The sequence below is a fragment of the Xenopus laevis genome, chromosome 1L (genome assembly GCF_017654675.1).
Source record: "Xenopus laevis strain J_2021 chromosome 1L, Xenopus_laevis_v10.1, whole genome shotgun sequence".
NCBI lineage: Eukaryota > Metazoa > Chordata > Amphibia > Anura > Pipidae > Xenopus > Xenopus laevis.
The window spans coordinates 189,074,687-189,196,582 of record NC_054371.1 but is presented as its reverse complement, the minus strand read 5'-3'; the positions used below and the strand labels follow the sequence as shown (position 1 = coordinate 189,196,582).

General features: G+C 37.7%; 1 protein-coding gene across 1 annotated transcript; it reads left to right on the top strand.

Moving 5' to 3' along the window:
- The first annotated feature begins 3,170 nt into the window (after positions 1-3,170).
- On the top strand, positions 3,171-107,742 carry fer.L (fer (fps/fes related) tyrosine kinase L homeolog). The gene is made up of 19 exons (XM_041568363.1): positions 3,171-3,334; positions 21,265-21,539; positions 26,033-26,206; positions 33,194-33,293; positions 33,607-33,790; positions 34,675-34,812; positions 35,910-36,032; positions 36,139-36,261; positions 36,783-36,972; positions 47,728-47,820; positions 51,071-51,274; positions 53,641-53,763; positions 65,458-65,514; positions 66,567-66,682; positions 67,814-67,908; positions 74,979-75,102; positions 91,818-91,972; positions 99,083-99,205; positions 100,277-107,742. Exons 2-19 carry the CDS (start codon positions 21,333-21,335, stop codon positions 100,417-100,419), a joined length of 2,472 nt encoding a protein of 823 aa, XP_041424297.1. The 5' UTR covers positions 3,171-3,334; positions 21,265-21,332; the 3' UTR covers positions 100,420-107,742.
- The last annotated feature ends 14,154 nt before the right edge of the window (positions 107,743-121,896 follow it).

Below are 121,896 nucleotides of genomic sequence, written 5' to 3'. Positions count from 1 at the left end.
TTAAAATCATTTTTCTGGCCAGAAATGTCTTTTCTAGATGTTAAAGTTCGCCTTCCCATTGAAGTCTATGGGGTTCGCGAACCGTTCGCGAACCGCTCGCATTTTTGCGCAAGTTCGCGAATATGTTCGCGAACTTTTTTTCCGACGTTCGCTACATCCCTACAGAGAGCTGTTGAATGAAAAGCTAAATAACTCAAAAACCACAAAAAATGCATATCTTCCAACTGTACTGTTTTCAGAGGGACAGTCCCTCTTTTGACAGCTCAACCCACAGTCCCCTGTTTGTACTGGAAAGTCCCGATTTTCTCTGCACTGAACAGCCACAGCTACAGATAAGATACCTTTGTAACAATTTTGAGATAATCAAATATGTAATTGTACAATATAAGATAACAGAACCCTTGGTAGAAGTTAGACTCACAGCTTAAAGGACAATTTACCTTTATTAGCAAAACTGTAATAACTAAAAAAAAACACAGAAATATGTTCAAACCTTCATAACCTGCCAAATTTTGGTAATTAGGGGGTGTGGCCACAAAAATGGGCATGGTCAAAAAAATTAGTTTGTCCCTCTTTTTCTTTCCAAAATGTTGGGAGGTATGATAATAAAATATGAAAACAAATTGCAAATTGTCTTAGAAAATGTGAACAACCCCTTTAAAAACAGCTCTTATAATTAATACAGTAGTTGCTAAAGTTCCACAGATGCTGCTGAGAAATGTACCAGCAGCAAATTGTAACAGTTCAGAATCTGCACCTGGATTTCTGAGCTTTGAGACTCCAGAGACAGGAAGATTAAACTTTAAACTTAATTTCAAGAAAAACAGTAAAAAAACAAAAATGTAAAGCAATTGAGAAAAGTTGTTATTTCTTAGTGAACAATGTGAAAACAAATGAATTGGAAAAAAAGTGTCTGAAAGGTGAAAAACCCCTTTAATGACCACATAAACAAATGCACATTCTAGGTTCCAGTAAGTAATTTGACTGCTGGCAACAGGTATGAGCCCTTAATTCTCTGGCCACACACAGTTAACCACTGGGAAGCTCTGATGCCTAAAGATAATGTCACCTTGCCCTTGGTTACCCTAAAACACTTTCCACTTTGGTGCTGGTGGCAGTGGGTTTTGTTGCAAAGATGGAAAAAAAATGTTTTTTTTGTTGTTGTTCCTGACCCAAACTAAATTATTTATATTTGCTCAAATACTGGCAGTATAGGCTTAACGGGACATTACTTGCAAGCATCAGAAAAAAGGTTAGTTTTTTTGGGCAGCAGGGGTGTCTGGCACAAGTTGGATTTCTAGTGACCAGATGCAGAAACTTCTTTTGCTGAAATAAATGGAGCAGAGGCTCTGATGAAAGGTGTTACTGCTGCCATTAAAGTGGTGGTTCATCTTTAAGTTAACTTTATTTATTAAAGGTTTAATTTTAGAGTTTTTTATACCTCAAATGAACTCTTCATGCAGCAGTTGGGTGTCAGATAGTCATTGACAGTTAGATCCAATATATCTTATAGGGGGCTCCTTTCCTAGCAGATGAATTAGAGCTCATTCAAATAACTGATTCCAGTACAAACAAAATCTAACAAAATAACTGCCTTTTGTTAGATGTTTGTACTGCATATAGAGAGACACAATGTCTGTTTCGTTTAATAGAGAATACATCTTCTAGGCAAAAGGAGCCCCCCTATAAGATATATTGGGTCTAAAGGGCACATTTACTAAGCTCGAGTGAAGGATTTGAATGAAAAAAACCTTGATTTCGAATTATTTTTTTGGGTACTTCGACCATTGAATAGGCTACTACGACCTTCGATTAGAACGATTCGGACTAAAAATCGTTTGACTATTCGATCATTCGATAGTCAAAGTACTGTCTCTTTAAAAAAAAGAAAAATCCTTCGATTGATCGCTTAAAATCGTTTGATTCAAAGGATTTTATCGTTCGATCGAACGATTTGTATTCGATCGTAGGATTTGCACTAAAATCCTTCGAATTCAAAGGATTTTACTTCGAGGGTCGAATTCGAGGGTTTATTAACCCTCGATATTCGACCCTTAGTAAATGTGCCCCTAACTGTCAATGAATATCTGACACCCAACTGCTGAATAAAGACAGAATGAGGAGAAACAGATGCTGGGTGAGGAATAGTGAAGATAAACTTGATTATTTCAGAATAGGTATAGAATATTTAATTAACTATATTTAGAAAAAAAATATTAAGTATGCTGAAGCTTATATTAAATTTTCATTTCCGCAATAGTTCCTCCTTTAAGAAGAGAATTGAATGGAAAAAACTTGAATCAGCGAGTTCAGAGTTAACAACCCAAAGACTCAAATTGATTACGTTTTCGGCGGGAAAAAACTCGAACTCGAATTGATAGAGTTTTTGGGCAAAACCCTGAGAAAAAAACTGAACATCATGAAGGCTACTAACATCTTCAGATGGTTCAAGGGACCTCTGCTATTGACCTAGACAGGTTTTAGATGGTATTTTTTTTCGAATTCCAGGGTCAGGGTATAATAAATATTGAAAAATTTGCGTTTTTTTCTTTAACCAGAATTTGTGTGGAAAACACGACTCGAACTTTTATAAATTTTCCCCTTAAAATATTATAGAATGGCCATTTCTAAGCAACTTTTCAATCGGTCTTTATTATTTTATAGTTTTTTTTACTGATTTGCCCTTTTCTTCTGTCTTTTTCCAGCTTTCAATTGTGGGTCGCTGACCTCACCTAAAAACAACGGCTCTGTAAGGCTACCATTTTATTGTTATTGCTACTTTTTATTACTCCTCTTCTTATTCATGTCTTCTTTTCATATTCCAGTCTCTTATTCAAATCAGTGCATGGTTGCTAGGGTCATTTGCACCTTAGCAACCAGATGGCTGAAATTACAAACGGGGAGCTGCTGAATAAAAAGCTAAATAACTCAAAAACCACAAATAATAAAAATCAATTGCAAATTGTCTTAGAATATCCCTCTCTACATCATACTAGAGAAGAACAACCCCTTTGACCAGCACAAGACAACGTTTTCATTTTCTCTCTCTAGTAGCAGAGGAAAAATGAATTGCGAGCGGCCGCCGGCTGGACATGGCTGTATCCTGCACAGACTCCGCACAGCTTCGCTCAACATTCCCTAAGCGGCTACGTACGCGTCACTGCCTTCCTACAGTCGTGACGTCACCGTCTCATCTCGCGAGAGAGTGACGAAAAGCCAGGGAGAGCTGGCCGGCAGCAGCAGCACAGAAGATGGACATTTAAACAGTTACCCAGGACTGTGGGTTGTGTTATGAAAATCGGGAGTGTCCCGCGGAAAGCGGGATTGTTGGGCGGTATGTTTTAGTCTGCTGAGCCCGCCGGGGCTGATCTCTAGGCCACACTTACACCTCGCTTGAATCTATCGCTATTATAGGGCAATGCTATGGGTTTGCACGCCTCTTTTTTTAACATTGTGGCGCTTGTGGGCTCCTTGCAACGGGACAGCCCTTACTGATGCCGAATAATGTATCCCACAGTTACTAGTATTGGGCTAATATATCATGATTTATGTCGCTTTTGCGTCCCCGCTGTTAGTAGCGCTGGAGGTGCTGATTGATCACCAGCGCAGAACTAACACTAGAATCACTTGACCTTTTGTGTTTGTTTGGACGTAGTGTTGTGAGATACGCCTTGTCTATTAGATTCTTATAATCATCTTATTCTCAAAATGGGGAGACGATTCTGCAACCAGAATAGGAAATATTGCCCTTTAAAAGATGCTTTGTCTCTCTTTGCTTTCATGATACAGTCACATGTTTGTTTAAGAGTCAATTTAGAAATGATGCAGATGTTGAGAATTCTGCTGCAAATTCCTATTGCTACTTTCTCTCTTTTTTTTATCATCATTCTGCGCCTCTGTCTCGAGTCGCTGTGCGGTTGCTGAGGTCGGCTACACACTGTGCACATTCATGTTAATGCTAAAGCTTTTATTTTATAGCTTTAATCGGACACTCTATTACATAGTTACATAGTTAAATTGGGTTGAAAAAAGACAAGTCCATCAAGTTCAACCCCTCCAAATGAAAACCCAGCATCCATACACACACCCCTCTCTCCTCTCTTGTTAAGCAACTTTGATAAAGACTAAGAGTGACTCCAATAAACACCCACATTTTTGCATTAAGTCCTGTGAGTGCGATCCGCTGCCTACATTGTACCATATTTTGTGGCTATTACATCCAGGCAATATATAAATATATATCAAGAGTTGACGGCACTCCAAGGAAGTTTTGAGGGAAAGGTTTCAGCAAACAAAATGTAGGTTTATTGTTTCCAACGTTTTAGTTCCACACTGGAACTTTCCCTGATGCGTTGGAACCAATAAGCCTACATTTTGTTTGCTTAAACCTTTGCCTGTCAACTCACCTTGGTATATATTTATATTCTGACTGGCGCCCAGGTTCTATTTTTGGCTAATGGTGTACACTCTGCCTGCATGTTTTATATATATATATATATATATATATATATATATATATATATATATATATATATATATATATATATATATATATATATATATATATATATATATATATATATAACACACAAGGGAAAGTTGTTCTCACCACTATTTTTTAAAACCATTAGGCGGGGGTGCAATGAGGGTGTGACCACAAAATACATATAGTCAACTACAAGAAGTCCTCTGCACTCAACCCATTATCAATATATTTAAGACAGAGACATTCAGTGTCGGACTGGCCCGGCGGGACACCGGGAAAATACCCGGTGGGCCACGACCTTCAAGGGGCCCCGCCGGGCCAGACCCCCAATCGTAGTAGTTAAAAAAAAAAACGTAGCCGGCGCGATGCGCTGTCTGCGCATTCTCGTCGGCACGGGTGCTGTCTGCGCATGCGCGCCGGCATGGGACAACGCCAAAGGGGAGCGCGGCGCTGGTGCCGCAGCAAGGGGAGGCGGGGGCTGGGGGGCCCTGGACAGCAGTCCCGGTGGGCCCCAGGCCCCCCAGTCCGACCCTGGAGACATTTTGTGCATACTGCTACTAAAAAATGCCTTACCCTTTATATATATATATATATATATATATATATATTTATATATATATATATATATTTATATATATATATATATATATTTATATATATATATATATATATTTATATATATATATATAGTTCAAAATGGACCAGCACTCCAAATCTTCAATCAGAAAAAGGTTTATTTCAACATCACTCACGTGTCCAACGTTTCGGCCCACATTAGGGCCATTATCAAGCACCCACCTTTGGCTAACAAGGAAGGAGTGCAGGTACTTTGTGAACATATATATATATATATATATATATATATATATATATATATATATATATATATATATATATATATATATATATATATATATATATATATATTCTTTATTTATCTATAGTGAATAAAGTACCCCCTCTTGTAAAATATAAGGATATTATAAGTTACCGAGGAGTTTAATGACCATATAAAAACACGAGGCCGAGTGTTTTTATACAGGTCATGGAACTCCGAGATAACTTCTAATATCCTCATATTTTGCAACTGGGGGTACTTTATTATAATACACAAATTTCAGTGAGTCATGTGACAGAAATGACATCAGAACTCACCGTTTATAACTGATGACATCAGAACTCACCGTTTATAAGGATATAATTTACAAGATATTCATGGCTTTTGTGTATTGTATATATATAACCAGTAGATGCCTTATGAACTCATTTAAATGGGAAATTGCCCTGGTAAAATGAAAGAAAGCTGTTGCACAAAACAGGGTCTTTGCAAAAAAAATTATAGCACTTTATTTAGCTAATTGACCCTCACAGGGGTCTTTATCAAGATCTTTCTTTCTTTATCAACAGGTTTCTTTCATTTCAATATATGTATATGCATGTGTGTATATATATGTATATATATGTATATATATATATAAATTTCACATAGAGCCGCACACCAATTTCTTCTTCATAAATCAAGTGATATTTATTTGCATAGATTTGTTTTCCAACGTTTCGGCCCTCTTTAGGGCCTTTATCAAGGATCCTTGATAAAGGCCCTAAAGAGGGCCGAAACGTTGGAAAACAAATCTATGCAAATAAATATCACTTGATTTATGAAGAAGAAATTGGTCTGCGGCTCCCCTAAAGAGGGCCGAAACGTTGGAAAACAAATCTATGCAAATAAATATCACTTGATTTATGAAGAAGAAATTGGTGTGCGGCTCTATGTGAAATTTGTACATAATATTTGAACCAGCACCCACAATTGCAAAATCCGGATCCGAGTGCGGCTGCCTGCAGAAAATTATATATATATATATATATATATTTTTTTTTTTTTTGCAGGCAGAGCACATACCATTAAGGGATGCACCGAATCCACTATTTTGGATTTGGCCGAACCCCAGAATACTTTGCGAAAGATTCGGGCGAATACCGAACCGAATCCTAATTTGCATATGCAAATTAGGGGTGAGAAGTGGAAAACCGTTTTTACTTCCTTGTTTTGTCACAAAGAGTCACACGTTTTCCTTCCCGGCCCTAATTTGCATATGCAAATTAGGATTTGGTTCGGCCAGGGAAGAAGACCTGGGTGCCGACAACAAAATAGCAAAGTAATGTCTGTAAGTAGAAGTCGCACTCACAGGTCTTAGCAGAAACAACAGAATTTTGTTAACAATGCCCTCAAAGGCACAACTAATGTTTCGGCTGTTCCACAGCCTTTCTCAAAGTGCAAAAGTAAACACATCCACCATCTTAAATACCCCAAGTGGCGGAAACAAAACATGACGTGCAGGGGGGTGTGACGTTATCATTATATATACACAGGAACTGCCAAACAGTTACTGGAACGTTAGTTGTGCCTTTGAGGGCATTGTTAATAAAATTCTTTTGTTTCTGCTAAGACCTTTACCTATATATATATATATATATCTATATATCTATATATCTATATAGTTATATATCTATATATATATATATATATATATATATATATATCTCTATCACTGTGTATCTTGACAGCGCTATATAAATAAATGATGATGATATCTATCTATCATCTATCTATCCATCTATTTATCATCTATATATATATATATATATATATATATATATATAGTTTGCTCTATGTATGATTGATTATAACCTGCACCCGGGCAATTGCCTAATGGATTAAGAGTGCTCCAGCCGCTAGAATATATATATATTTATATCAAATACAAGAGTCCTCTGCACTCAACCCATTATCAATATATTTAAGACAGCGACATTTTGTGCATACTGCTACTAAAAAATGCCTTACCCTTTAAACAAAACAGGGATTGTTTGTCCATATATTGCAATATATTTAAGCTGGCCAACTATGTCAAAGTCATCCCATATCTGGCCAGTCCTATGCTCAATTTCATCTGATTCATTAAGAATTCTATTGCTTCATACTTGGCTGCCCTTTTATTAGACACCAGTGGGATCACCTGACTATAGCTGGGAAGGGTGGGAGCTACAGTCAGGTGATCCCACTGGTGTCTAATAAAAGGGCAGCCAACATTGGTTGCCTTCGCCCTAACGGCGGCAAGATCAGTTATCCCCAGATATTGGAAACAAAGTGTTACCCCGCCCGTAGGGGACTGGATAAAGGAACTGAATTCTATCATGCGCAATGAAGAATTGCTCTCCTATTCCAACAAAACACAGGACAATTTTGTCCGCACATGGTCGACGTGGGTAGTCTTTAGGGAATCACCTGATTATACTAATATGCTGGTCAGTTAATTGCATATTCTGTTTCTATGTCCCTCTACATATATGTCCAAGACAGCTCAGGGTGACCTTGAGACAACTCATTGGATGTTACATACTCGGGTTTAGTATTCCCCCTCGTTTGCTGAGAGGGGAATTAAAGGTTTAACATGGGAACTGTGTCCCCCCCCCCCTCCCCTTGTTATTGATGTATACCGTGCATACATGACTCTACCTTGAGGTATATGGTTAAAACTCTCTGTACTCTTTGCTATGGACACTGTATATGTGACTAAGTCTGCAATTCGATTACTACCTTGCGACGTGCAATAGTCCATGAATGCTACTTTCAGGATATGTATGCATGTAACTCTTTTATATCAGTCCTGTTGTTTATTATGTGTATTTTGTCTTTTAAAAACGAAAAATAAAGAATATATAAAAAAAAAGGCAGCCAAGTATGGAGGTTTACTTTGAAAGCAGCAAGTTAAGTTGCAGGTAAAACCAAGTCCCTTTGTAAAATGTATAATGAAGCAATAGAATTCTTAATGAATCAGATGAAATTGAGCATAGGACTGGCCAGATATGGTAGCAGTATGCACAAAATGTCGCTGTCTTAAATATATTATAATGGGTTGAGTGCAGAGGACTTTTGTATTTGACTATATGTATTTTGTGGTCACAGCCTCATTGCACCCCCGCCTAATGGTTTTAAAAAATAGTGGTGAGCACAACTTTCCCTTGTTTGTTATATATATATATATATATATATATATATATATATATATATATATATATATATATATATATATATATATATATATATATATATATAGATATATATAGATATATATATATAGATATATATAGATATATATATATAGATATATATAGATATATATAGATATATATATAGATATATATATATATATATATATATATATATAGATCTATCTATATAGATCTATCTATAGATATAAATATAATAAGTACCTGCACTCATACACTGGTGAATGGTGGGTGCACGGTCAAAGTATAATATCCACAGTTCAAAATGGACCAGCACTCCAGCAGTTTAGTCAAACAGACACGTCACTCGTGTGGAATACACGACTAAACTGCTGGAGTGCTGGTCCATTTTGAACTGTGTGTGTATATATATATATATATGTATATAGATAGATAGATATAGATATAGGAAAACATTGATGTATCTGCCATTCGGTCAGTGTTTACAGAATATCAAGGATGGCAAAAACTCTTCATCCTGAATGTCATGCTGATTGGCGTTTAAAATAGACTGCCGGGTATATCTAGAAAAGAAAATAAGCTTTGTCTGCTGTTGTCTCAGCCTTAGGGCAATGACACATAGGGCGATTAGTCATCACTATTTTTTAAAACCCAATTGTGGCAACCAAATGCCATAGCGTTAGTAATGGCTATTTGTACTTGCAACTTACCAGATGCTATATTCCTATTGTTATAGATTTTGTGCCTAATTGCTCAAAAAATAATGTCTAGTGGTTACTTGGAGCTACCGCGTCTCTAGTAGTAGAAGTAGTACTGTCTGTTTTACCCCTGGCGACCATGTATGGGAGGGGAACTGTGGCCATTAGTCTCCACAGTTGGGGGGTCTTTAAAAATCATGGCGACTAATTGCCATGTATATCATTGTTGGGAACCACTGATTCACAGGATTAGAATCATAAACACCAATGGGTAGAAGTAGTAAATCTTTCCAGGTCTCAAAAGTGAAAAACACTCACCAGTTTAAAGGAGAAGGAAAGCTACGGAGGCATTTTATTGCCAATAGATTAGCTGCAATAGTGCAAGCTAGAATGCTATATTTATTCTGTTGCATGTTTTACCATACCTGAGTAAACAGCTCTAGACACTCTGTTTGCTTAGGATAGGAGCTGCAGTATTAATGTGGTGTGACATCACTTCCTGCCTGAGTCTCTCCCTGCTCTGGGCTCAGATTACATTAGAGAAGGGAGGGGGTGGAGAAGCAAACTGAGCATGCTCTTGCCCAGGGCAATGAGGTTTAAGCTGAAGGCAGGAAGTCTAATACAGAAGCCCATGTGTACACAATAGAAGGAAAGAAATGTAGTGTTTCTTTTGACAGAGGACTCAGAGCAGCACTACTTTGGGGGTTTACTGGTATATTTAGAGGGACCTTTCTGATAAGGCTTACTTAGTTTTAACCTTTCCTTCTCCTTTAAGGAAGAGGTCCAGGTGCACCGCCCTGAACCTTCAGCTGAGGGAGCAGATAACTGTTTGTAGAAATTGAGCAGGCACTTCTAGGAACCAATCTTCCAAGCAGACTTTTTCAGTTAAAAAGTATTTATTTATTGAGGAGCACTAGGACACAGCCTAACGTGTTTCGTATCAACAGGATACTGATTAAGTCTGCTTGGAATATTGGTTCCTAGAAGTGCCTCCTCAATTTCTACAAACCACTGATTTACATCCTACCAAAAGTTACAAATATAACAGGCTACTAAAACCAGTAATTGCACATGCCCTACAATCATTAACATTTTTTGGCTTTTAAATTCTGAAATATGCTGAAGATTTTAATATCTCATTATCTTGTGTAAAACCAGATATGTTTAAAATGCATTGAACACCTAGAAAGAAATGAATACCTGTTCTTCCAGTGTCTCATGAAACCATTATGTTATGACATATACAGCTTATGCATACTGTAAACAAGTCGGTAATTGCACTGTACAGAACTGGGTCCTCTCTCTCTCTCTCTTGCCTGTTCTAGCTGTGGCTGCTTCACTTGTCCAATCAGGCTTGGCTTATCATGCTGTTTTACAAGGTGTAAAAGTATTTAAGGTCAAAAGCCTTTAAATCTTTATTGGAAGCGTCACAAAATTCAGTGTTGAATGACAGACTATGAAGCAGAAATATGTCAGGTACATATTAAAACCATATTAGAAGGCTGGAATGCAAAATATTTTTAATGTAAATTGGGTCCATGACGGGAGACAGAGGAGCTGATTTAGTAGCATTCGGGGAAGCTAAATTGCTTTAATTTTCTAACTTGTAATCAATGATTTAAAACTAATTGTTGATTGGTTTCTATTGGTAACTACAACCCTCTGCAGTTCAGCATCAGTTTTAGGGTGGCCATAAACGGGCAGATTTAAACTGCTAATATCGGTCCTTTAGACTGATTAAGCAACTTATCTGGCCGTGTAGGGGGCATTCCAACCAGTTTACCCGATCGATATCAGGCTAAAAATCGGCCAGATATCAATCTGGCAGGTTTTTTTGCTGTTTGAGGTCCGCATCTACTATCCGATGTGGTCCTCTACCGCCAAAAAAATATAACCTGTCCTGTTGGTGCCTGTTTCCTTAGTTGTAAGCTTTTTTTTGGCCTGAGGGCTTAGTCTAATATCGCCCTGCCTTTATTGGGCATATTGGGTTAAGATTTGCTCCTTTGCTGACCTTGCCAAACGAGCGGATCTTATCTTCATTGTCTCTCTCTCTAGATGTTATTATACATTTCTCAGTAAATAATAATGTTTTTTTTTTTTATTTTCTTGCTCCTTATTAATTACCCCCTGGCATGCATTATAACAACACTAACTGACGAGATTTATTTTATGGGAGTAATGTCTGTATTTACCTTTATAATAGCTGTAACTTAGTAGCTTGTTAGGTGAAGGAAAATTTAGCTACCAAGTAACTGAACCCTAAAAATTCCAACAAATTCTAAACCGAGTTTTGGATTTGGTACATTGGATGTTCTATTGGACCTCCTTTTATTAAATATGAAGTAAGGTTTATAAAGACTTAGACTAGGATTGCTTCACATTATGTTTTGGGCATATTTACTGACCCAAGACAACCATAACCCTTTAGCAGGGAAGGCCTGTGCTTCTGAAGATGCCCCAGTAGCTCCCCATCTTTTATGCTGATTCACTGCACATGCTCTGGCCTGCTGTATATTACCTGAGCTTAAAGGAAAACTAAACTCCCCATGGTGATAAGTCTGGACACAATTCAGGGCTAAGACTGTGCAGAGGAGGCAGGGAGGGGGGCCAGTGGGGATTTATCACCATGGGAGGATTAGTTCTCCTTTAAGGACTGGCTCACAACAAACGTCGCATATCTTATGTAATGTAAGGCTCATTAGTAATTAATTCAGATTCACATTACATGGCTGATCAAAAACTAGTACATTCTGGATCATAATAGTTTGGGCTATATATACATCACCAAAAATGCAGTTTTTATAAAGATTTACAGCTTACAGATCAGCGAGTCATTTGTTAAGAGACAGGATCTCAGGATGGACTTTTGCAACTGGCATATATGCCTAGATCAGGGGTCCCCAACCTTTTTTCACCCGTGAGCAACATTCAGAGGTAAAAAGAGTTGGGGAGCAACACAAGCATGAAAAATGTTCCTAGGTGGTGCCATATAAGGGTTGTGATTGACTATTGGTAGCCCCTATGTGGACTGGCAACCTACAGAAGCCTCTGTTTGGCAGTACACCTGGTTTTTATGCAACTAAAACTTGCCTCCAAGCCTGGAATTCAAAAATAATCACCTGCTTTGAGGCCACTGGGAGCAACATCCAAGGGGTTGGGGAGCAACATGTTGCTCACGAGCTACTGGTTGGGGAACACTGGCCTAGATTGTTGGGCAGTATGGTTATAATTGGCCATCCAAATCTGGACATGTATGGTCGGCTTTAGATCAAACCATTCAATTAGGTGAACTATCAAATGGAAACATGTAATGTGGTTGGTTGAACCCTGTTTACAGGTGAATTAGTTATTTGTTGATCATAATAAACATGATCAAGAGAATTTGAAAAATCGGTCATTATCTGTGTACTCAAATATAAATGTAACTGAGCAGACTTCTGTAAGAATATCAGACATTCAGAGAAAATGCCTTCCCATGGTGTGGGAGCTCCATATGTGAGCTTATAGTTCCCTGGTTATCAGACGGAAACATTACTTTGTTAGCAAGTTATCTGTAATATGTTCAGCCCTCATTTTCTCTTTTATATAGATAGTAAAGGAACTTCCTGCTTATGCGTCCTTTGTGAATGTCCTGTTTTACTGTGGGATTCAGCCCAGGGCTTCGCATAACTATTCATAAAACAGTTTTAAGTTTTGCTGAGAAAGGATGCCAAAACAGTTAAGAATTCCTGACCAATTATTATTTTGAAGGACTAGAATGCAAATGCTCCAAAATAATGAAATGTGGTTAGTTTGCACCTTAAATAGGTTAATTTAAGGTTTTATTATAGAAGTTTATCAAAGTAGTAGGGTAGAAATGTGGTACATTATGTTTTGTGGTCACTCCCACTGACAACAAGATCCATGTTGGTTATCCTCAGTGCACAACTTTGCATTAATAGTGCTACTGAACGTCTGGGCTGGTGCATATAAAATACAGCATTCCTAGCAAGATTATTTTTAGGATCTAGTTCTCCTTTAAACATAATATACTGTGTGCCTTTCCACAGCAAGGTTGTTGGAAAAAGGCTTTCTTGAATAGGGAAATGAGATATATAAAATGGTATTCAATGTGTGCTATATTTGTTAAATCATCACACCATATTATGTTACTCGGCTTTCTTTTTGAAGTCCAACATATTCTACTCTAGCTAATAATTTTTGTGAAGGAGGCAATATGTTGGCATGTTTTTTCTTTACATTGTGTAGAGGGATATGAACCATGAGAAACAGTTCAAAAAGGTACAAAGTCTCCCGATGGACAGATCTATCTAGTTTTTAGCGTCTGGCCACATGAGCCGATTCAGGGAGATTAGTCGCCCCAGTGACAAATATCCTCTTCTTCGGGGCGACAATCTCCCCAAACTGCCTTCCCCTTCCCTCTTCCCTCTTAAAATGAAAATCACCTGGGGGGAATGTACACATGGCGCTTCGTTTTCTGAAGTCGTCCAAAGTTGCCTCATGAAGAAGGGCATGGGGGAGGCAGTTTAGGGAGATTGTCACCCTGAAGAAGAGGAGATTTCTCGCTGGGGTGACTAATCTCCCCGTATCTGCTCGTGTGGCCAGACCCTTAAAGTTATTGCATTTTTGAGCCTTCAGATACACTATTTGCATGTCAAAGGACCTCTCTGAGGGTTAAGAGATTCCACATGTGTAAACTTTACTAACCCTTTTTCTAGAGCAGGGGTCATCAATCTTTTTCTCCCGTTGAGCCACATTCAAATGTAAAAAAAAAGTTGGAGAGCAACATAAACATGCAAAATGTTCTGAGTTTGCCAAATATGGGCTCTGATTGGCTATTGATAGCCCCTATTTAGACTGGCAGCTATTTGGCAGTATACATTTTTATATGTAACTAAAACTAGCCTTGAAGCCAGGAATTCAAAAATTCAAACTCCACTGGGAGCAACATCCAAGAGGAATTGCTGTGCAAAATGTTGCTCACAAAGCACTGGTTGGAGATCACTGTTTTAGAGCTTGAATATAGTCTTCAACCTGCCTTGTTGTGCTAGTTATGGACTGTTAACATGGCTTATAATTGTAAAATTTGCTCCATATATTTGATCTTCTAAAACGTATTCTTTGCATTAAGATACAAGCACATTGATGTGTCATTCTACTATGGACACATTACTTTGCAAACTTGATTGACTATTCATGTTTTGAGTGGCTTTTCATAGTTTAACTTTCAACTGTCCAAAGGAATTGTGTTAAAATATAACCAGTTTATATCAGTAAGGTTATGCAAGCATAACAAAAGATAGAGCTGTATGAAGCTATTGTAGCTTATATATACAGTATTTAACATACCCCTGCACATAGTTGAATGGTATATTTGCATTTAAAGGACAGTAAAGCTGAATTTGCTGGGGAGTGCCAATATCTTACCCAGAGCCAATTGAATTAAATTGCCAAGTTTATCCCCTGTGGCACAGTACATGCATAAGGCTTAAAGGGGAAGGAAACCTAGTCGTCGCAAAAACCCTTCCCCACCCTCCCTCCTCCCCCCTGGCCTACCCGTCCCACTGGGCAAATGCCCCTAACTTGTTACTTACCCTTCTGCGCAGGTCCAGTCTACGGAGTTCACCGACGCCATCTTCTTCCATGCGATCTTCTTCCTGCTTTGACTGGCGCATGCGCAGTAGGAGCATTTCGCCGGTATGATCTACTGCGCATGCGCCAAAAGTCACGAATCGGAAAACTTTGTGACTTTTGGCACATGCGCAGTAGATCTGTACCGGCGAAATGCTCCTACTGCGCCAAAACGACGGTCAAAGCAGGAAGAAGATCGCGTTGAAGAAGATGGTGCCTGTGAACTCTGTGGACTGGACCTGCGCAGAAGGGTAAGTAACAAGTTAGGGGCATTTGCCCAGCGGGACAGGTAGGCCAGGGGGAGGAGAGAGGGTGGCCAACACACGGGAGGGGGGATGGTTTTTGCGCCGATTGGGTTTCCTTCTCCTTTAAGTCTAGCAAGGGACCTCTGGGAAGATGGCTGGGGGGACCCACTAGTGAATTCAGCTTTCCTTATCTTTTAAAAGCAGATTCCTGTGGCACGTGGCCAGTCAACAATTTTTCAGTATGTTTAATTCTGTGGGGGTCATTTATCAACACTGGGCAAATTTGCCCATGGGCAGTAACCCATGGCAACCAATCAAATAGCTGCAATTATTGTTCTACTTGCAGCTGGCTTTAAAAAGCTAATCACTGATATAGGTAACTTGCTTCCTGTAAATATATGAAGATATATTTATATATTCATTCATATCTAGTGCTCTGTTGCTACTGTGGCTTTTTGAAAAATAACTTTAATTTTATTTTGTGGTTTATTCAAGCCTATAAATAGTACTAATTGTTTAATTAAACATTTGGCAGTACCTACCTAAATACAGTTAGGTCACGTGGCGCATTTTGTCACCCTTGTAAAATCTCCTCCTGCGCAGGTGACAAAACATCCAAAAAGAACTTTTCATTGGAAGCAACGGTAATCACAGAAGGTGAAACACTTGAATTATGCAGAAATTCAGGAGGCAGCAAGTGATTTTTTCACTGCCTGAATTTTTTTTTTCAGCTTGTTTAAATCTGTTGTTTTAGGCCATTGTATTTTAGCTTTCCTAACATGAGTTTATGATGTGCTCAGTTGCAGTTTCAGCTTAAGTAGTTGTAGCCTGAAGCAAGACTCTGAAGGGAAGTTACATATACTTGCATTCCTCTGCAGAAAGAGCATTCCTAAGCTCAAACCGGATTTTGTGTCCAGCAGCTTCAAGCTGCTCCTGGACCCCAATGCAACGGCCTGCAAGGAAATGAACTAGCTGCTGCACTCACATTACAGAATACAAGATTCCAGGTTGTCCTCTTAATATTTTACTGAAATTATATTCTCATAAATTGTTAAATAATGATGGTCTTGTGGCTTCCTGAAGTTATTTAGTAACATTCTGACCATCGCAATTTAAGAAACTCCACAATGTTTAAAAAACAAGCCTGAAGTAGTTAGCTGTACATTGACACTAAACGCCTATGCAGCTATGGGAGCTAGTAGAGCTTTTCAAAGGAGGGAAGGATGTAATTGTTATTTTGGAGAAAAACAGAGGAAACCGAAAAAGGCTATTGTTTTTTGTGAAACAGAGAAGGAAGCAGCGTTGTGTTATAAATATACATACCACTGGTCATCACTGAAGGGAACTATGTGTATATAGAATGCCGCTAGCTCAATGCTAATTTCTAGTACAAAGCAAGGGCTGATTTCTGTCACTAAAACTCCCAGCATGCCACAAATAGCCAAAAATGTTTTGTTTGTTACACTTCACTCTTAATACACAGCTGGTAGTCATATCCTCCTTTACAACACAATACTCAGGCTCTAGTATTGTTTACATTTGTACTACCGGCACACACAGAATTGCAATGATTTTGTCAGAAATGATTGGCCATGCAATTTTGTGCATCTACATGTGCATATGACAGGCTAATGCCATGCACATGCCAGGGGATATATTGGTGTAGATTGGCCTTTTTTCTGCTACTATTTCTATCCCAATAATGGATCATTGCTTCCCATTGGCCCCCAAGCAAATGCAATAATGTTTGGGGTATTTTTTACACACTTATCTTGAGAAGAAAAACACAGCTGTTTTAGCACAACTTTTTAGAGATTAAAATTGTGTGCCACCTGAATTTCATCTGTTGCCTTCAAATGGAAATGCCATGTTTCAGGTGGTGTAAGTAATTCCGTTATATCCTGGTGTTGGATAGTTATTCCTCCCCCCTCTAATGGTACAGTTACCCTATGCCTATAGCTTTTCACACATGCACTGGTTGGAAAGGGCTGGCCCACTCTGGATCTTGCAATAACACCAGGGGCAAACAGAGTGGATCATCCGCAGGTGTAGGAAAAACGTATCCGTTGTCATAAGCTCCATTGACGTGGACAGTGCCGACCTGTGGTTAGCTACACTGAGTGGATTTCGGGTCTAAAATGGATACTTGCACTTCCACGCCAGTATCTGGTCTGTGCCGGCCACAGAAGTAGACAAAACAAAGCACATACAAAATATACATGTCTTCAGTAAAGTCTCCATTTGCCATCCACAAAGTGGATGATATGAGGCTATTAATAGTAGTTTGGCCCCCTGGACCAATGATAAGGGAATATACAGCAGTGTTGGGAGAGTGCCACAACAGGGGCAGATGATCTCCTTACCATTAATGGGCCAACATGCTGCTGAGGCTGTTGCTATATCCGCCCATATGTGGCCACAGTTATGACGTGGCTAAGTGAATCGTGGGCGTAAGCCTTTATTATAATTTTCCTTTATTTATCTCTGTACAGAGATTACATATCAGTCCCTGCACCAATGGAGCTTACAATGGCACTCTATGGTGCCGTTTGCCTTCCTTAAATGGGCAACTCATTCACTACCTTCATTCACAATATGATCTGGAGCTGTTCATTTGCCGTGTTTGTCTTTTCCAGGCTGCTTCTGGATTACAAAAGTAGGGTTTCCGATGTCATTTAAGGTTTCTATTGCTATGTGATTATTTTGGTAATCTGAAAAAAAATGGGGATGTTCACAAAAGGTGAACTTCTCCTTTTAGTAATACTAGCTCTCTCTGCGGGTTTTGGAGCATGTATTAAAAAAATGTGTATCTAATTTTACAGCGAAAAAAAAATTTGGTGTAAGATTAAGTTGTTCCATTAGAAAGCTGTAGTGTTGGTATTAATGATAGGTATCTCTTTTTTCCATAAATCCAAGTAAGTTAGACCAGAATTCGCATAAAATGTATTAATTTTGGTTGCTGCTGCGTTTCCAAATTTTAATATATATGTCCCTTAGGCCTGCCTAATGCTGACCTGACACAAGTTGATATAAGCTGCTAAATTGTCCTCTCCAGAATGTCAGCCTCTGCATGGGGTCTGGCTAAAAATTGGTCAGATTGTTATTGGACTGGTTACAAAACACCATTGGGATAGGAACTTGCTGGCCTGTTGACATGGTCCGCTTCCTGGCACATTGGCTCTATAAGGTTTTTAAGGGCTTATTTACTAAAAGGATAAAAATAGAGCAAACTCTGCCCTCACCCTTTTTTAAAGATGCCCCTAATATTCTATACAAGTGAATAGCAAACTTAAGCGTTTGCCTCTCTTTTTTTCACTCTTCTAATAATGATGCTCCTATGTTTTTAAAATAATCAAAAACAGCTTAACCTGTCTGATATTCTTTTATTGCCTTTAAACAGCTTAAAACAGGGACACAAGCACTGCAGTCAAATTTGAATCCTATGCCTTATTGTGGTTGATACTGACTGGGATAGTTCTTGGCACATTAAAATCCTGCAAGCTTTACAACTCTGCCATAGACTGAGAGGAGGTTATGTTCTTAAATGGTTAAAGGAGAAACAAGACCTTAATAAAAAAAAAACAAAAAACCCTACCCCGCTATCCTACATAGACATAAACCCTACCCCCCTCCCTTCCCCCCAGCCTAGCTGCCCTCCCGGGCAAATGCCCCTAACTCTTTACTTATCCCTTTGTGCAGATTCTGTCCAGCGGAGTTCACGGGTGCCATCTTCGTCTCTTCAGTAATCTTCGGAATGTGACCGGCGAAGCGGTGCATGCACAGTTTTCTGTATCGCAATAACTGCGCATGTGCCGAAACTCACGAAAATTGCAGAAGTGCCGGTCTCATTCCGAATGAGAATGTGAACTCCGCTGTACAGAATCTGCATGGAGGGGTCACTAAAGAGTTAGGGGCATTTGCTCGGGGGGGGGGGAGGGAGGGGGGTATATGTAGCGTAGGGGATAGGATTTTTTTTTATTAAGGGTTTGTTTCTCCTTTACGGCCTTTTGCAACAATACCATTCTGTAATGGATGGCATAGCATGCATCACCCAGTTGCAGAATCTATTAATAAAGTATGTAGGCCATCAGTTGGGTTAAAGAAAAAAGAAAGGAATAATATATAATTATAGTGTAAAGGAAAAGAAATGTAACAAGCATGTGTTGCTTTGAGGGTGATGCTGGCACAGAGCCTTTTATAAGTAAATGATAGGTGTGTCTTAACATATTACACCTTTGCCAAGCCAGCAACCTGGATGGGTGTTGGTGGAATCTTAAAGGGATTCTGTCATGATTTTTATGATGTAGTTTTTATTTCTAAATTACACTGTATACACTGCAAATAATTCACTCTAAAATATAAAATGTAATTCCTGAACCAACAAGTGTATTTTTTTAGTTGTAATATTGGTGTGTAGGCAGCCATATCAGGTCACTTTGCCTGGTCATGTGCTTTCAGAAAGAGCCAGCACTTGGAACTGCTTTCTGGCAGGCTGTTGTTTCTCCTACTCAATGTAACTAAATGTATTGCAATGGGACCTGGATTTTACTATTGAGTGCTGTTCTTAGATCTAACAGGGAGCTATTGTCTTGCGTTAGGGAGCTGTTATCTGGTTACCTTCCCATTGTTCTGCTGATGGGCTGCTGGGGGGAAAGGGAGGGGGGTGATAGCACTCCAACTTGCTGTGTGACTGAAGTGTACAATGCTTGACAAAAGGGATTTTTGTTCCCCGAAACGTTGCATTTGCAATCCGTAAATAAAGAATTTTTGGAAGAATTCCTGTAGACCTGTGTGCCATCGGATGTCACTGAAGTGTACAAGTCACATGACTGGGGGCAACTGGGAAACTTACAATGTGTCTAGCTCCATATCCGGTTTCAAAATTAAATATAAAAAAAAAAAAATCTGTTTTGAGAAATGTATTTCAGTGCAGAATTCTGCTGGAGCAGCACTAACTGATGCGTTTTGAAAAAAAATTCCCATGACAGTATCCATTTATAGTGATACTTTGTAGCAAAACAGAAGGATATAAAATGGAAGCTTTGTTTAATAGAAATACTTAAAAAAGTGTTTATAAAATACAGATATAGGATCTATCTGGATAGCTTGTACCTTAGGATTTCTTGATAAGGGATTTTCCATAATTTGGATTGGCAATGGTGCAGATAAAAACTTACACATTAAAAAAACTATATCATTGTTTTTCACCAAACTTATTTATTCTAGTTTCCATAAAGTACAATGTAGAGTGTTATTGTTACAGAGAAAAAGGAAATACGTCAGAACAATTGTTTGCTTAAAACTACTATGAGAAATTACAATTCCCATGTTTTGGACCTTTCTGAATAATGGCTTCCTGCATAATAGTGAAGAAAGTATACCAACACACAGGGCTAATGGCAGCAGGGGAACACTGGCAAAACTTCACCCTGCTGGCTTTTTTCCCTGTGTACGAGTATGCGGGAGCGTGCCGATCCCTCTGTTGTTGAGCACTGGGTTTCGCTTGTTGGAAGGCAAAGATGTGTGAGCGCATACTACATATTCCTTTCTGCATAATACGTCGCATACCTCTTCTCACAAACATTTTCTTTGATACTTAAAGAAATGGAACTTAGTTTGACATTGATATTTTATTTTTATTAAATATTTTCTGTTCTTGTGACCACTGTGACTTGAATAAAACAGAACTGTTCTGCGCAAGTGTTGCTTTGTCCAAAAGAGCAGCATTTAGCGGTAAGAATTGTTACACTTTCATCACACTGGGGGTTAAGGGCAGTGACACACGGTACATCGGTTGTTTTGTACAACATGTTTTTCTAGTAGCCCAAACATGCACTGCACATAACTTGCCCTGTGTGGTGCTCTATGCATTTTATGACTCTTTAAACTAGCACTTTTAGGTAATTTCCATGTAGAGGGCAGTGAAAAGTGATTTTTGATCTGGCTTTGTAAAATTAAAAATGTAGTGGACTAATCAGCAGAAATTGCCCTGTGGTCCAGACTTGCAAGTAGCTTTGCTGAATCTGTTTAGTAGCAAAGTAACCAATCTCAATTTCTAGTCTTAAATTAATATTTAGTTTATTGTTCAGCTCATACATTTCTAGTGGTAATGCAGAATGAATACTTAAGCAGCTTCCCCTTTTTAACTTCTACTTGGTGTTTCTTTCAGACATCCGGGGATGTGTTGATCAGAAAGCATTTCTGTAATCATCGTAGCTTCCAAGTAGTGTGGGGAAGATGGGCTTTGGCAAAGAGCTTAGATCTTCTCATGATGCTTTGCTCAAGCTACAAGACTGGGAGCTGCGACTGTTGGAAACTGTGAAGAAGTTTATGGCATTGAGAATTAAAAGTGACAAGGAGTATGCTTCGACTTTACAGAATCTTTGCAACCAAGTGGACAAGGAGAGTGCAATCCCACTAGATTACATAAGCAATGTATCCAAGGTAAGGCCTCAGGAGATATAGCGCATATATGTTTTCATTTATTGTTTTTGTTGTTTCTAAAATCTTAATTTGGGAAGAACTAGACACTTGGCCAGTTTAAACCTATAAACCAAAATGGCATGGTTTAAAGCAACTTGTCAACCTGAACATAAAGTAGAATCTGCTGAATGCTGCCTGGAGATTGACTTTGTCAACAGATGGAGAGTTTTAGCTTGGTTGCTAAAATGTTTGATCGTTCGAATCACACTAACCGCACGATAATTTGAAGGATTGGTCAGACTTCGCTAAAATCAGTCTTTCGGCAACAGAAATCTTTGCATCTATGGGGACCTTTAAGCTGCTAAATCTAAAGTAGAGGCTGCTGAATGATAACTGGAGATTTAAGGTGACCATACGCTATAAGATCCACTCGTTTGGCAAGGTCACCAAATGAGCCGGTCTTTCCCCAATATGCCCTAGGGCCAAATGATCGGATTCCAATGATTGGATTAAGCCAACGGGACGAGGACCACATCAACTAGCTGCAGTCCAGGGGAAAATCGTATGTCGTAATGTCCTATACATGGGCAGATAAGCTGCCGAATTGGTCTAAAGGACTCAAATCTGCAGCTTAAATCTGCCGGATATGGCCACCTTTACTTTCTCAACAAATGGAGGGCTTTAGCTAAGTGTTGTTTAGCAGATAACTCTTTTATTACATGGTTTGTAGTTTTTGACCTTATATTTAGCTCTGCTTACATGGTTTTATTTCACAGTGAATGTGTGTACAGTAAAACAGAGATGAAGTCAATTTCTTAATGCTGTAAGGTGTTGTCCAGACATGGCCAACTAAATCCACTGATTGAATTTCCCCTGCTCCCTATTTTAGCTTGAGGATACTTGCTCTGAACAATAAATTATTAAAGGGGAAGGAAACCTAGTCGGCGCAAACCCCCACCCCCCCCTCCCGTTTGTTGCCCACCCTCCCTCCTCCCCGCTGGGCAAATGCCCCTAACTTGTTACTTACCCTTCTGCGCAGGTCCAGTCCAGGGAGTTCACCGACGACATCTTCTTCCACGCGATCTTCTTCCTGCTTTGAACGGCGCATGCGCAGTAGGATCATTTCGCCGGTACGATCTACTGCGCATGCGCGTGACTTTTGGGCGCATGCGCAGTAGATCTGTACCGGCGAAATGATCCTACTGCGCATGCGCTAAAACGCCGTTCACAGCTGGAAGATCGCGTGGAAGATGATGTCATCGGTGAACTCCCTGGGCTGGACCTGCGCAGAAGGGTAAGTAACAAGTTAGGGGCATTTGCCCAGCGGGACGGGTAGGCCAGGGGGGAGGAGGGAGGGTGGGCAACAAACGGGAGGGGGGGTTTGCACCGACTAGGTTTCCTTCCCCTTTAAGGTTAACAGAAATGAGGAAATGTATTTCATGCTGGTATAGGAATAGTCCACGTCTGCCAATTCTACTTAGTTGAGCATCTGACTTACATCACCGAAAATGGCCTATGAAAGATAAAGTGAAGCTGAAACTATTCAGCCATCTGAAATGAAATTACCAGGCAAGAAAATACTTCCTCAATATTAAGTCTGAGAAATGTTTTGAAACCCAGAGGCTCTTCCTACCTACAATTACTATTACTTGTTGGGGCTCGTCCAGAACTTGACTTTCTGCTTGCCTTGAAATACTTTCCCTCATTCACTGTTCCCATTTTAAAAAAAAAAAAAAATCAAACCTCTGCTTCAGTAGTTGAAAGTTTCATGTTTATACTTTGTATGAGTTATGCTTATGTAGCTGGGACTACTGTATGTATAGAAATGTTTTACTTCTCCTGAATTCATGGCTGAATGCAGTGCATGCCAACATTAATAGAAGCATGGCATTTACAAACATTGGTGCTTTAATGTGACCATATTTAGCTGCCATATTGTTTAACTATTATTTGAAAAGTTATAAATTGTATAAGAGGAATGTGTGTGAACTAAGCACTGTCACTGGTGCAGGGCAGGACTTTGCTTCTGAGTGTCATAGGCAGGAGCACTGAGAATTTAGTATTGATTTCTTACGTAAATAGTAGAATTGAATCTTGGGGAGTATTTCAGATGTAGTCTTAAGCTGGCCATAGACGCAAAGATCTGATCGTACAAATCGAGGATTCGTACGATTTTCGAACCGTGTGTGGAGAGTCCCGACATTTTTCGTCCGGCGGAGATCGGTCGATTGGACAGGTTAGAAAATTTCTGTCGGCTGCCGACAATATCTCTGCGTGTATTGCCGATCGTACGATTTTCAGTGGGAGACTGTCACTAGCTTTGGTTGGACATAGATATCGTACGATTGCTGTCAGGGGCAGAACATTGCTGATCTGTTCTTTAACTAATCTTTCTGGTAAGACTGATCTGAATGGTTAGTGGCGGGTCGGGAGTTGGGAAAGTCCGATTGTACGATGATTCGTACGATCGGATCTTTGCATCTATGGCCAGCTTTAGGCACAACAAAGAAACAGTGTCATGCAGACCCTCTCATTTTACTCATCTTAACAAATCTTTCAATTAAATTTTGCTCTCTAATATTTTTATTTGAAAGTTCTGAAACTCATATTTAGGTAGTAAATATAGCATTGTTTTATGTTAGAAAATATAAATTACCCAAAAAAAATAATAATAATGTAGTCAATTCCCACATATTAATATTTTGTAGTTTCAGATTTTGCAGCAATAACAACTTAAGGGAACATTCAGTTACTGAAGCGCAGTGAGCAAAAGTGCTGTCTTGAGGTCAATCTCCATGTTTTTTTCTCCTTGTTTTTCCCCACAATGCCGGCTTCATTACAGATGCAAATGGGCACCTCTCTTGGCACGGTTGTGCCTGACATAACTCCAGGGCGCAGTAGCACCCCATAGGCGCAGTAGCACCCCATTTGAAACAGAATGCAGAAAGGACTAAGGGCACCAAGTGCAACCATACGGGAGTACATAGGGCACATTTTGACGCAACCAGACACGTTTTCACATGACAGTGGATGCTTTGTTGTTTTCAGGTTGTTCCCCAGAAATAAACTTTTTTCAATTACTCTCCATTATTTATTTTTTACTGTTTTTCCAAAATCTATGTTTAAAGTTGAATGTTCCTGTGTCTGTTGTTTCAGTTTGGCAGCTCTGTAATTCAGGTGTTACGATTTTGCAACATTTCTCAGCAGCATCAGTGGAGTATTCGCAACTATTGTATCAAGTCTAACAGCTGCCTTTAATGAAACCCAGGGATTCTACTCAGCAGGGACAAAGATAAGAAATGTATCAATTAAACTTGTCAATTTAGTTTTGTTAAATAAGGGATTGTTTTTTTTTTTTTTATCAGATTATGTTTATTGATTTGAATTTTACAAAGAGTAGAGAACAGAAGAAACAGTTAGAAGAGGAGAATAAGGAGTTAAAGATAGCGAGAGTGGGCATTCCCTTTGATTATATTATAGGTATTCCATTCAGTACACGTGTACATAATCATTATTATAATTTAAATTTCTGACAACCACTTGTCCCAAATTTCCCTGGGCAACCTCTTGCTGTATAAGTACGTTTTTGATTTGGGAGACTGTCATTCACCGGTTTCTTCCAGAAAGACTGCGTTGGGGCCTCTACAGCTTTCCAGGTCTTTAGAATGGCTTTTTTAGCATAATGCAAGAGCTGTAGCAAGCAGTCTTTTGCTTGATTTCAGTGTTAGTCCTTCCAAGTGAGCCAATAAACAGAATGAAGGGGTCCGTATGTTCAGCAGGCCTAAAATTGAACTCATGATCCTTAGTGTCTCAGTCCAAAAGCGCTGTATTTTAGGACAGTCCCAGAAGACATGGAGGTAAGTACCTGCGTCCTGGTTGCATTTCCCACAGGTATCAGGGCAGCCTAGGTAGATCTGTGCCAGCCTGTCTGAAGTCAGGTAGACTCTGCTGAGAAATCTAGTGTGGATATATTTGTCTCGTACTGCAATATTAATGTCTAGTACTTGGTCTGATATGTCCTCCCAGGTGTCTTCATCTATGTGTGGAAGATCCTGCAACCACTTCAGGGAGATGATTTTAATGCAGTCAAAGCTGTTCTGAAGTAGGATAGTATAAAACCAGCTAAGTGGCTTGGTGAGCTCTGGCCTTTGCCAATATTTCTCAAGGGTACAGGTAGTGAGGTCTGGAGAACCATTAGGGAATTGGGCCCGAAAGGCATGCCGAAATTGAAGAAATCGGAATAGCATGTAGTTTTGTAATCTGAATTCTTCTTTGAGCTGGACAAACTGCTTCAGCTCACCCACCTGTATCACATCTCCCAGGAGTTTCACCCCAGCCCAAAGCCCAGAATGATTTGAACAAAATAGCCTATTGTGAGCTTGCAGCAGTGTACTTTTTTTTAATGTATGCTTCACTTTAGATAGTGTTCCTATGTCCATCTGCTGTTTCTGTTGTATTTTTAGGGGGCATCCTTGTTTTTAACAAGCTTTTTTTTCTTGTTTTTATTAATTTAGTCATGGTTGCACTTGGTGCAGCAGACAGAACAGCTGAGCAAAATTATGAAGACACATGCTGAGGAACTCAATGCTGGACCACTTCACCGCCTTACCACTTTGATTAAAGACAAGCAGCATGTAAAAAAGAGCTACAACAATATCCATCAGCAGATTGAGGCTGAAATGTACAAGGTAGGGTGTATATATACACGTGATTATTTTCAGTGATCCTGCTATAAATTATAGTCTTATAAAAGGTTTGTTCTAAAATCAGAACATTCCATCTATAACTAAAGGGTCAACTACCAGCAGGCAGTAAGTACAGGACCACTTTGTATCTATAGGTAACTGGTGCTTCTGCTTTACGAGTCTTGAAGGAGCAACATATTGAGGTTGTTTAAATTTTTTTATTTTTTTATTATTAGAATAGGCAGAATATATTTTCAGCAAAGGTTTCTTGGCTTTGCCTTAGTTTTATACTATTGTCTTATGTGCCTATTTATTACTACTTTGGAAAATATCGGGGAAGTGGAAGCACACGTTTTCTGAGGTGGTTTACAGGTTACAGAAAGTAGTGCTTTACTATGCATTTTTTTGGACTTGTTAAGGAGGAATCTGCCATTATAACAATAGTGTCCTTGCAGTTTCTTGTTCTGTGCCCCAGTCATTTATTTTACTGCTAATTTATGACCTTTGACCAGATGGAAGTCTTTTGACTTTTGTCATGGGTGGAAAAGTTTGAACTAGCTGCTGTGCTTCAATCAGTTTTTTTCCCCTTTGGGCTGATTATGGTTTGGGCATTTTGCCAATCCTCCTCCCCCAATACTCAAAATGTCTGGAAACAGCTCCAATTGCCAAAGGATTATTTTAAAGGGAATGTCAACCCAAAAAATGTTTTGCCTGATAAAAGAAAACATAATACTAAGCATCTTTGAAATATACATTCTTTAAAAAAAAAATTCCCAAGTCAACATGGCATCAATTCACCAACATGGGTAATCCCTCCCCTTTAGGTCATTAGACAGAAAACAACACAACATCACATAAAGCCCCCTCCTCCTATATCTCCCTCAGTCTTTTTTTTCCTGTCCCATGATCGTTAGATCGAGTGTTTGTAGCTTACCCAGGCAGTGTTCCAAGGTTCAGCGGGTTTCTCTCTCTTTCCCCTCCTTGATGCCTCCTTTCTGCTCCCTATGGGGATCGCCGGGGGAGAAGGGCCTCGGGTGGGGGAGTCAGGTAAGAACGTGGTGACTCCCTCCTTCTATCTCCGTGGTGGCATGGTGAGCTGAGGCCAGTTTGATGGAGTGCGGCGGCGAAATCCGTTTTGCGTGTCATCAGGATAGCGCATTGTCTAAGATGGCGCAGATGCGCTCCAAAGACCGGAAGTTGTGCACGAGTAGCCGGAAGTGCATGGATGCTGGCGTATGGACACTGCTGTGAGACGCTGGCGTTTTGACGCCATCAAAGAGCACCTATAAACAGACGCTGGCGGATTCACGCGTGCCTGATACCATTTGAAAGTGGAAGCAAGTACACTACAAGCAAGAATTGTTTTGTAAGCGCCTGTTCTACTATGGTTAGAAAATTGGTAGGACTAAAGGTTTTCAGTGTTGTGTTTTCTTTCCACAATCCTGTCAATCATGGAGTCTTAGCTCTGGAAAATCAACACATTCTAAAGGTCCTGGGAAGCATTCTTGAATGCTTCCCAGGACCTTTAGAATGTGTTGATTTTCCAGAGCTAAGACTCCATGATTGACAGGATTGTGGAAAGAAAACACAACACTGAAAACCTTTAGTCCTACCAATTTTCTAACCATAGTAGAACAGGCGCTTACAAAACAATTCTTGCTTGTAGTGTACTTGCTTCCACTTTCAAATGGTATCAGGCACGCGTGAATCCGCCAGCGTCTGTTTATAGGTGCTCTTTGATGGCGTCAAAACGCCAGCGTCTCACAGCAGTGTCCAAGTGTCCAAGATTTAAAAAAAAAAAAAAAAGAGAGAGAGAGGGGGGATTATGCAGTTGTCTGATAGATTTGTTTGTTTGCATTCCAGCCCTCCTGCCTCCAGTGAGCCCCATAAGGATTCTGCAGGTTCCAAACCGCTGTCAGAAAGTCGTACCCTTACTGGACAACAGCAAGCTGCTGGAATGCCCCAGATGGATGCTCTTGTGTCACTTATTAAACAGGCAGTTGTTCAAGGAGTCCAGGAAGCATCTGCAGCTAATCCGGCACCTTTGTCGGTGAGAAGATCTAAGAGGATCCGGGAATCTCTCTATGAATCCCTGTCCAAGGTATCGGAGGAAGAATTTTATGATCCTGGAGAAAGTGTGTCTGAGGAAGGAGAATTAATTTTGGAGGAAGAAACTACTCTTGATATGGTGGCAGTAGACAATCTGATCAAAGCAGTCCGGAAAGCATTGACACTAACTGAGGAAATCCCAAAGGGTTCTTCAGCAGATACTGTACATTTTTTCCATCTCTAGAGAAGAAGGCATCCACATTTCCTGTACATGAGTCAATTAAGGATATGATTCATTCCGAGTGGAAGAAAACTGAGAAGAGAGTAGTAATACAGGGGAAGTTCTCTAAGAGATATCCAGTGGAGGAATCCTTTTCTAAACTTTGGGACAATCCACCTAAGGTGGATGCGGTGATTGTCTGGTTGGCAAAAAAGACAACTTCGCCAGTGGACGATGCAGCAGCATCCAAGGAACCTATGGAGAAGAGGCTTGAGTTTAATTTAAAGAAATCATATATATCGGCTGGGGCGGCCTGTAGGCCAGCAGTAGCAATAACCTCAACTTAAGAGCAATGAAGGTTTGGCTGGACAACTTAGATGAGGCCATTTCTTCGAATGTAAGGAGAGCAAATTTGAAAGAAATGCTTTCAGATTTAAGATTGGAGGTGGATTTCTTATCAGAAGCTTCTTTGGATTTATTGAAACTCTCCACTAGATCGATGGCACTTTCGGTGGCCTCAAGGAGGGCTCTATGCCTGAAACCATGGATGGCGGATGCGGCATCCAAGTCTAATCTATGTCAATTGGCTTTCAAGGGGGACATGTTATTCGGTGAGAAGCTGGACTCGATTATCAAAAAAGCAACTGGGAAGAGTGTGTTTCTTCCACAGGAAAGAAGATTTAAGCGACCAGGCCATCTTCCCCTAGAAGAAATTCCTTTAGTGATAGAAAATTTCCGATGCCTGCCAGAGGCTATGGAAGACGATCGAGTTGGAGGTCCTCTTGTGGAGAGGGACGTCGGTCCAGTAAGAAGGCCTTCCCCTCAGCTTCCAATAAATCACAATGAGATTTAGCAGGCTCAGGAAGTGAGGGTAGGAGCGAGGTTGTTCCTCTTCCAGCACACCTGGGTCTCGAAGATCAAGGATTCTTGAATCTTGAATATAATCCCGGAAGATTATCAACTGGAATTTTGCAAGATTCCGAGATACAATATTTTCCGCGTGTCAAATATTCCAAAGATTGCAGGGATGGAGTTAACTCTTCAAGAGTTCCTCCAACAGCTTAGGATGTCGGGAGCAGTGGAGTCCGTACCACCCTCGCAACATCGGTTGGGCTTCTACTCAAAGCTATTTTTAGTGAAGAAAGCAACAGGAGCTTTCAGGCCAGTTCTAGATCTGAGACCCCTCAATCAGTTCATCTTGTGCAGAAGATTCAAGATGGAGTCTCTGGCTTCGATAACTATGACAATTCATAGTCCATAGTCGTGGCTGATAAAGCTCGATCTAAAAGACGCATATTTTCACGTGCCAGTTTGCAGACCGCACAGGAAGTTCCTTCGGTTGGTGGTGGGGGATCAACATGTGCAGTTCACGGGTCTCCTCTTTGGCCTTTCAACATCACTGAGAACTTTTTCGAAGGTGTTAATGACGAATATTGCAGTTTTGAGGGAAGCTGGAATCCTGGCATATCATTACTTAGACGATATTCTGTTGGTAGCCGGTTCAGCAGAAGAAGCAGCAAGAAACAGAGACAAGGCTGTTCAGATGTTGCAGGTCTACGGTTGGGTTATAAATTGGCAGAAGAGTTGCCTTGTTATGACCCAAAGTCTAATGTTCCTGGGGGCCCAAACAGATACAGTCGGAGATCTGATAATTCTTCCTCAAAAAATTGAGCGAATACAGGAGAGAGTGTTGTCCTTTGTAGGACAAGTAAAGGTCTCAGTCAAGGACTGTATATCGGTACTGGGCTTAATGACGTCAACCATTCAGATGGTGAAATGGGCAAGGTGGCATCTGAAGCCCCTGAAGCAATTCCTGATCAAGTCAGGTGCGCTGAATCCTCTGCGGCATCACCAAGAACTCTGTTTGTCGGAAGGGCTGCGGTCCAGTTTAAGGTGGTGGATGGAACCACCGAATCTGGCCAGAGGCATATCTCTATTCGAACCCCAGTGGATGACGGTTACAACAGACGCCTCAGAGTCAGGTTGGAATGCAGTTATGCCCGGCAGAACGGTGCAGGGGAGTTGTAATCTGCTTGCTATGCCATCCAATGTCTTGGAGTTAAGGGCGATAGGTCAAGCTCTATTCACCCTTTCAAAGGAAGTGTCCCACAAGTGGGTCCAGATATGCTCAGACAATGCCACTGCAGTGGCTTACATTCACAAACAAGGAGGAACAAGAAATTCCAGTTTAATGAAGGAGTTGGATCCCATTATGAGTTGGGCATAACGAAATCTGGCAGGGTTAGTAGCCTTCCATGTGCCGGGGGTTCAGAATTTGCAGGCAGACTATCTGAGCCGCACTACATTGGTCCCAGGGGAATGGAGTCTCAGCTCCTTGGTCTTCCGGTGGATAACCCAGAAGTTCGGGGTTCCGGAAGTCGACTTAATGGCAACTTATTTGAATCGGAAATGTCAAAGCAGTGGATGCTTTGCTTCAGGATTGAAGCAAGATGTTCTCCTATGTCTTTCCTCCATTTCCCATAATCTGGAGGGTACTGAGGAAAATAGACCAAGAGGGAGCACTGGTGATAGCAGTAATTTCCCATTGGCCCAGGCGGCCTTGGTTTCCGCTGTTGCTTCAGCTGGGTGGTGGAGGACCCTTGGAAGCTTCCAGTGAGGCCAGACCTATTGTCACAGGCCCATATTCCACGAGGAGGTGGTGCACCTGTCCTTGATGGCATGGAAGTTGAGAGGCAGAGGCTGTGTAAGGAAGGAGTCCAGGAAGACCTTCTGACCCTTCTTTTAAAATCCAGGAAGACCTTTACCTCAGCTCAATATTACAGAGTTTGGGATCGTTTTGTTCAGTTTGCTCAAAGCAGGAACTTTGTTCCTGGAAGTCCTGAACCATGTCGAGTTATTCAATTTCTCTTCACCGGATATCAGAAAGGGCTGAGTAACAGTACCTTACGCGGACAGATTTCGGCTTTAAACAATAAAGCTTGGGCAGAAGATCCTCTGGTTATACAGCTATCAACTGGCTGGCAAGAAGGTGCCCAGAGATCTTAAGGCTCACTCAACCAGGGCTATAGCTAGAATTATTGCAGTGGTATTGTAGTCCCGCCCTTCTTTTCTTGCTTTGGGAGTTCTCATGTTGGTGAATTGCTGCCATGGTGACTTTGGAAAGGTAGAATTTTTTTTCTACTTACCGTAATTTCTATTTCCAAGTCACTCTAATGGCAGCATTCACCAACCTCCCACCCTTCAAGTGCTTGTTACTAAGACTGAGGGAGGTATAGCACTTGAAGGGTGGGAGGGGGCTTTATGTGATGTTGTGTTTTTTCCTGTCCAATGACCTAAAGGGGAGGGATTACCCATGTTGGTGAATGCTGCCATTAGAGTGACTTGGAAATAGAAATTACGGTAAGTAGAAAAAAATTCTTCCTACATGGTTATTTGTATATGTATTGTATTGAAAGCAGTGTCTGTACCTTTCTATTCTCTGCCCTGGTGGCTCAGACTGTTGATGTACAATGTAAGACAAGGCAGCTGAGTAACAGACCTGACTATGCTGGAGAACCCAGACTTTTGCAACATTGTCTAAAAAGTAGCAAGCAGAAGTTAAATGGGTTGTTCTCCTTTAAATAACCTTTTAGTATGCCATAAAGAGTGATATTCTGAGACAATTTACAATTTGTTTTAATTTTTTATTATTTGTGGTTTTTGAGTTATTCCTCTTTTTATTCAGCGGCTCTCGAGTTTGCAGTTTCAGCAATCTGGTTGCTAGTGTCCAAATTACCCTAGCAACCATGCATTGATTTGAATAAGAGACTGGAATATGAATAGGAGAGGGTCTGAATAGAAATTTGAGTAATAAAAAGTAGCAATAGAAATAAATGTATTGCCTTACAGAGAATGTTTTTAAGATGGGGTCAGTGACCCCCATTTGAAACTGGAAAGGGTCAGAAGTAGAAGGCAAATAATTAAAAAAAACTAAAAAAAATTTAAAAATGAAGACCAATTGATACGTTTTTTTGGAACTTCCCATTCTATAACATACTGAAAGTTAACCATAAAGGTGAACCACCCCTTTAAGCAAATACTACTTTCAGAATAAAATCACTGAAATGTTTTAATAAATGTATATTGGAAACTTGCTTAGAATTAAGTTTTTTCTTTGTTTGGCACATTTTTATATTGGTGTTGACTTGCCGTTTAAAGCAGAAGGAAAGTTGTTTCACACTTGGGGGTGCCAATTGTTAGGCAACCCAAGTGATTGTATTGACTTACCTGAAACCCCGGGCTCCTGTCGGCAAAAAACTACCGGCCCGGGGTTATACCAGTGAGCACCACGGAGCGATCCTCTTCCATCTTCCTTTTTCTTTGCACATGCGCTGTAGAACAAAGGCCTAACTTGAACTAAAAAGTGGGCTATTTTGTTCCACTGCGCATGTGTTTGCCCGGGGAAATTTTAAGAAAAGAGAAGAAGCTGGAAGAAGATCTCTCCCTGGTGCTCGCTAGAAAAACCCCCGGGCCGGTGCAGTTTTCTGCTGATAGGAGGACTGGCCCGGGGTTTTAGGTAAGTCAATACAATCACATGGGTTGCCTAACATTTGGCATCCCCAAGTGTGAAACAACTTTCCTTCTCCTTTAAAGATCCCCTTTAATATTGGTAAGAAGGGTTTGTAGGCAGGGAAGCCATTATTTTAAATAACATTGCAGCTGCAGTTAATGTTGTGTGGTTTTACACTTAAAGTAACACATTTATTCTTCTTTGCAATCAGGTCTCAAAAACAGAACTGGAAAAGCTGAAGTCAAGTTACAAACAGTTATCAAAAGAAGTAAATTCTGCTAAAGAGAAATTCAAAAATGCATCAACAAAGGGTATGTGTTTGCAATAGTTCTTTTAGTGGGCAGCACCATGCCGCTGCTTTGGTTCTAGGTTACTAAATTCCACTCGAAAATTGTGCTTCTTCTTGACTACACAAACAGCTCAGCAGTTCTTGCCATAGCAGAGGTGTTATTAGCTTCTGCAAAAGCACTGTGGCTGTGGGATAGCATGTGTAGCAGGGCAAGATGACCAGAAGTACACTTGTTAATTTACAAACTTTTTATCCTCAGGATTCTGTCTGGGTGTGCTGGCAGTTACAGCATTCTTTAATAATTTAAAAATTGACCCACATGTTTTTCTATGCAGGGAAAGAAACTGAAAAAGCCAGAGACCGTTATGATAAAGCAAACATGAAGCTTCATATACTTCATAACCAGTATGTCCTTGCTGTAAAAGGAGCTCAGCTTCATCAGCATCAATATTATGACTCCACTCTCCCACGCCTGCTGGATTCTCTGCAGAAGATGCAAGAGGAGATGATACACGCCCTGTAAGAAATAATCTAGTTATAAAACTGAATTTTGGGCACAGTAAGAAATAAAGACAGATTGCAGCATAGCAACTGGGTATATATTCTCTCTTTAGTCTGTAATGTATCTCTTAAGGATGCCATGGCTTCATTTGTTCTTTCACCTAAAACCACATGTCACTATTGCAGTAACAGGTAAGGAAATTTATTGTGTATATGGTCACAAACATAGTAAACCAAAATCCTCAGGGCTAGTAATGTGTAATAGATTGGAAGATGGTAGGTGAAAGTGCTGTACAGCACCAAGTTATAAATTATAAATAACTTCTCTGTGGGCGAGTTTGTGTCTCATCAAAGAGGCATCCCTTTCCTGCCGACCCAAGCCTTTCTTGGACATATGCATAGTGTACAGAATGAGAATTTTAGTTTAAAATTCTCTGCCATGGTTGAGAAATTTGCTTTTAAAATTGCCCCTGCTGTGGTAAGCTTATAGATAATAAAACCCTTAAATGAAATGCCCCATGAAAAAGCTCAGGATATTTGTCCGCCATGTTTTGTAACAACCCAAACAAGGGGCACCATAATGACAAAAATCATCTTCAACTTTTTTCAAGAGCCTGTCAGACTGACAATGTGGCAAAATCAACAAACATCTGCTATTTCACAATTTCACAGATGATGAATGTTTGTAGAAGCTATGAAGTGATGTGGGGATAAGAGTAGGCCTTGCCAGTCATGCTTTGTAATAAAAAATATATTTAACCCAGTATTTAGCCTCTATTTGCATTCATTTTGCAATAATGGTTAGTTTAGGTTATTTCAGCTGACAGCTGTGTCATTTATAAAAAAAAAAAACCCTCTCTGTTTCTTAATACAAATCGTTTTTTTATCTCCTGATCTTCCAGTAAAGGCATTTTTGTTGAATACTGCCAGATTACCAGCCTTGTTTCTGAAGAAATCGTTGCTGTTCATAAGGAGCTTGAGACCCGTGTTGAGGAAATTAATCCAAGCACAGAGTATGATAACTTCATTGAAAAAAACAGGTGAATATTTTCTTAGATTCTAGTACCAATTTAGTAAATTTAGATTTTTCACCTAAAACTAAATGTGGCTCAACCGTAGTTTGCATATTTGTTTAAGAGATCCAACAGTTCTAAGATACTGCATCCAATTTATTTTATACCTGTGTGCAGATCCTCCAGTTTAGTAATCTGCCTGCCTATACACAATAATGTGTGGACCATATCTGACCTGTTAGTTGTATGTTGGTGCAATAGGGCCACACATATGGATGACCAACCACATTGCACTAATATAGTGGACTGGTGTTTGGGATAATTTATTAAACCAAGGCCTGTCCATAGTAAATTGGTCAGCCTGGGTTTCCGTTTTCATCAGCAGTATTTTGTGCATTATCTCTATTGTGTTAATGGGACATAGTTCAGTTAAAAATCAATTGAATTATATGAAGTTCCAGTATGGATGCCGGCAAACGATCATGAGGGTCACTGTTATACAGTGGGTTGAGATCCAGCTGTTATTGTGAATAGATGCTTAATGCATGGAATTTTAGTTGTTTTGTTATAATATTTCTATTATTAAATTATATCTTCAGCTCACAGAAAAAGCGTATGCCCAGTGTGTGCAGGTTTTTGTAATACAGGTCCCAGATTCCAGCCATCTAAACACCATAAGTACAAGCTGCACACCTCAAGTGTAAATAAAGAGACCTGAGTGCTCAAGTAAATTTTGTAAATATAGAGTCTCAAGTACTGGCACTCACATGATTTGCACAAAAAAGGAGGAAAAAGGTTATCTGATAAATAAAGATGATGGTTTATTAAGCCGACGTTTCGGTTCCACACAGGAACCTTTCTCAAGGACAAACCTTGAGAAAGGTTCCTGTGTGGAACCGAAACATCGGCTTAATAAACCATCAGCTTTATTCATCAGATAACCTTTTTCCTCCTCTTTTGTGCAAATCCTGTGTGTTCGAAATTCAAAGTCCATCACTCGAGCTTAGTAGTAGATATAGATATAGAGATATAGATATAGAGATATATATTTCACCGAGATATGCTTAAGGCTGTGTTAAAACATCGTTTTTAAAATATAACAATTTTTTTTTTATTTCTAACAGGACTGAAGAAGAGACCAAGGAACCAGAGATAGAATTTGATACTTCTTTATTAGAGGAGATAGAAAATCTGCAGGCTAATGAAATCATGTGGAACAATCTGACTGCAGACAGTCTCAATTCAATGTAAGTCGCGTACTTGACTCAACTTGCTATTTAACAGAATGGCATGGCATTTAGCAATCATCTTTTTGTTCTCTGGCTCACTGAGGCAATGGCATTTTTTTTTTAGGTTAAAAACAGCAACCGATGAACTATCTCAGACACAGCAAGCCCTTATAACCAAAGAGGAACAACTGTCTAAATTAGAAGTGAATCTAGAAGAATCTGCTAGCACTTGTGAAAAAAAGTCAGAGTAAGTGTTTTTTTTACAAATCTGTTTCTGGAAGTCATTTGCATATTTTCAAGTCTGTATATGCATGTTTCGCAACTTTAGTGGATCAGGAATTTACAGACTAGAAGATATTGTATTGGTTCTTTGGTTACTTATGTTTACTTGTATTTGCATAACAATTTCTGTGTCCTGAAATGTATTGTACAGAACTTTTTTTTTCTACACATTGAAATATCTTTTTGCCTCCCACTTCAGTTTGTTTCTTAACATTTTCTGCAGCAGCTTTTTGCTCAGTGAAAGACGAGTGCAAAACAAATGAACTGCACACCCCAACAAGACATAACGTTGATAATGGACTGATATGTTTAAAGTGGCTATTCACATTGTAACATTGTTAATCTTTGATTAATCCTAATATGAATGATGTACTTAAAGGGAAAGTGTAAAAATGTGGTTGCCACAGTTGTAAACAAATCTGAGAGAAACAATATGCATAGAAAAGTACAAATGACTTGATTGCCTTTTCACTTTTTCTCTTTTAGCACTGTGCTTTTGCTAAGCCAGAAGCAAGCCATAGAAGAACTAAAGCAGTCAATTGAGAATCTGAAATGCACAGAGTCAAAACTGTCAGCCCAAAAGGAGCTACTGGACCAGAAGATTCAGGAAAATGAAGGCAAAGAGCCTCCTCCAGTGGTTAATTATGAAGAAGATGCCAGATCTGTTTCTTCTGTGGTGAGTAGCACATCTTCTTTGTGGATATCATTTAAGTAGCTTACTTTTATTCTATAGGCATGCTTTTCTATGAAAATAGAATCATACTGTATATTTTTTGTTAAGAAATACAGGTAAGGGATCCATTATCCGTACTTCCTTTTTTTCTGTAAAAATAACAGTACCTTGTAATTGATCCTAACGAAGATAGAATTAATCCTTATTGCAAAACAATCCTACTGGGTTTATTTAATGTTTAAATAATTACGTTTAAATAATTTTTTAGCAGAGTTAAGGTATTGAGCTCCAAATTACGGAGAAAACCCAAGCAGTCTGGATAATAGGTCGCACACCTGTAATATATACAGCACAGTGGAAGTGATTACTACAATCACATCAATCTTTAATGGCTTGTTGGTAAGTTCATAAACCTGTGCAAATATGGGCCATTTATCAAGCATGGGTGCATCAAACAGATTTTATGTGCATATATATATAGTGAATAAAGTACCCCCTCTTGTAAAATATAAGGATATTGTAAGTCACCGAGGAGTTTCATGACCATATAAAAAGACGAGGCTGAAGGCCGAGTGTTTTTATACAGGTCATGGAACTCCTAGGTAACTTCTAATATCCTCATTTTGTAACTGTGGGTACTTTATTATAATACACAAGTTTCAGTGAGTCATGTGACAGAAGTGACATCAGAACTCACAGTTTATAAGGATATCATTTACAAGATATTCATGGCTCTTGTGTATTCTATACACACACACCCCCCCCCCCCACCCCACACCTGTCCTTTGTTACCAGTCACTTCATTTGATAGGAGCTTATATAGAAATGGTTGATAAACATTATCCGGACTTCCAGACCTGAATAACACATCTGATTCCACAGATGGAAGGAAACCATGATTTCCCAAGATCCCTTATGCTGACAGTGTAATGCAACATCCTCCCTCACATTGTTCTATTTTATAGGAACGGTTCAGTGTAAAACTAAAAACTGGATAAATAGACTATGCAAAATAAAAAATGTTTCTAATATAGTTAGTTAGCTAAAAATGGAATGTATAAAGGATGGAGTGACTGGATGTCTAACATAACAGAACACTACTTCCTGCTTTTCAGCTTTATAACTCTGAGTTAGTCTGCGACTTTAAGGGAGGCCACATGGGACATAACTGTTCAGTGAGTTTGCAATTGATCCTCAGCATTCAGCTCAGATTCAAAAACAACAGTTATGACTCATATGCCCCCCCCCCTCAATTCACTGATTAGTTACTGCCTGGTAACCAATCAGAGGAAAGCAAGAGAGCTGAAAAGCAGGAAGTAGTGTTCTGGCTATTATGTTACACATCCAGTCACTCCAGTCTTTATACATTACATTTTTGGCTAACTAACTATATTAGAAACATGTTTTATTTTGCACAGCCTATCTATTTACCCAGTTTTTATTTTATACTGAACAATTCCTTTAAAGTGGTGATTCTTGGACTTGTGTAGCCTCTACTTCCCATAGAAGTTGGTGCACAGATACACCTCTAGTCATAGAATACACACAGCACTTCACAGCGGAATAAGATGAGATAAAGGAACAGTGACAGTGTGGGGTGAAAATGGAAAACACAGGCAGCAAATACACAGAGTAACATGGTTAACTTTAATCTGTGGAATCAGGTATGTTGGTGTAAAAATAAAATACATTTATATTTATTTCTGGAAGTTCAGATCATGTTTTTGTGCTGTTGGCATGCTTACTGTAAAATCTCCCCCCTAATTATTGGATCATTATACTTTAAGCCTGCTATAAATCAATAACACATAAAATAAACCCAAACTGATTTTTTTGCTACCAGTGTGAATTGAAACGGCTTAAAATAATCAAGTTCAAGCTACTCTTTTATTATTAGAGAAATATAAATGAATTTAAAAAATGAAGTTCAATGGCTTATAAGTGAGTCTACTGAAGATTGCCTTCCCGGGTAATGGGTTTCCAGATAAGGGAACCGATACCATATTATGCCTTTGTGACACCAAAACATGTGCATTCCTACCAGAAGTAAAATCTCCTTCATACTCAAACCGAACAGGAACAGAACTTGACACTCGCAACGAAACGTTCCAATAACCTCTTCCTTAAAGGACAAGGAAAGGAAAAAAATAAAATCCCATTTTTACTTTCTTTAATGAAAAAGAAACCTATCTCCAATATACTTAAATTAAAAAATGTGTACCGTTTTTAAAAGAAACCTGACTGTATGCAGTGAAATTCTCCCTTCATTTACTGCTATGGATAGGAATTGTCAGATGGTCCCTAACTGCTGAGTAGGGAAACAATCATACTTATGAACAGCAGGGGGAACCCCCGCCTTACTTCCCAGTCATGCAGAATTCAAGCAGCTTTGTTTATGACGATCCCTAAGCAGCCCAGACCACACTGAGCATGTGCAGGGTCAGGCAAAGATGTTTAAAGGAGAAGGAAACAAGAAAAACGATACTACCTTAAATGTGTTTTCTATCAGGCCCCCTCCTGAAACGCCATGCTAAAAACTCAGAATTTATACCTGCTTCTGTGCACCATCCTTCCTAAGTTTGCCCTTTTCCACAGTTTTACGCCGCCATTTTAATATAGGGGCGTCACTTCCGCCCTGCATATAGTACAGACCTCAGTCAGACAGTCCCGATGCTTGGCTGCAGCTCCCCTCCTCAGCTTTAAAGCTTCCCCTAGGTTCCTGGCAACGCGAAGCTGCATAGCTAATGAAGCTCAGATTAATGAGGCAGGGGCAGAGATTCAGTGATGACACACGGCTGTGTCACGTGACCACATCTTCATCGCTGCACACGGAAGATAAAACACTCTTGCGCGCAGGGCACTGACAGAAGCTATTGCGCATGCGTGTGCCCTAATCATTTCATTTCTTACAGAAACAAAGGTAAGCTTTCTCATTCATGTCTATACTTTTTCAAAAATCGATTGCAGCTAAAAGATTTAGGGGAAAACCAATGAAGGCATGCTTGCTGGTAACTCTCTATACTATACATTGTCAACGCTTACAGCTTAACTTTGAAAAGCATCAATTATTTGTTTGATTAGACTTTGTGGTGCAGTAAGTTCATGCTTATGTTTAGTATACAAAATACAGCATTTCTAGCCTCATTCTATTTTAGACTTTCCTTGTCCTTTAACAATAACAAGAACCGCAATCCCGGTTGGCTGGCTGCCAGACAAGGAATTTAGATGCCAGAAAGGTCATGTCACGAGACTAAGACCTACAACTCCATGTACATAAGCACAGTGACACCGGAAGTAGCCTCCTTGGGGGAGTGACGAGCAAGAATGTGTTATATTATGTCTGTATGAGATGCTAGTGTGATGTAGTGATCTATGATGGGCACGGTCGGCTATGGTACGGCTGCTTATGGTTTAGTCAGATTTCTTTTTAGTGGTAATTGAAATCGACTTTGTTTTTTCCTGCTGGGTGCAGACAGCTGCCGAATAATTAACAGTAGAGTCTCTGCTGTCCCCCTGCCCAGCCACCCGCGATAACCATTATTGCGGCTCCAGCGGGCCCGGGTGAAAATGCACCACTGCACCCCTGGTAGTTACCCCTTTTTTCAAACCTTTAAGTAACAGTTCAGTATGAAACTAAGGTAACTATGCTGTGCAAAATAAATAAAATGTTTCTAATATAGTTAGCCAAAAATTAATGTGTAAAGGCTGCTGTGAGTGGATATCTAATGTAGTAGTCAGAACACAACATCCACCTTTTTAGCTCTCTAATCTGTGACCAATCAGTAACCAATAATTGACTTGAAAGGGGGCCATGCAGGACATAACTGTTCCGTTAGCGTGCAAAAGCAAACCAACTGAACAGTTTTGTCCCATGTGGCCCCCCTTTAAGGCATTGACTAACTAAAAGGTTAGAGAGCTGCAAAGGAGGAAGTTGAGCTCTGGCTATTATGTTAGACATATGTTCAATCCAGCCTTTTAGATTACATTTTAGTTTATTAGAAACATTATAATTGCTCACAGCCTACTTATTTACTTATTTGCAAATTTTCTATGGTTTTTAGGTTACTTGTATATGTATTGCTATTGAAAGCAGTGTTTATCCCTTTCTATTCTCTGTCCTGATGGCTCAGACTGTTGATACAATGTAAGACAAGGCAGCTGTTTCACAGACCTGTCTCAGTCGGGGAACTCAGACTTTTGCAACATGGTTTAAACAGTAACCACAGGAGTTATGCTGCTTTCAGTAGCAATTGTATTTACAAATAACTTTAAAAGCATTTTTAGTTGGGAGCACCGAATCCAGGATTTGGTTTGCGATTCGGCTGAATCCTTCTGCCCGGTCAACCGAATTCTAATTTGCATATCCAAATTAGTGGCGGGAGTGAAATTGCGTGGCGTTTTGTCACAAAACAAGGAAGTAAAAAATGCTTTCCCCTTCCCAGCCCTCATTTGCATATGTAAATTAGGATTCGGTTCGGTATTTGGCCGAATCTTTCACAAAGGATTTGGGGGTTTGGCTGAATCCAAAATAATGGATTGGTTGCATCCCTAATTTTTAGTAAATGTATATTGAAAAGTTGCTAAGAAGATAATTAATGGAAATTATGCTGCATAAATCAAAAAAAAAAACCTTAAAATTGTTATAGCAGAATTCTATTAATTTAAGGACCAATATTAATGGACAAAAATGAAATAGTGGCAAAAAGGGGGCTCACACTTTTGCTGTCTGACCATTCTTATTTCATCAGAAATATAGACTTATTTTCAATTACTTTCCATTTTTTATTCGTGACCATTTTGCTTATATTGATGTTTAAAGTTTTATTTTTCACCTCCTGGCTTCCTGAAGTCGCCGACTCTGTAACTGTTCTAAATGCATACATTAGTTGATACATTTCTTTGTCCCTGCTGAGCAGAATCCTTGAGTTTCACTAAAGGCAGCTGTTGGAATTGATACAATAGTTGCTAATATTCCACAAGTGCTGCTGAGAAATGTAGAAAATGTAATGTACAAAATTGGAACAGTTAAAGGGGTGGTTCACCTTTACTTTAACTTTTATTATGTTATAGAATGGCAATTCTAAGCAACTTTTCAATTGGTTTTCATTATTTATTTTATAGTTATTTATCTTTTTCTTATTATTCTTTGCAGCTTTCAAACGGGCGTCGCTGTCCCCTTCTAAAAAGCAAATGCTCTATAAGGGTTGTGACACACGGGCAGATCCGGGGAGATTAAGTCGTCTGGCGACTAATCGCCTCTTCTTCTTGCATGTCTTCCCATCTGCTATAATGAAAAGTCGCCTGCGCTAAAGCACATGCGGTGCTTAAGTTTCCTCACGGGCGTCTTCGGAAAACGAAGTGCCGCATGTGCTTTAGTGCAGGGGACTTTTCTTTATATTGGACAGGAAGACACACAGAGGCAGTTCGGGGAGATTGTCGCCCAGAAGAAGAGGCGATTAGTCACCACGCGACTAAATCTTCCCGAATCTGCCCGTGTGTCACAACCCTTGGGCTACAAATGTATTGTTATTGCTACTTTTTATTACTGATCCTTCTATTCAGACCCTCTCCTATTCATATTACAATCTCTTGTTCAAATCAATGCATGGTTGCTAGGATAATTTGGACCCTAGCAACCAGATTGCTGAAATTGAATTGAAGAGCTGCTGAATAAAAAACTAAATAACTCAAAAACCTTCAATAGTAAAAAAAAAAATGAAAACCAATTGCAAATTGTCTCAGAATATCACTCTCTACATCATACTAAGGGGTAAATTTATCAAAGAGTGAAGTTCCGCCACTAGAGTGAAATTCCGCAGCTCACAATTCATTTCTATGGGATTTTGAAAGGCATATTTATCAATGGGTGAAAGTTCACCTTTTGATAAATACGACTTTAATGAAGTGGCGGAATTTCACTCTAGTGGCGGAACTTCACTATTGACTTCACTCTTTGATAAATATACCCCTATAAGTTATCTCAAAGGTGAACAAACCCTTAAAGAATTTGCACCTGTATTACTGAGCTGCCAGAAACACTAGACAGGCATTAAATAGACATTTAACTTCAATTTTGGAAAAATGGTCAAGTAATTAAAGTCTCTTTTTCTGGTGAAAAATCTGAAAATAACTGAACTGAAAATAGTGTTTAGAAAGTGAACAACCCCATTATCGTTTGATAAAGACATTATCTTTGTCTCTGAATGATATTTGTATTCACTCTGGTTACTCTTTCTGGGACAGTTCTTTACATTTCTTAAAGGATACCAGGATATGGGAACATAAAGTGTGAAGTTTTGCCTTTTACCCAAAGATGGAGCTCTCTACTAGTAAATAAAGACTTGTGAAGCAAATATTCTCATATTTGGGAAGCAAAAATCTTCTCTAAAAGATATTTTATGCTGATACTTTGCAGCTAATCTAACTAAAATTGCATTGAACATAGACGGCTGATTTTCCCAATATAATATGCTTCAGTGGTCTGATGGGTTCTTTTTCAGTTTACCTGTTTGTACTTCTATATGTCCAATAAATGTAAACTGTGATTCTAAAAAAAAAAAAAGAAAAAAAAGAAAGAGAGGAAAACATTCAATAAAAATGCAAATGTGTTTCTAAATGTTGGCCAGAAATAAAATACTTGCCATAAAGGACCATGCCGATATTTTTAAAGCTTACAAAGTAACGTGGTTACCATAATAGAGGGCATAAAATAAATGTAGTGGAAACAACATCTATTGTTGAATAAACAGTACCTATTGCAGAAAATATAGCAGAGTATGGGCATTCTAGTTTCATTAGTAGAGGTTTGTCTGTTCCAGTGACCCAAACTGCTTATTTTTATTTTCATGTGCCCTGCCCTGAGACTTAAGTTGGGATTTTCAGTCTGCTATGAAGTTTTGTCCAGACCTATCGACACAGACTTGAGACTGAGAATTCTGCCAAAGGCGCATCTTCTAAATACTGACTTGAAGGGGAGAATGATTCTGTATTCACTTGACATGGTGCTGTCTCTGATCAGAAACACACTAAGAGCTAAAAAATGCTGCTTTTTTGTAGTTTGTGGATGTGTAAAAAAATAAATAAATAAATAAAACAAAAATCATAGAGCTTTTTAATCATAGCAGCTGGCTCACAGTGACTTGTTAAGTTAAGTGGCTCTTGCAATTACCAGTATTTGATTTACGCATCAACAAACCTTATTTTTCCCACTTCTGATTGAGAGTGCAACTTTAGAAATGGCAAACACAGATGTTGGGAAAGTGTACTTCACATTTAACGCCTGTTGTACTGTAACATAATGCATGGCTACTGTTCTGTTGACTTCTATTCATGTATTGATCAGAATACTTCAACCACAATACAGCTAGATATATATATTGCTGCAAATAACTCCAGTATCATGCCCTTCCCAGAACCTAGGGCCTTAGGGTTGCAATTGATTCTGCCCTCTTCTTTACTCTTCATATCCAAACCGTAACTAAAGCATGTCATGTTTACCTTAGGAATATTTCTAAAATACAACCATGTATCACATAAGATTTCACAAAAATTGTAATTCACTCTCACATCTTCACATATTAACTGCTGCAACTCTTTATTGACTGCCCTTCCTTTCAAGAGACTTCACCACTCAAGTCCATAAAATGTGTGGCTGCCAAGCTAAGTAATCACTCTTCAATCAGCCAGACCAATCCAATCCATACACTGGTTCCACTACTATTCTGGGTAAAATACATAATACTAACCCTGATGTCCAAAGCAATTCATAGCTATGCCCCAGTCCTATATTTTTGTACTCATCTCCAAGTCCTTACCAAACCATTTGTTACGCTCATCTAACAATCTACTCCTGAGGCCTTACTCGCTGCCTCAGACTTTGCTACAGCTGCAATCATTTGTAGAGATGTATAGTAAGGTTTCAGACAACTTTATTCCGAAGACGTGTGTGCTTTCGCTGTTTTGATTAATATTCTGAGTTAGAAATACTGCCGTGCTGTCTCAATCCTGACTACATATTTAATTCGAGCGCAAACCCCATTTGCATCGGCAGCCTTACCGATTTTCTAATCAAGATAACTGATATAAACGAAGAATACTGTATGATTTGCTAGAGCTCAACCACTTTCTTGCCATGTTCCATTAGGTTAGGGCCACACGGGCTGAAATCAGTTAGCCAAAATCCACTGGCTAATTTCAGTCCTACCGCGGGCAGTAACCTCCTCTCTTTTCCGCATTGAATCAGCTCATCGTGAACAGGCTTCTGCGGATTTCAGCTTATATTGCTCATATTCACCTCATATTTCGCCAAAACCTGCAGAGTCTGTTCGCGCCAAGATGATCCCATGCAGAAGAGAGAGGAGGCTACTGTCCTCGGTAGTGCTCTAATCAGCCTGCGGATTTCGGCTAGCTGATTTCAGCCCTCGCGTGTCCCTAGCCCTAGACTTTCTCTCAATATTGTTGCCTTAAAATCATCTCTTACACATATATCTTTAAAGATGCGTTTCCTCATTAAGCCTTCGTTATACATGGTATAGCATATGTTAAGTATATTACTCAAAGCTACTCTGCTAGTGCACTTAAAAGGAAAATGAATAGAGTGAGTTCTTTAATGGTGGATTTATTTAATTTATTACAGACCTGATCTATCCCAGTCTTTGATATAAACCCCCCCCCCCCATTCTACCTTTGTCAGACTCCAGCATCTTTTCATACATGGGTGCATCAGCAGTGACTTTAGGCTTGTAGGCATCTCCTTATTAGTGATCTAGCCTAGTGAATCTTCGATCTGCCCAAGCCTGAAAACATTACTGAAGCTGGCATGGCTGTAAAAATGTTCAAGTAACATCACACGTGAGTAGGTACTAGTCCTCTTGGCTGGTATTTTCCCAGCTAGGCCAGTTAAATAATGGCCAGATGGCAAGTCTAATGAGAAGGCCACATAACACCTAGCTTATCTATATGTAATAAAAGGCAGTATGTTGGCCCAGGTGCTGTAACCATATCATCCATTGCTTTTAAACAGGTGACCAGGATGTACTATCTGCTGTACTATGGATTACAGCTCCTGGGGAAACTGTATTTTATACTCATATATACTCATATGAAGGAAAACATTTGCAGCTTCCACAGAGCTTTAAAGTCACACGGTGCACAGATCAGACCTACTGTACATGGGCATTATGACCAATACTATTCTGAGCATATCTATCTAAATGCCCCTGCCATCTCTTGTAATATAAGTCGTTAAAAAGCAACTTGTCTGCACTCAGATTGATAACAGGTGGACCTTCAGAGCTACAGTTAGTTATGAAGATCTAGGTAGGAGAAGCCAGTGAAATTCAAGATGTCTGCCTCAGCTAGAACTGCAGTAGAGATAGGGGAGATCTTGCAGAAGTTATAGTGAGCTGATGATTTACATTATACAAACAATTCTAACTCTTTTAATAATCAGATTACTTGAACTTTCACATAGTGTATTTACTTAGTAAATTATTTTAGTTGTGATTGGTGCCCTTTAAGAAAGATAGGCACCATATAGTTTTTCTATAAAGGTTCTTACACACAGGTGGTTTTCAAATGCAGGTTTGAGTGCTTCTAACCGTACTAACTGATTCCATTTTGTTTTGCCTAGTTGTACTCTTGAGTGTTCAGAGTTGCATTGTATTCATTTGTGTTTCATCTCATTTTCTGCATGCTGCATTTTCTTGCGCTTGACATTCGTTACAAACCAATAGAATAGAGGGTTGCATTTGGACAAAAAAGTACTTAGCTGTCTAAGCTATATAAACACAATATATGCATTTTTTGTTTATAAATGCAAAAAAGCCTGTGTATAATACTGTGTTGTTTTTTTTTTACTTTATATAAAGGCTTAGTCTTGCACATTACTAATAGTCATTATATTTACTGGTTTTTTTTTTTTTGATTTTCTTGCATGGGTACATGTTTTTGCACGTGAAATTAGGTATGTTAAAACTAGGAAGCATTGGTCTATCCGGTAGAAATTAGTTATTTAAATTAAATAAGCATTAAATGAGGTTGTTAACCTTCAACTGTTTTCGGTTCTTTTTTTCAGAAACCAGAAATATATTTTTTTTAATTGCTTCCTTTTTTTTTTTAATTTTATTTATTTATTTTTGCTTTTATGTACGTATAGGTGTCAATATCCTGCTTGCAATTCTTTTTATAATGAAATGCTAATCTTGGACATGGAAGCCCCCAACATCAATTGATTAGGACACAATTACTGATTAGTTCCAATTTAAACGGCTACTTTTTATTTTGGGCTTTTCTGTACAATAACCACTTTGTTTCTGGCATCACATTACCATATATTGAATGCACATGAGCACTTAATGATAGCCAAGTATGGGGTAGTTTTGAACATTTGATATTTTTGCACATGGACTGGTTGGAACATAATCATTTTGTGCATGTGCCAAAATCCAAGTATAGAGAAAAAGAGGGGACATTCTCAATGTGCTAGTTCTAAACAACTTCTGCTAACTGCTGCAGCAAAAGTATTGCATAAAGGTATTTATGTATCTCCCCAAGCCTCTTACTATACTTAATATCATATTTTTTTTTTTTTCTGTCTTGTATCTTATAGCCAGCCTTTTTTGTTTTGGTTTGGTTTATGGCATGAAAAGTATGTTATTATAAAGAGATGAAGCCATTTTGTGTTAGGGCTGTATTTCAGCTATTGCAGAATTTTATAAGTGAATTTTCCCTAAAACAATTTAATTTCTTTCTTTCCAGGATAAAAAGGAAAAGGTATCAAAATTCGATACTTTTCGACATTCAATAGCAGGAATAATCAGATCACCAAAATCAATGCTTGGCTCCTCATCAGTAAGTTCTTGCGTTTTTATCTATTGCTTACCTTTTATAATGGGAATGAGCTTTAGGGATTTGGGGAAATAGTCGGAATCTGTATACACTTAACACTGCACAGCTGGGTGTCCAGATATGAATGTCACCTCATTCAAGATGCAGTTACGTTTATAGGAATTGAGCAGCCATCCCTTGAATTCCAAGGGGCTTTGTGCCTTACAATTACCCTTGTGTTTTATGGTAGATTTCTGACACTGGGATTTGGCATGTTTCCAGTCCCAGTGTTACAAATTTCGTTCAAATTCAAATACAAGTCAATGAATGCGGTGTTTGAGTTGCCCTTGCAACTGTGATATTTTATATGCAAGCAGACATTCCAATGCACTCACAGATAAAACGCACACCCACGCTGCTTATGTTTAATTTTGAACTGCAGTTTTTTGGCCATCTAGTATTCTAGTGGGAACTATGAATGTTCTTGAATTTTACTGCTTATTTCCCTCAAAACTATTGTGCTTAAAAATAAACTATTGTTATTGTCCCAAATGAGTAAATTAATTTGTGACATGCTTGTAGAAGGGACAGAGGAGAGAGTTTGTACCCTCACATTTAGTAATAAAAAAATGTCCCACTTATGTCCCACTTAAATAAGTTCTTTATACCCTAACCGATGATCTCCTTGCAAAGTATCTGATTTTGGACATTAAACTTTTAGGGCAATATCATGACACTGACGAACAGTTTATTTCTTTGAAATAAAGGCCTGTTGTGTTCAGTGGAGCCTTTAGCTTCATGCAGTGAGGTTTCTCTTTTGGCAAAAGAACACCAACGGTGAAACCGCATTCGGCTGCCTTTTGCCCCATCTTTACAAATGCACTAACATGCATGGCATCTACCTACGCACGTGGCCAATTTTAAGAAGGTTTTGAGTTTGAACACCAGTCCAGCTGTGAAGCATGGGGGTTGCTACAACAGGGGTTCTGATATTTTGCTGGCAAAAGGACTTCTGTGTTATCTTATGTAGAAATGCCGAAGCAACACTACAATACATCAGCCAGAAACATGAAACTCAATCATTACTTTTTATGTATTCTATGCCCTTTCTGATTTCACACAGACATTGTATGGGGAAGCTGTTTAAAAAATGATTTTAAATACCTTTAGCATAGGTGTAGGTAAACTTTAGACTGGATGTTGCTTGTATGCAACTGATAATTATGCATTAAGGACATATAACCCCCCCCACATAAAAATGTAATCAGTGAACAGTCTCTTTAAAATCTTTAGATAACTGCCACTCTGGTTGTTAAAGGAACAGTTCAGTGTGAAAATAAAAAATGGGTAAATAGATAGGCTGTGCAAAATAAAAAATGTTTCTAATATATTTAGTTAGCCAAAAATGTAATGTATAAAGGCTGGAGTGAACAGATGTCTAATAAAACAGACAGAATCCAACTTCCTGCTTTTCAGCTCTGTAACTCTGAGTTAGTCAGGGACTTGAAGGGGGGCCACATGGTACATTTCTGTTCAGTGAGTTTGTAATTGATCCTCAGCATTCAGCTCAGATTCAAAAGCAACAGATATGACCCATGTGCCCCCCCCCAAAGTCTGATTGGTTACTGCCTGGTAACCAGGGTAACCAGTCAGTGTAAACCAAGACTAACTAACTATATTAGAAACATTTTTTATTTTGCACAGTCTATTTACCAAGTTTTTATTTTTACACTGAACAGTTCCTTTAAAAGGTTAACAGTAAGGCTGCAGAATCCCATATACTCCTCTAACCCATTCTGCCCCCTTCCTCTGGAATTTACTTTGGCTGTTGGCTCATGAGCATGCTCAGTTCTTTTTAGCTCAGATTACTAAACACACCCTCCAGTCTAACCGCCAATGAAGAGATAGCATTGCTGGTTCCCATAGAAACTCTAGCTGTCTGATCCTATTTTTTTCTCCTAACCACCTCTTCTGAGCTCAGCTTAACCATTACAGTGCTTAACCCTAGCAGAACTTTTTATCAAAGTATGTTGTGCCTGTGTAACCCTGCATTCTGCATTGCGTGAACTTTACAGCATGTATTTCCTGTTAGCAATGTCAATATTACCGATGTGTCAGAGGGAAAATGGCCGCTGGGTGAAAACTGGTATTTGTGTCCTGGTTCATCTGAACCATTTTTTGCATCTTTCCAAACATTCTTCCAATTATTATGCAAAGCAAAATAATTAATACAGAAAAAAAGTTAGGTAGCTTGTAAAATGGTTTGAAGGGTTATAAGAGGATGGGCGAAAATCTTTTGTTTGGTTTTTTCTCGTACAGACTCTGCTCAGATATAATTTTGTTCAAAAGGCAAATTAAAAGAAGAAAAATCCCTTTTGTATATAAAATGAAACCTGTGGGCTGTTTCCCAGCTGCAGTGATTGAATAGTGCTCAGCTTGAGCCTGGTAATTAGCAGCCAAAGTGGAACAAAAATGTGACAAAGTTTGCCTTATTTTGACAGGTTAACATTTACCCATTGAACATTTTGCTAGATTTCGCGCCAGCATATGCATAATGTTTCTTGTCAGTATATATTTTAACTGCATTGTTAGATGCAATTTTCTGGATTATTTGAATGTGCTACCTGCAAAACAAGGTCACCTGTTTACTCTATTGTAAAACTCTTAACTGTTGAACAAAACATATTCCTTATTCTTATGTAACATAATGTAAATTCAGCTAAAGCTGTGTGGCTCATGATTTTATAAAAAAAGCAAGGCTTAACTTTGGGCCCCCACAAAATTATTTTCGGCCTAAGTTTCCCTGGACTTCCTCCCCTTAGGGTAGGACTACACGGACGTTTTCTGTGTGATCCGACAAATCGCATGCAACGGAAATAAGGTAAGAGATAGAAATGTCGAATGAAGTCACAGCGTTGATCCGACACGACTGTCGGATGCAGACGCAGCATCTGCATCCGACAGTCGTGACGCGTCGGATCAATGCTGCGATTCGGTTCGGGATTCGGCCAGGATTCGGCCTTTTGTCAGCAGGATTCCGCATATGCAAATTACGGTTCGGTATTCGGCCGAATCTTTCGCAAAGGATTCGGGGGTTCGGCCGAATCCAAAAAAGTGGATTCGGTGCAGCCCTAGTTTTGTCACAGCACGTTGGATCGCGCCGAAAACGTCCACGTAGTCCTACCCTTATTGGTAGTGGGAAGTTTATTGGCAAGGCTGAAGTTTATGATTTCATAGGAAATGACTAATCTTAATAATGTCTATACCATTGCAGTTGCTTGATGGAATATCAGCCATTGAGAAGCCTCTGTCAGAGCAAGACTGGTACCATGGTGCAATTCCAAGGGTGGAAGCACAAGAACTACTAAAGCAACAAGGAGACTTCTTGGTGCGAGAAAGCCATGGGAAACCTGGTGAATATGTCCTTTCTGTGTTTTCAGATTCACAACGGAGGCACTTTATCATTCAGTTTGCTGATGTACGTGTGTGTAAAGCTGTTTTGTTTGTTTTCATAGCCATAGTATGAATGTGAGATAAATATTTGTAGGCTGAATTGCAAGCAATTTGTAATAGGCAGCTGTTGTAAATATATGTTAATATATTTGCATACTGTGAATATTTTCCTTGCAAAACCTGATCTAAAACGTAGATTCCATATAACTAGTTGTAGAAGTAAACTACTTGTGAAGCAAGCTTTATCTGGACATTTGGCTCAGATGGTATTCTAATATGCGCATCCACATTGACAGACACACACGTGCATACCTCACACGTGTCCTAGTTTTGGAACATCAGATATGTACATGTATGTGTCAGTTACACTGTTTTTACCCCATCTAGAGTGCTGGTTATGTCCATACAAAGCTACAGAAATAGGTGCCCTTTATGTAGCTCCTTATCACTTTTTTTTTGTATTAAAATAAAAAATTAAGAATTTAATTATGCCATAATGTGATGGGAAATGCCAAAACACATTTTCATCCAACTTCATGTTTGGCTATATTGCATTGTTCTTATTAATTGCACTCAGTTAAAAACTAGAAATAATGTTCTCAAATAATCAACTTAAAGGAGAAGGAAAGGCTAAAATTAAGTAAGCTTTATCAGAAAGGTCTAACTCTATACAGTCATATGAAAACGTTTGGGAGCCCCTCTTAATTCTTTGGAGAGTTGTTTATCATTGGCTGAGCTTTCAAAGTAGCAACTTTCTTTTAATATATAACATGCCTTAAGGAAACAGTAGTATTTCTGCAGTGACATAAAGTTTATTTGATTAACGGAAAATATGCAAAATGTATCATAACAAATTAGACAGGTGCATAAATTTGGGCATCCTAACAGAGATAATTACATCAATACTTAGTTGAGCCTCCTTTTGCAAATGTAACAGCCTCTAGACGCCTCCTATAGCCTTTGATGAGTGTCTGGATTCTGGATGGCAGTATTTTTGACCATTCGTCATCAATCTCTCCAGTTCAGTTAAATTTGATGGCTGCCAAGCATGGACAGCCTGCTTCAAATCATCCCATAGATTTTTGATGATATTCAAGTCGGGGGACTGTGATGACCATTCCAGAATATTGTACTTCTCCCCCTGCATAAATGCCTTTGTAGATTTCGAAGTGTGTTTAGGGTCATTGTCCAACCCCTGTGTAACTTCAACTTTGTGACTGATGCTTGAACATTATCCTGAAGAATTTGTTGATATTGGGTCAAAGTCATCCGACCCTCGACTTTAAGAAGGGCCCCAGTCCCTAACTAGCCACACAGCCCCAAAGCATGATGGAACCTCCACCAAATTTGACAGTAGGTAGCTGGTGTTTTTCTTGGTATGTGGTGTTCTTCTTCCGCCATGCTAAGCGTTTTTTGTTATGACCAAATAACTAAATTTTTGTCTCATGAGTCCAAAGCACTTTGTTCCAAAATGACTGGGGCTTGTCTAAATGAGCTTTTGTATACAACAAGCGACTCTGTTTGTTGAGTGGGTGCAGAAAGGGCTTCTTTCTCATCATCCTGCCATACAGATGTTCTTTGTGCAAATTGCGCTGAATTGTAGAACTATGTACAGATACACCATCTGCAGCAAGATGTTCTTGCAGGTCTTTGGAGGTAGTGTTTGGGTTTTATGTAACCATTCTTACAATCCTCCACATATGCCTCTCCTGCATTTTTCTTGGCCTGCCAGACCTGGGTTTTACAGCAACTGTGCCTGTGGCCTTCCGTTTCCTGATTACATTCCAGTTGAAACTGACAGTTTAAACCTCTGAGAGCTTTTTGTAGCCTTCCTCTAAACTATGATACTGAACAATATTTGTTTTCAGAGAGTTGCTTTGAGGATCCCATGCTGTCACTCTTCAAAGGAGAGTCAAACAGAAGCACAACTTGCAATTGACCTCCTTACTATAAAAACTGTACCTTTTCTCATGATTGGACACACCTGACTATGAAGTTCAAGGCTTAACAGGCTAATCCATCCAATTTTTTCATATGACTGTATAAATATACCAGTTTCCCTCAAAGTAATGCTGCTCTGAATCCTCTGTCAAAAGAAACACAGCACTTTCCTTCTATTGTGTACTCGTCAAATGCGTTGTTAGGACTGTGCGCTTCTGCAAATACAGTGATTAGAAGTGCCTCTGAAAGTTTTCTAATCTGACAATCAAGGACAGGGTGCAACAAAAATAACCTAGGGAGAACGCTGCCATTTTATTACAGATTGTCTAACAGCTAAAGCCTGTATAAAGAGAGGGCAGACGCAATTGTACTATTGCTTACTTTGATTTAGATAGAATATCTGATTTGTCTACTCAGTTTGTTTTAAAATTATATTTTTTCCTTTAACAGGATCAATATAGATTTGAAGGTACTGGATTTCCAACAATCCCACAACTTATAGAACATCACTATACAACTAAACAAGTCATAACAAAAAAATCAGGGGTAGTTCTACTGAATCCTGTGGTTAAGGTATGTATTCGGTTTTATATAGTGGTTTTGGTAGGTGAATGTGTACATCCACGGCCTCGCAATGTCACAAGGTATACCCTTATATAGCAATACATTTTTGCTTGGATTATATTTTTAAACTTTTCTGCTGTATTAAAGGTTATTTAAAAAAGCCAGTGAAAATGACGATTGATGATTTTCGATTTTCGAAAAAACAAGGAAAGAGTTAATTTTGATTTTTTTTTCCCCAACCCTTCATTATATTGGTGTACCTCAGACCATGGTCTGCCCCTTTTCTTTGAGAAACCAACTGGAGGTGAGAGATGTACCACCATGTTCTCATCTGTCCTTGGGTTCTTTGCATGTGCAGTGTGGAAAACGTTTTACAGGTATGGAAAACGGTTATCCATAAAGCTCAGATTTATAGGAAGTTGGTCTCCTATAGACTCCATTTTAATTGAATTATTCAGATTTTTAAAACTGATTTTTCTCTTATTATAATAAAACAGTACCTTGTGCTTCATCCCACCTAATATATAATTAATCCTTATTGGAGGCAAAACAATCCTATAAATAGTTTATTTAATGCTGAAAATGATTTTGAGCAGCCAATGTATGGAGATCCAAATTACAGAAAGATCCCTTATCCAGAAAACACCAAGGCCCGAGCATTTTGGGTAACAGGTCCCAAACCTGTACTTATGTTTAAGTCTGATTTTACTCTGCTGCACACAGCTGCAAGGGATCTGGAGGAGAGGTGATGTTGATGCATTGACCAATATACTTCTGTACCATTTTTCTGTTTCCACTGTAAAGAACTACAATATGCCTTTCAATAAAAAGTCCAGTCCATCCATTTCAAAAGGTTACAGTAATGGCTATGAAGTTGTTGAATTCCTGCAGTGGTTGTGCTGGCAGACACATTAGGTAGCTTCAGGATAGTCTAGGATGTCCATTTGGCAAATATACAGGGTCACCAAAGCTTAGCTTTTAGCAGAAAATGGATCCAGGGACTGGTCCAATTGCCATGGTTTTGCACTTTTGTGTTTTTGAACCTCTAGTTTTTCATGTGCATTATTGTTATTTATACTGCAAAATATATGTCTGCTGTACTCTTTAGTCGTTTTGCACATAATGATTAGGCCAAGTGCATTCACTCCAAAAACATTTCTTTCTAAAGGCATTTTAAGCAGAAATCTCTTCTCCCAAGTTACAGGAGCAGATATTAGGAGCAGCATCATGTCTTGTTTTTCTGCTTTTTATAATAGCAATGATATATGTTCTCATAATTGCTATGGATTTTACAGAATGATCGTTTCATTAAAAGCTTGGGGAGAAAAGCAGCAAAATGCATTAGATGAAATGTGTTTTTCCATATTTTGTCTGGCCTGCTTAAAACAACAGATGCAATAATAAAATCCAATTTTCAACTTCGATTTAGATTTTGATGACTAGAGAAAAATGACAGTGTGCTTTCACAGGTATAAAGGTGCATAACGGTTTATTATTTCAGAAGCCACTAGAGCAAGTCCGCTGTTTTAATTTGAATGAATGTGATTTGGCATCGGAACAGATCTTTAGAAAAATCTTGAGTCTCAGCACTTAGTGTTCTTATTATTAGAATGTTTGAATGCAGCAAGAACTTTTGGCGTATGCCTGTCTCATGAAGACGAGGACATACATTGCAAAGGGTGCTTTGATTGCTGCTGTTTTTTTCTGTAAGAAAGCCCATAACCGTGTCCTTCAGTAGGAAGTATCAATATAAAAGGGCAGTCCTCAAGAAATGTGCATTTAGGGGCCTGTAAATAGGAAAAAAACAAACAAATACACCGCAAATCAACACGTACTTCTGCATACAAAAAAAGTACGAACAACTTCCACCGGAACTTACTTGACGCTATAATTTTTTTCTCATTGACTTGATTGTGCAAGGTCTGAAGTGATGTAAAATAATGTCAAGAAACGTGGTCTTGGTGTGGCTTAAAATAAAGCACACACCTTGATAAATTTGCCATTTATTTCACACTTAACTAGACCCCTATGATGTTTTACAGTGGTATTCTAAGTACAAATCATTATTTCAGTTAACCTGAATATTATCCGTTATTCCGTTATCTCCCATAGATGACATTTTATCCAAATATTTTTAGAATGATTTTTTCCCCAGTAGTAATAAAACAGTAGCTTGTACTTGATCCAAATTAAGATATAATTAATCCTTATTGGAAGCAAAACCAGCATATTTATGTTTAATATTTACATGATTTTATAGTAGATTTAAGCTATAAAGATCCAAATTATAGCAAGCCCAAGCTCCCAAGCATTCTGGATAACAGGTCTCATACTTGTATTGCTGTACCTTCTGTTCTGCAATATAAATTGTTACCTGGTTGCACTTTACCTTCCATGGCACCAACTCTCATCAAAATTGCTTACCTCTGCAACCAAATTGCCTTCCTAGACTGTGATTCTGTAGACTGAAATTTAATGTGCATATATCATAAGGAAACACAAAAAATATAGATGTGTGCGAACTGTTATCCAGAATGCTCGGGCCTGGGGTTTCCTGGATAAGGGATCTTTTCATATTTTGGATCTACATACCTTATATCTACTAAAAATCATTTAAACATTAAATCAATCCAATAAGGATAAATGATATCTTAGTTTGGATCAAGGTACAGTTTTATTATTAAAGAAAAAAAAGAAATGATTTTTTAAAATGTTTTAATTATTTGCTTATAATAGAAATGGCCTTTCCATAATTCTGAGCTTTCTGGATAACTGGTTTCTGGATAATGGATTCCATACATACACTATTTGCAAATTTCTCAGAATCTCAGACATGAGACATCTCTATAAGGTTAATAGTGAACTACTCTTTTAAAGGAAAACTATACCCCCCAAACAATGTAGGTCTCTATAGAAAAATATTGCATAAAACAGCTCATATGTAAAATCCTGCTTCATGTAAATAAACCATTTTCATAATAATATACTTTTATAGTAGTATGTGCCATTGGGTAATCATAAATAGAAAATTGCCATTTTAAAATATAAGGGCCGCCCCCTGGGATCGTAGGATTCACTGTACTCACAAACATACCAACAAACCATACATGTTAGGTCACATGAGCCATTTAACAGACAGAGTTGTGTCTTTTGCTTCCACACTTCTTCCTGTTACAGTTAGAGTTGAAGTACTTCTGGTCAGGTGATCTCTGAGACAGCACAGAGACCATCACGAAATGGTGGCTCAAGGCAAGAGATGTAAAAGGGCAAAATTTACTTAAATATATAAACCAGTTTGGTAAGATTCTTTAATATGCCACTTAATATGATATGAACTATCTGTTGCTTAAGTGTTCATTTTGCGGGTTTAGTTTTCCTTTAATGACTGGCTGGCATCAGATTCATTTTTGTCTAGAGTGCTGTTGTTTTATAGTAGTGTCCTATCACAGATATTCGAGAACTGCTAGATTTTTGGATAATTTGAATCATTATTGCTGAAAAGACGCAACCCTCATCTATCATTGGAGATAAGTGCATATACATGCCGTTACAACCTACAGTTATGTGAAACAATTGGTGAGCATTCAGGTTGTTTTCCCTGTTAAGATTTTATTTGACTTGCACAGAGAGGAAATAAAAAATGTAATTTCAGCTTTGATCCTGTTGAGTGCAAGAAATAACCAAATAATTAAAACAATAAACAAAAATATGCTCAACACAAGCCCTAATATTGAAAAGGAGGAATAAATATGGCCAATAATAGGTGGCTTGGAGTTTTTACTTTGCCTATCTCACTATGAGCTGCTAAAAGGTTATGGAGGGGTTGAACTTGATGGGCTTTTTTCAGCTTTCCATCTTACACTGAACTGTATCTAAAAATAATTTAAGGATTTGTGCAGATAAGTAATCTGACTTCAAGCCTCAGCAACATAGAGACTAACCGTTATGAGCGATAAAATTATTGCAGTGACTAACATCTACAGTAATTTGATTTGTGGTTAATTATATGGAGGGAAATTGCCATGCTGTCCATTTTTTGATGTCTGCCAAAATTACTAAATGCTTAATTAAAGAAAAATGTTTGCGTGATTGACTTACAGCAATTTAATAAGCTTAAAAAACCTACTTGTGTCAGAAATAGCATTTTATGCCCATGCTGTTTGCTGCCAAGTTAATTTAGAAAATCATTGCCCTTTCATTTATTTTGACTTGACTTCCAGTGTGTACTGTTATGTTCTTGTCTCCCAGTCTATCATTTTGCTTTCCGGTTTGGGTACTTAGTATAGGTAAATAGGTAAATACCTGTGCAAGGGAAATATTGTACTCCCCCCCTCTCCATGCCTCACAGGTTCAATTTAATCCCTACAATTCATCCTCTCTGCACATGCCAGAATACCAGAATATTCCCACGCTTACTGATTTATGATGCAGAGAAATTATTATGGTGAGTGGAGTTAGATATGCCAGTGTTTTTTCTTTAGTAAATCATTGATATATATATAAGCGTAAGGAAGTTGTGCATGCAATATGATCTCATCGCAGTATGCTATACCAGAGGGCACATATATTATAGATCAAAATCAAAAGGATTCTCGTTCGGGCAGGTTAAAAAATCTTGTCGGCTTGTGCCCGCATCTTTGTGTGTATGTGGTCCAGCGACCGTCCCCGTATCGAATGCATTATTATACGATTGTTGGGCCCCAGGGCCCACGATCGGATCAGCCCGATATTGCCCACTTCAATATGGGCATATCGAGGAGAGATCCGTTTATTTAGCGACATCGCCAAAAGAGTGGATCTCTACGTCTATGGCCACCTTATGTTGTGCTTTAGTTGAGATTAAAAAAGACTGCATCAGAACACCCTGGTTAAAAAACCTAAACAACTTTTATAGAAGGGTGTCAGTCCCTCCTCAAAATAAAATAAAAAAACAATACTGGCAGAAGAGAGTGATTACAAGCTGAAAACCCCACATATTTGTTCCATCATGATGTGGTATTTCAGGGGGACACCCTTTCATCAGACATATGATGTTACGGCGTGATTTGTAATCAATTGTAATCATTTGTTATCAAAGTATGCTGGATTTGATTTTCTTAAAGGGTAGTACCTATTGCCCTATGGTTAGTAAATGTTCCGTTGGTCTTCATTTTTTTTTTTTTTTGTAGTTTTGTAATTATTCACTGCCTTGTACATCTTTCCAACTTTCAAATAGGGTTCACTGATGCCGGCAACAAAAAACAGCTCCCTTGTGAGGCTATCATTTTTATTGTTACTGTTTAAGACTTCGCTTTTGTATTTATTCACTCCCGTATTCATATTCCAGTCTCTCATTCAAACCACTGCCTTATATGAGAGAGGTTTCTAGGGCCCAATTTACAATCTCTTGATATCTGAAATTCCAAATCAGAGAGCAGCTAAACAAAGAGCTAAATAATGCAAAATCCATAAAAAGATGAAGACTGATCCATAAAAAGATTAATACTAAAGGATAAGTTAAAGGTAAATGACTATTAATTACAATTAGGCTAATTACCTTTCTACATTTACTCGTTTGTCTCTTTTGATTGTGGCATTTTGTATTATTCTTATTTACAATCTCTTTTGTTTTCAATAAAATATGGGGGTTGTGGAACCCAGACTGTACTTGTCAAATATGTGGCCTGCTCCTCGATGCTCATCGGCCCAAATAGTTTGATTATAAAATTAAGATGCTGCTCAACAAAAAGCTTAATAATTTAAAAACATAACTCTTTGGAATAAATGTTTTTAAGCTGATACAGTTAACTGTTAATTTGTCAGAATATTTTCAACTGTGTTAAGCAGTAGAAAGTCAGTCTTTCCTTAATAATGATGGCTCTTGACAGCACCAGTGAACAGTCTGCTTCAATTTAGAAAATGAAAGTAAACATCTGATTGGCTGCTATTAGCTGCACTGCACTGGTGTAATTAAAGGGGAAGTATCGCAAACATGAAAATTTAATATATGCTTCATCATACTGAAATAAGAAACTTTCTAAATACAATCAAATAAAAATTCTGTATTGTTTATGAATTAACATTTATCTTCATTATTCCTCTTTCAGCAGCTGTTTCTCTTCATTCGCTCTTTACTTGTTTGCTTGAGTCAGCTGAAATCCCCCAATATGAATGCAGTACTGGGTGCATGTACCATCAGTGGTCCATCCTCCACTATTAATCCAAAAAGAAGGTTTTCGTACAGCACCGGTAGATTAAAATGCCTTTATTGATACATTACATGGCAAACAGCCTGGTCCGCGACGTTTCAGGCCTTCAGGCCTTTTATCAAGCTCTATAATCACCCCTCTTGAAACACCCCTTTTCTGCTCTTTATGCAGAAGTTGGGTGTCGGATACGCATTGAGAGTTAGATCCAATATATCTTATAGGGGAGGCTCCTTTTGCCTAATAGATGTATTAAAGCTCACTTATATAACTGATTCCAGTACAAACAAAATGATGTCTGGTGATTTTAATAGACTGAGCTCTAATACATCTTGTAGGCAAAAGGAGCCCCCCTATGAGATATAGTGGGTCTAACTGTCAATGAATATCTTGACACCCAACTGCTGCATGAAGAAAGAATGAAGAGAAACAGATGTCGAGAGAGGAATAGTTAAGACCAACTTAATTATACAGAATTTTTAATTGAATCTGTTTACAAAGCATATATATGATTTATGTTCCCCTTTAAGCACTTTTGTTCGTAAATTGGCTTGCCAGATTCATTCTTCGCATTGCTATTTTAACATTAATGGTTAATTAGCATATGGCCATTTTTTGGTAGCTTACTATATTACTAGGCTCCACAGCAATTTATTTTTCAGGCCCCCCAAAATAGCGGTTGACTTGCTTTACCAATATTTATTGAAATTGTATAGGAATTAGGACCTCATGGGACCCCTATACCTTCAGCCCACCCCCTCCTATAGCTGCAGAGTCTTTTTCCTCTGTAATTACGCCTCTGGCACTTGTCAAGAAAGAAATCAGATATCTAGACTCCTGTCCCTCCAGAGAAGGAATACTACTTAGCAGTAATATCCATCAAATGTGTTGTAAGATAAGTACACAGCTCCATCTTTCATCTTTATAGGGTAACATTATTCACATTTTGGGATATGTTCTTCAGTTAACAGAAAATATTCCTGTTAAATCAATTCCAAATCTCTGATGTGCTGGATGACACCAGTGGTCATGTCCCATTATTGCATTAATAAAGTACCAAAGGTGAAAGGATAATATGCAGTTTGTCTGAAGAAATACATTTTAAAAAGCAGTTACTGGGCACATCGCTATTTCTAGTTAAATCAACCAGTTAAGCTTCAGAGAAGCGCTTTCCTGCTGCTGTTTCTTTCAATTTTACAGTTTTAAAAAATAACCTTGCCTGACATTTCTGTGCTACACTCTCACTTTCCATTTAGCCCCTGATAACTCAGTGCTTTATATTCTGATCCTGTGAGGCATGGTCTTTGGGACACATCTTAAAAGCGACGGCAGTTCCTCGCTTAGAATAATTTGTGTAATGTTTCCCTTTTTTCTTGCACATTCTTGCTAAGCTTCTAAAAGGGCCGTTTGCTCTTTAAACTAAAACACTAAGTAGCTTTGCAGCTGTATTGAGCTTTGTGGAAATTGTGTTAAATTATTTCTTTAGTCCGATATATAGTTTCTCTGGGCTTTTGCAACCACAGGGTGTTTGAAACTGTAATTTCATATGTTTAAATTTAATGTAATAAAATATCATCTGCTCAAGTTACCTGAAAATATATTCATTTATATACACACAACGCTTGACCAGTGCTTTTTTTATAGAGAGTAGCTTAAAGGAGAACTAAAACCTGACTAAAGAAGTAGCTAGAAATGTTGTACATTATGTTTTGGGCTTCTGTATCAGTCCAAGGCAACCACAGCCCTTTAGCAGTAAAGATCTGTGTCTACAAAAATGCCCCAGTAGCTCCCCATCTTCTTTTCTGCTGATTCACTGCACATGTTCTGTGCTGCTGTCAGTAATTGAGCTTAGCAACCCACTCACAATATACTGTATGTATATCATATAAATTACACAATTACTGATTAGTAATTATTTCAGATTATTGGTACATGGCCGGTCAGAAACCAGCACAATTAGCATCAGAATTTAACAATCAGCCCTGTAGCTTAGGTATCATGAAAAACCATATTTTCTGCTTGATGATTTATGACAACTCAAAAGTTTAGCTTCTCAACAGCTGCTCACTCAAAGCACATTGAGCTGCTCACTCAAAGCACAGTGTCGCAGTCACTACTAACAAAATCCAAGATGGGAAACTCCTGTGACAGGTTTGAAGGCCTGGATCATTACTGCTATAGAAATATGCTGGTTCAATATATTAAATATGACATTTTGGACCATATTCATTATTAAGGTTTAGTTCATTAAAATATCATGTAGTGTTGCCCTGCACTGGTAAAACTGATCTGTTTGCTTCAGAAACACTACTATTGTGTCTGTAATGAAGCTGCAGTGTAGCAATGGCAGCAATTGAGATAGGACTAAATGGCACAGTTTAAATAGCAAATAACAGATTAGCTCTGTAGAACTCCATTATATTCTACAGAGTTTATCTGCTATGTAACCTGAGCCTTTTCTCCTTTGAATGGCTACCTCCCCCCCACTGCTATGCAGTAACTTATTTATATAAACCATAGTTGTATTTTTTGTTATTTGTTTTGTATTGGTATTCATATTGTTCAGATCCAGTCTCACCTGCTTCCTAGGCAGGATATATGGTTCACTTAGGAGGAAGAATTTGAGAACAGCAGTCGTGACTTAAAGCAGCAATGTTAACGCATCAAGATACGCTGGTCTTAAAGGAGAAGCAAAACCAAAAGTTAAAAAAAAAACCTCAACATAGACCCCCCTCCCTCTACCCCCCAGCCTAAGTGTTACACCGGGCAAATGCCCCTAAGTCTTTACTTACCCCTCTGTGCAGATTCAGGGCATCGGAGTTCACGGGCGCCCTCTTCTTCTCTTCGGAATGAGACCGGTGCATTGGCAATTTTTGGGGGGTTTTGGTGCATACGCAGTTGTCGAGAAATAGAAAATTGCTCCAACTTCGCATGCGCCGCTGCGCCAGTCTCATTCCGAAGATTACTGAAGATAAGAAGATGGCACCCGTGAACGCCGATATCCTGAATCTGCACCGAGGGGTACCGTATATACTCGAGTATAAGCCGACCCGAGTATAAGCCGAGGTACCTAATTTTACCTACGAAAACTGGGAAAACTTATTGACTCTAGTATAAGCCTAGACACAACTACAGCCCTGTCTCCCAGCAGTGCACATTCTGCCAAAGCAACCCCCCCAGCGATCAACTGGACTTCTTTGCAAAGTTGATGGTGACAGAGAATTGCCAAACGGATTACTGTGTGCATTGTCCCACTGTCCCACTACCATGTGCAGAGGGTGCTGTTTGATATTGCCATCACTGTTAATCTTTCATATAACCAACAGAGGGCACTGTGTGATATTGCAGTCACTGTTATTCTTCCATATAACCAACAGATGGCGCTGTGTGATATTGCAGTCACTGTTATTCTTTCATATAACCAACAGATGACGCTGTGTGATATTGCAGTCACTGTTATTCTTTCATATAACCAACAGAGGGCGCACTGTTATTCTTTCATATAACCAACAGAGGGTGCTGTGTGATATTGCAGTCACTGTTATTCTTTAATATAACCAACAGAGGGCGCTGTGTGATATTGCAGTCACTGTTATTCTTTAATATAACCAACAGAGGGTGCTGTGTGATATTGCAGTCACTGTTAATCTTTCATATAACCAACAGAGGGCGCACTGTTATTCTTTCATACAACCAACAGATGGCGCTGTGTGATATTGCAGTCACTGTTATTCTTTCATATAACCAACAGATGGCGCTGTGTGATATTGCAGTCACTGTTATTCTTTCATATAACCAACAGAGGGCATTGTGGGATATTGCAGTCTCTCCCCAAGTGTACTGTTGGTATAGGAATGATTAAAAGTGACTGCAATCTCAGCTACTCGGGTCTGGTACCGCTGACCCGAGTATAAACCGAGGTAGACTTTTTCAGCACATTTTGGATGCTGAAAAACTCTGCTTATACTCGGGTATATACGGTAAGTATTTGCCCGGGGTAACACTTAGGCTGGGGGGGGGGAGGGAGGGTTGTCTATGTAGGGTAGGGGGTAGGAACGTTAGGGTTTTCTTCACCTTTAAGCTAGCCATAGACATACAGGTTTTATTCTCATGTACAACGGACCATGGACCGACCTCCTACTAACCATTCAGATTAAATAAAGTAGTAAAAATAATAAATCAGATGATGTATTAATACAAAGACACCAATCGTATGAAAGTTATGTCCGACAAATAGTAATAACAGACGCCCACTGATACCGTCATGCAATACATGAAGAGATATTATCGGTATCCGTCAAATCTTCTAAATGACCAATCACCATGGTACAAAAAATGTTGGGGCCGATTCACACACGGTCAGAAAATCGTGTTTTGTACAACTTTATCTTTGCGTGTATGGCCAGGTTTAGGCAGGGCAGCAGATACTGCAAACTCGTGAACAGGTATGGGGCCTGTTGTCAAGAATGCTTGGGACCCTGGGTTTTCCGGATAACAGATCTTTCTGTAATTTGGACCTTCATACCTTGTAGAAAATCATGTAACCATCAAATAAATCCAATAGGCTGGTTTTGCCGGATTCATTATATCTTAGTTGGCATCAAGTACAAGGTACTGTTTTATTATTACAGAGAAAAGTAAATCATTTTTAAAAATTTGGATCATTTAGATAAAATTGAGTCTATGGGAGATGGCCCTTCCGTAAATCGGATCTTTCTGGATAACGATTTTCCAGATAGCGGATCCTGTACCTGTGTAATGTTTACAATCTTGTTCTTTAAAAGCAAAGACGTGTTCTACATAAACGTCATTGTTACTTGTCACCTTTTTAAAAGGCTTTTAGCAATTTATAACCACCAGTTATGCACAACCTACTAAACAAAGGCAACATGTTATTATCCCCTTTACTGTGTTTTTTTCATTAGTGCGTATATGTTGGGATTTTCTTGCTCTGACAGATTCCAATCCTGTCTGAGATTCTTAATGCATGATTCATTTCCCCTATAGATAAACTTTATGTAGATGTCAAGGAAACTAGCAAATCTGTTATTCATAAACTTGCACCCCCCACACATTCAAGCTCGTGAGTTTTTTTTTTTTTTGTTTAGATTTTTTCCATTTCAAAATGAAATAAACATTTTTGTTTTTAATCATAAAATTGAAGTTGTGTTTAATATAAATTTAAACTAGATTTAAGAAAGGTTTACAATTTTTAGATGCATCGCCTGTATCCATGATCATGTAAGCAGTTTCACAAATCGAAAGCCCAAGATATCATATCGTTAGGAAACAATACATGCTGTGCTTTGCCAAGAAATGCATGCTCTTTCAGGCTTAGCCTCATTGTGTATTGCAGTGATGTAGAATTTAATATCCTGTAGTGTCACAGTATTTTGCTGCTTTTTAATGCTATTTTAATATATTTGGAATGTAACTTCATGCACTGCTGTTATCTGTTTGAATGGTATCTTTTCAGAAGTGCGTTTTTTAACTCGTATTTTAATGTTTGTTATTTCAGGATAAAAAGTGGATTCTGAATCATGAAGATGTTACCCTTGGAGAATTGTTGGGAAAAGTAAGTAATCGAGTACGACACGGCAGAACAAATTTGTGTCATTTGTTCTGTAATTATGTAATTCAGCAGTGGGTCAGCTATTGCCAAGGGATACAACATGTATTTGGAGCAAGAAGAATAATGTCTTGGTTGAATCTGAACAACATGTATTTGTTTTACTATACATACAGAATTCAAGTCAACAATATTGGGTTTTCTGGATACCTAAATGCTAGTTTTGGCCTTTTAACATGTAGTTTTTTTTTTGACTGCTTAAAGAATCAGTAACATACATTTTTTTTAAACAAAAATTCGGTAGTATAGAACAAAAAAAAGCACAAATTAAACGTTTAAATCACTAAGTCTTTATTAAGAGTTTCTGTAAGTTATTTCTTGACAAAGACTTAATTTAAAAAGTTTAATTTGTCCTTGTGTTTTTTTTTTTCTTTCAATACTAACTAATTTTTTTTTTTTTTTAAATTGATGTTTCTGGTACTTTAAAGATAATTACATAGATGTTAGAGCATGAGTGTATTGAGCACATCACATGTTTAAATAGATTGCAAGCACTGCATTTGTAACCAGCATAATCCTTAGCCTGAGGCTTTCTAAGCCATCCTCAAGGTCTTGGAACCCTGATACCGTTCACGCCAAGCTAACTTCAACATATCTTGTAAGTCAAGAGCTGTCACTTGCTTATATCCTTTGCAATTCACTCTATGCAGCTGTTTGCAAGTAGAGGTCAACAGAGTCCAATTCAGATCAACGTTCAGTTAATTTCCCATGAAGCAGTTTCACACCTAAAAGTGCCATTGCAGCTTTCAGTTGTGCCCCGCTGATTCAGGCTTTTTGACCGTAACACTCTCAATAGGACATTTTCAGGCTGAAAAACCACCAGTACCAATGGTGCCAGTGTTTTACATTTTACTTTGTTGGCCCAGGGCGGAGGCATGAATTGATATAAAAACGCTTGCGTTATATGTGAAGCAAGTTAGCCTATAGATTTGAACAGATATAATATTAGAACTAACCTAGAACTAACGACATTACATTTTCTTTTTTTAATACTTTAGGGCAATTTTGGGGAAGTGTATAAGGGTACGCTGAAGGATAAAACACCAGTTGCTGTGAAAACATGTAAAGAAGATCTTCCTCAGGAACTGAAAATAAAGTTTTTATCTGAAGCAAGGTGAGCCATAACATGAAACTATACAAAATCTGCTTTCTACCACTAATCCATAGCTCTTACACAGCCTAGTATTTCTCTTGCTGCCCCACAACCAATACAGGTATGGGACCTGTTATCCAGAATGCTCGGGACCTGGAGCTTTCTGGATAACAGATCTTTTCATAATTAGATCTTCATACCTTAACTCTACTAGAAAATCATGTAAACATTAAATAGGCTGGCTTTGCTTCCAATAAGGATTAATTATATCTTAGTTTGGATCACGTATACGGTACTGTTTTATTATTACAGAGAAAAAAGATAATCGTTTTAAAAAATTTGGATGAAATGGAGACTATGGGAGACAGCCTTTCTGTAATTCAGAGCTTTCTGGCTAAATGGTTTCCAGATAACGGATCCTATACCTGTACTGCATCACCTGCTTACTTGCAAGTAATCTTAAAAAAAAAAAATAAAAAAAATGTATATATATTTTTATTAATGGGCACTTCCATAAGGCATTGAGGTCAGAACTAGGGATGGGCGAATCTGAGCCGTTTCGTTTCGCCAAAAATTCGCCGCCGGCGAATTGACGCCGTCGCCCATTAAAGTCTATGGGCGTCCAAAAAAATTTCTCGCGCGGTGAAATTTGTCGCACGTCTTTTTTTTTTTTTTTGGACGCCCACCGCCATACAAGTCTGTGGGCGTCATTTCCGCGGCGAAACAAGGTAAAAAATTCGCCCATCCCTGGTCAGAACAGAAGATGTCAAAATTAGCAGTTGGAAGTTACCCTACAGTCTGAGATAGGACTGTTGATATTAGTCCAGACTGTGGGGGGAAAAGGGCACCTAATATCTTGGGTTCTCTGAAACATGTATATGTGGCAACTGCGACACAGGCCGCAGTTGCCACATATACACATATATATATATATATATATATATATATATATATATATATATATATATATATTTATTTATTCAGCAGGTTGATTATTTAATCTTTTTAAAATGCTTCTGTTTACTGATTTTATTTAAAAATATTGATTTTAATTACACACTTTTGAATTTGCAGTAGTCGTATAATCTTCCTTTATAACGATATGCACAGTGCTCTTGCTAAATTTGCTTGTTGGTTTTGTTTTCCTTGCAGAATACTGAAGCAATACGATCATGCGAATATTGTTAAGCTTATTGGAGTATGTACCCAAAGGCAACCAATTTATATAGTCATGGAACTTGTGCCAGGTAAATATTTCATGTGCAGCTCCTATGGCATATTTTGTCTTTGATTTCCAAGTTTAGTATGTATATTAATCATGATAAACTACTAGGGGCATTTCATTTTACAGTAACCTTTAAAGTATCGTTCCACAATTTATATCTGAGAAATACGGACTTTTCTATTAGGCGTTGCTTCCTATACGGATCAGTTATGACTCGCTTTATGTCAGCTGTGCAATGCATTGGTTTAATCTTCACTAAAACGTTTGAAAAATGTTATTAGGCTGAAGGGTGTATGTTTTATCCATATACTTTTACCATTATACACTGCACTGATATTAACGTAGCTGAGACTATTGCCGCATTTTCTGTCCTACTACGGTATGTTCTCTACAGGACTTAAATGGGCTGTATCATTATTTAAAGAAACAAAAAAACAAAGTTTATAGCTGATTTAAACAAGATTTCTGCTGTTTTCGTTGATGCCTTATTAAGAATAATTTCAGATTAAATCAGACTTGTTCTGCTGCAGGCATATTGACGTTTGGCCTGAAACTAGTGGGAACTGGTACTGCAGTTATTGTTGTTAACTTAAAGAATTCCCCACAAATAACAAACCATTGTTTTAATAACATGAAATATATCTACAGCATATCACTTTGTGGGGGTAGGAAAATCAAAAGATGTTATAGAATCCCTTGCAAGTTTACTGTCCGCTGATACAGGTATGGGCCCTGTTATCAGAATGCTCGGGACCTGGGGCTTTCTGGATAACGTATCTTTCTGTAATTTGGATCTTTATACCTATGGTCTACTAGAAAATCATGTAAACATTAAATAAACCCAAATAGGCTGTTTTGTTTCCTATAAGGATTAATTATATCAGTTGGGATCAAGTGCAAGCTACTGTTTTATTATTATTATTATTATTATTATTATTATTATTATTATTATATGGAAAAAAGAAATCATTTAAAAAAAATTGGATTATTTGAATAAAATGGAGTCTATGGAAGTTGGCCATTTCGTAATTCAAGCTTTCTGGATAACGGATCCCATACCTGTACACTTAGGGGCCAATTCATTAACATCAAGTGAAGGAATAGAAGAAAAAATACTTCGAATTTCGAAGTGTTTTTTTGGCTACTTCGACCATCGAATGGGCTACTTCGACCCTCGACTTCGAATCGAAGGATTCGAACTAAAAATCGTTCGACTATTCGACCATTCGATAGTCGAAGTACTGTCTCTTTAAGAAAAAACTTCGACCCCCTAGTTCGCCACCTAAAAGCTACCGAACCCAATGTTAGCCTATGGGGAAGTTCCCCATAGGCTTGGATACGGTTTTTTTGGTCGAAGGATAATCCTTCGATCGTTGGATTAAAATCCTTCGAATCGTTCGATTCAAAGGATCTAATCGTTCGATCGTACGATTATTCCTTCGATCGTTCGACCAAAGTATTTGCCCAAAATCCTTCAACTTCGTTATTTGAAGTCGAAGGATTTTCATTCCCAGTCGAATATTGAGGGTTAATTAACCCTCGATATTCGACCCTTGATGAATTTGCCCCTTAGTGTCCATATATTGCAATATATTTAAGTTGGCCGACTAAAGGTGGCCATACACAGGCATATATAAGCTGCCACTGATTTGGGTTTGTTCATTGTTTTCAGACACTATAAAAATAAATGTGAAAACACGTTTCATTCAGGAGGAGGAGGCCAACAATGAACAAAACATATACCATGGGGTTTTCACATGTGCTGAACTTCAGTTTACAATTTGTTCACACCTGTGGCCTTCCCATCTGACCAATGGTATTGCAGCATTCTGTTTTTATTTCTAGTGACCCTATGGTATTTCAATTGAAATTAATGGGGGGGGGGGAAATAATGAAAACCCATGCACAAACTATAGAACTTCAGTATGTTTAGACTACCTCCATCTTTAAGATACTGTTACCTTCCAATAATTAAATCATATGGCTTGATTAAAGGGCAAGTCAACCCCAAAATAATAATTTTCCTAATAAATGAAAACATAATTCTATGCAACTTGCCAATATATGTTTAAAAACTTTCGGTGATTTTAAAGTTATTTGTAAAAGCAATTGTTATTGAAAGCAGCATTTGCCTACCTCCTGGTTGTTACTTTTTAAACAATGTTGCAAAAGTCTTGGTTCCCCAGCAAATCCAGGTCTGTTAATCAGCTGCCTTGTCTTATATTGTATCAACAGTCTGAGCCACCAGGGAAGAGAATAGACAGTCTGAGCCACCAGGGAAGAGAATAGAAAGGGATAATAAACACTGCTTTCAATAGCAATACATATACTAATAACTTAAAAAACATAGAAACATTGTAATAAATGTATATTGCAAAGTTGCTTACTTACAATTACGTTTTCTTTCATTTGTTAAAAAATATTTTTGGAGTTGACATTCCTTTTAAGTTAAATGTCCTAACATTTATAATTTTTTACAGCTGTAGAAATGTTTGATTATAGCAATAAGCATGCATTGATTGTATGACTTTGCAACATTTCTTATGCATTTTGTTATTTAAACTAGAACAATAGGAGTTTGAGAAGTACAATTTCAAGCGCTGGTATAATGTGTCGAGTGTGGTTTGGGTGTTCTGATGTTTCATTTAGTGCCTAATATCCCTCAACAAATGAGGATGGAATAGCTTGAGCTGCCCACTTATACAGATGCCAAACACACATTAATCCTGCAAAACGAGAGTTATTTTCTTTAATTTGTCTGTTACAGGGTTTTAGAGCCTTCTGGCAGATTACCTAGCTTTAATAATGGTGCTTTTTGCATTGCCCTTGAGAAGAAACGCTGTATTACAGTAATGTCATTATTCCCTTTTTTGATATTGACCTAAAAATGTTATTTATGAAACAGCTCTTAGAAGAGGTTTTTATAATTTTGTTATGCCTAATATGTTTTGATGTTCTAGAAGTAGTTTGGTTTCCACTGTCATCATTTCTGAAGGATACACTTTGTATTCTTGTAGCAGTGTCTTGTTATTTCTGCTAGGTCAGTGTTGCATGTATGTAAGGTTAGTCTTTTTGTTTACTGGCATAAAAATACAGCATGTAAAACAGATGTTCATGTAGCCTAAAAATTCTCTGTTCTTCAACAGCTTATAAGGAGCTATGTGTTACAACTAAACCATTGATTAAACCTAGTTTGGACACTCAGAAGCCAATTTATCAAAGGTTAAATTTCGAATTCATGTGAATTTTTTTACATTCAAATATACTGACAATTTGACTGACAGGTTATTTAAGAAAAAAATTAAATGGCTAATATTCGATCAAATGGTTCAGAGCCTAATATTCGAATCATATAAGTACGAAGCAAGTTTTTTCCCCCAAAAAAATCCCTCAAATGTCAGGATGGCTATTAACATCTCCAAATGGCTTAATGGACAACTGCCATTGACTTGTACATGAACTCAGTAGGTTTTAGGAGATGAATATTAAATTAGGACTGTTTCCATGGTCGAGGTGTGGTAAATCTCATATTCGAATTTACATTCCAATAGGGGGATTAAAATTGGAATGTGTGAATTTTGAAACTCGAATATTCGAATTTAAATTTACTATTCGACCATTGATAAATCTGCCCCTCAATGTACATTGTACTGGGTTTAATTCAGGATCACATTTCAGACCAGCAGCTCTTCTATAAGTTTCCAACTTTCTGACACTCTATACGACTTTGATTGAGACTAGAGGGATTATTTATTAACACAGTTGTTATATTACATGCCTGTAGTAACCAGCAATTATTTTTGTCGACCTTGAAAAGTAAGCCAATCTTAGAATGTATGGCCAGTTTAATGCTGATTGTAAGACATTAATAAAAACATTTATTTGGTTCTCAATCATTTATTGGAATTACATAAAAATATATTAACACAGCGGCTGGCCAGGCTACTGCCCACAATTCATTATAAGATCGTATAAATAAGGAAAAATACAATACAAACTAATACAGTTAGGCCCATAAATCTTTGGATAGAGACAACTTTTTTCTAATTTTGGTTCTGTACATACCACAATGAATTTGAAATGAAACAACTCAGTTGCAGTTGAACTGCAGACTTTCAGCTTTAATTCAGAAGAAAAAAGATTGCATAAAATGTGAGGAACTAAAGCCTTTTTATTTTAAAACAATCACTTCATTTCAAGGGCTCAAAAGCAATTGGACAATTGACTCAAAGGCTATTTCATGGGCAGGTGTGGGCAATTCCTTGTCATTATCAATAAAGCAGATAAAAGCCTGGAGTTGATTTGAGGGGAGCTGCTTGTATGTGGAAGATTTTGCTGTGAACATACAACAAGCGTTCAAAGGAACACTCCATGCAGGTGAAACAAGCTATCCTTAAGCTGCAAAAACAGAAAAAAAAATCCCAGAAATTGCTACAATATTAGGAGTTGCAAAATCTACAGTTTGGTACATTCTGAGAAAGAAAGCACTAGTGAACTCAGCAATGCAAAAAGACCTGGATGTCCACGGAAGACAACAGTGGTGGATGATCGCAGAATCATTTCCACGGTGAAGAGAAACCCCTTCACAACAGCCAAACAAGTGAACAACACTCTCCAGGAGGTAGGCGTATCAATATCCAAGTCTACCATAAAGAGAGGACTTCATGAAAGTAAATACAGAGGGTGCACTGCAAGGTGCAAGCCACTCATAAGCATCAAGAACAGAAAGGCTAGATTGGACTTTGCTAAAAAAAAATCTTAAAAAGTCATCACAGTTTTGGAAAAACATTCTTTGGACAGATGAAACCAAGATCAACCTCTTCCAGAATGATGGCAAGAAAAAAGTATGGAGAAGGCATGGAATAGCTCATCATTTTACATTTAGTAGAGTGGGAAGTGACTGTTGCCAGGTATGGGTCATATTTTTGGCATAACTGTGGCCCATATGCCATCACCCTTATGACTTTTGCTATTTTGTATCCCCGTGTGAAGTGTTACTGAAGGCTATTTAAGTTTTAAATGATATTCCTCCTTCCCGTTATCCACTCATTTATGTATCTTTATATATAACAGCATGCAAACACAACTAAGAATCCGTAAAACACATGAATGTGTTAGAACTGCAGTGTAATAATCCATTAATGATGCATCATAAAGAGAGTTTGGGAGGCTACTGCTCGAATTCATTTCTAAGGTCTTGTTAGGGTTTAACATTGTTTTGATGTATTATGTAGCTTCTGGGAAATGTAAAAAAGATTTTGGTGATTTAATTTTTGGATTAAATCATCTGCCCACTGTAGGAGAAACCGCAAATATAAAACTTCGGAGCTGTAGCTTGGGTAGAAGCAGGTGTAGCAGACCAGGAGCTGCCATTAAGCAAAGATACATATTAAGGTCATTACCTCAGGAGAGGCTGTTTTCTTCAGAAAGTTTAATTCTAGGGCTGGCACATCGGAGAAAAAGTCGAGATGATGCCGATTAAAATGCAAATCCTTCTTATAAACACTCCAGCTTAATATGCCGGGTCTGCCGAGGCTCAGCCAGCCTGCTCTTAAATCTGTTTAATAACCTAGCATTATCTTGTTTATTGTCAGACATAAGCTATACCTTTATAGGAAAAGTCTAATGTAACTTTGTTGTAGAAAGACTTCCAAACATTCATTTAACACAATGTGTAACAAAGTATAGCCAATTTTAATGATGTAGGCACAGCGATTGCATAAGAGTTTGTTGGCTATTTATATGTTGTAACGAGTTAAGTAAAACTGTTCAAGCTCACTGGAGGAACAATATTACTTTCTTGAGTGCTCGGAAAGCCAGCAATATTTTTCCTTCTAATTGATTATTTCCTTCTAACTCTAAACACTTAAGTTTATGGCATACGGTGTGTATGCTCTGGTGGCATATTTCAGACAGCAAAGAAGCACCCAAATACAAACCGGATATCACCGGTGCCATGAGCCATATAGATATGTCTGATTCTTTATACTGATATTAAGGGACAGATTTAGGAATCCTAGAGCTTGAGGTTCATAGAAATCAATTTCTTGTTGCAGATTTTTTCCTTTTTTTTGCCAAAAATAAAAACCTTGCCACATTTTAGGTGACAAGCTTTTTTAATTTTTAAATAAAATAAAACACTTGTTTTTTTTTGTTTTGTTTTTTTAAACCCATTTGGTAGCACCTCTGAGGTTTCAATCATATACTGTATATGCTTAGAAATTCATACAAGGACCAGGCCCCCAAACCCTGATATTTATAATATCTTCTCAAGTAAATTATAAAAGCAAGTATATTTCACTCTATTTTTGCAATTTCTGCTTTAGAAAGACAGATAACACGACAAAACAAATACAAAGGATACCTGTAGTAAACTTACATTTTCTCTAGTTTTAAACAAATGTAAACGTCTTCCTTTCACAGGTATCTACAGCAAGGGGGTTATTTATTGAAGGCCAAGTTTTTTTTTTTCCCTGAAAAGTTGGAGTTTTCGAGGGTAGTTTAAAAAGATTTATGATACACCGAAACTGAAAATAGCTCAAATCCAAAAATACTCCAGCTAAAACTTGTTGAGGTAACGTAGAAGTCAATGGCAGAGGTCCTTTGAACCATTTGAAGATGTTTGTAGATATGATGATCAGATTTTTTTCGGTGGGTTTTGCACAAAAACTCAAATTCTAGTGAATTCTTTTTTCTGCCGAAAACTCTATAAATTCACCCCGAATTCACTGATTCGGGATTTTTCCATTCAAGTTTTTTCATAAATGAGAAAACATTCAAGTTGCAAAGTTTATTTGAGGTATAAAAAAAACCTAACTTTGATAAATACTTATCTTAACAATAACAGTTTAGTGGTGGGTTTCCCATTCACATTGGTATCTGCCAGAATGGACATTACAATATAAGGTCCCTATCACATTGACACAGCAGGAAACATTGACAAATTAGGACATTTTTCCTAATAAAAATGATTAAAGACTCCTTACAAATAGGGTTCTGGTTGGAATCAAATTCTGTACTGCAGTGCTAACCAATGAGCCGCCGTGCAACCTAACAAGATTTTTTTTTTCTCCTTTATATCTGTTTCTTAAGGTGGTGATTTCCTGTCCTTCCTAAGAAAAAAGAAGGATGATATGAAAACCAAGCAGCTTGTGAAATTTTCCTTAGATGCAGCTTCTGGGATGGCCTACTTGGAATCTAAAAATTGCATTCACAGGTATGTTTGCAAATGTGCTGTATAATAAAGGTAGACCTTGCAGTACTAGGTGCTGCCCTAGCTTAATATTGAAACATGCCACAGATATTTAACTGTATCTTAGCCAACTGTGCAAGGCCCACGTCTCTTTTCAATCCAACAGCACTGTTTAATACAACTGTTTAAACAACATACTGCTGTTTATCTGAGTTATATATAGGTGCTATTATTCCTTGACTTGATTTAGGTACGCCTATAAAGATTCTCATTTATCCAGTTCATGATATACAGTATCTAGTAGAATTAAGTCAAAAGCAACCAGAGTTTTCTTGACTGTTTGGATGAGCGGTGAAACGTTTTCAAGAAACCTCTAAAAATCCAGTTGCCTTTGACTTAATTCTACTAGATATTGATTTAGGTACAGGTATGGGATCCATTATCCGGAAACCCGTTATCCAGAAAGCTCCGAATTACGGAATGGCTGTCTCCCATAGACTCCATTATAATAAAATAATCCAAATGATTAAAAATGATTTCCTTTTTCTCTGTAATAATAAATCACTACCTGGTATTTGATTCAAAACTAAAATATAATTAATCCTTATTGGAAGCAAAACCAGTCTATTGGGTTCATTTAATGTTTATATGATTTTCTAGTAGACTTTAGGTATGAAGATCCAAATTTTGGAAAGATCCATTATCCGGAAAACCCAGGTCCCGAGCATTCTGGATAATGGGTCCCATACCTTTACTTTATAAAGTCCTATACACTGCTGCTGTGATCGCTATTCACTATAAGGGGTAAATTTACTAACCTGCGAAAACCTGCTTCGCAACCATCTCTACATTTCGCCAGGGAATTCACTCAGACAAAGCAAATTTACTAAAATGCGTCCAGGGCGCCGAACGCTGTCGAATTTTCACTGGAGTTACAAACAAAGCGAAGATGCACTAACGTTCAATTATGCCTAGCACAACTTCGTTAGAGGTCTTCACTCAGGCTAATTTGCATATGTCGGGAAATGTAATGTTGAATGGACGTATATGTTACAGCAAATACATTACATTACACAAGTCCAGGGAACCTTAAAAAAGAAAATAGAGCTGTTATAACAGGAGCCCACTGTATAGTTAATGTTCCATATGTTAGAAAATGTATGGGGGTTACCCAAAAAAAATTTTAAGGACTTTTGCAGGCTATCACTCTGAAAAAAGGAAAAGATGCCACCGTTTTTTAGGACTTAGACACTTTTTCCACTAAAAATATGATGTAACTAACAGAAGATCTATGCACACAAAGAGGTAACGTTCAGTAAAGTCCGCATTTTAGTGAATTTGCGGAGTAACGTCCATTCGTCAGAGCCTAAATTTGCCTGCCAATAGAGTGTGAATGAGCACCAGTGTCTCTCTCTTTTGCTAGCGAAGTTACGCCTGCGCCCGTTAGTAAATCGACAAAGTGCCTAAAAACGCTAAAGCTGGAGAATCGTCGCCATCGTTCATTACTTCGCCCTTTCGTAAATCTGCCCCATAGTCTATTATGTTTAGTAAGATTTTTGTAAACATAATTTTATACTGTACTCATGATGGAGAGATTGATATTGACACTTCACTACTGTTCATGTTATCAATTTGATAACAATGTGACTTTCTTTTCTCCCAAAGTTAGCACTGCCCAACAACCCTACACAGCTGCATGCTAATAATTAAATTTTATTTTTTGTTACTTGTCTGTCTATTTAAGCCCTGGGCTCGGATTTATAAAGGTGCTTATAAAGCAAGATGAGGGACCATACAAATTTATTACACTGCTGCGTCGTCCCTTTTGTGTCTATCACCCCATTTATGTTATATAATGCCACTTGTGTTGGCTATATAATCTTAAATACCGTTATTACTGAACAAATTAAATTTTTTTTTGTAATGTTTCTTTTATGGTTTCCCCAAAAATCCCTTTGTGAGTTTAACAAAATGCAGTGTTAATGTGGAAACTTTACAGTGCATATTGTTTGTAGAAAAAAAAGTTTTAAAAAATGTTCAACAATGATTTTCATATCAGACTTTAATTTTGTAAAGCACAGCTAATAGAGATTGTTTTCCTTGTGGATTCAGCTGTGTGTGTTATCACAGAGACACCTGGCTGTAATTTTCTTTATTTTCCATTCTGGCTTCTTTCATTGCAATGGTTTGAGTGGCATTAAATATTCATTGTTGAAAATGTACATTATATTCTTTAACTATTGCTAGTAGATCTCTTGAATCTCCTCCTTGAATTTTCCTTGAAACTTTAAAAGAGTTTTTTTTTTGTTTTTCTTTTCAGTTTAAACTACCCTTGAGGTCTTTCTCCTGTCATTCAGAGATTATGCTAAACTACATTTTATTCAGAGTTTCTAAATTAAACATATTTCTTACAGCAGTGTGAGAAATTGTAATACTTTGAGTTTAATCAATTAAATGCCATTGGCATTTTTTCTTATAATGAACTCTGATTCTGACCACAAATCTTGTATTTAAAAGTTACCTGTAGATTAACATTTGTTACAGAAATGTTTACGTTCAGATGAGGGCAGATGGATTTGAGAATATTTGTGTTCATTTTATGCTTTTCCAAAACTCAATACGTTTGAGTTTTCGGGTTGTTAACCCTGAACTAGCGGATTCCATTTTTTCCATTCAAGTTTTTTTTTCAATTAGAAACCATTCCAGTTGTGAGTTCACTCGAGGTTTAGAAAAGCTCACATAGTTTTAAATTTCGACCTTTGATAAATAACCCCCTGAGTCTAGTAAATAATTCTAAATATCATTGCAAGATTTGTATAATGAAATATTGACTGTAAAGTGCTGAGTCTTATGTCCACATTACAATAGTTTGCCTTAAATTTCCCTATTTCTGACGAAGTTCATTTTAAGCTACCGAAAATGGTCTTCTAATAGCAACTTATGATGTACTTTTCCAGCTATAGAAAATACTAGTATTCTAGCAGCTAAGGACATGTTGACCCTTTTGATCTTCACTATCAGTTCTTCATGCTAACTTTAGTCCTATGGACAGAAAGGGCAAGCTTTCTCTTCAGTGGCAGAATTCTGTCACTGTGGTGTGTGATTGATACTGTAGAACAACACTAAGGGCAAAGATGTGCGCTGCGATTCGGGGAGATCAGTCGTCCGTCGACAAATCTCCTCTTCGGGGTGACTAGTCTCCCCGAACTGTCAATGGGATAACACTTAGGTTGCCTCTGTAATTTGACCTTTAGTTTGTCGTACATTTGTCATATGTCCACCTAATCTCTCTACAGCAGCTTCAGCGGGAATTGTAGCTAAACGCCATTTCCTTTCTTTATATCGCAATGATAGATCGTGTAATATTGTCAGTGATGTTGTTTATTATACCAGTGTATGAACCTGCTTCTTGTTGTTGGAATATCTCCATTTCCACTTCTGCCTTGCATAATGACTGTGGGTCTTGAGAATGATACACAGTGCTTTGAGAATTAATCAGACTTTCTTTCCGAATTTCTCTGTATTTTGTACCATTATTGTTAATACTTTATTTGAAAGGAGCAAGATCTTCCGCGGTGCTGTGCAAGAAATTGGTGTATACATTGAACATACAAGATTATATACCAACATAAACAATAACTGATAGAGTTTTAGAGGACACTGCCCGAACGATCTGGTCAAGTGCCCATGAACTGTGTGTGGTTTTTTTCTCTAAAAAAAACCACGCTTTAATTTGGCAGTTTTAGTTCATTTCTTATAATGAAAAGAAACAACCCAACCAGCGGCACATGAGCAACATGTTTCTCACGACCCCTTGGAAGTTGCTCCTAGTGGCCTTAACGGAATTGTTCAATTTAAAAATAAAAACTGGGTAAATAGATAGGCTGTTGAAAATAAAAAAAAAAATTCTAATATAGTTAGCAGGGCAAAAATGTAATTGATAAAGGCTGGAATGACTGGATGTCTAACAGAACAAAAAACTTGCGGCTCTCTTGGTTTCAAATGATTGGTTACCAGGCAGTAACCAATCATTGACTTGAGGGAGGGCCACATGGGTCATAACTGTTTGCTTTTGTATCTAACCTGTGTGCTACAGATCGACTGCAAACTCACTGAACAGGTATGTCCCATGTGACCCACCTTAAAGTCACTAACTCAGAGTTAGAGAGCTGAAAAGCAGGAAGTAGTGTTCTGTTCTGTTAGACGTCCAGTCACTCCAGCCTTTATACATTACATTTTTGGATAACTAACTATAATAGAAACATTTTTTATTTTGCACAGTCATCTATCTACCCAGTTTTTATTTCTACACTGAACTGTTCCTTTATTTTTGAATTCCTGGCTTGGAGGCAAGTGGACTGCCAAATATTGACTCCTGTAGGCTTCCAATCCACATAAAGGCTACCAAATAGCCAATCACAGCCAGGGGCTGATTTACATAGCGGGCCCCCCTAGGCCTGCTGTCATTTGTCGCCCCGTACCCTCCCATTTATTCTCGCGAATTTTTGGAGAAATGGGGATTGGCGCATGGGAAGTTTAAAAAAATATTGTATCTCCTGTGCATTCCCAGTCTTTCTGAACCAATGTGGGTGTGGTTGGGCAGCATGCTGCCCCCTAAAATCTTGCCGCCCTAGGCCCAGGCCTTGGTGGCCGCTCCACAAATCTTGGCCTGATCACAACACATATTCAGCACCCCAGGAACTTTTACATGTTGCTCCCCAACTCTTTTTACATTTGGATGTGGCTCACGGGTAAAAAAAGATTGGGCTCTTTTTAGTTTAAAATAAAAAGTAGCTGCTTTCAACATCTACAAAATTGTTAGACCAAAAAAATTGTTAAATAGAGTTCAGTTTCTACAACAATTAACTGGTGTTGCTCAGAACAATAAACCTTCTTTTTTGTGAATAGAGTGAGGTACAATTGCCAAAAACCTGCATTGTGCTGCTAGTTTGTTTACTAGCTAAGAATGGTGGTCCAATTCTTTGTATTTTGTACTAGTGATTTTAAAAAAAGTACCCTCAACTATGTAAAAGATTTGTCTGAAAATTTCTTAAAAATACCAGCAAAGCCAAAAATAATCTTTATTAGAGAAACAAATCTGTAGATGAAATACTTACAGATAATTTATAATAATTTGTCTATTAAACAATGTTACCATATTACCATATTAGCATACACTTAACAGTAAATATTGCCCTTTAAGATGTTTTCCCTTTTGCCCCCTTTTTGTGACCGTCTCTGTGGTTCCTCACAGAAATAATGCCTTAAGGGTAATGGCGCACAGGGAGATTTGTCGCCCTGGGAAATCTGAGCTACCTGGGGGTCACAAATCTCCTGATTGTCGTTGGTGTCAGTTTGAATCACTGGTGGTAAAACACATTAACTGATTTGCATAACCAATGAAAAAAATCAGGAGAAGGTGTGTGATATCATTCCAACTTGCAGTGCAGCAGTAAAGAGTGACTGAAGTTTATCAGAGCAGTCATATGACTGGCGGCACCTGGAAACTGACAATATGTCTAGCCCCATGTCAGATTTCAAAATTAAATATAAAAAAATAAGTTTGCTCTTTTGAAAAATGGATTTCAGTGCAGAGTCTGCTGGAGCATTTTGAAAAAAAACGTTTTCCCATGACAGTATCCCTTTAAGCAATGCAGCCCTTTTGACCTTCTCCAAGACAACAGCCCCAAAATCATCCCTGCATTTATTTGAATATCTGGAAAACCCCAGGTTCCAAATATTCTGTATAATATCTGCCATATCTGCATAACTACATCCGAGAAGCTAGCTGTATTATATTATCTAATAGATCTACATACAATGTTACAAAGTGTTTAATGTAGGAGTCAGGACTTTGGTTTAAAGTTTCTGAAAAAAACAAACCGTGACCCTTATTGGGTAATTTATATTACGATATTATTAGGTTTTTGGTTCTGCTTTGCCCGCCAGTTGTAGCTGCGTAGCTTCTCTAGGAAATATACCAAACTGTAATTCGTTGTAATGCCGTAATTTTTTTAGTTACACAGTCCTGACCCCAAAGTTTTTAGATGGTTCCTTATAGGGCAAGTCAACCTCAAAATAAAAATTTGCCTAATAAAAATAAACATAATTCTAAGGAAGTTTTGGATATACATTTATTAAAGTTTTCAGTGTTTTTAAAGTTATTTGTCAAAACAATTGCTATTGAAAGCAGTTTTTGCCCAACTCCTGGTTGTTACTTTTTAAACAATATTGCAGAAGTCTGAGTTCCCCAACAGTCAGGTCTGTTAATCAACTGCCTTGTCTTACAGAAGAGAAAGGGACTGCTTTCAATAACAATACATATACAAATAAACCATAGAACTTTTGTAATGAATGCAGGGCAGCCATCAGGGGGGGACAGGGGGGAGAGTTGTAGGGGGCCTGAGGGTAAGGGGGGCCCGTCCACACCACACTTACTTGATTAGTCGGGCCCCCCATCTTTCTGAGAGCTGCTGACTTCGGGAAGGCATGGACGTTTAAGGGGCCCTGGCCACCAATTTTTTCACAATGTGGGGGGGGGGCCTGGCCACCAATTTTTTTTTCTCATGTGGGGTCCTAGGCACCAATATTTTTTAATGGGGGGGGGCCCTGGCCACAAATGTTTTTTTTATAGGGGCTTGACCACCAATAACTTTTTATTAACATGTGGGAAGCCTAGCCCCCAATATTTTTTTTGTTTTTTTACTGTGTGGTGGGGGGGCCGACCTGTGGGGGTGGGGAGGGCTGACCTGTAGGTGGGGCTTGCGGTGGACGCACCCCAGGGGGCCCAGGAAATTTTACCGTATGGGGCCCTGCGATTTCTGATGGCGGTCCTGAATGAATGTATATTGCAAAGTTGCTTCTACTTTTTTTGGGTTGACATTCCCTTTATGTGCCATTTGTTACTTCTGTATTTGGCAGGTTTTACTTTTATTGTGTTTCATAACTGTGTTTAACGTCTTTGTTTTGATAACCTGTTGATTTTTTTTGATTTTTTTTACAAACAAGTTGTTCATGAGTATTATGGGTGTTATAAAATTTGATGAAAGAAAATCTTTTTATCACCATGGCAATGCTAATTTGTATTCCGCTACAGTGTGTTTTGTCTCCTGGTGCTTCTTCGCTCAATGTCTAATAATGGGAAACTCATAAATGTGTAATATTCATCTTATATTATTTGTAGATGATAGCGACTGTCATTACATAATATTTTATTTGTTCTGACAGCAATTGTAAATTATTATTTAATGAGAATACTGGAGTAAAAGCAAAGGAACTCCAAGCATGAATAAGTGGCAGGGAAAAAACTAAAACTGGCCAAGTAGATATATTTATTGCAAAATTAATGAAATTATATTTCTCGGATATAATTCAACTTGACTTCTGTGTCCTGAAGCTGCTTTGCAAATTTTAATTTGCCTAGAATTTTTTTTTTTAACTTAAAAAGGTCTCTGCTCTCATTTTGGAATACTTCACTGTGCACCTACGCCATTCACATAGAAGCCTAGCCTAACTCGCTATTGGAGCGAAATAGCAAAGGTCTGTTTTTACCCATTTCAGCTCTATGGGCTGTCCTTATAGCCACCCATATTTGCATAGTGCTTTTAGCTCTCTTCACTAACCAGAAATAATGTAATTAACTGGTGTGGGCAGGGTATTTAGCATTGCTATTGGGTTAGTGGATGTGATTCTGTAAATATAAGTCCCAATTCCTGAATCTCAGCCCTCACTGAGTTTCGACTCTTATCTCACTGTAAATAGACTTTACAGGGAAGGTTTTGTTATTTACATCAGTCCTTTCTCTATGAAAGTTGACATGACAGATAATGGTATTAAGGACTGATTCAAGGTGCCAGGAAACCCGGGGGAAAACTTTCATTGGTGGGGCCCCTAAAGCTGCCCACAAGAAATTTGTCATGGTGGTACCATCCAACAAGTGAAGGTGAATATAATAAGGCAGAGAAGTGATTTAGTTTAATGGTATGTCTAGATGTTTAACCATTTGTTCTTCAGACCAACCTCTAGACTACATCATGCACCATAAATTCACACACTTCCATACATTTTCGGCCTCACACAGCACTTAGATTGTAAGTTCAGGCTTGATAAAGGGCCCTGCGTGGCCCGAAACTTTGCCATGTTTTAAAGTCTACAATGAGCCAATAAAATCACGTTGTGTATTTACCAAAATGGATTTGTGTGCTACAGCGACTTTAGATTCTGTTGCAAATTGTTTTGCCCCTGAGCAGGGGGTCTGATATGCTGTTTAGCACCAGACACCTGAAAAGGTATATGGAGTACAAGTGAGCGCTCTAACTTCTGTGTAGGTGCACCATTTGGACCAACTGCCATGAGAGTGAAAAAAATAAAATTCCAAGCAAACTAAAAGTAAAATAAATCAGTCTGTTATGAGGAACTTTACTACATTATAGCAGATGAAAGGTCTTATGGTGATCCCCTTGTCTTGGAGGACCCCCTTTTCGCCCATTTAATAACTTGGCCCTTTGTGGTACTGATTATAGTTATTTTCCATTGTGGACATGTCGAAACCACAGAAGTCTTGTCACATTTGCACAGTACTAATAGCTTTATGATCCCTTTCATTGATTCTTTTTCAGTTGAATTCAATTCAACTGAAAAAAATTCAATTAGACTTTCAAAAATTTGAGTTAACTCCTAAAAATGTTTAAAAAAAAAAGATTAAAGTTTACTTTAAAATTTAAATTAGTTTTTTAATTTTTTGAGTTGATAAACACAGAGATTTTAGGTATTCGAGTTTTTTCCACAATTTTATTCAATCAAGTGTTTCATATTTGGATTTTTTTAAATATATAAGCCAGTATTTGAGGTTTTTTTTTTTTTTTAAACATAAGTTTATTTGAAGTAGAAAAAAAATGTAAAAATTACATAATGAGAACCCTCCCCGCCAGTGGGGTGGCTAAAAGCTGCTGGGTTCCTGTAGAAGTCAATGGGATCTGTTTATGGCAATTTTTTAATAAATATAGGACTTCAGAGTAGATTAAACGTCTAACATTACGCTAGTTTTTGATAAATAAGCCCTACAAGCATGTGTATTATATCATGAATCTCTTTATTATAGTAATGTAAACCTGCTTAACAAAATAACGACTAAGAAGTTGCTAAAGCAGGACATTCTGTGATATACTAAATGTTAACATGTAGATGCTTCCTATAAAGTTATTTACGCTGTAAAGTAATGTCATTGAATGTATTTGTTTTGGCTGGAACATAAATCAGATTCCAGTTCCACAAAAGTTGTAAAATTGGTATTGTAAGTAATTGTAAGTTGTTATCCAGAATAATATTTGAATAACATAATTCTTTACCATTACTGTTTAAATGACACATTGGTTAAGATTTCAGTATCTAAGAGAGACATGAGAGGACAGATTACAGTGGGCAAGCTACAGAAGAGTAAAGGTGACCTTAGACAAACCAGTAATATTGTACAAAAACATTTTCGTGCGATATTTAGGGGCAGATTTAAAAAATTCGAGTGAAGAATTCGAGTGTAAAAAACGTCGAATTTCGAAGTATTTTTTGGGTACTTCGACCATCGAATTGGTTAAATTCGTTCGAATTCGAACGATTCGAAGTAAAAATCGTTCGACTATTCGACCATTCGATAATCGAAGTACTGTCTCTTTAAAAAATACTTCGACCACCTACTTCGGTAGATAAAAGCTACCGAAGTCAATGTTAGCCTATGGGGAAGGTCCCCATAGGCTTGCCTGTGATTTTTTGATCGAAGGATTTTCCTTCGATCGTTGGATTCAAATCCTTCGAATCGTTCGATTCGAAGGATTTAATCGTTTAATCGATATTCTAAGTCGAACGATTTTAGTTCCCAGTCGAATATCGAGGGTTAATTAACCCTCGATATTCGACTATTGATGAATCGGCCCCTTAGTGTTTATGGTGGGAAACGAGCCGACTGATATTGGCAGAAGACTTGAATGTCGGTCGGCTCATGATCAGGCCGGTCGAAAAATGTTGGCGCCTTTGAAGTCACCAGAACATTGCCCATTGTTAGTGCTGAATCATCTGATACAGGTAGAATTCTATTGTTTCTACCTTTATATCTGACAATTCAAGTCTACACATGTGTATTGAAATGAACAATCTTTCTTGGAAAGATCTTTTTCAGGAAACATGGTAACACTGCTCAGTTGGGTAGGGCCCTCTTTACCTCTTTGGTTATTGGTTGTAATTTTGAATGTAACATGTATGTTCAATTAATACATGATCTGTTACAGCACTGCAGAATATTTTTGCACTTAATGTGTTGTTAATAATACTGTGCTTCCTCAATATACCACTTCATTGAATTAAATACTGTGCAGAGCTGGCTTGAAAAACAGACCAGAACTGTTCAGAATTAAGTAAAGAGAGTGGCATATAACTGAAGCAATCTGCAAATTTATCTTCGGTAAGCAAATAATCTCTAGGGTGGTAGAGAGAAAAATAATTCTGGCATTTGTTTAAAACAGGATGAAGTTGTTCATGTAGTTGCCTAAGCGAAAAAGTAATGACATTCAGCAATATAATAAATTAAAATCCATTATCATTAGGGATGCACCGAATCCACTTTTTTGGATTCGGCCGAACCCCCGAATCCTTCACGAAGGATTCGGCCGAATACCGAACCGAATCCGAACCCTAATTTGCATATGCAAATTAGGGGTGGGAAGGGGAAAACATTTTTTACTTTTTCTGACAAAAAGTCACGCAATTTCCCTCCCTGCCCCTAATTTGCATATACAAATTAGGATTCGGGTTCGGCCGGGCAGAAACATTCGGCCGAATCCGAATCCTGCTGAAAAAGGCCGAATCCCGAACCGAATCCTGAATTCGGTGCATCCCTAATTATCATACTCTAGAAGCAATTTTGGTTTGAACATATAAGGAGCACTAAGCAGGTTAACAGGTATGGTAAAGATCAGGAAAAAACAATTTGTATGGGGCAGTCTGAGTCATTAAGTGAAATTTGAGGCAAACAAATATTTACTTTTTCAGGGGTTCTTGTAAATGTAGCAGGAATAGGCCATGTAGATCTGTTTTTGCAGAAAGAACACCTTCAGCCTGGGTCCAAGGTACATCACCCACTTCTTCTAAAAAATCAATCTTCACAGCCAACTGAATATATAATGAAATCATATTATAAAGCTTTGTACTTGAACATGAGTAATCTGCAAACCATTTTGTTAGCTGGACAGAGAACAGATTATTATATTATAAATTAAGGGCAATTCAGACAGGTATGCAGCCTTTATGTGGCACCATTTCTCAGGTACAACCAATTATTCTGTTACAACACTGAATGCATAATGGTCCTTTTCAGTAATATTTTGGTGTCACCTGAGACAGAACTGTAAGATTTAAACTGTATTATATTAAGGATTACATTTTGCTTATGGCAGTAAAAAGAGTTGCCATCTATCAGTCTCACTGCCTAGTAATAGCTGCAGTTTCTTGGGAGATCTGATGACCTTGATTGTCTAAGCATCAAGATTACATGGCCCTGTGCTTTGATTCAATGTTAATGATCAAATCTTTAATGAAAAACAAAGGGTTTTTTGTTAATTTAAACATTTTTTTCTTGGAATTTAATAGCTTCTAAATTTAATATTGCATCTTTATAACTATGCAGATTATATGTTATTAAAATTCCTTCTGTCATGTACTAATTTAAATGTGCAAAGCTATATTTTTCTGTTTTTTTTTTAAGCCAAAATGATGAAGTAGGTTTATAACCCTGTAGAGTACAGATCCTGTGCTATGGAGTAGCAGTACATGGACTAATATTGTTTTGTACGTGAAAATATTATATTATTCCTGAAGGATATTAAAAGTTGGTCTTCCTAAGCCAAGCTTTCTTGGCTGCTGAAAGGAAAATTCGCTGAGACAGGAAAGAAATTGAATTTCATGTGGTTATTTAAAGATAAAATGATCTGGTGTTTCATTCCCAGTTTTGCTTCACTACAATACAGTGGAAGCCGTGGTTGGACAGGAACATAAATTACATGCTCAAGAGGGATGTGGTTGACTTCACAAAGGCACAAAACATTATACATTTAGTTGAATGTAATGTATTTTTTTAAGTCATTATTATAAGAATTCAGTTGTTGTTAATCATTGGACGTTGATAGTTGTGTGTTTATCAAGAATATCCTTAGGTTAAATAAGTATGCAGAATCAAATGTAGCATTGTAGGTCACTAATATTGTTGGAACGGATGCTGTGGCCTTTTCATAATGTGGAGCTACACTTCTTAAGGATACTAATATGCATTAAAAATCACTATTGTTTTGCCATCAACATGAATTTGATAAGCTAGAAGAAATGTTTTGTTATAGAGAATAATCAAATCCGTTCATATAGAAGGTGCTTTTATTTAAGCAAGAGACTATGGAAAATAGTAATTCTGTATTTCAGAACCATCAGTATTTATCAGCAGACAGTTGACCTTTAAGTGGACAAGTCGGTTTTTGATGCCCACCTAGCAGTGATGCCCCCTAACAGGTTATTGTCATGAAATTAGTTTTCTTCAATGCAGTTTGAAACAGGTTCATGAAAAAAATTATTTTGCATACAAATGTTTATTCAAAAAAATACATTAAATATCAGTATAGTTGACAATGGATCCCATTAGGGTCTCCTGTTATTGCATATAACAGATCTGAATGAAATTGTTAATGGCAGTTGCCATAATCCACCTCCCCCCCCCCCCCCCCATTAGCTTTGGGTTTGCATTTTTGGGACAAAATGTATTTTATTTTCCATGACAGCTGTGCTTTAACCTTAAAGGGATCCTGTCATCGGAAAACATGTTTTTTTCAAAACACATCAGTTAATAGTGCTACTCCAGCAGAATTCTGCACTGAAATCAATTTCTCAAAAGAGCAAACAGATTTTTTTATATTCAATTTTGAAAGCTGACATGGGGCTAGACATTTTGTCAATTTCCCAGCTGCCCCTAGTCATGTGACTTCTGGCTGCACTTTAGGAGAGAAATGCTTTCTGGCAGGCTGCTGTTTTACCTTCTCAATGTAACTGAATGTGTCTCAGTGAGACATAGGTTTTTACTATTGAGTGTTGTTCTTAAATCTACCAGGCAGCTGTTACCTTGTGTTAGGGAGCTGCTATCTGGTTACCTTCCCATTGTTCTTTTGTTTGGCTGCTGGGGGGGAAAAGGGAGGGGGTTGATATCACTCCAACTTGCAGTACAGCAGTAAAGAGTGATTGAAGTTTATCAGAGCACAAATCACATGACTTGGGGCAGCTGGGAAATTGACAATATGTCTAGCCCCATGTCAGATTTCAAAATTGAATATAAAATAATCGGTTTGCTCTTTTGATAAATGGATTTCAGTGCAGAATTCTGCTGGAGCAGCACTATTAACTGATTCATTTTGAAAAAAAAAAAAATTCCCATGACAGTATCCCTTTAACTGATTTATATATTGTTTTAGCCATCCTTTTCTGTGTGTTTCTCAATGGGAGCAGTAAATATGTAATTAGTAAGTCTAAGTATTCAGATGCCGCTGAGACATATTTTATGTTTATAACCTGGAAAAGACAGAGAAAGAAGCATTACTAAAAAATAATGAATGGAAGGAATTCTGTATTGGTGCCACAGATGAAATTGAAATCTTTAGTAGGTGCTTTCTCACAAAGCCTATCTAACACAGGACCTAAAAATAGCTGTATTGTTTGGCTAGCTGACTTGCAAGCATAAGATATTTGAATGCCGTATTCTCACCATTTTATTTCATAATGTAAATATATTCCCCTAACCTGCAATGCAGTTGAAATATATTGCCTATTATTTTATGTCATACTGTGAATAAGTATGGAGATTTCATTAAAAATAGCACGGAAACCATCCATTTTTGTTTAAAATATATGCAGGCTACTAAAATATCTTAATTACATCTGGTTGTTTGACTGCTTGTCCCCTTATTGCTAGCTTAAAAGGCTGAGCCTCGAATCTTCATAATCATTTGTATAGTTGAAACATTTCCATACATAGAGGCATTATTTCAAAGTCACTGAGCAATACCATATTAAACAACCGAGATTAAATTCGTTCTACCTTCAAGAAATGTTGATTGGTGAAATAGGTTTGCAGTCATAAATTGTGAAGTAGGAGAAGCTTATCATTTTTATATTCCCATAGATCATAAATAAAGCATAGAAATAAATGAAGTGTCCCCCTGCATCTGTGGATATGAGCTTTTTTATTTTCTGTTTTATAAAGGCAAATCACTTAATCTGTTTAACATTGGAAATAGTAGTTAATTTTTGCATGCAAAATATCTCAAAGGGGACATTTTGTTTCTTTCTATTACGTATTTTTGATCTGTCAAATTACAATTCCTGGTTAAAGGGGCCATATAATTTCCTTTTAGCCCTATGGGTTTGTTTGCCCAAAGAAAAAAGGTGTGGCATCTATCAAGAATGCTTGGGACATGTTGTTTTTTGGTTTTTTTTTCAAATAAGAGATTTTCCTGTAATTTAGATCTTAAAGGGGTAGTAAAGTCTAAAATAGAATAAGGCTAGAAATGCTAAAACATGAACTGCACCACAAGCCTAATCAAACAAATAATTTATGCTTTCAAATTTGGTCACAGGGGGTCACCATCTTGTAACTTTGTTAAACATTTTTGCAAGACCAAGACTGTGCACATGCTCAGTGTGGTCTGGGCTGCTTAGGGATCATCATAAATTATCAAAACAGCACACAACAAATAATATCAGCAGAAGCCGATACAGCAAGACTGATTAATAATCAGAATATGCAGACTGCACTTGGTCCTTTATTGTCATTTAATCTAATGTTGATTTTATAGTTTTTGTATTGTTTTATACAAACTTTCTCCAACTCTGCAGAACCAGTGGCTGCAGCAAAATAATCCGCCAAATAGAATCCCAGTTTATCTATTTAAATTTTTGTTTGGATCTTTGTCCTTGTAGCTGGAGTTGGAAACGGTAAAGGGGATGTAACGGCAAAAGTAAAATCGAATACAAATCTCTACACAGTTGCCGACTGCTCTACAGTGAAACAAACAAAGCTGCTTGAGTTCTTCATGGCTGGGAAGTAAGGCGGGGCTCCCCCTGCTGTTCATAAGTTTGATTGTTCCCCCTTACCCAGCACTTGACAATTCCTATCCACAGCAGTAAATGAAGGGAGAATATCACTGCATACAGTCAGGTTTCTTATAGAAATGGTACACATTTTTAAATTATATGGGAGATGGGTTTCTTTTTCGTTAAAGAAAATGGGATTTTATTTTTTTGCCTTTACATGCCCTTTAATAAATAAACCCAATAGGATTTTTTGCCACCAGTATGGATTCATGCAGCTTTGTTAAAATCAAGTGCCAGTTACCAGAGCATTTATAGAATAGGAAAAAGCCCAAGCAGATATCTCTGCAAAGTGCGTTTATTTACATAACATGTTTTGGGTGTCAAGCCCTTTATTAAGTGTGATTTGATAAAGGGCTTGACACTCAAAACATGTTATGTAAATAAACACATTTTGCTTGGGCTCTTTCCTATTCTATGAATGTTCTAGTTATACTAAACATCTGGATGGGACATGTATGGGCTATGTGCAAGCAGTTATGCCAGTTACTGTTTTTTTATAGGAAAAAAAGTTAAATCATTTTAACACTTTAGAGCTTTCTCATTCTCTCTTTCTCATTTTAACATTTTAGATCTTTCTGGATACTGGGTTCCTTGATATAATAGATTTTTATTCTCAACTGAGTTTTCCACTGATAGGATACTTTTTTAACTCCTTACAGTGTAGACCAGACTGGTCCACCGGCAGTCTCTATCTCTCTCTCTACATCTGTTCCATCTCAAAAAGCATTCTGGGAGAGGTGTACCTTCCTTGCACCATAAGATATATATATAATGAAATACAATAGGATTAAGGCACTTATATTAATAACTTTGTATGTAACATTATGTTGAGCTATTAATCTACAGAATTAGCCTTGTGTTAACACTCATTTACTGGCAGGCTGGACACAAACTGTTTATTATTCCTATTATTATAATTATTCCTATTATGTGTTGATAATCCCAGTAAAAGAAGAATTACATCCATTTAAGTGACGGCACTCACAGGTCTTTAAGAAAAAATGAGACAATTAAGATAAGTTTTTTCTTCAACATTTCCGTCACAGATTAAAACTTTTTTCGATATGTGACCAAAAGGTTATAAATAAAATATGGTTTTTAAAACATGTTGGAAAGGACCTTGTAAGTTTCACTTCTAGTTCTTTTTGCATTAGCACCGAGGTATTTACGAGAGGTCTATGGAGCGAATTCTATCTGCTTTGCTATATTTGTGAAATGCAAAAATCTGCATGTGTTTATTAATAGTAATACAGGCAAATTTTGACAAATAACAGAATTTCTTATTGCTTCTTTAGTTCATATTTTAGACACTGAAATATTGTTTTACTAAAAAATATGTTTATAAGTGGAACATAAAAATGACTGGTAATGTAGAAGTTCCTTTGAGGCAAGATGTAAAGTTTGCATTTTCTCTTTTTTAGTCTATAACATATTATGTATTTTGTGAAACAAAGTGTTGTGTTTTTTGCTACAGGGTAAAAATCACCAGCCGTAGAATTACTTGTGTCTGTGCATCTGCTAATCAGAGTAAATTCAATTCTTCCTTGACACTCTCCTGTTTTTCCTAGGGACCTAGCAGCACGCAACTGCCTGGTAGGTGAGAATAATGTTTTGAAAATCAGTGACTTTGGCATGTCTCGTCAAGAGGATGATGGAATATATTCATCTTCTGGTTTAAAGCAGATCCCAATTAAATGGACAGCCCCAGAGGCTCTCAACTATGGTAAGGAATTTGAAATTATATTTTTAAAAGTACTCCCAGCAGGACACTCTCTTAATGCATACTGAGTGTTGTCTTTTAAAAGGCCACTGAATGGTATTAGTAGTCACAGAGTACTGGATTTGAATGTATTATTATCCACATAGTGCTAGAAACCACTCCATGGAAAAAGATTGGCCTGATTTAAAGGAGAGCTAAACCCCCAGCGATGTTAAGTCCCCACTGGCCCCCCTTCCTGTCTCCCCCTGCACAGACTTACCCCAGAATTCTGTCCCCTCTTGAAATAGTGACCGCACATGCAGAGTGAGCACAGCAGAGCTCATGGGCCCCATCTTCCTCTCTTCGATTATCTTTGTTTCTTCTTCCTCCCCTTCGGCAATTTCTGTCTCTTGGTGCACATGCGCAGTTGTCGCGAACCAGAAGATTGCTCCAACTGCACATGCGATATTACACTGCTCATTTAACAAAGATTACCAAAGAGAAGAAGATGGCGCCTGTGAACTCTGCTGCGCTCACTCTGAATATGCGGTCACTATTTCAAGAGGGGACAGAATTCTGGGGTAAGACTGTGGAGAGGGCAGGCAGGGAGGGGGCCAGTGGGGACTTAACATCGCGGGGGGTTAGTTCTCCTTTAATAGAGGCCCATCAAATATTTATCTGTAAGGTGTGGCAGCAAAGTGAATGCAGATGTTTTTGATACAGTCCTGCATAAACAGTAACTGCTATAATTATGGATTATCATGGATAGGCAATTAACCTATAGAGCATGCACATTAGTTATCACTCATTCCAGTATTAAATTGTTTTATTTCAGGGCAGCATTTCTTTAATTAGTAAATTGGAAATCAAACATATTTAGAAGACACTGACTTACTCACAGGGCTGTCCAATTAGAAGTCCACAAGCCAGATGTGGCTGTCAGATGTAGGTTTATGGCCCCTCAAGCCTTCCAAAAAGTTGCATTGTCTTTTGTGTATGGCATTTTAATACTGTAACCTGCCCCCAAATATGTGATGTGTATGAAAACTGGCCCAATGCAGGAAAAAGTTTAATGGTTCTGCTCTAGAGTAGTGAAACCAAGCATGATATTTATTTTATGAACACATTAAAGTCGTTTTTGGCTCTAGCATGACAAAGCTGTAGTAACTATAGAAATATTTACCCTGCGTTGTTTATTTAGCCCATGAACTTTAAACATTACAACTTAGAGCCAAGAAGCAGAGCTGTGCTGCACATATGTTTATAAATGTTTACTTGTGCTCTGTTTTTTTTTTATTTTAAATGTATATTGTTCGAATGCTGAAACGCTGAAAGCAGGGCTTCAAGGATTAATGTACAGCTATGGATTGTGAACCGGGTTAATATCAGGTTGCTGGCTTCATTTATAGCAGTACTTTGGCCTACCAGGTTCCATTTTTTATTTGTAATATTTCTTGAAAGTTTTCAACATACTTAAGAAGCATGCTGTACAACAATCATTACAATTTCCACAGTATTGTCCCCTAATGACAGTATTTCATGACGTTATGGTTTTGTTTTTCTAAAGAAAAAAGAGAGGAAGGGAAGTAATTTCCAGGGGTATTAGCCTTATGGAGAGGTGTTTGTTTCTGAAGGCAGAGATGATGGATATTCTGTCCAGGGGGACCATTTTAATTCTTTGATATAAATTCTGTTATTCAGATAATAAAATACTCTATTGCTGCAATCCATTTCACTTTTATTATCAAGGGAGTTTTTCCAGAGAAGGGTTGTTTTTTTCCAATAAGCTGCTAAAAAGGGGCCTAGCTGCAGCAAGGATATGTGTGGCTAGTATGAAGTGGCTTTGTATCTTAAATGAGTAAATTCACATATAAAGAAGGAATATGTTGGAATTTATTTTTTTCCCTGGAAGGAAAGATTCAGGAAAAAAGCTCTGCCACCATTTCCCTGCATGTCAGATCTAATTGGCAACGCCCACAGCAATACTGATTTAACTAATCCATCAGGCATTTGGTGCTGGGAATGATGTACCACCCGTATATTATCTTGTATGCTCTCTCTTTAGGATAAGCACATACAGAGATTATCTCCTCGTTTTCCCAATTCATTCTCCAACTTTTGTCATTCATAATCATATGTAGGTCAAGATTTACTTATGTAAGAAGTTTCACTGCTAACATTTCTTTTTTTTTTTTTTTTTTTCTTTTTTTTTAGATTTGAAATATTTTATTTGGTTTTCACAATAAATCATAAAAATCAATATGATAACAAATAGTATGCAGAATAAGAAGATTAATACAATGACATATTATACAGAATGTATAACTTACAATGAAGTAATATGTAAAATAAAATAGAAACTAACAAGAACTAACTATCACTAACTAGCCAGTGGATGCATAGACATTCTTAAAAGAAAAAGCCCATTGTCTTGGGAATGTCAGATAACCCCCCTATGAACATTTTACAATTGAAGAAACTGAGATAACTAACATTTCTTAACACAGAGCATAAATAGTAGTGCACAAGCAAGTAGTAAATCCTATTGACTAACATTCAAATTAAATATCAAATACGTATTTGAAAAAATAATTGCACGTGTAGAAAACTTCTTTTTGTACTGAATTTATGTAAAGCCATGTATGGGACAATAATATTTAATTTAACATTTCTCTTCCTTAAGTTTTTTTGGGACAAGTTAACATTTCTTTGCTAAAACATTTTTTTTCTAATTTCCTTTGAGTGGGGCAGGTTTCCCCTAAAAGTGTTCCTACCTGCTCTGAGCTTACAGCATTTTATCAAGTTGTCCAGCATTTTATTGATTCAAAAAGTCATAAAACATGTTTTCATGACAGAATAAATGTTCTTTCTAGGGGATACTCTGGTTTGGTAGAAAATATATTTTTTTGTGTATAACATCAAAGGCAACTTGGGAAACGGGTCCCTAAATATAGCTTTAATTACAGCAAATTTGAACGTAATAATCTATAATGTATATTTTTTGCTACTATTTATATTTACCACTTTTTTCTCTGTTAAAAACCTATTAACGTAATGAGTGCTTCTACATTAATGACAGGTTTGCGAAATAAGTGGCGTTCGTGATCTCGGTGATAACATATTATGTTTATAAAGTGTTCCAGTATTCTCTGCCCCCCTTTTTCCTGCCGTCATTAAGAATATAATTACATAATGCATATACTTATGAAATGAATGAAGTGTAGAATTATAATTAAGTAGATAAGGAAGCCAGTGTGACTTCCACTAACACATTAAAGATGCTTATCACGGTGAATGAACCTTAAAAACTGTTTATCACAGTTGGAACATGTGTTCAGTATAAGTACACACTAATTCCTCTGATGCCAAATATTTCACTTATTACTTTAATGGTTTAGTGAGCTATATAAAAAATAAATTATTCTCCAAATCATGTGTAAGCAACAGAGCTAAAAGTATTTTAAACCCTATCCATTTTCCCTTATTTCTTGGCCAGATCAAGTCAGAATTGCATTTATAATTGTTAGCTTAATTGTTGCATTTATAATTGTTAGCAATTACTCCTATACTTGAATTAAATATATACAGTAGATGAGGACTTGTAGCTAAGCAAAAGCACAGGATAAATATCGATATACAATATAGTTTGGCAGTGTGTTTTTTTTCCCCCCATACATGTATTTAAAGGCTATAAAGCAATATAGCTGGTATAGCTTCTTGGTAAGTGCTCATTTTGACCTAATATTAACATATACAATTTAATTACAGTAACCAATGGCCCAGTACCATATTCTCTGCAATGAATTCCCTTTTACTGGTAAACATAATATAATCCTTTCATTTGAACATTAATTAAACTTGGAGTAGAGACCAGTAAAGTTTATGATCAGATATAGTTAAAACATTTTATATGTGGGCCTTAGTGAAAACCTTAACAGCTATCTATAAAGCAGGCTGTTGTGCATCATTGAGTTTAAATTTGACAGTTGGATTGCTTTGCATATAATTTTAATATTCAAAGATAGAGTAAGGGTAACGTTTCATTTTTTGTAATATGCTATATGCCTTGCTTAGCTTTCATCATTTCTTTGTACTGTTTTCCAATAATTGTAACAGGCTTCCACTACACATTTTAAAGGGGACCTGTCACCCAGACACAAAAATCTGTATAATAAAAGTTATTTTTTAAGTTAAAACATGAAATCCAATTTCTATTTTTTATTAAAGCATTCATAGCTGTTGTAAGCTCATTTAAAAATCACAGCTGTCAATCAAATATTGTCTGCCCCTCCTCTATGCCTTAGGCAAAGAGGCTGGGCAGGCAATTACTTTCCCTTTATATTCAGCACTTCCTAAATGTCACTGCTCTCCCCAAATTCCCCCATTCTCTTCACCATTTAATTGTGTAGCCAGGGCATGGGGATGGACTGAAGGAAACAAGATTTAGATGATTTATATAGTGTAATTAAAGTTAATTTGACTAATGTGATAAAATAGGATTTTGAATAATTTTTTTGGGTGACAGGTCCCATTTAAAGAGTCAACTGTCTTTCTGTAGACTACTCTAAATAATACAATAGAATATATTCATTCAAATTATATATAGCTACCCACAAGTAAATCCAAATGTCAGTGCAGCTTTTTAAAGTTCTTTATAAGAGTTTTGGTTGGATATCTCCTACAGTAGTGTCATGGTGTAGTAGCCTGTTCAGTTTCCAGATCTGGAGCACCAGTCCAGGGTCTCGGGTAACAGACCCTGCAAATTGGCTCTGGGCTAAAATGATGGGTTGCTTTTCTAACCCATATCTGCCAAGGGCTTAGCCACATATCTATCAGGCAGCTTGGAAAATCACATTATGCATGAGTACATTGGACCATTGATGTCTTGTTATGGCTTTGCACAGGATTCAAACGATCGGATAACCATGATTTGGCTTATTAACTGGGCGTTGTCCTGTATTGTTTTCAAAAGAGCTATTTGTGTATGGCCCGCCTAAATTTAATGAGCAACTATTGCAAAAATTCTAATTTAATATAAGCTTTATCATATGGAAATAAGAACTATTCTAAATAACAATGAAAAAATCTTTTGAGGTTTTTGAAGTTATCAAGTTATTCTTCAATATCATCCTCCAAGCAATCTGCCTGTACATGCAATTCATATGTCTTTACTCTGAAGGACAGCTAGCTCTGATACATGCCCATGCATGCAAGTACAATTAGGTGTTTGACATTTCACTCAAAATCTTTAGAGTCACCAGAAATTAAACCTTTTTTTTTTTACATCTATCATAATATTGTCTTCACATGCTATCTATAATTTTGCCATAAAGGTATTTACAGATGCTTTTATATTACCCATCTGATCCCCCATGTTCCTCTATGAGGGGGCTGCCATATTTGTGCAGCAGTAGTCGGGTAGCATTAGAATGACAGGTTAAGAAGGGACAGTCAGGTTGACAAGTCAGGCTTAGGATAACAAGATAACAGCTGCCTGGTAGATCTGAGAACAACACTCATTAGTAAAAACCCGAGACTCCTTCATTTACATTGAGAAGGAAAAACAGCAGCCTGCCAGAAAGCATTTCTCTGCAGTGCAGGCACAAGTCATATGACATGGGGCAGTTGGGAAATTGACAATATGTCTAGCCCCATGTCAGATTTCAAAATTGAATATAAAAAAATCTGTTTGCTCTTTTGAGAAATGGATTTCAGTACAGAATTCTGCTGGAGCAGCACTATTAACTGATGTGTTTTGAAAAAAAATGACAGGATCCCTTTAAACTGAAGCAGGGATCTTTATATATTTCTTAACCATACATTTTACCTAAATCTATAGCCTTTAATCTAGTCTAAGAAAATTGCTTTTGTAAGACTGTTAACCGTATAACGGTAAACATGCAAAGAAAGAACTTTCTGCATATGCAAATAGCTGCTGCACTAGCTATTCGTTTTGTTTGGCAAAAATATTTCAAATAATTACATCAAACAAATTCAGTCTTGGTGACAACGTATGGTTATTTCATGCCCAGGACAACAATCCAGATTTAAATATTTCCCTATGTAATTAAAGGCATATGGGCAAGTTTCAGCCGTAGTCCTCATTCTTGGTTGCTTCTAAAGAGATGTTGGTTTATACTTTCACTATGTTGTCATGGTTACTTAAAGCTTGTCACTTAAAGTGCAGAAAACAGTCCTAATTCACTAGTCTTAGAAGACTGTACAGGTAGACAGCTCCTCTGTACTGTATTATAATTATGGGGGGAGTGATAAGAAAGGGCAGAAAGTAGCAATACCATTTTTCTGTGAATTCCACTTTTCTTTAAATATTTATAGTAGGTTAAAAGTGTCAGTATTACTTTAGATAATCTTAATAATTCACAGACCACAACTGAACTTTGCGCACATTAAAGGAGAAGGAAAGGCTTTGTGCACTTGGGGGTGCCAAATGTTAAGCACCCCAAGTGATTGGATTGACTTAACTGAAACCCGGGCCGGTGCTCCTATCAGCAGAAAACTGCACTGGCCTGGGGTTATACTAATGAGCACCACGGAGCGATCCTCTTCCAGCTTCTTCTTTCTTCAAATTTCCCAGTTCTACTGTGCATGCGCAGCAGCGCGAAGAAAGTGGAAGATGGAAGAGAAGCTCTTCATGGTGCTCACTGGTATAACCCCAGGCCAGTGCAGTTTACTGCCGATAGGAGCACCGGCCCGGGTTTCAAGTAAGTCAATACAATCACTTGGGGGTGCCTAACATTTGGTCCTGCTTCTCCTCTGTGCCTCAGGCAGAGGCATTTATAAGATGTCATTGCACTACTCACATTTCCCCTCTCTCCTCACTGTTTATAATTGTGTAGTCTGTGTTTTGGCATGTGTATGCGCCAGAATGAAATATCTGGTGCTCAAGATTTTGGGGTGATAAAAACTGTCCACAAAATGGCACCTGCCTACTTGCTGTGACTGCAAATTCCAAGACTGATGGGAACAAATTTTAAATAATTTTTCTATTGTAAGTGAAATTTATTTTGGTCAACTAAAAATTTTAATATTGAGCATTATTTCCATTCAACGTGTGCATTGATTATGTTTGTGTGATTGTAAATGGATTAAGCTTGTTTTTTCCATCTCCTCCAGGCCGGTACAGTTCAGAGAGTGATGTATGGAGTTTTGGCATACTTCTCTGGGAAACATTCAGCTTAGGAGTGTGCCCGTACCCTGGAATGACCAATCAGCAAGCACGCGAACAAGTAGAAAAGGGTTAAGTAAAATTCATAACATACAGTACATGGTCTATGTAGAAAGATATGTGCAAATATATATAACCTTGAATCTGTGAATTTGTGGTGAAAAAACAGAATGCTCAGTTTTATTGAGTTTTCCCTGCAAAATAACTTGAATCGCTCAAATTAATCAAATTTATGATCGAAACCCACCAAAAAAACACAAACATCATAAAGGCTACAAACATCTTCAAATGGTTGAAGGGACCTCTGCCGTTCACACTGACTGCATGACCATAACAGTTTTTAGCTGGAATATTTCCAGGGTCAGGGTATAATAAATCTGACCATTATGGTTGCCACCTTTTTAGAATAAAGTTACCGTCTGGGGGTGTTGAAAAAGGGGCAGTTCATTATGTAGAAAGGGCTGGGTAATGATAAACAGGGCGGTGCTATGACATCAGGATGTTGCCAAGAGAATGGGGAAGGAGAAAAATAAACAGAAATGGTACATGTTGTGTGGGCTCTGGTTAGATCAGGGGCTTAAAGGAGAAATCAACCTGTGGGGAAAAAAACCCGTACACCCCACCCCAGGTAGACCTTCCTTTCTCCTCCCCCCAGGAAGAGGGAGGGATGTCTACCTGGGGTGGGGGGGTTCGGGGTTTTGTCCCCCAGGTTGATTTCTCCTTTAAGGGGCGGACCTGGGACTTTGAAGTTCAGAGTATCATAGATTTACCTGCAAATACATTATGAGGAAGTTGCGATAGCCACAAAACACGTCAATCACAGTCTTAGTGTGCCCTTCATGTTAATTTAAGATAATGAAATAAATTACATATTTTTAATGCCTCCGCTGCTGCTCCGTGTCAAGAGATTTTTGACCCGCAAATACTAGCTTGTGCCGTAAAATATTGGCCGGGCAGCAATCAAACTGAATACTCGGGATAAGATTAATAGTTTGGTGGCTAGTGTTATTTCCCCTTGTATGCGCTCAACAAAAATGTTAAGCTTATGTGTTTTAAAAACTTTTGTACCATATAATCTGTATGTTTCTTGCCTTTCTGTGTAAGTTTAATTGTTCTAGTTTTGGCTTTGTTTTTATTTTTAGGATACCGAATGTCTGCTCCACAGAATTGTCCAGAGGAGGTGTTCAGAATAATGCAAAAGTGTTGGGAATACAAACCAGAGAATCGTCCAAAGTTCAGTGAAATGCAGAAAGAACTTTCTTTAATCAAAAAGAAAATAACATAGTGGAAACCAGCCATGGACTTTTGTTTTGTATCTTAGTATCCTATTCTGGTGTGTTTTTCTTACACACGGGGATTTAACCAAATACTTCATTTGTTGCCATATTTAGTTTATCTGCATGTGCCTTGATTGTTAAATATCGTAAAAGGCCCCACCAAAGGCAGCAGTTTTATGTCCTGTGAGACTTCCCTAAACAATGTCTCTATAAAGACTTTGTACATATCAGCCTAACCCTCAGAGTAATGCACTATAATCCCCAGTGGTTTCAATTCTTTAACTGCTTACTAGTTCGCTAACATTACTGCACAGTGTGCTATTATTTATCACTGTTCCATTTCCTCAAATGGGAAGAATACTTAATCTTTTCACCATCCTATAAATATGGACCATAGTTTGATGGTGACAAATGTGGCTCCTGTGGTTTCCTGCCTGCTTTTGTGAGAAGAAAAGAACTCCTAAGATTCAGTTTCATAATAGCACTGGGACTAGACATTACCCTATTACTAATTTGACTTCCCTCTAATGCACTTTTAAAATACAGTACCCAGTTATTCAACACAGTTGGTTTTTAATTAATTGAAAATGGTAAATTCTTTTGGTAATTAATAATTCAGGGCATTTAATAGGTTTTTGTTTTGCTTTAAAGCTTAAAAGGGGCAGTATATTCCATTTTTAATTTGATTGCAAAAATATGGCCTGTGGACATACATTTTGCTTGTTTAAATCAGGAAAAATCTATGGTTATTCAGTTAAATTAACACAGAAGGATCTTGCACACTAATCAAGCACAAAAAGGCAAGTGGTGCTGCAATTAAAATCCTTTATCAAAGGTTTATATGTAACTAACATTACAGTCGATATGTCAGTACATTATGACAATATTCATCAAAGCCATAAAGATAAAAACCACCCAAGTATAAGAAGTATGAAAGCGGATACTCGGAATGAGGGAATTACCCCAACGTTTCAGCAAGAGCAAGGACCACCTGCCTTTTTGTGCTTGATTAGTGTGCAAGATCATTCTATGTTTATCTGTGTGATTTGAATCCTGTAATTATTGTGGGGATTATTTGATTTTAGCACTAGGGATGGGCAAATTTGACCCGCTTCATTTTGCAAAAAATTTGTTGCTGGTGAAATGTTGCGCGGCGATTTTTTTTTTTTTGACACACGACTTCATACAAGTCTATGGGCGTCGTTGCAGCGAAACAAAAAAAAATTCGCCCATCCCTATTCAGCATCTGAAATACAAATTTGTTAAAAATATATATGGGCAAGCTTTTCTATCTCGGAGTGCCCTCCTTTGGTTCAAACAGGGAAAATCAAACTACTCCATGTTTGGTCATTGTAAGATAAATAATAGGATTACCAGCGCACAGTCTATTATCTGTTTACTGGTGAAATATGTACCTACCTCGCAAGGGCCAAACATGGAGTAGTTTCAATTTCTCTGTTTAGCTCAAGAAATATCAAAACCCATAGATTTTTTGTGAGTAAAACAATAGGCAACAAGTATGTTTCACCTAAGCCTTATTCATTAAATTGTTGAAGAAGGGGTTATTCTGCTCCTATATACTCGACAGAGCTTGGGTCATATTTTTTTGTATGAATTCATTGTAAAAAATAATTTTTTTTTATTTCTATTTTTTTTACTTTGGAAAACATTTCTGTTTTAATATTCGTGTTTTTTTACGATTATGCTGTTTTAAGTGGGTCACAACGTTTGAGTGAAACTTCATTCTACACAAGGACAGAATGTATTCATGACTGTATATTAGTATTCGTTAGTATATAAATCATTAATCTAAAGAAATTCTTGGATGGCAACACTGGTTACCAGATTTTATTTGATTCCAACCTAAAATGGTTAAGAAGCACTTACGTTTAAAGGTGGCCGTACGCAGGGACATCCGCATGTTTAGCGATGTCGCCAAACGAGCGTATCTCTTCCCGATATGCCCACATTGAGGTCGGTGATATCGGTCTGATCCCATCGTGGGCCCTGGGGCCCAACGATCAGATCAGAATGGAGGCAATACGGGCGGTTGGATTGCGGGGCGGTATCAACGCACAGATGCGGCCGTGATCAGACTGGATTTTTTACCCTGCCCAATCTGTATCTGGCTGACTTTCGGACAGATTTCAATCGGAGACGCCGGTTGGATGGCCCCACACACGGGCCAATAAGCTGCCTTTTATCAGCCCATGTATGGGGGCCTTAATTGTAGTAAATAATACCTGCTTTACCACCATTTCAGCAGGAGTTCGCAATAAACAGCATGTAGCTTTAGTGTTTGCCGACAAACTCCTCCTGATTCATTTGATTGGTCATATATATTTTATCTATAACTATGTTTACAGTGTGTTCTTCTTTAACTCTACAAACCCTCCAAGAAGAACTGAAATGTTTACTATATTTGCACAGCTATCTATTTTTTGTTAGACTATTTTGTTTTAATACTGTTGTCACAATAGGGGATGGGGTAGTGATCTACTAAGACAGAGCGGGTATACATTAGTTATCCAACCTATTATGTTCTTGCCCTGCTACCACTATAATTTCAGCTGTAAACAAAGACCGATCTGTGACCATCAAATTTAATAACCATACTGTATGTAAGTAGTGCTACAGAGGTTTATATGGCATACTTTGACATTCTACTTCAAAACTGTAAATTTAATGTTTTTTCAAAAAAAAAGTTTTCATTGGAATAAGGACTCTGTACATGTTGATTGTTCAAAAAGTACACGAACAGTGCCCATCTAATGACATAGGTTGGCCTAGTACTACTCTCTTTTGAGCCTGCCAGCTATCTATGACTGTGTATCTGTGAATAATTCAAGGTAAGCCATAAACCTAAATAGAGTAAACCTTAGTGCAGAATCCACACACAACACAACACATTTTTTTCCATATTCATGTAAATATTTTGTCCAGTGTTGCATTTAACAGTCTGTGTTCTAATGCCTGATCATTCTGTAGATTAGGCACTGCTTAAACCCCGAGTTATTTTATTCTTTCTAATTACATTTTTGACATAAGACCTTTTGCTTGTTTCTTTGTTAATCAGCAGATTTACAGAGAGATCTATTTTTATAAAACTTGTTTTTTTGTTCACAGAACTATAAACATGCACAGAATTTGTAGTTAATGTTTAAACGTTCTTTTTCACATTTACTTTTTATTTTTTCTTATAGTTTTTGGCATATAATTGTTATTGTTCCTGCTAAACCCAGCTCAGTCCAAACATAGCTCAGTTGTACTATTTGGCACTTACACATTGCAAGTAACTAACCCAATCTGGAATCACTTTGTGAATTTTAACATGAATTTCATGTGAATTTTGGCACAGACAGCATGAGTGTGAAGTTAATTTGGATTTGCCAAGTCCATCATTTTATGATATGGCCAGTACCAAATCCACCACAAAATATGTACTCAATTTCTGTATGAAATTTCCACTGGGTGGAATCATCCAAAATACTAAAATTGCCACCTTCAAGATTCAAGTGCTTCAAAGTTCGGCATTTGCTTCATCTATAGGGCGGCACTCAGGATTCAGTGAGATTTGCAAAAAGTGCTCAGATTTGGTGAAATCCTAAACCTATATCTGAATTTTGTGTAACCTTAGGTGTTGAAACTCTTTGTTCATGTGCATACTTTCCAAATATATATGCCATATGGCACTCCATCATTGGCACCATTGTCTGCTAGTCTCATTAATGTCCTACTAGTTCTTTGAAGAGTTGGGATCTTCAGTTACAGGTACCTTTGTACTTTTATATCTCTCCATTTTTTATATTTAATAGCTTTCACACTTGGCAGGTAAAGTCTCTAGACTTGGAGCCCTAGATGTTTATATACATAGTATAGAAAAACCAAGACAGTACAGGGGCAAGTCTCAAGGGCATATTTTCTAAAATGTGGACTTTCAGGTAAAGAGAAATGCAACTGAACTTTTCCAATTTGTTGTGTTAAAGAAATGAAATTGAAAGAAAGACCGTCAAATGACAAACGCGCTAGAAATGTGAAAATTATGCTTTCCGATGACTTTTTGGCATTTTGAGAGGTTTAGTTGGCAAGAATTTAATTTTTATGTTCTCCATTCAATAAGTCTTGAGCTTTTTTTTCCATAATTGCGCAATTCCTTTGTGTCTGTTTTTGCAGCCTCAAAAATTAAAAAACAAAACTCACTGTGCGTATAACTTCAAATAAGACAAAAGTCTCAAAGTAAAAGCAAAGAAAAAAAATTGCATCATTGCCTTTTTTCTTAACCTGTGCCACAGTGATTAGTTTTCTATACATTACATGTAAATTAGACTTGCAAAAGCATGTTTTACTGTTGTAATTCCAGGTCTTATGTGCACTTTTTGTAAAGGATTTTTTTTTTTTAATTCAAACCCAAGGAAAGCCATTTACCATGATGCTGAGTTTTTTTTTTTTAGTGTTTGCCCTTAAACACCTCCTTGTATACGTTAATATCCTATTTTTTATTTCACTAAAGGATGTTGTTGCAAAAATATTGGTTCTTGGTTTTGTTGCTCAATATGTCTTTAGATAAATGCTTTCAATATAAAGGTTTTTTGCTGCATTCTGTTGAGAAAATTGACAGTTCTTGTAAATAGAACCTACTGCATGTTGCTCCATATTTAATTAAAAGATGACATTTTTGCTTTTGTATTAACTTCTAAATGAATGGCTCAGAATAGATTGTCATTAGGAAAATGGGGAAAAAGTAGTAGTCGCCACTTGAATGAAAATGAACCCCTTTCTTGCCAAAAGGTGCTACGTCAGCAGGAAAAGGGTTAAGTACAGGAAAAGCCTTACATTCATGACTAGGCAAGAAGTGGATGTACTACAAATGTAAACATAATCAGGTCTGCTTGATCACAAGCACAATTTGCCATAATAAATGTTCACAGTTCAGGGTATGGGTTTTTGTTTTTTTTAATACAGGGCTCAAGGAGCTTTTTGACCCAGGTATTAAATTAACCCTTACTTACCTTAGTAACCATTCGTTACCTCACCTCTAGTCGAGCATAGGTATTTTTAAATTTTGTACGGCACTTTTTTTGTGTGAATATTTTATGATAGACTTTCATACGAGCAGAGACTGTATTCTAGCTTGTTTTTTTTCATTTAACATCTTAATTGTAATCACTACAGCAGTATTGAGGTCTCTCTGGGTTGATGGAGACCTTTTACTTGAGTATTTTGTGCACAAATTATCTTTTTCTTAAGCTTCCATTACTAGAAAATCACCCCATTACTTTGTTTGAACCTTTTCTACTTATGACCTTTCTAAATGACACTTTTTTCTGCCTTCCGTGTATGTCCCATGCTGCCAGTATAATAGCCCTGCAGCAGGCAAACCTTGACTCGCCATATGTCACAAGCATATTTTATCTGTTCCACTGATGATGTAATACTGACAGTTGTAGCCCTTCAACATTTGGCGGTCTGACAGTTTTATATCCTTCTGTTTTATGCCACTCTATTAATTGCTACTTGAATTCTTTCTATGTGACTTTTGTGCCCTGCAGAAATATTTAAAAGGAATTTGCTTTGGGCCATAGAGACTGGTTTTCTTATTAGGGAAAATGAGAACTAAAATAGAATGTGCACTTTTTTTTAATAGAACTTTGTTTTACACAGCATAATAAATATACCCCTTAGTGCCTTTTATTACGTAACTCTAATAGAGAGTTTGATGTAAATATTTAAGCAGCATGGGGCACATTCCTTTTTGGCATTTTACTCGCATAGAATATTGTTGTCATTTATAGGGATGGGCGAATTTGACCCGTTTCGTTTCACCAAAAATTTGCCACTGGGGAAATGTCATTGACGCCCATCAAAGTCTTTGGGCGTAAAAAATTTTTTACGTACGGCAACATTTTTTGACGTACAACGCCCCATAAAAGTCTATGGGCGTCATTTCCACAGCAAAACAAGGCGAAAAGATTCACCCATCCCTAGACATTTAACAAGGTAAATATATTTTTAGGGACCAGCCATGTATGAGACATATCAAGCACATTCCATGCCTTATATAGCTGTGTAGTAAAACCGATCTATCCAAGCTGTCCAGGAATTGACAGTTAAACCTTGATTTTATGTTTAGGCAAAAACAAAACAGGTAAATGCAGTAACGGTGAGGGTAACATCAGGGTTTGGAAGAGAGGAAATCAGAGGACCGCACACCAGATCGTTTCGAGGTTCATATCCTTTATTCGTCAGCATTAAAAAAAAAACACATGTGGCATTATGGGCCTGACGCGTTGCCGACGTATTAGCAAAAATGAGAGACGATTTAATTTGTTCTTCGAATGTTTTCTGTAGAATTCACGTTTTACTGACTATATTATTGGGCTATTGCCAGATCAAAATCTTTCTTTTTTTGCCACACTTTGCACCTATTTTTTTTTTATTTTTACATTTTAAATTTGTTTTGCACATTAATTACTCTGAGGCTGAAATTCACACGCAGGGAAAACGCACCGTGTGCCATCAGTCTGGTTTATGTACTATATTCAGTCCATTGTCCTCTCTCTTACAGAATAGTCGCATTAACAATGAGAGATATGTATTCCATGTGTGAGCTGGAGACTGGTGTGATTTTTAAGCAAATCAGTGACTAGGCAATAACTGCAGAGATCTATATAGGAGACTGACTGTTGAATAATGAGAAATGATAGTAAAGATATCGGTTGTGGAGGGCGATGGCGCAGCTATTGAGTTGTAAAAGAAAACCGTAATATTTAGCTATTTTGGCAGCAGTTTTAACACTTATACACACTTTATATGTTTTGAAGCAGGAATTATTCTCCATTCACTCCAAGCCCCCCCCCATCCAGTTATTTTTTTTTTCTTTACATTTTGCCAAAGGTAAGGGCTAGAAGTTCGTTAAAAAACATTTTTATGTATTCTTTTTTAATAACTCTATTGTTTTGTTTAAAAAAAAATAATATATTTTGAAACTGAAAACATACTGTTACACTGGAAATAGGTGCTTCTTCCAGAAAATATATGGCAGATAACTAATAATTTTAATAACTGATTTATAGTTTCACAAACCGCATGAAAGCAATGAGCATCAGCCTTTCAATACTATGAAATACACCTGCAATTAGGCATTTTATTTATTGTCCAAGGTGCAGTACACAGCCATTTTTTTAAACTAACATATACCTTTATATAGGTATTTTCATAAAAATGTTCTTTGTTTATTATGTACAATTATTCCTGTTTTGCTACAATGGACCACTAATATATCTGCAGTACTTATGTTGTATCCTTGAAATAAATGTAACATATTTGTACCATCCCGATTGTAGAGATTTTGATTTTTTTTTTTTAATTTTGCAAAAGCATACAATATGTCAATCTTAAAATAAAAATGTGCAGGAAATTCATTTTACTGCATGATGTTAAAGGAATTCTGTCGTGGGAAAACGTGTTTTACAAATACAAAACACACCAATGACATCAAAAAATGTAATTGTTTTAAAGTAATAAAAACATAATGCAGTGTTGCCCTGCACTAGTAAAACTGCTGTTTGCTTCAGAAACACTACTATTGTTTATATAAATAAGCTGCTGTGTAGCAATGGGGGCAGCCATTCAAAGGAGAAAAGGCTCCGGTTACACAGCAGATAAGCTCTGTAGAACATAATGGTGTTATCTGTTATCCACTATTTATCCTGTGCCATATAGCCTTTTTTCAATTTCCTCCATTGCTACACAGCAGCTTGTTTATATGTACTATAGTAGTAGCAAACAGATCAGTTTTACCAGTGCAGGGCAACGCTACATGATATTTTCATTACTTTAAAACACTTTCATTTTTTGATGTTACTGTTCCTTTAGCAGCACTCCCCCAGCAGAATCCTTTGTTGAAAACCATTTTTCAAGTGCAAACAGATTTTTTAATATTTAATTTTGAAATCTGACATGGGGATAGACAGGTTATCAGTTTCCCAGATGCCCTCAGTCATGTGATAAACCTCAGTCACTCTTTACTGCTGCACTGCAAGTTGGAGTGATATCACCCCCCCCCCCCAGAGCAGCCCATCAACAGAACAATGGAAAGGTAACAGGATAACGGCTCACTGACTCCTGCATTGCTAAAAATGCTGCCATGCCCCATCTAGTGGTAGATATGAGAATAGCACTCAATTGTAAAAATCCAAGTCCAGCTAACCAAAGTCGAAACTCCTTCAGTTATATTGAGTAGGAGAAACAATAGCTTATCTAAAAGCAGTTCCATCATGAAGTGCTGCCTGCCTACAAACCAATATTATAACTAAAAAAACATTTATTGGTTCAAGAATAACATTTTAAATAGTAGAATGAATTACGTGCAATGTACACAGTCATTTAGTAATAAAAAAAGTCTATAATTAAAAGCATGACAGAAGGCGCCTTTTAACATGATCAGTCCAATTATATTCTCTTGGCCACACACGTGGCTCTTGCAGTACTTCTTTTTGTGATTATATGCTTTCAACATACAGCAACTGACAGAGCTACTTCTTTGATATTTAATTATTTTAAGGTTGCTGCCTCAGCACAAGCAACCTGTGGTCCCAACTGGGATTAATAACACACCCTACAGGAGTCAGATTATGAATGCTCCACAACACTTCCAGGAAGGAGAAAAAAAATGATATATAATTGGTAAGGACCAGCACTCTTGTATTCAATTTAAAACAAAAATCTCTATTTCACATACATACCACTTATGTTCAACGTTTCGGTTCAGGACCTTTATCAAGGATAACAAATAATGCACATATTTAATACCCTTAACCATTTTGAAAATGGAGCCAAAATCAGATCAAACAACCCATTAATTCATGCCTCAATGAAGTGAATTGGAATATGCAAAATACCAAACATATTGAAGTGTCATTAGGTGTCTCACATATCATTCATAAAGTGACAGTGCATTCCATTGTGTTGCTATATCAAATATACCATAACAACCGTGCATTTTACTAAAATACACATTTTCTATGTAGTGTAAGTTTTGTTACATATTAAAAATGCATTATAACTTGATAGTGATCAAGTGTAAGATATAAAAATGTATTAAAAATTAAACCTGTTTTAAAAAAAATGACAGTGTATCTAATGTACCTCACCAGTTTGATTCAATTAAAGTTTCATTTTAAATTAAAAATCCCATGACCTTTGCAGAGGGCATGATTTAAGATTGTCCATCCTGAAAAATAAATAAAAAATAGAGACCGTTTTAAGTCATAAATTTACATTTGTTATGATGTCGGGATATCACAATCAGAAATCTTAACATGAATTTATATAAGAAAACAACCCATGTTAAGTTGCCCATTCAAGCCTCTTGGTGCTGCAAAATTTAACTCATGTATCTTATATGCCTCTAGTTTGAGGAGCTAATTTGCTAAATCGCCACCCCTTGGCCTCTTTGCCACTTGATGTATGGGCATGCACCTAAAGGCAGCTGGATCATGATGGGCATCTGCCCAATGCTTTGCAACTGGTTCTTGGGCCTGTTAACCGTCCTCAAAGTTTTTCTTTTTTTGATTTTAATTCAGCTCTAATGGAAGCATTTTGCATTCCTATCCTCTCTTTAAAGCTGGCCATAGATGTGCAGGTTCTAGCCTCATACCATACAAACAATTGTATGGCACGTTATTTTGACCTGCAACTCACCATTCAGATTAAATACAGTAGTAAAAGAACAAATCAGAATATGTTCTGGCCATTAATTCAAAGTCAGCTATCGTAAGAAAGTTACGTCCGACAAATAGTAGTGACTAGTGATATCCGGGTTGGGTAAAACCAACGAGAATTCCGCCCTCCCTCCACCTGTGCCCGCCCGAGACCGACTTCTGGGTTCCTTTTATACACACGCTCCGCCTCGCCCCACCGATGATGTCACAAAAGGGGTGGGGCTAGCAGGCAGAAGTGTGTGTAAGTGTAAGGTGGCCACCCACAAATGGGGGTGCGAAGGAATCGTGCCGGCCCATACATCACTAGTAGTGACAGTCACCCGTTGATATTGTCAGATAGGCAATACATACAACAATATTATCGCTAGCCAGAAAAAAATTTGTTTGTACAGCACCAGTAATATAAAATGCCTTTATTGGAAATTCACATGGTGAACAACCTGGTCTGCCAACAGAAAACACCTAACACAGGGGTGTCCAAACTTTTGGCTTCCCTGGGCCACATTGGAAAAAGAAAAATTGTCTGGGGCCACACATGAAATACACAAAACACTTTTGATTTGTAAAAGTAAAGAAAATACAAAGAAAAGAACTACAATACCAGTTGGATAACCAGATGGAGCTATACACTTGAATATGGGACACCTGGATATTAAATAGACTTACTACATTATTATGACCTTTCCGCTGGAACTGAGCGGTTCAAGCTGGGCCGCATTCATATTCATCCTGGGCCGCAGGTTGGACACCCCTGATCTAACCTGTCCAATTGACTAAACAACTGATTGCCATGGTACGAAAAATGTCGGGACGATCCACAATATTGTCTCAGATTATCCATGTATACAACGTACCAAGTAAATTTTTTAAAGGTTAACCACCCCTTTAATATCTTCGGGATTTGCATGATGAGCATCACATTACATGTCTTATCTGTGGGTTGTTTCAACAATCGCTTCACTGCCCTTAATATAGTATAATTACCCACTCAAAATACATCTGCATTTATTTTATTGGTATTTGAAGAAACCACATAAACATCAATAATACATAACTGTTGGGATGTGAGTTACCCCTGCGTACATGGCAGTTGTTTGAAGATACATTTATTTGCGGAGCAAGTCAGATAAAAAAAATGTATTCATTAACTTTTTACATTAAGTGATGTTTTATCGCAATCATCTTTTCTACAGAAAAGAGATCAGCAGTTGTAATGAATAGCATTGGGAAGGTTTCTTAAAGCAAGATAAATAATTTTTTATTTTAATATCCCTAAAAACAGCCCCAGAAATTACATACTTCTCTCCCTAATGTTTCTAATGTCTTTTCTAAGAAAGATGAAACCTGCTGCTGAAATCACTAACTTTCTAATCTATTGAAGCTCTGCCCCCTTTATTATGCCAAGCCTTCTTTCTCCTTTGAGCAGGAAGTTGGTCAGAGAGCATGGCATGTGTAGTAGATAATTCTTAGACTGACTTCCTGTTTAACTAATCTTCTCTAAAACCACAAATGCCATGACTTTTTTTTTTTTTTTTTTAAAAAGATCAGAATAAAAAAAGCACAAACAAACAATTTATAAAAAAAAAATTGCTGAACGATGCACTAAAACATATGTAAACCTCAAATTCTTTTAAAAATGTTAGTTTTTCTGCCAATTGCTAGCGGCAAAAAAAAAAAAAATCAGAAAATCTCTTAAAGGACAAGGAAAGTCTAAAAAAAAATAAGGCTAGAAATGCTGTATTTTGTATACTTAACATAAGCATGAACTTACTGCACCACAAGCCTAATCAAACAAATTATGCTTTCAAAGTTGGCCACAGGGGGCTGTCATCTTGTAACTTTGTTAAACAGCTTTCCTGACCCTGACCCTGCACATGCTCAGTGTGGTCTGGGCTGCTTAGGGATCATCATAAACAAAGCTGCTTGAGTTCTGCATGGCTGGGAAGTAAGGCGGGGGCTCCCCCTGCTGTTCATAAGTATGATTGTTTCCCTACTCAGCAGTTAGGGACCATCTGACAATTCCTATCCACAGCAGTAAATGAAGTCGGTTTGCGCCGACTAGGTTTCCTTCCCCTTTAAGGTCTGAATGGCTAAAACAAAGGTCCAGTAGGATCAGCACAGCTCCCATTGACTTCTGGAGGACATTGGCTGCTTTTACCTGCCAAAGTTTTGTATTGGAGTTTTTTGTGATTTCTATATTTAGCCTAAACCCTACCCTAAACACATATTGAAAATGGGATTGACTGCAGGTTTGGCTAATGAATCTCAGGGTATGTATCCTGCACACACTCTGTGCTATGGTTTTGCTCTCATTACAGCAGATGGAATCAGACACAAGGGTGAGCATTAGCTTGTCGTTCCTGTGATGCTGTACAACATGTGAGTGGCAGAGTTCATTATTTTGTCAGCACAGAGAAAAAGTGAACCAAAAGAAGCATTTTCTGGCCAGTAATAGATAAGGGGTAAAAAAAAGCATTTATACTGAGCAGACAGGCAGGCAATATACATCCCTATGCATAGCCTAACAAACCTACTCTATTTCTCTGCAGATTCATTTTCCTTGAGAAATGATTATCTGGCTTCCTTAATTTAGCTTCCCCCTGAAAGAGCATTCATGGTATTTACTGAGAATTAGGTTGATGCGTTTCTTTCCTTCTTCGCTATTTCTCTAGAGTAAAACAACACGGTTTGAAGAAAAGTAGAACATTAGTCTATTTACCTTGTAATGGATATTTTTGTGTTCAGCAGACGAACAAATATCCTGCTGGGCCAGCAAATATAGGTTTCTTTTTATTATGTTCAAAAGGAGGGGATTTTTCCTGAAGGGAGAAAGAAGCATCAAGCTTAAATACCAGCTGCAGCGAAATTAAAAGTTGATCATGTAGAGCAATATATTAAAGCAACAAATGTGAGTAGCTACTCGCGTAAATGTAAATGATTGTTTCATAACCATTACCATGAAAAATAAGAGAAAGCCATTGCCTTTATCATCCAGAATCACATCTTAAAGGACCAGTAATAATAAAAAAAAAATTGAATTGAACTGAACATTTATATCTGATTTCATCCAGCACCTACAAATCGTACTTATTGTTATGTAATCCAGTAGTGCCGTTTGCCATTAAACTAAGGGCTAATAGTAAATTGTCTGTTTGTAATCAACAGTTAGGTTAAACCGGCCTGGAGCAGGTGTAAGAATAAAAGCAAACATTTCAAATTCAAATTTTTTTTATTCAAATTTAAATTTTATTTGTCACATACACAACATACAAAGTACGACATGTAGTGAAATGCTTGTTGCTGTGCAAAGCAAAGTAAAGTCCGACCATAAAATAAGAATTACAGTAGAAAGAAAAAGGAAAGAGTTACATAGTAGATAAAAAAAATTCTGACGTGTATTAGTGACGTATATTATTGTTAATATTAATATTAATGTGTTATTTAAGTGCATGTGCATTGTGTGATATATGAGATATATATATATATATATATATATATATAAGAGAGAGTCCAGTCCTATAGTTTTACACTTGGTTCAGAGACCGAATAGCTTGAGGGAAGAAGCTCCTCCTCATTCCCTCTGTGTTAGCCTTAAGGGAGCGGAAGTGCTTTCCTGTCCTCATCAGGGAGAAGAGTCCATTATTGGGATGGGAGAGGTCTTTCATGATCTTCTTGGCTTTTGTCTTGCACTGCTTAGTGTAGATAGACAGCAGGTCAGGAAGCTCAGAGCGAATGATGCGTTCAGCCGAGCGCACCACTCTTTGAAGAGCTCGTCTGTCCTGCTTAGTGCTGTTCCCATACCAGGTACAGATATTACCCGTCAGGATGCTCTCGATGGTGCATGTATAAAAATTCTTAAGCACCCCCAGAGGCAGATGGAAATCTTTTAGTCTTCTGAGGAAGAAGAGTCGTTGACGGCCTTTCTTCACCAGGGTGTCGATGTGACAGGACCATGACAGGTCTTGTGTGATGTGAACACCCAGATACCGGAAACTGCTCACTCTCTCCACTGGCACTCCACAGATGTATAAGGGCTCGTAATTCCTCACCTGCTTTGTGCTAAAGTCCACAATCATCTCCTTAGTCTTGCTGACGTTTAGGAGGAGGTTGTTCTCCTGACACCAGTTCTCCAGGTTCCTTATCTCCTCCAGGTAGGTCTTTTACATGAACCCCATAGTCTATATCTCAGTTGATTGGGAACCACTTTGTGAATTCTGTTAGTGGGATGACATGTAGTGGTCGACACGTTGGGGCAGATTTATGACTGCGTAAATAAAAGATACACAAAACAAAAAATATAGCTCAATTCAAATTCTATTTATACAGGGCATATATTTAGATTTATATATCCGTCGCTCTTGGAAAACTTTCCGGATCCCACTCCTCAAATATATGCACTCATAATTATTATTCTACAGCGAAAAGCCTCCTCCTCCTACTTTAGCCAAGCATAGAATTTTAGGGAAAAACCACACTCACCGAAGTGGATGAGTGGCCCGGGTGCGTCGCCCGACCTCATAGCTGAAGGTGATTTGCACTCAAACCAAAAAAAAAATGGCAAGCTCTCCGTAGTCCACTCATAGAGTAAAATGTTCAAGTTTATTTCAGCAAGTTAAAACTTCACAGTCCTGAAACGTTTCGTATGACTACGCACTTCAAAATGCGCCAGGACTGTGATGTTTTTAACTTGCTGAAATAAACTTGAATGTTTTTTCGGTTTTGCGTAAATAAAAGAACAAACCACAATGACTTACAGATCAGATCATATCCTGCATTACTACCAATTCGTAATAATGTGGAAAATTTGTATTTGAGATTTGCAGAAATTCCATTTAAATTCCATAGTCTGCTAGAAAGACATATCTGTGACTTCTTATAAAGGAAGCCTTATTCAAAGTTGTTCAGATAATACATAATGTAGACCTACCCACTTTCTTCCAGTCATGAAATTCAAGCTGAGGCTAAAAAGCCAGATAAAAGAGAGAATGCGTTAGCACTCGGCCCTTACATGCTTAAATTAAGAATTTAAGCAGCTTCTGTGGTGAAAGCCCATGTATTGGCCAAGGAATATACACTAGGGCATTTGTATTATTTTTAGACTTTACACCAGATCTTTCAAATGTCTGAATAAGAAAATTGTATATTTTCAGATGTATAGTTTTTTCTAGTAGTCTTAATTATTGTAGTTTCTTTTTAATTTGTTAATGGTCGATCAAGATTCTTTCTTCTAAGTTTTCTCACTGAGATCATGAAACTGCAAGAAAATGGCAGATTTGTTAAATGTTGAATTTAGTATGCATTTTTGTCTTCAGATTACATGATATTCCATAGAATCAAGAGTAAAAGCACTGCTCTATAATTTTCTTTTTGTTCAGTTTGTTAGGATTTCTCTAGTTGCTGGAGAAATGAATGTGCTAACTTGAGAATTCTCAAATATTCTTGATTTGCAGCTGAGATCTCATTAATTTCTGTCTATATCAGCATGGGAGCATGGCAATAACTGCTCCAGCTCACCCTAACATTATCATTTATACTGGCGGTTCCATAATAAGTCAATTGGAGGTATAATCCCTTGGTGTCCCAAGATGCTGTCAGGCTTACCGGTGGGATCTAGCGAGGAGGGAGCAGTGGTATCAGAAGAAGGCGACTCACAAGTGCTTCACACAATACAGAACTCGTCTGGAGTGCGGACAGGGGGAGAGTAGCCTGTGAGACTAGCTGGAGTACCAAAAGGGGTTCAGACAAAATGATAGTCAACAGTTCAGAGGTCAAAGGCAGGCAACACAGATTCATAGAGTCGGGTCAAAGGGTCAAGACAGGCAGGCAGAAGGCAACAAAGTCCAGTAGACAGGCAGAAGGTCACAACAATAAATCAAAAGAGATATAAGGCTAGGCTTGTGGAAATGTCCAGGACAACCAGGCCTTCAGTGACCTTAAATAGGCAAAATTGCAGCAAAACTAGGGGGTGCATCAGGACACAGAGCTCTGTCCCTTGCGTGACGTCTGATGTATTGTTGTATGCATTAAGATGTCCTTGCATCTGAAAAGTCACTTACCGACGCTCGGGAGGAGGTGCTCATCCATCAGAAGGAACACTGAGACACAATCTGGAGACGGGAGCTTGCTTGAAAACACTGATGCAGATGAGTATCCTCTAATACTGCGGTATTCCATTATTACTTGAGTATCTCAACATGGAACTGGATGCAATGAGTGGAAGGACCCACCAGCCTGCTTATTTGGCTGATATTTGTCTCCTTCATTTTGTGGATGAAGAGGAGTACACACAGCAGTTTAATTAGCATGAGGTGCCATAGCAACAACCATTGTTTCCTATTTCTATATATCAGCCCCTTCATCGTTCTGATCGTTGGAGAGATCAGAAGGATGCACAGACTGGGCTACACCACTTTAGAGGAGCTTTATGTGAGGACAGTGCAGGCCCTGGCATTATCACAGTTTTATAATTCCCTGGAAATACAACTTCTCAGCAGGTCTCTTCATGGCTTATCAGCATAACCCCAGCCAACCAACAGAAGGGTACTAACTCAACTTCTGAGCATGATTTCTACACGGAAAGGGAATCCATTTCTTGCAGTCAACCAGGGCAGAGAAGAGCAACATAAGTAATCACATGTGCAACTAGATAAAGCAGCCACAGCATTAAAATAATAATAATGTAAAACAGTATCTTTCTTTGATGATACTGGCAGTTAAAACCTTTGCCTGACAACAATGCAGAAACCCCTACTTCGTTGGAAAACAAGGTGACAGCCTAAAAAACGCCATACTTGTTTCAATACAAGAGCACAAATTCAATATCAAACGGATAGAAAATTAGAAGTGTTTGAACTATAGGGGAAACTTAATGACTGGGCTGAAAGAATTATTGGCCACAGATCAGTGGTTCTTTTAATGTCAAGCAAAAGTTCAGAACAGTAGGTTTGTATTGCAGAATGCAGATGGAGACATTAGCTCTTTTGTCTGATTATGTTGTTTAGACCCTATCTGGCATAATTACTAATAGAGAATCTTCAATTTGGAATAATAGATTTATTAACTTTAAAACCGTATTCCTTCATTTTTTTCATGGGCTAATGCAGCTGAAAAGTTCACATCATGTTAGCAAATTCAATAATGTGCTGCTCTGTGAAATAATAGAAACATCTATTAAAAAGGAACTGTCCCTATTATAAACATCCATTAAATTGTAATGGATTTATATTAAACCTGTTTCACAAATATTTGTTATTTTAAAAATATGTTATGTTTAGTAATTTATGTATGAGTTGCTAACAAACTTCCCTTACTGGCTGACTCCAGCATGACAATTCCAGCAATTCACTGCTGACCGCACATCATAGTTGAGTTGCTTGCAGCAAACAAAGATATTAGATTTAGAGAAACACATTCATGAACCATTTATATCTAAACTATTTAAAATAAAATACATGATGACGAGAATATTTAAATTTTCCTTTAATCTGGAGGTTTATGCATAGAGGCAGATTTATCAAGGATCAAATTGAAAATTTGAATTTTTTAATTCAAATTTCGAGTTTATTTTAGTGTAATTAGATTAGGGAATATTACAAATTCGTTTCGAGTTTAAAAAAAAAAGTGAATTTCTAATTTTATCATGTATTGTCCCTTTAAGAATTCAAATTTTACTATTCACCATCTAAAACCTGGCAAATTGGTGTTTTCGCCTATGGGGGACCTCTTACAATCAATTTGGAGTAGTTTGGTGGACTTTTGAAAAAAACATTTTTTGTTTTTTTTTGGTGAAAAAACTTGAATTCGATCGAATTCGATTCGAGTTTGCAGGTCGATCCTATTCAACTGAATTTATAAAATTCTAGTTTTTTAATAAATTTTGATTGGTCTTTTTTTTTTCAAGTTTATGGGAGTTTTTTGAAACTACCATAAACTCAAATTCGATCCTTGATAAATCTGCCCCATGGTATATGTCACACTAGTTTTTAGTGAAAGTATAAAATTATACTTTCATTAATACAGTGAAACTTATTTCAAGCGCCTACAAGTCTCCATATGCTACAGATGCCTAAAGACACCTAAAGACCTTAAAGACATCTAAAGACATTAAGATGAGTTATCTCACTGTAGCCTCTATACATAGGGAGTTATTTTCTAAACTCTGAATGCCAAAAACCCAGAAAAAATTGTGTTTTTGTTATTATTAAATCCACATTTTTAGTGTAAAAAAAAAAAAACCACAAATTTTTCGGCATTTATTTTAACCCGAGGATGGAAAAAGTCAGAATCCGAAAATCCAGCATCTCAGACCTGTCGAGGTTGCATATAAGTCAATGCGAGAAGTCCCAAAGATTTTTTCATCTGTGCTGGGTTTCGTGCAATAACCCGAATATTTCAGGGTTTTCAAGCAAAAATCATAAAAATCTGAATTTTTGGGTGAAAAATTTGTACAATTCGTATTTTATTCCAAATTTTTCTTGTTTTTTCCCTGCTAACAAAATTTTTGGGAAAATGTATTAATAAATAAGGCGAAAAAACCCGCGTTGATATGGTCGGAGTTTTTTCATAAAATATTGAGATAAATTCGGACTTTGATAAATAACCCCCATAGTAGTTGAGAGAAAGAAAATGTCTCTCAGATTCAGCATTCTCTTCAACTAAATCCTACCTGAGTTTTAGTTCATCCAGAAGAAGGTGAAAATCCAGTCTGTAGCTGACTCCAGTTTTTGGTAAACATATATAAACATTTCTCCATCTTAGAGCAACATTATGCTGATGAGGTTATAAAAGAAGGACATTTTATTAATTTTCTGGTTATAGTTATTTTGAAAATCAATCCTGGAACAAAAACGAAAAAAAGTAGTTTCTCTAACAAAACCTGTTGATTTTTTTCTGTGATTAAAGCAAACGGCAGAAAGTATGTTCGTTGCATTCATGTTAAACAAAAGCTTATATTGCCCATTTAAAACCTATCCTGTTTTTTCCTTTCACAAAGTTTTCCATGGTGGCAATATTACTGTTACCCTCACCTAAAAAAATCTTTTTTCTATGGCAGCCTCACTGCAAGAATTCTTATAGGCTCCTGTTGGCTAACAGTGCAAGAATCAGCAAGGGTTTATGGGCTTTAAGTCCAGGGACATGGAGTGATGGACCAGGGTAATTGAGAGAAAAGGGCATTCTCCGCAGGCATCTCCCTAGGATCTCTTATAACCTGTGCAGAGGCAAAATATACATCAATGTCAGTATTCCTGAGTGACCTTGTGCTCTGAATTGTTCTGTTACCAACATGCAATCAGTTTCTCGTATCATATGGTGCGTTAATCTGTTTTCTGTCTACAAAACAGGGGAATCAATGTATCACACATTTATCACTTGTTCCCAACAGAGAGTGTGAAATCCAAACAACGGGTTTTCATCTATCATCGACTAGAAGGTTATAAGTATTTATGTTCTGCAAGCTTTCAGTGCTTCCAAATAAGCCTAGTGCCAGGGCACTCCAGTTCTTGCCTTTGTTACTGTGTATAAGGAGGGAGCACATGGATAGGAAACTGGCTACAGGATCGGGTACAGAGGGTGGTTGTTAATGGGACATTCTCTACTTGGAGTAAGGTTCTTAGTGGGGTCCCTCAGGGCTCTGTTTTGGGACACTTATATTTAACTTGTTTATTAGTGACTTAGGGGAGGGTGTTGTTAGTAATGTATCAGTGTTTGCAGATGACACAAAAAAACAAGCCCAATTAATTCCATCCAGGATGTGGCATCAATTGACAAACTGGCAATCTGGGCAGCTAAGTGGCAAATGAGATTCAATGTTGATAAATGTAAAGTCATGCACCTGGGATATAAAAATATCCAAGCCACTTATACCCTTAATGGGACTGCACTAGGCAAATCCATTATGGAAAAGGACCTTGGAGTCCTTGTAGATGATAAACTTGGCTGTAGCAAGCAATGCCAGTCAGCAGCATCAAGGGCAAATAAGGTCTTGAGCTGTATTAAAAGGGGCATAGATTCATGGGAGGAGGGGGTCATTCTTCCACTGTATAGAGCACTGGTAAGGCCCCATCTAGAATATGCCGTACATTTTGGTCTCCAGCACTCAAACAGGACATTATTGTATTAGAGAGGGTACAGAGAAGGGCAACTAAGCTGGTAAAAGGTATGGAATGTCTAGGAGGAAAGACTGGCCAAGTTGGAGTTGTTCACGCTGGAGAAGATGAGCTTAAGGGGAGATATGATAACTATGTATAAATATATAAGGGGATCATATAATAACCTCTCTAATGCTTTATTTACCAGTAGATTCTTCCGGCTGACATAAGATCACCCATCCCAATTAGAAGAAAAGAGGTTCCACCTAAATATTTGGAAGGGGTTTTTTACAGTGAGAGCTGTGAAGATGTGGAATTCTCTCCCTGAATCAGTTGTACAGGCTGATACATTAGATAGCTTTAAGAAGGGGTTGGATGGCATTTTAGAAAATTAGGTAATACAGGGTTATGGAAGACAGTGTTTAGAACAAATTGATCAAGGGACTGGTCCAATTGCCATTTTGGAGCCAAGAAGGAAATGGATCCCTCTCTGAGGCTTCAAATGGGGTTTTTTTGCCTTCCTCAGGATCAACTAGCAGTTAGGCAGGTTATATACAGACTTATGGTTGAAATTGATGGATGTATGTCTATTTTCAACCTAACTTACTATGTTACTACGTTTATCCCTTTATTTTATATGGTCTATTACTAAATTGCAATTGGATCACCATTAGAACAATATTTTTACTCTTTTTTTTGTAAATGTCTTTATTGCATTTGAACGACACAAGTCTGATTTTCTGTTTCAGATGTAAAGAAGTAATCAAACAATCAGAAATATATTTTTCATTTAAAAATATAAGAGAGCAGTATTATTTATGTATGAGTCAGCATGTTATCCAAGTACAATATGTTCAGTTCTGACAAACAGAACATGCCTACAGTATAGCGGGAAATACAATATGTGAGACAAATGATGAAGTGCAAAATATACACTGGAGATTGCCAGAGGGGAGATGTTTGGCTTATGTTTGTCAGTACACACGACAGAGACTTTTGTGCAGTGGTTTTTAATGTTAACCTCTGCTTTGTATCAGACCAAAGTTGGATAAAAGAAAGTTGTCTGAAGGAAAAATGGAGGGCTTTGCTAAAGTGTTTACAAGCCCGCGGGTTTTTAGAAATGTCTAGAATATGATTAATAGGTTTTAGGAAAATATCTGCAATATATAAAGGTAAATATATGTAAATCACCAATATGGCATCCAAGGCTTCCCAACCCCAGCCACAGTTCTTCACTCATTTATAACTTCTCGCTGCAAGACCACTAGCACCAGTCCCCCTTCTCCATTGGTTTGTGTATAGAAGGGGTGCAGAAGGAGTGGTAGGAATTTTTCTTTCCTTGGCACAGACTTGTGCCCACTCAAGTTGCACCCTAGGCACCTGCCAAACCCCACTTCTAGGCTTGGACTCCACTCTTTAGAACAGGGATTCCCATCCTTTTTCTCCCGTGCGCAACATTCAAATGTAAGAAGGGTTGGGGAGCAACACTGGCATGAAAATAGTTCCTGATGATGCCAACGAAGGGCTGTGATTGGCTATTTGGTACCCCCTATGTGGACTGGCAGCCTACAGGAGGTTCTATTTGGCAGTACAACTGTTTTTTATGCAACCAAAAGTTGCCTCCAAGCCTGGAATTCAAAAATAATCACCTGCTTTGAGGCCACTGGGAGAAACA

Coding starts and splice junctions, on each gene's coding strand:
- fer.L (XM_041568363.1), top strand. CDS start 21,333: ATGGGCTTTGGCAAAGAGCTTAGATCTTCTCATGATGCTTTGCTCAAG. Junction 51,275..53,640: donor TTATCATTCAGTTTGCTGAT/GTACGTGTGTGT, acceptor TTCCTTTAACAG/GATCAATATAGATTTGAAGG. Junction 67,909..74,978: donor AGTCATGGAACTTGTGCCAG/GTAAATATTTCA, acceptor CTGTTTCTTAAG/GTGGTGATTTCCTGTCCTTC.